The sequence below is a fragment of the Monodon monoceros genome, unplaced genomic scaffold, assembly GCF_005190385.1.
Source record: "Monodon monoceros isolate NGI ecotype Baffin Bay Population unplaced genomic scaffold, NGI_Narwhal_1 Super_Scaffold_2, whole genome shotgun sequence".
NCBI lineage: Eukaryota > Metazoa > Chordata > Mammalia > Artiodactyla > Monodontidae > Monodon > Monodon monoceros.
In genome coordinates, this window is record NW_021703776.1 from 25,832,939 (window position 1) to 25,977,117 (window position 144,179).

The 144,179-nt window shown below is 36.7% G+C and overlaps 1 protein-coding gene across 1 annotated transcript; it reads right to left on the minus strand.

Moving 5' to 3' along the window:
- Nucleotides 1–12,655: 12,655 nt before the first annotated feature.
- On the minus strand, nucleotides 12,656–118,975 carry SEMA3E (semaphorin 3E). Its single transcript, XM_029233841.1, has 16 exons — nucleotides 118,815–118,975; nucleotides 104,005–104,064; nucleotides 101,453–101,572; nucleotides 60,727–60,820; nucleotides 50,567–50,686; nucleotides 49,151–49,293; nucleotides 47,966–48,080; nucleotides 47,462–47,531; nucleotides 44,497–44,641; nucleotides 42,155–42,377; nucleotides 39,297–39,388; nucleotides 37,065–37,106; nucleotides 35,171–35,337; nucleotides 30,293–30,360; nucleotides 28,650–28,789; nucleotides 12,656–13,212 (listed from the first exon to the last, which is right to left on the minus strand). Exons 1-16 carry the CDS (start codon nucleotides 118,908–118,910, stop codon nucleotides 12,760–12,762), a joined length of 2,148 nt encoding a protein of 715 aa, XP_029089674.1. The 5' UTR covers nucleotides 118,911–118,975; the 3' UTR covers nucleotides 12,656–12,759.
- Between the last annotated feature and the right edge of the window lie 25,204 nt (nucleotides 118,976–144,179).

Genomic DNA, 144,179 nt, shown 5'->3' on the forward strand with positions numbered 1-144,179 from the left:
AACAACAAAATACGTATGTCTGTAGGACCTATGAAATATGAATTGTGTAATTCCGGTAGATTCTACACATGAGTTAAATGAATATATATATATATGAACAAAAAAAACACCCATGGTGCATAGGCTGCATCTGGGCCACAGATCCCATATGGGGGAACTGACCTGATTTTAAGAAAGTGGGACAGAGGGTGCTAACAAAATTCCTACTTCTGTGAGGATCTGTTCACAGACTGAGGCAGGTCTAGACCTGCAGGTGGTTGACTTCATTAGAGCTTCCTTTATGAAGGTGGGGAAGTCTTGAACATGAAATAAAAATGAGTGGGTTTTAGTCATGCCATTAGCATTTATTTTGATTATTCATACTGTAATGTAAACATACACTTACTAGTTAGAGATTAATTCTGGGAGAGCTTTATGGAGAACACATGTCTTGAAAACGGCTTTGAAAAGGATAAGTTTCAACATCTTAAGACATAAAAGAATATCTGCAATAGGAATATTTTTGAAAAGTTAAAGTATATGTTCTAATTTCCCCCATTGCAATCTTCTGCCTCCCAGTACAAGCCAATCATGGCTCCAAGGCAGACAAGGGGGTTATTTGAGCTCTTTAGTTTGATGACAGGCTTTAAAACAAGCCATTATAAAGAGACAAGATGGATAATTCCTTTGGTCCCTGTGGCAGCCAAGAAAGTACACTGCTCAGAACTCCCTGTAAGAGAGAACCAGCTGCAAAGAGTACAGGCAGTTGATGACCCCTAGCTGAAGCCCAGTCCCGGGGCAACTCGATGACTGAGTGTAGCAAGGACACTCAGATCTGGTCATTCCTTCCCAATGGGGAACTACCAATTGGGCTGCCTACCACTTCCTCAGAGTTACATCACATTCAGAGATTCTTCATCCCAAATATTCCTTCCTTCCCCCATCTCCTCCCATAGGTGTCAGACCTGTATAATACTCTTAAAGTATTCACCTGGCTACTTCTCCTCTCTCTCACCTTTATTTTTCACAGGCATTGCCTCCAAAGATTCTCTTGCATTTCTAATTCCATCCTGGTGTCTGTTTCCCAGAGGACCTGAACTGACTTAGCTCCTACTGAATTTGTCAAGTGCTAGATGTGAAGGGACATCTGAGATCTTCTTCCGTAGTGTAGCAGAGCTACTCCTATCCACTATGATGTCCTAGCATTAGGCAGTGATGAGAAAGAAGGATGTTACGTAGGGTAAGAAAAAGAAAAGCTCATCCTTCCTGGTCTGGAGAAGTGTGGACAGGAGTGAGAGGTAGGAGAGGCTAAGTGTGAGGAATGTATATGAACCTTCTGTTGGGAGAGGCACTCTGCCATGGGACAGAAGACCCCCTGCATGTTCTTGCTAAATGTGGCAAGTATACAAAGCCTTGACTTTTCTTACCTGCATCATTTCTCAGGGTGGGATTGGCAGCAAGCAACCTTAAGGGATGATGCAATGTATCCCTCTAGAGCAAAAAACAAAGCTTAAAATTAAAAGCAGCACGTTTCCCAAAATCAATGACTTTCAGCTGTGAATCAAACCCAAAATGTACTCAGTATTTACCGGAGGAGCAATTTGTCACCTCCATGGAACTTGGGGGACAAGAGAAACCAGTGCCAACATCATACTCATGCTACTTTCTGAGTTAATAATAATAAGTCCTTTGTCCCTGATCTAGGGATCTTGTGTCTTCTGCCAGCACCTATGAAACAGTAATAGGCTACCTCGTTAACTTGTGAGATAAAATCTCAGGCCTTGATACCTTCTCCCTCTCGGTTGCTTTAAAGCCCCAGAGCATGGAGAAGTGGATAACAAGAAGAGCTTACTGAGGGTAGAATGACCCACATCTCACCTGGAAAAGTTAGAGGAGGCTACCATATAAATGGTCTATGTATCAACCTGGGACTAGGTCTCACCAAAGAAACCTGGTGACACAGTGAGAAACTAGGTAAACAGAACCTGGACATCAGCTCACAACGTACACAGGTGTCTCCAGTCAACACGCTGAGTTGACTAAAATTACCAGAAGTTCTTGTCCTCCTTGAGAAAAGAAGTGAAAGATAGTCAAGAGTGTCAGCCAGGTAACCTACCAGAAGAGGTGAAGTGGTACTACAGGCGGACTATGTGGGGTAAGAGTTTCTTGAGGGGGAGAGCCAGATCCTAGTGTAACTTAGCACCAGGGATTTGGGAGTCAAGGTTGGATCATCAAGGCCTTGAGAGAAAATGAGATATTTTAATGGCATCATAATTCTACTGAAGACTCTAGGAGCCCAAGGACACTCTAAGGCATGGCTTGGATATGAAGACAGTCATTCACAGTGACAGGAGATCACACGTCTTCCTTCCTCCATATCCCTGTACACCATCCTCCCGAGAGACCTTGGGTGAGAGGCAGCACTTCGCCATCTGAGAGTCTGAGACTTAGTGTCCAAGAAGGACTACTTTGCCTAACTACAAGGTCTGTCACAGTCATTTCATCACATCAAATGGTAATAAGAAGAGCTCAAGTGTTTTTTCCTGATACCCAGATTCTCAGAGCTTGTGAAAAAGACCTGGGCTTGATAAAGACAGTAAAGAAACCACAATTTTTCTGCCTATCCAAGTTGTAATACAAGTGGAGTCTAGCTCTATCTTATAACATACAAGTAGTTGAGGGTAGCAAGGTAAAAATGTTTAAAAAGGCTCCATACATTAAGTTTTCTCAATTGTTATACAGCGTAGAATACACAAGAGATAATGCAGTTGCCTTGAATGTCAGGCTAAGGAGTTTTGGCTTCCTTCTGTACAAAGAATAGAGTCCTTGGAGGGGATTTTTAGGAGGGTAATAAAAGATTTAGTGAGGCTGTTTGGAAAGGTTCCTTCAATAATAAAATGTATCTATACACCTATCTATCTATCTGACTGAAAGGAGAATGACAAGGGAAGGGGATTGGTATTAAACACCTGAATTAGGCTAGTCCCTTGGTGCAGGGATCATTTTTAACATAATGCAGAGAGAGCTTTGCACTGTACCAAATACAGTATCAACCACATGCCTCAAACATGGTAGATGATGAACAGACCAATGTAACACATAAAATACTGATACTGATCTCCTCAGGAAAGTGCCTCAGTATTTCACTTATGGATCCTCTGAAAACATTCTGTAGTAATTTTTTGTGCTATATCATAAAATGTGGTAAAATGAATACAGTTTTAAAATCTCCTGTTTAGAAAAGCTTTGACTGCTAGGCTACATATAGACATGACAAACCAGAATAAATAAATTCAGTGTTTCAATGTGCGTCCTCACTAAACAGAATTAATTAGTTGCAGAAATGAGACATTCTCACATTTAAAAATAAACTCCAAGCTAATTTTCAGATTGCTACCAAGAATATATCTGCAATATCACTCCTGAGAGAGTAAAAGTGTTACAGTAAATGCCCATCTATACACACATTTTAGGAACTAGTTTATATTTGACATATTATTCTACATATTATAATAGTCTGGTTAATAAACAACATGATAACCAAATATACACTTAAAATTTTAGAAGATGATGTTTCAAAAAATATATTAGCACTAAGATTATTTTGCATATAATTGCATCTTTGAGGAATTAGATGACGTTTTATGATGATGTAACATAGAAAACCCTGCCCAAAGCATTTTGATAACTGAAAAATGTACCATCCCTAAGGAAATAATGTTGTAAACAGCTATTGAATTACTTTGAAAGCCACAAGAGTCTTTTTAACCGATATGTCCCTGAAAGACCTCACCTGAGTATTAACTAGCCTGAGCTCGGCTTTCTGAGATTTAAGGCCACATAGCGCAGAAAGGAGGAGAAAGAAGTACTGGCATCTGAGAACTCAGGAACTGTGGATGATAGATGCCAACAAACTTGAAGGGGGTTGTGGAAAACATTTTTAAAGTTTATACCTTTTCCTGAATAAAGAACAATGCGAATACAGGGAAAATTGTATAAAAAGTCATTTTATCTCCTATTTTCATCTTCTTACCCCTGGGGGCACATTCCTCTTCTGTTACTCTAATCTCTCAACCAAGGCCTGAACTTTTCCTTAAAGCGTTCCATTCTAAAAAGCCAAATAGCTCCTTTCTTTCCTCCTTTCACTTCCTTCCCCCACCCCCACTGCATCAAAAATGTCATTCTAACAGTTCAGATGACTCCATATGGCTGGTTAAGCTAACTGATACTGCCGATGTGAATTCTATCTAGTCTACTCAGTTCTACAAGAGTTATTGGCATTTTAAAGAAGGTGGCTTGATAAATCAAAGACATTCTTTATTTGATAGAATTTTTAGGACTAAAAGGACTTTCATATATGTGGAATCTTACACATTTTGGGACAGGGGTAAACCGTTAAGTCTGGTAGGTTAGCTTGGTTCAAACTAAAAATTTTATAGCTGATTACCTTCATCAAAAGGTGCAGAGACCATTAAAAGATGCTCAACGTGACTAATTATTAGAGAAATGCAAATCAAAACCCCAATGAAGTATGACCTCACACCAGTCAGAACGGTTATCAACAAAAAGTCTGGAAATAACAAATGTTGGAGAGGTTGTAGAGAAAAGGGAACCCTCGTTTGCTGTTGGGATTGTAAATTGGTGCAATCACTATGGAAAACAGTATGGAGGTACCTTAAAAAACTAGAAATACAGCTACCATATGATCCAGCAATTCCACTCCTGGGTATATACCTGGAAAAAATGAAAACACTAACTTGAAGATACATGCACCCCCAATGTTCACAGCAGTACTATTTGTAATAGCCAAGACATGTAAGCAACCCAAGTGCCCATCAACAGACCACTGGATTAAGATGTGGTATTTATACAATGGAATATTACTCAGTCATAAAAAAAAATGAAATACTGCCATCTGCGGCAATGTGGATGGGCCCAGAGAATATTATGCTTAGTGAAATAAGTCAGACAGAGAAAGACAATATTATGATATCACTTATACGTGGACTCTAAAAACAAAAAATGTATATACAAAGCAGAAATAGACTCACAGACATAGAAAACAAACTTGTGGTTACCAAAGGGGAGAGGGAATCGGGGAAGAACCAACTGGGGGTATGGGTTTAACAGATACAAACTACTACATACAAAATAGATAAGCAATAAGGATTTACTGTATAGCTCAGGGAATTATACCCATTATCTTGTAGTAATCTATAATGGAATATAATCTGCAAAAATATTGAATTACTACTCTGTACACCTGAAACTAACAAAACACTGTAAATCAACGACACTTCAATTTTTTAAAAAAAGGTACAAAGACAGTTCAATGGGGGAATTGTTTTTTCAACAAATGGTACTGGAATAGCTGAACAAACACGTGCAAAAAAATAAATCTTGACACGTACTTCGCAGTGCACACAAACTAACTTCAAATGGATTATGGATCTAAATGTGAGAGTAAAGCCATGACATTCTGAAAGAAAATATTGGAAAAAAATCTTAGTGACCTTGTGTTTGGCAAAAATTTCCTAAATTTAATGCAAAAAACTTGAAATGTCAATAAATACAACTTAATAAAAACCATTTATACCTGACGAAGCTCTTATATCTAAACAATATAAAGAACTCTTACAACTTAATAATGAAAAGGCAAACAACTCAATAAAAATGGGCAAATAACTCGAATAGTCAATTCCTCAAAGAACATATATGAATAACAAATAAGCACAAATAAGCACATCATTAGTCACTGAGGAAACATAATAAAAACCCTACAGTGAGATACATCTACATACCTGATAGAACAGCTACTTCACTTTTCCATAAGCCTTTGAGGAAAGACAACTTTGAACTTAGCATTTTCATTTATTAAACTGGTAGGATGTTATAGTCAGCATAACTCAATGTCATCTGTCAATTACACATCCTCCTGATGTTAACAGGAAAAAATTTTCAAGTTTACAAAATTGAAAGATGAGATAATTATCTGTATACTTCGTATCAGTGTTTTTTAGGAAGAGCTATGTCTTTGATTTTGGTATTTTAAAAAGGGAGTCCAGAGATTGGGATAGAGACCACACAGGGTAAGACAGATAATCAGAGAGAAAGCCAAGAGGCACAGAAGAATATTTCCAGGCCTTGAAACCTCACGGAAGTTGCCGAGCTGAATTTTCAAACTGCTTTGGATTGCGGACTCCATTTTTATCTACCATTTTCTCCTTGTTGAGCCAGAATATCCTTAAACTATTACCCTATGCCTGACCCATCATTATAGGTTGGAAGCAGATAACTTGTTCCTTTAGTTTCACAGGGCCACAGATGGATAGGAACTGTACCCCCAAAGGGTATTTGATAGTATATCAAGAGCCTTATTCATACCTGACTTAGAAGCAGATGAGAAGATTGAGGACTTTTGAGCTGAAGGATAAGGCATTAGGGGCCCTTGAGATAGGGGTAAATGTATATCGCATTTGGGAGGAATGTCACGCTTTGAGGACCGGGAGATTTACACGGTCCTTGAAATATGCCCATACCCTAATCCTCAGAATCTGAAAATATGTTGTTACACAGCAAAGGGGACTCTAGCAATGTAACTAAGGTTACACACTTTAAAATAAGGAGATTAGCCTGGATTATGTGGGCGGGCCCAGTCTAATCACACAAACCCTTAAAGCAGTAACATTTCTCCAACTGGAGCCAGAGAAATGCAGCATGAGAGGAAGTCAGAGAGAGTCTAAGCTTCAGAAGGACCCAACAGCCCACTGCTGGCATTGAATATGGAGCAGGGACGGGATCTCAGTCCTGGAACGACAAGGAACAGAATTCTCCCAATTATCTGAATGAACTTGAAAGTGGATTCTTCACCAGAGCCCAGGTGGCTGAGGCACTGATTTTGGTCTTTTGAGATCCTATGCAGAGAATCCAACTGAAACACAATAGGCCTGGACTTCTGATTTATGGAAATCACAAGATAATAAATTTGAGTTGTTTTAAGCTGCTTAAAAAAAAAAAAACATGTAAAATTAAGAAACTCTTCAATCATTCCTTCAAAATAGATTAAATTTATGGAATAATCTCCAAGGGATCATCCTGCTTGTCACCAGCTCTTTTTATTTTTCTGCTTGAATACTGAGTTTATAATTTTGTCTTTCCCTTCCCCCCAAACCTATTCTGAGCCACAAAGAAGAGACCTCCTACAATATGGAAACTCTTTCTGAATGCCCTAACCTGATTGCTCTAAGCCGACAGTCATGGTTGAGAGGCCACTTCTCATCACTTTTTCCAGATATCACTTTTCACTGAACTTCAGATGTTTTGAAATGTCTTGGAATATTTGTTTGTAGGCTCATTTTGCATGTTTCTGTTTATTCCTTAATCTCTCTGCCTTCTCTGTGCTTTCATTGTGTATTAGTCTGCTCAGGCTGCTGTAAAAAAAACACCACAGACTGGGTGACTTGCACATCAGACAATTAATTTTATTTCTCACAGTGCTGGTGGCTGGGTAGTCCAAGATCAGGGGACTGGCCACTTCAGTCCTGGTGAGAGCCCTCTTCCTGTCTTGCAGGTGACCACCTTCTTGCTGTGACTTGTCTCTTTCTTTTTTTTGTTAAATTAGTTTTTCTTTTTATGTACTATCATTGCTACATCACTGCAGCTCCTCTGAATCAAAGCGTGGCTTTTCAATGCCATCCTGACCAGAAGTCCCAAGATTCACAATTAGAAGTACTTTTCACAACACTCAAAACACTTGAAAAAAAAATTTTAAAGCTACACTTTTGTTGAGTGTCTCAGTGCATAAGGTAAAATGAAGATGTGGAATTTTTCCAATGAAAACATCTTCTGAGAACAAATATAATTCAATTTTTATTGATCTACATAACCTAATGGCATTATTAAGCAACCATCCACTGCCTGGCTCATCGTTCTGAATAAAAAGGGGTGCAGACTTTTGTTCCCTTTGAATAATAGGTAAGCGATTTCTAATCCCCACAAATGTTTCTCTACTTTTCCTCGACTAATGACTGAGTACGGATCTAAAAAGCAGTTTCAATGGGTTCATCAAATACTACACTAAAAGTAGGCCCTGTATGGTAAATAAATGCAAGTGTGAAACATGCATAAGCAGTAAAGGCACTGTCATATCACAAAGTTGCCAGAAAGACGTCCCAGGCTGCTGCCAAAATCTTCCTTTAAAACATCGGAACTAATTACTTACCGATACAATAAAATTGGCCTTGAAAACAAAACTCCCCAAAGAAGGAGTCGTTTAACACTAAATCTCATTTAAATGACCTCCCCAAGTTCTTATAAAAAATAGCAGAGAAAACAGCAATTCAGATACCAGTCGAGGCTTGTAAAAATCGTAAACACCCTACTAGTTACCATTTTAAAGGCATTCATTCTCCGTATCTCTTACCTGGATGATGCAGCTTTGAAAGGGATTTCTGGATGCTGGTCCTAGAAACATGGTGTGACATAAACAAATCCAACTGCTGCAAGGTATTGACATGAACGAGCTCTCCTTCTTAAGAAAGTTGACTTACACATTTGAAATGAAAGAGAACTGAATTCTTTTCTAACTTCTTAAAAATTAGTGCTTGTCTAACATTGTATGTTTACGTTCAGCTTGACATGTTATGAAACTGGGCTTCAACTGCCAAAAAGTGAGAAAACACTCCTCGGACAGCACTCAAGGGTTTACAAATATTTATTTCTTTATCCTCTAAGTTGAACTAAATAGAAATTATACATAATGGTACAAATTCTGCAGTGTACAGTGGCAGATTCATGCAACAGTCAAAGAGACCCATTGTCAATGGTCTTTGCAGCTTGCCACCAGATGGTAATAAGTCTCATGGCTTATCATCAGTAAGAAGAAACAATATGGCACATGCTGTGATGGACACAGGCAAGCAAATAAAAGGAAGCCATACAGACAAAAATACCCCAATACAGTCCTCTAGCTTGTAACTAAGCCAGTTAGACACAAACAGAACACGCTGAGTTTATAATGAAAGCCAAAAAGATAACGCTATCTTCCCAACAAAAATAAAATAAACGTACCAGCTTACATAACATACTACAATCAAAAGTGTTTCTGGAAAATCTATTTATATCTGATTCAAATGCAACAGTTGTTGGCCTGAAAAATGAGCACTGCTTTTGAAGAAGTATCTCAATGTGATACTTTGCTCTAAGAAAAATAACAGTAACTCCTTACAGGCATCATGACTGTGGCACTTTCTCCTGGGATCTCAAATACCTATACAATGCTAAGTGATATTTTTCGTAAAGATTTTTTATTTATTTATTTTTGCGGTACGCAGGCCTCTCACTGCTGTGGCCTCTCCCGTTGCGGAGCACAGGCTCCGGATGCGCAGGCTCAGTGGCCATGGCTCATGGGCCCAGCCGCTCCGCGGCATGTGGGATCTTCCCGGACCGGGGCACGAACCCGTCTCCCCTGCATCGGCAGGCGGACTCTCAACCACTGCGCCACCAGGGAAGCCCGCTAAGTGATATTTTTAATACATCAGTCAGGCTGAAGACAATTCATTTCAAGGACAACAGCTGCTGTGTTTGTTTCATGCTTACCACTAACACTCCAAACGATTTACTGTAATTTACAAATTTTACAAATGTTCGTAATAACTATGAAGATTTACAAAACCCTACACCCTATAGCGAATATTACACACTTGATTAAAAACATCCTAAGTATTTAACTAACTTTAGGAAGGAAAAAACTCTAAAATATATATGGAATTGCCACTTACTAAGCAGGCAAAGACTTTCTGCTCCCTTTTTGCTAGAGCTCTTATGAGTGTTTATTACTATTTTTAAATCCTGTTTCTCCAAGTTGATAGCTTTGCACTGAAATATTCAGTAATAACCACAAAAGAAAACATTAGCAATGTAGAAGGCTAGATGTGGAAGAGACGTTACAAATCATAAAGTAAGATCCATTCAAGTTGTAATCCTTCTAGTTAACAAATCTCCATCTCTAGCTCAATGGGTGACACAAAACTGAAAACAGAGGTGCACATTGTCCTATGCCAAACTCATTCTATTCACAGGTCCTCTCCCTTCCCAGAGAATAACACAGAAGACAGCTGAAGAAGCAGGAGACTGACCCCACATGGAGGTGTCCCTTTGAATCTAGGATGGGTAGTTATGGGTTATGATTCTTTCTCAGCTGTGTGTTCCCAGAGGGCACGGGGTCTGGCGAAAATGTGCTGGTGTCAAGGCAGGTGACTAAGTATGTGCCCTTCCTGAGTTCAAGAAAAAGGGGATAAAAAGGATCAATTCACCTGTGATTTTCCAAGCTTGGGCATGTCGCAAAGGAGATTCTAAATTTGATTTCTAATGCCAGACAGAACAAAAGATTGCAAGTATGTTTTTGTGGTATGTTTCAGATTCTCAAGGACAGGACAGCATAGGTTGTTGGTTTGTCTTTTGAGAGGGCAATGGAGATTTATCTTAAAGTATGTCATGATGTGTGTGTGTGTGTGTGTGTGTGTGTGTGTGTGTGTGAGACTGTGTACCTGCACTCACGTATGGGGGGAGAAAAGAGGAGGGAGGAGCCGGCGGCAGAGAGACAGAGAGAGAGACAGAAACTGAGAAAACAGAAAAATAAGTGTGTGTGAAATTTAGTGCTCTCCCTAAACTGTGAACTTGTGTCCTCAAAATTTTCTTACCAGGCTTCTTTCAAGTTAGCATTTTAAAAAGCTTCTTTCTTTTTCTTGTTAAAATAGTCATCTCATTTTAGTTGAACAGCTTGTAGGACCATTTATTCTTAAGACTTACGTCATAGAAAAGTTATTTTCCTTAGTCTTCTCTCTTCAGTTACCAAATATTTTAGCTCACAATTGACGTCACTGCTATCATTATTATTAAATGCTTGTGTGTGTTATTTAAAGTGATAACTACTTATACGGCAACTGCCTTATTTTAAAAAAAATTTGAATTCAGGAGAAAATCCTACTTTCCCTTCTCTTGTGTTAATGGAAGAATATTTTCAATTATGCTTTGCCTTATCTGTTCACTTTGAGTATTTCAGACATAAAGTTTGCTAAGGACCCTCCCTGTGATTTGTGGTTATGGCTCTATTTCTCCATGTTGGGCAGGCTTTCATTGAAACATATACAGTTTTCGGTTAATATTGGTGGGCAGCAATGACCTCCAGTGGATTTCTAGGTAAATAACAACTGCATTTTTCAGAGAATGTTAACTTCTGATATATTTGTTTCCTTTAGGACTTTTGGAGCTTGGCAGCTTATTGAATGAACTTTCCAAACTTTCTTAAATTTGTTAATGTTTGAATGAAATTGCAAACCATCACAAGTTATCAACACTTTAACTTTCTTAAATGTATAGCCTATAAGCTAATTTTGAAAACTGAAATTAACGTTATTCAAAATTAACATTTAAATATTCATAATTGTTTTCATGTGTAATTCACTTGCTTTTAGTTTGTGGCTAAATGAAAACTCTCAGAATTTCATATTTTAGAAAGTTGATGGCTAAACAGAAGAAAAAACTTCAGGAAATAAGCATTCTCAAAAATAAAAACTTCTGATAAGATTTATAAGAAAAAAGTTAAGGTGCTCTAAACATCTCAGTAGTTAAGTGAACCTCATGAAACAATTTTCCTATTTGTTAATATAAAATTGAAAGGAAATTTTGGTATCTGAGAGCAGAATGCTTTACTTATTTTTAAATAATAAAACATGGTTCTGGAATATCTTTTAAATTTCACGGAAGACTATTTAAAAGGCATAAAATTTAAGTTTTAATAGAGCTTCAGTGCCGTAGTATCTTCATTTTGGGCTTGTGAGGTAATAATAAACATATTATCTCCACTTTAAAACATGATATAGGTATTAACACATTTTTACTCCAGTTAGTTTTTTTTCTGAAAATGAGCTAGATACAGTTACTGAGAAACTGGTTTCAGATCTTTACTGCACAATCCATAGAATTTAAAAAAAAAATGAGAATATACCTTTTCTACCACAAGAGGGCAGCAAAAATGTTTTCAGTTAGAGTCTGTCACTCCAGCTGTTCTGACATATTTTGCTGTTTTTCTGAGTAGTTACCTTGACTTTCTTCTTTCTGCACTGGAGTGAAATTGAAAGAATGTGTTTTCATCCTGAAACAGGACTATTGTGAATGTGGTTTAATGAATGTTTTATGAAAAGCACAAGCCTCAAGGTGACCACAATTTTTCCTTCACAGTTTACGATAATTACAACACACCTGCTTCATAAAGCTCATGGCTTAGACAACACTAACACAATAATTCTTAAAGACTACAGATGGTTCACATGAGAATGTTAAAGTATCTGATATTCTATATATTTTACATCGTGGTGGAAAGGCAAAATTCAGAAGGATTAAAACGTATATTTTTGCCATGATTATGAAAATCTCTAATTTTTCAGCAATATTGCAATAATCTTAAGTCTTCCCAGGGTAAAATAATAACTGCCAATGGAAAAGCAGACAAGTACTCAAAGCTACAGCTATGGTCACCTTTTGATAAATATAATGTGAAATCATCAAGCAATAACGTTTTTTAAAAATTAGGTAATTTTATGTACGGTTCAACCAGTCAAATGAGTATATAGAATAATTTATCATAACACCTTTATAGTCCTTTCTGCATTACAGAAATCTCTTTTAAGTAATGCAAAGAAGGTGGATGGTTTCTCTTTCTCTTTTTTTTTTGGTTTCTAAATATAAATTCTTCAGAAGCCAGTAGCTGGTTTCGCCCCATCAGGAGTCCAGCACATGCCTAGGCAGGCGATAATGCTCGGCTTTGGGACGGAGCTTTTTTTCCTGTGGGTTGGCATACTTCCACTTGGAAGGGGACATTTTAAGCTTTTTTCTCTTTTTATCCGTGCACCATACCTTTTCACAGTATTCTTCTACTCTCTGGAAGTTGCTATAACCAATCAGCTGCAAGAATTCCTTGTACCAGGGTTTGGTTCCATGTGGGATGCTGCTCTGAACAGGACAAGGCGTCTTGTGAGGCCCGTCCTCTTCGTAGTCTTTGGTAAACATTTCCTCCACTCTCTCCTCTTCCACAACCTCCAGGGTGATTTTACGGATTGTATGGACAAAACTATGTTCTACTGTCTGGCAAAAATAGGTCCCAGCATCCACTTTGCGTACCCTCAGGAAGAGTAAACCGAGGTCCATCTTAACCATTCTGTCATCTGTCTTCACCTGCAAGAACAAGAAAATCAACGGCACTGAAGTATTATCCAGGACAAAAGAACGCCAACCTATAACCCTTTCCACTATCTAGAATTTTTTCATTTTTGTTATCGTATGATGAAATCCTAAAAATCATATATATAATTATATATATTATATACCTATTATATGAGTATATTAACTATATATTATATAAATGATGTCAGTATTTTATAATTCATATTTTAATACATATATTTCTTTTATATTATATTTATATTGTTATACTATATATAAATATAGTATAAATATATATGAGAAAGAGGTAATAACATCAGGTATGTGTGTGTGTGTCCTGAACTTACTTATATTGAGATCACTTCATATCAATGACTTTGAGGTCAATTTACATCAGTATTGTTAAGAGCAAACTGAGAGAGCTTTCTCCCAGTTCAGCATAGCACTCAAAGTTTGAGTGAAATGAAGATTTGTCAAATTTAATTTCTTTTGTAATGCCAGAACAAATGCCATTTCTCACATTATTAGTTCAGGGGTTCTTATGTTTCCCAGATCATAATGCTCAATGTACCTACAAGGACCTGTGTTGAGAGAGCTGGGATACCTATACTCTCTCTCCTTACTGAAAAAAACCCCCAAAAAATCCATCCATTTCATTTCACTGTTTTTTGCTACGTATTTCATGACTGTTTCTTTGACCTTATCTCATGGCAGTCTCCCCCAAATCCTTCTTCTTTCTGTTCCGGCTTTCATGCCCAACTTCATTCTGTTTCAGGACCTAGAGGAATTCCCATACGGCTGGTTCCTTCTCAGCCCGAAAGGCTGAACCAAATGTCATTTCTTCAGGCCTCCTTCACACCCAATGTCAAAGTATCTCCTTCCCTTAATACCATCATTTCACCTGTTAACCTTTGTACACCCGAGCCTGCAACATTACCTGCAAATACATAACAACAGTCCTGTAATAAGTTTTCTTTTACCTGGTATCTTTCTCCTTTATGTCAACATATGGGCGCTATTTTACTCTTCAAAGTCCACTCCTTTTCGTCATGCTCCTGATTGAGAACTTATTCAGACTCTATTGCTCCTCTGAGCAGGTGAGCATTGCTCAAGGAACCAGATTCTGCCTTTCTCATTGTCTATCCCAAAGCAGCTTAATGTGGTGTTTCTCACTAGGGTTGGTGGAAGAGGAACACTTCTGGAGACGAATGAATTTTCTAGAAGGATTTCTTAATGTGTTTATTTTCATGATAATCAATATAAATTAATAAACTCTATTTGGGATCGTGTGGAAGATCAACCTCATTGTGAGTCTTTGTGTTTATTCTGAACCATTTTTAAAGCTTGAATAGTTTCCAGCTGCTGAGAACAAAGGTAAATTTAATATGTTACTGATACGTTCCAGCCATATGAAAACCAAACAACAACTCTACGTACTAATGTACATAAAAAGTTTTGAGGTCACTTGAACAACGTGTGTGGGGACTGCGTTATCATATGGCACAAGGTGCTGTGGATAGATGTTTTACACACACACGTACACACACGTATGTGGTAGTCTGTATTCCAAAATATGTTCATGGAGATACCTTATTTCAGCGAAAAAAAGTCATCACATTAAATAAACATTTAAATGATGCATATATTTATTTGTAAATTTATTTTCATTCTATATTTGAATAAAAGCTATGAACATAAAGAATGCATTTCTGGTTTCAGTCTTGTGAATATTTAATAAACATTCTAAGTGATGATGGCAGCCCAAGAAAATGTTTTACTTTTAAGGGCAGGTGGTGGGGGGAACCTATACAATACTAGAATCAAACCTTCCTCCTCACAACTGCCACTGCTCTTGGCCCCTGAGCTCTCCCCTTACTTCGCACTTCCAGGTCTTATTCTGGTCTTAGTCTTTCTTTCCATTAGTTGAACTCCTTTCTGTTGTTGGGAACTCCACCCATCCATTACTTAAAAAAATTCCTTCTAGGCTTATATTTCCCCTTCTTAAATGAATACTTTCTTTACAGCCCACAAAAATCTTTTGTTTCTTTTTGTAACTCAATAGCATTCACATCTGTAGTACATAAGTTGGTATTTTTATTCCTCTTCAAATTATTTTTCCATACAATTTTTATCTCTTGAACCATATACTAAGTTTCATAATGGCAAAGGCCTATCTCCTAATCACTCTGAATATTCCACAGTGAGTGCTCAGAACACACTGAAAAATGAGAACATACTAATTAGTTCATAGTGCACAAACATGCAAAACAATGGGGTATACCCGTAAAGATACATCCAAAAGTTATTCACTTTTTCTAGGTAAGTTCAATAATGACTTGGGTAGAGAGGAAACAAGCATGATTTCAGGAGCAGTTACTAACTAATGAAAGAAGAGGTCTGTGCTCCACAGATACATAGAAAAAACAGTTCCAGGACACTGTCTTCCCCTGAAAAGAATCTGCATACAAACATCATCACGAATATGATCCTTTGATCTCTCCCTACTATACTCCTGTGAGAGTGAATAATACATGAGAAAACACGAAAGTCACCTAGCCTAGTTTCTGGAATAGAGCAAGCAGTCTATGAAAGTGTTTTGAAATAAAGCAAAAATAGAAATAAATACAAACCTTTCATCACTGGATGAGAAGTAGTTTCTTGTTTTTTGTTTTCTGTTTCCAAGTCTGGTATAAAAAGCAGGTGTTTCTTTCATAATCAGAAACCCAAGTTTGAGAAACTGCACTGTGTATAGATAAAGTCCAGACTGGTTCAAAAATGTGGAAGCACGACAATTACAATGAGAATTGTCCTACATCATTTATTTGCATGTTATAGATAGTGCCTGTCTTGGAATTTTGGTCTCCCCTCCTGGTTACAGTGAATCATAAATTTAGGAAAAGACGTTTTAACTCTTGAGTCTGGACAGCTGTACACTATGAAGGTTAAACTGCTTTGAAAGTTAAATATATCTTCCATGGCCTATGATAAAAATATGCCTAAAAATAAAAAATGACTTAGAAATTTGGATTTGAATTCTTTCCACAATTTAATCTTTCCCCTTTTGTTAACATGGATATCTTCAACATCAAATCTTTATTACAGAATTGTTTTCATCCAGCTGTTCTGTCTGCAGACCAGATTTCCTTGGTCAAGAAGATGGTACAGGGACTTCCCTGGTGGCGCAGTGGTTAAGAATCCTCCTGCCAATGCAGGAGACATGGGTTCGAGCCCTGGCCAGGGAAGATCCCATATGCCGCGGAGCAACTGAGCCCATGTGCCACAACTGCTGAGCCTGTGCTCTGGAGCCCGCGAGCCACAGCTACTGAGCCCACGTGCTGCAACTGCTGAAGCCCACGCGCCTAGAGCCCGTGCTCCGCAGCAGGAAAGACCACCGCAATGAAAGGCCCGCGCGCCACGACGAAGAGTGGCCCCCGCTCGCCGCAACTAGAGAAAGTCCGCGCACAGTGGCGAAGACCCAACGCAGCCAAAAAATAAATAAATTTATTAAAAAAAAAGAAGATGGTACATAATACATCACTTTATCAAATATTCTTATAGGCAATCTATAAAAACACAAAATTTCTTACTGAAAATGGTTTTAATATTTTTAGCTATAAAGATTGATTCAGTATGCTTCATAATGTCAAATAAAAAAAGTAGTTGAACAAAAACCCTGCACATCTGGTAGCTAGTCAGGAAGAAGCAGTGATTTCCATGTGTATCAACCATATGATATGGTTCCACACTTTTTATAGGAAATGGACAGACATAGGCCTTGAATTAGTTAGTTCAGAATATATTTAACAATGAAATCAGTTTTAGTAAAGAAATAAAGACCAACAATTTTATATATTTGTTTATCTGGCCTTCTTTCAATAAAAAAAAATTTGTTTGACTTACAGAAAATGTGTCATATATTACAGTATAAAAATAAAATTTTCCTTTTATTAAAAACACTTTCCAATGTGAACTTGCTATATGACAGAGATGATTCCCCAAGAGAGACAGGATGAATTACTTAATAGCTCATTTGGGGGAACCTACCACACTATACAGAGAACAAGTAAAGTTGTATTTACTTCAGATTAAAGATCCACCTGGAGAAAACGTAAATCTAACACAAGAAGATGCTGAGAAGAAAGTTATCATAAATAAGAACTCTATACTGTGAAAAATGTATTCAAAATATCAACTATATCAAAGAAGTTTGGAATATTTACATTCAAGAATGGATTAATGTACACAGAAGATGCAAAGAATTCTTGAAAGTCAACAAAGAGAAATAAAAGATGGAATGGAAAAAGCATATAAATAGGCAATTCAGAGGAGAAACCCAAACGTTTAATAAGTATGCAAAGTTAATGTTCAACCTTACTAGTAATTTTAGGAATGCAAATTTAAACGAAATACTACATTATACCCAGAAGAAAGGCAAAAAATAGAAAATACCAAATATAGGTGAGGATATAGGGAAATGGGAACCCACATGAACTGCTTTGAGAGTGCAGATGGTGCAGAAATTCTGCAAAGCAAGCTGGCAATAGTTATAGAAATGAAAGATGTTGACAGATAATAATTTAGAAATTTTCACTCAGATCTATAAGGGGTTACCTGCAGAGATGATCATTAAAGATATGGTAGTGAGGGCTTCCCTGGTGGCGCAGTGGTTGGGAGTCCGCCTGCCGATGCAGGGGACACGGGTTCGTGCCCCGGTCCGGGAAGATCCCACATGCCGCGGAGCGGCTAGGCCTGTGAGCCATGGCCGCTGAGCCTGCGCATCTGGAGCCTGTGCTCCGCAACGGGAGGGACCACAACAGTGAGAGGCCCGCGTACCACAAAAGAAAAACAAAAAACAAAAAAACAAAGATATGGTAGTGAGAATTAACAACACTCTTGGTCCACTTGTAGGGGAATGGATCAATTAGGAGCAATGAATACACGCGATGGGATGAGCAGCCTTCAGAAACAATGAAACAGAGACACACAAAGCAACAGTGATAAACCATACAAACATAGCGCTGAGTTTTAAAAAGTAGAAGCAGAATAAGAGTTATAACACAATACATTTATTTTCTCAGCTCATGTACACTAAAAATGTTACATACTTGTTCAATATACAAATGTAGTACTGGACTTATCCCAATCATTACAGTGGATGTACATGGGGAAGCAAGGATGAAAATGGAGAAAGGTGGTCTAGGAAAAATAAAGTCAAACAAGAGAGGATATTTGTGTGGACTGATCATGGCAATGTGCCACAAACTAAGCAGTATGATTAAATTATGCAACTGAAGTCAAAAGTAAGAACCAAAAAGCAAAACAAAGAAACCAGCAAAAACTCCAAATGTAGGGGTGGGATAGGGAGGGTGGGAGAGAGGGAGACGCAAGAGGGAAGAGATATGGGAACATATGTATATGTATAACTGATTCACTTTGTTATAAAGCAGAAACTAACACATCATTGTAAACCAATTATACTCCAATAAAGATGTAAAAATAAAAAAACAAAATAAATAAAAAATAAAATAAACCCCAAATGCTTGTAATGATCATCCTGGTTTGGAAAACAATAAACTAAATCGTCTGTAAGATCTGTTCATCCTCTAGTATACTATAATTATATACTTTTAGAAATACTTTTTGAAAATAAGCAAACAGCAGTTTAAAAGTAATGTTTTGTTGAAAATTTCTATAGAGAAGAATATCAGGGGACTTCCCTGGTGGTCCAGTGGTTAAGAATCCGCCTTCCAATGCAGGGGATGTGCATTCTATCCCTGGTCGGGGAACTAAGATCCCACATGCTGTGGGGCAACTAAGCCCACGCGCTGCAACTACTGAGCCCGTGTGCTCTAGAGCCTGCGTGCCACAATTAGAGAGCCTGTGTGCCGCAACTACTGAGCCCGCGCGCTCTGGAGCCTGCAAGCCACAACTAGAAAGAAGCCCACATGCCGCAACTAGAGAAGTCCGTGCACCGCAACGAAGAGCCCATGCGCCACAGCGAAGGATCCCACATGCCGCGACTAGGACCTGATGCAGCCAAATAAATAAAATAAAAAAATAAAAAAGAATATCAGGATGATCAGGATGAAGGGAATAAGAGGACAGAGGATGAAAGTAAAGATAATGTTTGAACACAAAACTGCATACCATAAGGCACTGAACAGCTACTCTAATTGGAGTATAAATTCAAAACTAAATTTCCTAGTGACCAAAGGAAAGAGGAAAGTATGATAAATTCTGAGATCCAAGTGTCTCTAAAATGCACTTTTAAAGTTACTTTCTGCATTACCATGTTACTTCGCTTAATCAGATGTTCAGAGTCAGACTGGTCTCAATGGGATTAAACAGATCGTGATCTGATTCCATAGATCTAGAAAGATATATGTTTAATTTTCAAAGGTGTTCAGCATTCTCTTGGAAAATTAACAGAAGACAGTTCTACCTGAAACTCTAGATCCATTCTTATGATCACATAGCTGCTTTATATTTTCCCTTCATACAATAGAAACTGTCTTCGCCATTGCAATGGAAAAAATGAAATTAATAAGCTATATTGCTAATTACTCCAGAACTAAAATACGAAGCATATGACATTATAAAAACATGCTTGTCAAGGTTCAAAAATGTAAGTTTTGAATATTTACCTGTAAATAGTTGCTAGTTTAGAAAAAATGAGAAGATTTTTTAACAGACTGAAGTAGAAACATCAAAACTACTAAACAGATGTTTCAAACGAGGCAAAGAGTTCACATACTTTAATGTTATGATAACAAGAAAAACAAAGAAATAATATTCACGTGAAACAAATCTGATGCTTTCAAAACATGTAAATAAAGACAGAAATGTAAACTTAGGGCTGTCACTGATCCCTGTCATGGATTAGCTAGCACTGGTGAAGGTCAAGAAAATATGAGTCATCTAGCAAACAAGATGGTACAATGAAGATAAGATTTTGCTTCAAAAGTTTCCGAGTTTTCACTACATAATGCAACTGCAACATTAAAAGATGTAATCTGTGTACTCCACTTTTCTTTCTTTTGTTTTTACAAGAGAAGCTGTCTCCATAATGCATTGAGTCATCAATAAAATTATGCTTTCATGGAGACTGTACAAATTTAGCATAGATGCAATGAACTCTAAGTTATCTAGAAGGAACTGCTGACTGATAAGTTAACTATGCCTCTTAGATTTCTCAACAATATTTAAATAACTTTGATGAATTTATCCTACTCAGTAGGTGGTCTGAAGACAAAGTTAAGAAGTGACAAATTTTTGGTACAGAGTTAAAAAAGAATTGAGAGAGTAAAGTCAAATTGAAGTTTTGGAGTTTTGCTGTCAACTTACATCCTCTCTTGAATTTTCTACAATAAACATGCACATCTGAGCATTATTTAAGCAGTCTATACAGTGCATAAAATTGATACTTTATTTTTAAGACCCACAAACACACAAAAATAGTTTCCCTTAAGTAGAGAATCCCCAATGGAAAGGATAAACAAAGATCAAGGGGGAAATAAATCTTCCATGCTTACCAAGGGATAAATTATGATGATGGTCTTATGGACCAGCAGCTTACTGGCCTGCCTTATACCACTTTGGCATGGGCATGAAGAATATTTTACGCATTTTGGGATTGCTCTGAAACTTCCCCACTGGGGATTTATGAACTCCTTCCTAGAACCCAACCTTGTTTACAGTGTCTTTGGGATGCACATTGGTTTTGTCAGTAAAGAATAAAATCCCAAAGAGCACATTCCAAGAAAATATTCATTTTGTTTGGTTTTGCTGAAAACTCATTCCAATGAAATTATAGTGCTCAGCACAAAATGAGGGCTTGGTTTTTCATGAAAAGATATTTTGTCCAAAGTACAGAGGTACTTAATAAGACTTTACTTGTATACGTTTTCATTTTGAGCTCTTTAATCAGAGGTCAATACACTTCCTGTAAAGGGCTATAAAGATCTGGGGCTTCATATGTCATATGGTCTCTGTTATAACTACTCAACTTTGCAGTTGTAGCATGAAAACAATCATAGACACCAGGTAAACAAATGAGCGTGGCAGTTTTCAAATAAAATTTTATTTATAAACGAGGCTGAGGGCCAGATTTGGCCCGCAGGTTGTACTTTGCCAACTTCTGTTTTAAATTGTCAAGGTTCCAAAGACTATTCTATTTTCAGGTTAAAAATAATATACTCCAAACTTAAAACATTCAAAATGAGGATCATATTAACGTGAGCAGTTACACTAATCTGAGTAGCTTGAAGAAACTACGGCTTTCTTTGTCATGATAAGTGAACATTACACACAGTGAACTAATAAATATTTAAATCTAAGCAAATCAATGCATATTTCAATTTTTCCTCAATTACTTAGTTTTATTTCATTAAAAAAATTTTTTTTAAGATTTTTTTTTGATGTGCACCATTTTTAAAGTCTTTATTGAATTTGTTACAATATTGCTTCTATTTCACGTTTTGGTTTTTTGGCCCTGGCATGTGGGATCTTAGCTCCCTGCCAAGGGATTGAACCCGTACCCCCTGCATTGGAAGGCAGTCTTAACCACTGGACTGCCAGGGAAGTCCCTCAATTACTTAGTTTTAAAATATAGTGCTCATGCATTTTAGAGAAAGAGAAATACATAGAGAAATAATGCAATTTTCCAACCACATGCCTTACCAAGTATGGATGCCTTTCCTTTGGGATGTTACTCAGAATTAAATTTTTGCAATTATTTTGGAGGCTTGTAAATTCAAATACATCAAACTGCAGAAATTGAGACTTCATAAACCAGGGTATATCATTTTGGGGTGATTTAGTTGTGTTTCTAACAGTTCTGTCCTTTGCAATCACACAAACATACTTTACACCTCCTTCATAAAAGGAAGATTTGAGCTGTATTCCAAATTCAAATTATATGTAGAAATATATACGGCCACCGAATTTAAACCATTATAGAAGGCCTATGGAACAGCTAAACTAGGATTCGGTAAATGAACTTACCCTTATCCACATACATAAAATCTTCCTTTTTTCTCCTCAGTTCAGAGAACGAGGGTTCTTCCTCTTCCTTCTTAGAATCTACCCTGTCACTTCTGCAATGATATTCTCTCCCATACTCTTCATCTTGCTTCATCAATTAACTGCACATTTTCGTCTTCATGGCTACTTCCCTTCAACCTCTAACCATGACCAAGTCATTGTTTCTCTTAAGCCAAAAAAGCAAAGCAGAAGTTCTTTCAACTCTCGTCTCCTACTGTTGACCTCTCTCAAACTTCTCACCTAAACCTTTAGGTCGAGAACATTATACGAACTGTTTCTAATCCCACACAGCCCTGAGCATCAACGTCACTTCACCTGTTGCTAGATGGCTCCTGCCTTAACCATTCTACTAAACGTTCGCACTAGAGCCTGGGCACTTATTTTTTGAATTTTTCACTGGGTGCTGTTTGTTACTTTGTCCTTATCCAATTCCTTTTCTCTGAGTTCTACTATACCACAACCCCAACTGCACCATCTCTACTTCCTCAAGCTATACTACTCTAGTGGTACTTACCATTTGTGTACTTTCCATCAGTTACTTAATTTTATCTCTGTAATGCACATAATAATACTAACTACCGCAGAGAAATGTTGTAAGTTTTAAAAAAGTTACTACACATGAAGCACTTAGAACAGTACGGGGCACGTAGTAAGCACTAAATGAATGTTAACTATAATTATGACTTGTTTCCCTAACGATTTTACTCTTCATCTTTTAGAGTTTTTTCTTCTCCTATTTTTTCCTTATATGTGCATTTTCCCCTTGCTTCTAGCTTTAGTTCACAATGCTTCCTATTTACTCCAAGCCTCCAAGGCAGGCTATGGCAGTTAGAGGCACCACTGCAGTGTAACTAAGGGCCTAGGGTTAAAACCAGAATATCTGGCTCAAATTCAGACTGATTTCACAAGCTATGTGATATTATGCAAGTAACTCAATCTCTGTCCTTCAGTTTCTTTACCTATAAAGTGGGGACAATAATTCTATTTCATAAGGCTGTTGCAATGATTAAAAGTATTACTATAGGTAACATTCTTAGGACAGTGCCTGGCACAGAGTAAGCCATATTTAACTATAGATGCTTGCTATATTATTCTTAACTTTTATTATCTCCATGAATTTAGCGCCTCTTTGCTAATGTCTCTCACACATCTCTTGCCATTCCAAATCTTTCCTTTGGGTTTTATATTCCCAGGCATGCATATTCCAGGACAGCTCTGTCTGCATGCTTTACAGGAGTCCCAATTCAATATGGCCAAAATCAAACTCTTCCTTTCCTCCCTGTATTCTTGGAATCACATCACTGCACCATCAACCACACAAACACCCAAACCGGGAACATATGAATCACTTTTGATCATTTCTCTTTTATCTCAAATATCAAATGCACTCAATGTTATCTCATAAAAATTAAAATCGGTCTTCTCCCTTCCTACTACCACTGTTTAGTTTGATCAAAACTCTTTCATTTGGGCTTCCCTGGTGTCGCAGTGGTTGAGGGTCCGCCTGCCGATGCAGGGGACGCAGGTTCGTGCCCCGGTCCGGGAGGATCCCACATGCCACGGAGCGGCTGGGCCCATGAGCCACGGCCGCTGAGCCTGCGCGTCCGGAGCCTGTGCTCCGCAACGGGAGAGGCCACAACAGTGAGTGGTCCGCGTACCGAAAAAACAAAAACAAACACACAAAAAAACCTCTTTCATTTGACCATTGAAATACCTTCTTAAATGGTCTCCTTGTCATCTTGCTTATCCTCCAAGCTGGTAAGCCAGTTTCTAGAGTAACGTGTCTAAACAGTTTGTCTAAGGCATTCTCATTGGCTTACAGATAAAGTGAAATGGTTCCTTGGCGGATCTACTCATTTTTGTGCCCTCACGTCCTCCACAGATCTACACTGACCGTATTGTTTGTCATCTCCAGCATGTATGATTACACCGCTCTTTCTGCTAGTTGGCTTCTGTTTATCCATTAAAACACAGCTCAAATGTCACCTCTGCCTTGGATCTTTCCCTAAGTGTCCATAGCGCCACAGCCACACCTGACCTGTCGGTTGAGACAATGTTCTTTTCCCATGGTTTCATACTACGTTGTAATGAACACAATATATTATAACTATCTGTTCATATTACTGTATACCCTGTAAGCCTATAGGCTTCGACAAGGCTAAGGCTAGGGTTTGTTCATCAACTATTAAGGTAGGCTCTGAATGAATACTTATTGAATTCAAAACACCAATTTTAGACACTTGGGGAGGAGAACAGAAGGTTGAAAATGCATTCCATCTGAGATATTAAATATATTAAACAGCCTTCACAATTTTCAATAATACTGAAGAATATATGTGAAGCACTTGCTCTTATGTGTATGAGGCGGCCACTTGCCCATCCTTTGACTTCGTAGGTGAAGGGCACACTGACAGCTAATGTTGTGCCATTAAACATGATGATGTATGTCCCTATCATCCCTGCTTCCACCTTTATCTCCACACCCACATGCTACAGTCTTAATACAATAACCAAAGTCATCTTTTTAAAACCGAATTTTGATCATGTCATAGTTCTCCTGTAAACTACCCAATGGCTTTCTATTTAATTCAGAGCAAAAACTAAAGCCCTTTATAAGGGCCTACAAATTCCTGCATGAGCTGGCCCTTTACCTCACTTTTTGACTCCGTTTATTAGTCTCCCTATTGCTCTGTCTCCTCCAGCCACATTGCCCTCCACTCTGAGATTCTTCTAATATATCAGGTGCCCTCCTGATGAAACAGGGCCTTTGCACCTGCTGTTCTCACTGTCCAGAAAGCCATTATCCAACACTGTTACATGGCCTATTACCTCACCTCTGTCAAGTCATTTGCAAATGTCACTTTGTTGGTGAACTTCTTAGTAGGGCCTTCCATGACCACCGATTTAATATTGCAACCTTTCCCTGCAAGTAATCTCTCTTGTATTTTTCTCCTTACCATCAACTGATAGTTTAAAGAATGTTCTTAGTCATATTATTATTATTGCTATCTTTCTCTGTTCTCCAGAGTACAAGTTTTACGAAAGCAGGACATAATAGATGCTCACTAAATAAGTTTCAAATAAATGAATAAAGCGTTATTTTAGTTAAAACCCAAGAAAATGAGGTAGAGTGCCAACAAAGCTGAGGCAGCATGCTCCACTAAACTCTGATGGAAAAAAAAATATATATATACACATATATATGTACATATATATACACACACACACACATATATATATATCTGTCGACTGGAGCATTTTTCAGAAATCAAATTCCAGAACTTCTGCAGAGAACAGTTTTCCCTTTGCCCCATGCTTGTCCCAGAGCATGTGAAACTCTATTTAGAATTCTGATTTCAGAAGATGGTGTGAGTTAGTAGAAAGAACTAAGAGACCTGGATTTGAATCTGCCTCACGAGCTATGAGTAACCAGGAAAGTGATTAAACATTCTGTGTCTCAATGATCTCATCTATAAATACATTCTTAAGAATAAAATGGTACATTTTATAAAACGCAGATAGCAAATTCCTAGTTACTTGGCTGATGAATAAATGTGAAGCAGCTCAGCTTGGGAGGCAGGAATACCTGAGTTCAAACCTTGGGTCTGTAACTGGCTTTATGAGCTCTACCTCTTTGAGTTTTAGTTTCTGCATTTGTAAGATGAGGATTCTTATGCCTAAGGTGCAGCTGTGAGATCCGAGAATAATAAGGTAAGGCACCTACCCCAGTTTCTGTATACAGTAGATGCACATTAAAGAACAGCCTCATCTCCCAAGTCCCTTCTATGAAGGCTTCTCCCCCAGGGTGTCATAATCACAATACACACCACAATTAACCAGGTCGTCAAGCCAAGGGAAGATGCTCCCTTATGAAGTACTTATAAATTAGGCTTTCCATAAACATTTCTGGAATTAATAACATGTTACATTTCATACGTGTTATTTAAGGAAGCAAGAAACTATAAAGTGCATATTCGAGAGAATTGCAGTGATCCAGTTTAGAAACCAGATAACTGAATTGCTAAAAGCTTTCTAGAAATTTGGTTATGGAGCATTTCTACATATTAATTGGAGCAAAAACGTCATCCACCTGAATACATGATTTCTGGACAGCTCAGGAGAGTTGAGGGTGGATCTGTAAGTGGATTCCGGACTCAACAATAGCAGTTCAATAAAAGGATACGACAATCAAAATTTTTCAGAAAGGCTATGGGCTGACCGTGGCTTGTAGCGTCCAGGATGAGCCTTGACGGCCATTGTCAGGGATACTCTAAAAAAGCATACCCACATGAGTTAAGAATTGGACTAGTTGAACTTAAACATCCTGTGCAATGGTCAAGATTTGATAATAAAATTATCTTGTATGTCTTATAGTAACTATAATAAATGCAAAAATGGTCCAAACTCTAAATGCTAAAAAAACTCTAAACAGACTCTAAAAAACTCTGAAAGAATACACACGTAAAGTCATTTTGCTCTGTGTACACAGCACACACACTTAGCTTTTGACGAAGTCAGCAACTGTGTGTTTCGTTTTGTTTTAGATTGTGAATAACTCAATATATATTGTTATGTCTACAGAAATCAGGCACTACCTGATTATGATACAACTTGTCATGCATAGAGTAAACTCAAAATTTCTAGTACCAGTAAATATACCAGGGAAATTTCAATGTAGTTGAAAATAGGGAGTAAAATTTGGGGAAAAAGAAGTAGATTATATTAATATGATAAAGAAACTTAAAATTGAACACTACTGGATACAGCATGTCAAAATGATTTGGTAAAGTTTTCCAAATGAGGCAGGCTACACTAAGTTCCAAATCAGAAACAGAACATACTGAGCGAAGAAAACTACTGATGAAAGAATTACTTCTCTGTCTTCTGAAGCCATTCAACTGGAAGAACTATAGAATATTCCCAGGTCCTCTCCTGCCAAGTCAGTTACAATGGAATTTAAAAACCAGTTTTATCTCAGATTTGTGCAATGGAAAATACTTCAGTACTAAATCAATAATTTATTTCAGTGCAATGTACTGTAACTTTTTTGGACACGTATTTATTGTTATGATGTCATGAAAATTTAGGAGAATTTTCCTCTCCTGATTGCCTTTCTATATTATCTCTAATAGTCTTTGTTAAGTTGAGGTATCATCTTCCTCTCTAATAGCTATCCCAGGAACCTGGGATATAGAAATTTAGTCAGTTCCCAGAATGTACTTTATGATTCTCGACTAAAAACATGTTGGATTTTTAGTTTCACAACAGGCTAGGGGAAAAAAAGGCATAAAATGTAATTGTGCTCTACATGTAGAATCAGTCATTTAAACTTCCGAGGACAAAGGTTTCGTCTCCAGTGTCAAAATGAGGTACAGACTTTCCTGACTCACTATCTTATGAGTACCTATTAGCTGTCCTCTGTGTCCTAAGGCAGGCCTCTAGGATTTCTTCCCCTTATTCAACTTGTAACCCTCTCTTTACTAAGGACCATTTCCCCAGTATTCACCAAGTCTATCACCCTTTAATATAACCAAATTTTCTTCTATTTTCTATTTTTCTAATTCCATTTTTGTAAAAATTAAGTTCAACGCCCACATCAACAATGCTTTATCTGCCTTCCCTAAGCTTTACCTGCTTCACACCCTTGACCCCTCCCTACATAAAACCAGCTCCCTAGACCCGCATGCATCTATACAGTGTTTGCCACCAGCCTGTTCTGTATGTGTGCTTTAAATGCTGCCTAGCCTTCCATCAGTAAAAGCAGCCCACCTCGTTCCTCTCTCATTAGTTAGATAATTATAGAAATATAATCTCCACCACTAAACCTGCTTAGAAGGATAAAAGAGCTGATGCCTGTTTTTTGGACAACAGTGGAACCCCTGAGTTGATGTCTCACATATGATTTAATAGCTTTATCAACAACTGGTTTAATGTCACTGCTACTGTTGTTTCAATTCTATTATCCATGTGTCTAAGATATATGTGATAATGCTGTTTAATTTCGCTATTTTTCTAAAACATTGCCTTGGGTGATACAATTTGAGACTATAATTTTACAACATGACACTAAAATCATGAAGCCGAAAAAAGCTCCTAAGTTAAAATCTAATTCTTGGTTCCAAATGTTATTTATACATACATACATAATTTATTTATATATGTCTATAGATGTATATAAAAATCTACATGTATATGTATTTAAAAACCTTTATATATACATATACCTATACATATACACGTATATATTTATATGTATATAAATCATACATAATAAAAAAAAAACCCACTTTTAAAATGACAGGTCAATAGATTGTTTAATTTTTAAGTACCCAAATAAAGAATCATCTATTTACTGATGGCACACTGTATGCAAGACACCACGGTGTGAATGTGCAGCTATGAATTACCTCCTCTCTTCTTGTGTCGTGTCCTTTCTGCACAAACCAGATAACTTTTGCTTGTAAAGATCGCGGGGTACATTCCAGCAAAGTACTGTTGTTCTCTATGCCATAGGCCAATCGCTCCTCAGTCTTATCCAAAACATCCCCTATAACATAAATGTTAACATCAGCCTTGAGACTTTGATTTTACTGGTAAACAATATTTTTTAAAAGATTCTTTATTCAGACCCCTATAGCAAAGTGAATAACTTTTATTACTCATTGTTAATTTCTATACAGGAGTTATTTAGGGAGAGTAGCATACCAAAATCTAGGCATTAAAAAGGCACAGCAGGCTATGGAGTGAGACAGAAAGAAGTAACTGGGAGTTTGGTTCCAAAGGATGTAACAGTCAGATCAGTAAGAAGGTGCATCAGTGTTAAATTCATGAAAAAATCAGTGGCAACATCCACTGATAAAGCGGGCAAGGTAAGTACCAAACAATTAAGCAAGGCATAGAACTAAAATTCATGATTACAACCAAAAGCAGAAATCAAGGAGATATGGCACTACATAAACAAAAGTGTGAGCGTTATCTTGACAATGGACTGCACTTATCCAGATACGGGGCTCCTGAAGGAAGAAAAGAGTACGAAACCGAACTAATAAGGACTTTGTGAACCAGAGCTTCTTGATTATAATCTGTATTTTGGCCCAGAAAGGCTCTCACTGAACTTGAACTCAAATGGGCATAGAGGCAAGTATACCTAACTGCAGTTTGGAATAAAAGCAAGTGGATTTATTCTTTGTTGTTTTAACCAAGATCAAATTCAGTACTAGATCCCAGGATTTTTTTTTTCTATGTCTGAGTCCTCCTTGCATTCAAAACTGACACCTAAATTTCCCTAAAACTATAATGCCACCTTTCTCTAGCTAATATTCTCAGAGGCTTACATCTTGCATCAAATCCAGAATCAGCCTGGGGTCTAGCAAACTGATCCCGGACCACAATCTCTGGATCTGTGTATAAATATCTCTGGTCTCCCAATCATGGTGCCCCTTCCCTCTGTTGCTTCCTGGTGAGCACAGCCTGTTCACCAACCACCATGATGGTGTAAAGAGTCAGGATGGTGGTTTTCCGTCTTGTCTGACTTCTTTACATTTGTCTACAGCTGAAAATTTCTCTCTTCCTTTACACATTGGACCACCTACCACCTTTCATCAGAAACCCAGCGAAAGAGTCGAAGTTTTTCACTTTATTCTATCCAAAGCTTAGCAGGTGACTTGATTCAAGTTAGATCACTCTTGATAAAATTACTGTAAGTTATAAAAACACGGTGAAGATATTCCCATGGTTGAACTGGTGAAATAAACCCTGCAAATCACTGTGGCAACTGTCACCTAAAGTATGCAGCATTTTTGTTCTAGGAGTCCCCTTTTTGAATTCTAACAATAAAGCTTGGTGGGTAGGTAAAACGTTTTCCTAATTAGGAAAGATTATATATCAAGTGCACAAAATCGTAACTACATGGAAAAACAGAATACTTTCACGAACATTGTTCTAGTGTGTATCAATCACAAAGAAAACAAGGACCCTGTTTAAGAAGCTGACAGTTTATCTTCAGTGCACACTCTAAGAAATCCATGGCAATCGATTTTCTATGGATTACCGACAAACTGCTGTCCAAAGCACTGCTGAGCTGCATTTCCATGCCGAACATCTTGTCTGCGGAACCGCCTGAAAGTAAGTAAATGCATTTAGGAGATGTTCAGATTTCAATTTTCCAGACTTTAAAAGATAGCCAACCGCATTAAAGTTTCAAGTAGTATTCTGCTACTGAAAAAATTGATCAGTCATACAAAACCAGGATACAATCCAAGTTTCATAGTTTTCCATATTTCCATTGAATGTTATTCAATGGATAAGATCTATAGAAAACTGCTTTTTAAATCGTCACGAGTTTGATTATAATTTAAGAAGGTTCTCTTTACATTTCGTTAAGAATTTAGTTAAACAAGAAGTCTTCTAGTTCAAAATGAGTGTCTTGGGTGGTAAAGAATGTGTTCAGATAAAGACAATGGGGTTTGAAGCAGACTACCTATTTGAGTAAAAATGCATAAAATTCCTATCTATATTAAAGTGCATTAAGAAAAGGTATTTGGATCTAAATGTTTTGTTCTACAGACATCATGATCAATATGATTGCTAATAAAAATAAACTAATAATATACTCAATTTACTTTTATTCAGTTATAACATTTAGAAAGTATATGCCTCTGTTGAATGTGATGGTGCATTTACCTGTTTAACAGGATGTCTTACATATAGTAGAACTCAAGAAATATTGTACTTCTCCTCAATTTGCCTCTAAAAGGCAAATACGCTTCTAGTATATTTTCATGTTTTATAGTTCGCTTAGACATATAATTGACAAATGACAATATTCTTTATCCATGGAAAAAGAATTCCAGAATATATACCATGTTTCAAATTTGTAAGCACTGTTCTCAGGAATTAAACAATGGAAATTATCATTATTAGTACTGGGAAGCTAAAATCAAGATCTTCAGCATATTAATTCAGATTTGAGATAAAAACAGAAGTATTACAATAAAAGCAGAAAATACTACTTGCTTCTCTAAATCATGGCATATCTTCAAGACTGAGGGAAAACCAGAAGGCAAAACAGAAGTTTTACCCCAGAGGGAAATGGGTGAGACTTCCAGACTGATAAAGAGATGCTTTAACCATATGCAATGATAAAATTTGGAAAAGGGAACCAGATTCAAATCCCAATGCCACCCCTCATGTGCTGCATGAACTTATACATACCCCTTGCCTATACTGGTTCTGTGTGTCTTCCTTCGTAAAATAAAATTGGGCTAACTGACCCCTAAATTTCAGTCTCAATTTTTTTTTTTCATTCTAGCTTTTCCTCAAGTTCACCAAATAGTGATATTGGAACGTTATTTCAAGAGATGGAGTGCTTCCTCACACATGAGTTCAGATCCTAGTTAAGAACGCAATACTTAAACAACCATTTAAGTATTTCCCTATATTGAAAGCTAGGACAGATGAATATTTCCAATCGATTTTTAGGATTATGATCTGTGTGCGAAAGCATGTTTAAAAAAAGATAGATTGTGGATTAGAAAACCTTACCTAAAGACCTGAGATTTTAGAAAGTTAAGATTAAAACTGCCACACAGGTCATTCTACCGAGCTAAACTGAAAATAAACATTGACAGAAAAGTAAGGAGCAAAATTTAAAAGTTTTAGACCTCTGTATTATTTTATACTAGCGTTAACATCTATTATACAACTGATAGCAGCTCTAGATGAGAATAAAAGGCTGTTGTTAATTCCTCACTTCACTGAGTATTGCTTTGGTATTGGGAATCCCAAGCCTGTTGATGAATAATGAATAATGGAACAGGAATAAATCAATGAAATGGGAAACAGGTTCCACTTTGCAGAAATGATACTGTATCATATTTATTACACAGATGATTTGAGAATAAAGGGAACTACAGTCAGCTAATACTAGATAAGCACTGTGGATAGGTGTACACAAATTTTGTTTAAAATCACTGGAAACGTGCATTTAAAAAGAAAGATATCACATTCTCCAACAAAGCTTCAGTTCACCTTATACTATCCTAAAATAGCTGTTCTTTACTTCAGCATTTAAAAAAGAGTGTATTAAAAGCAGGAGTTTTAGAAAGGTTAAGCAAAGTTGTTGTTTATTCTCCAAGTCGCATATTTTTCTTATATCTCTTGCCTCTTGGAAACTTTTAAAGAGAATGCTGGAAATAGACGGAATACAAGAGCAAGGGGGAAGAAAAAGACCTAGCTCTAGAAATTATAGTGTATTTTGGAAGACTATTTTAAACAAGTGGTTTGAACTGCGAATTAATGTTTTTCCTCTGTTGATTCATTTTCACTCCGTGAACAGAAGGGTATTTATTTTAATGACCAGTTTTCAATTTCTGCTGCTAGTCAGATCTGAAGCAAAAACGATCTGCTATAAAAGCAAACTATTTTCCCTTTATGTCCTGGAACTTATCCAAAAAGTTCTCCTCCAGGGGTGGGCGACGGCTCACAAGAGTGACGCTCCTGGAAGATCTGCATTACATGTCACTGAACTGAACTAATTCACTTACGAGTGTGGCTCCTGACTCCAGCATCTCAGTTCCTCCTGTCTATGATTTTGCCTATTCATTTAACTTTTTCTAAATAACTCTTTTTGTCCACCCTTTTAAATACTACCTTACAAACTTGTGCATGTACAATCTTACAAGATGTACTGTACACCAAGACATACTTAGCTATGGAAACTGCTCAGTTAAAATTCTTCATCGCTCTTGCATGCCTAATACGAAACCTTGCTATTTGGAAGTACTTGATGCAAGGCTTGTAAACATATTGATTTTTGCTAAAAACAATAGGATAAATAATATTGTTACTTTTGGTAAAACTACCTTTCTGCCCTTAGATCCTACCACTTCACTCCTAACCTGTGGAACTACACGGCTTTCCCAGAACATTCTGTGCCTCTGTACAAACAAGTAATTCTCTTTAGCTGGAATCTCCTTATATCTCTACTTTCAAGACTGAGCTCAAAGGTTGGGTTCTTTTGAGAATTAAATAATGTGTTATGTGTATTGCACTTAGTCCAGTACCTTACACGTACTAAGTGCTCAGGGGTGAGCTATCATCCTTATTTACAATTCCATTCTCCACTTCAGGTTCTGATTTCCTACAGACAGGGGGCTGTGACTGTTTATTCATACCCCTTTAACACAGTACAGAAACTGGCTTAATGAGTGAATAAATCATAAAACAATATTTTCAATTAATAACATGGCTATATTCCTCAAGAACTGCTTTCAAATATCATTAAGTATTTGTACAAAATCAATTAACTCACTCAATTCTTTAATACAGTTGGTAAATTATTTAGTTCACAAATGTCCTCTCAAAGCATCTTTTTTTTTTTTTTTTGCAGTACGCGGGCCTCTCACCGTTGTGGCCTCTCCCGTTGCGGAGCACAGGCTCCAGACACGCAGGCTCAGCGGCCATGGCTCACAGGCCCAGCCGCTCCGCGGCATGTGGGATCTTCCCAGACCGGGGCACGAACCCGTGTCCCGTGCATCGGCAGGCGGACTCTCAACCACTGCGCCACCAGGGAAGCTCCTCAAAGCATCTTTTTACTAACTGCTTAGTATATATTTAAACACTCATTGCAATGTTAACTTAGCTAAGGTCAAATTAACAAACATTTGAATTAGTGACTAAGTGTTTTTAAAAATGAGATTCTACTATACATGTAAACTTAGGAAAATAACAACTGTATTAAATTAGATTAAATTAGATTTTGAAAAAGGTTTAAAGAAAAGTAGCCCAAAGTGAAAGAGCAAGAGTAAATGAAATTAATAAAAGTTGCTTTTCAGTAGGGAAACTGTATATGAGTCTATATTTTTGCTTTATATTATCTTTAGTCACTTTATCAAGTGAAAAAGATAATTGCTTATTCTATAATAAAAATATTTTCCCTTATTTTTGTCCCCAAAGAATGCACAATTTCTTCTGACTTGAGTGAAGATTCTTATTCTTTAAAATACTTTCGGTACCTCAAGGTCTCCTGTTCAAAGAATCCCAGGATTTACCTTCTCTAACAAGTAGCAATGACCCCACTGAATTGTCGATATTAGAGTTTGGAGGTCTTTAAGTACCTTTCATTTGTGTTGAATTAAATCACACATTTCATTAATTATACAGGTCATGCATTTGCCTAGGAGTTAAAATATTCACTTTCAAAATGAAATAAATGAAGACCAGCTGGTCGGGAGGACACAGGGCAAATGCAGGATGTATTTTAGAATTTATTTATTTATTTTCCTTTTAAGTCTTTGAATTCCTCACGTGTGGGGTGGCTAGCCATTTCCACATTTTACGTTTATCTAAACTGGTTTCATGTCTTGCAGCAAAAGTTTCAGGAGGGGGAAGAGTTGATTGAAAGCCGGAGGAAAAATAAAACCCCAGCAGCCTGCTCAGCCCAGTCTCTACACAGTAATCAATGGGGGTTATTTTTCAGTAAAATGTGGATGTTTCAAAACTTATATTATGAACAAAATAGGACTATGATGATTAGGAGGTTGGGATTAACGTATAAACATTACTATATATAAAAGGGATAATCAACAAGGACCTACTGCATAGCACAGGGAGCTCTACTCAATACTCTGTAATAACCTATATGGGAAAGGAATCTGAAAAAGAATAGATATACCTAAAGTCTATGTACACCTGAATCAAGTTGCTGTACACCTGAAATAAACACAACATTGTAAATCAACTATATTCCAATATAAAAACAAAAAAATCAAAGTTACTTTGGAATAAATGGAAAGTCACTAAAAAGAAACAAACAAGCAAAAAAAAAAAACACAGTTATTTTCATGGAATGGGTACAAAAAGAGAAGAAAATAGTGTTAGGTTTGTTTCTCTAAATAAGGGAAAGATTCCACGGAAGACTCTCTCTCACCGTTTTGCATGTGTGCCTGTTGGGTAATACCGGGAGCAGGATATGCCATCCCAGGCGCAGTAAGGGTCTCGAGCCAGGCAGCAGTCTGCACAAGCACTTCCATACATGTCACACTGATGGAATCTGACTTGGGCCACGGCAGAAGCAGATCCAATATAGAGCTGTTGCTAGAGACATCAAGGAAGAGAGAGGCCACTAGTAGAAATGGGCAGAATTCTCACTGAGCTCTTACACCTGGATTTTCACATTCCTACACAATCGCCTCTGTGGATACTCACTTAAATGACTGCAGTTACTCAAGACAGATAATGGAACACTGATACTTTCATTTTCTCCAAGATCTGAAATACTTTTACAGGTTTGGATGCATGAGTAATCAAATTGCTAGAGCACGGCTGAGAAATATCTCAAGAAGTTGACTATTTTATTCATTATCTAAGTAGAGTCTTTCGTCATCTAACACTGTAGGTCTTTTTAAAAGATCTATAGGAATGTCCAGTAGGAGACTGGAAAAGTAAATGGTCTTTTTTTGCATTTTTAATTGAGATACGACTGACATATAACATTATATTAGTTTCAGCTGTACAACATAACGATTCGATATTTGTATACACTGTGAAATGATCACAATCAGTCTAGTTCACCGCCCTCATCACAAACTACAAATCTACAAATTTTTTTTTGTGATGAAAACTTTTAAGATCTACTCTCTTAGCAGCTTTCAAATACACAATACAGTATTGTTAACTATAATCACCATGCTGTACATTATATCACCGGGACTTACCTATTTTATAACTAAAAGTTTGTACCTTTTGATAACCTTCACCCATTTCACCCAGCCCCTGCCTCTGGTGACTACCAACCTGCTCTCTGTATCTATGAGCTTGTTTTTGTTGCTGCTGTTGTTGTTTGCCAATAGTTCACATATAAGCGAAATTATATGGTATTTGTCTTTCTCTGACTTATTTCACTTAGCATAATGCCCTCAAGGTTTATTCATGTTGTCACAAATGGGAGGATTTCTTCCTTTTTTATGGCTGAATAATACTCCATTGTGTGTGCATATACGTATGTATGTGTGTGTGTGTGTGCGCGTGTGTGTGTATATAAAATTTGTTTAACCAGTCATTCATAGATGGACACTTAGTTCATTTCCATGTCTTGGCTATTGTAAACAATCCTTCAATGAACATGGGGGTGCATATACCTTCTTGAGTTAGTGTTTTTGTTTCCTTTGGATAAATACCCAGAGGTAGAATTGCTAGACCATATGGCAGTTCTATTTTTAATTTTTTGAGGAACCTCCATACTGTTTTTCATAGTGGCTGCACCAATTTACATTCCCACCAACAGCGCACATTGACATATAACGTAGAAAAGTGATGTAGATATATAGAGAGTGATGTGGAATAAACTGTAAGATATGTTATTAAGTAAAAAGTAGAAGTAGCAGAACAATCAACATCCCATGTTCCCATTTGCCTAAACATAAAAGGTTATTTATAAATAAATGAGGTAATATATGCAACAACTACTTCTGAAGAAATTTACACCAGAAGCTGGTTCCAGTAAAGTAGAAAAGAGGTTTGTGTTTCATTGTACACTTTTTTGTATTACCATCACTACCATTGTTTTTTGCAAAAACATTACCAAAAAAAAATAATGGAATAAGGTCCTATCATGGTTGTAGAGGTAAACCTACTCTTGTCAACCTTTCTAAAACCAGAAAGTGAAGAAATCTATTACCTGTAAACCACTATGTATTTTTGTCAGAATAAAACTGTAACTTGTTAATATATAAGCACACATACTTAAGCTTTCTATCCTTTGACCTTATCTGATAATACAGAACACACACACCCACCCCCCCACCCCGCCACACACAACTTACTCTCTTTGATGAAATCTCCATAGAAATAATCGGAACTGGATCCTGAAAAATTAAAAAAATACGTGCCCTTTTTAGGAATAAAAATATAGAAACATACCTTAGTGTGGTTATAAATTACCTGAAATCATACTAGGTATGTGAGTTGTTTGCTGCCAAGCAGTCTACAGCTTTCATTTTAGTAAATCAAAAGGAAAATACACTTAAATAAAATACAGCTTTCTTTTAAAATATATTTTCTAGTAGAGTAGGACAAAATGTGGATGAGAAAAGTAGTGAATAATCTAAGCATCTTATAGTTTGTCTCTGGATTATAATTTTTGTGTTTGCATTTGAATATTACTCATGCTCTGGAAACTCAAATATCTTTAAATAAAATAATAAAGTCAGAGTGTTCTTTCTTATAAAGAAAGTTGAACCATTAGAAGTAAAACAGTTACGTCTTTGAATAGGTCTTACTGCCAATAAAACATGTGACCTTTCATTGTTTTAACCCAGGCCTAAACAAAATACTTTTCTGTTAGAGTTCAATTTCCATGAACCCAGAATGCTTTGAAAAAGATGCATTGTCATCATCACTGTCTTAGAATTGCACCAGAGGAAGGATGAATCTACAGGATAGTTTGAGAGCCTATGTGCAATTCTAGGGATGGTGACTGAGACGACAGTGTCTCTAAGGACACCACAAAGTCAGTCAATTCTGAAAGTGGAGAAGCCATAGGCAAGTGGGATCCGCTCTGTGGATAATTACCCTTCAAACAATTATTTTTTGAAAGAGAAAAACTGATGCTCTCTATTAAATTTTTAAAACTATTTTAAACTACAGAACCATATATGCAGGCATGCATTTATTCATTCAAAACACAATGTTTCTTAAGGGTTTATATGAACAAGACATTGTGATGAATGTGGTTAATATGAGAGCTATGATTCCTAATATGAAATGAAATCTTACAGAGGTCCAATACGCAAAATAAACAAAAGCATAGCTGCTCTGGTTGAGATAAGAATGTGGTTAACTTTGTGCATAGTTATGGGGAATCTAATCTCCAGAAGAGCCTACGCGAAATAAACTGTTTCTCATCAAAAATGTTTTCATATACATTCATCACCTACATACACAATCTTCATTACTTGCAGATTGTGTTCTTGCACATTTGCTTACTTGCCAAAATTTATTTGTAACTCCAATATCAATACTTGTCTTTCGCAGTCATTCACAGACATGTGTGTGCTCAGAATGGCAAAAACTCTGAGCTGCCCAACGTGTACATTCCCAGATGACGTCGGTCAAGGTGATACCCTGCCTTCTTGTTTCAGCTCTCATATTGTAAACAGGTATCCTTTCCATGGTCTATTTAGTGCCCCATTTTCATACTGTTGTGCTTTTTGTTAGTGATTGTGTTGATTAAAAGGCCCCTAAGCATAGTGCTGAAGTGCTGTCTCGTGTTCCTAAGCTCCAAAAGACTGTGATGTGCCTTATGAAGAAAACATGTTTTAAATAAGCCTCGTTCAGGCATTAGTTACAGTGCTGTTAGCCATAAGTTCAACGTTAAGTAATCAACTATGTATACTAACTAAGGTGTCTTTAAACAGAAACACACATAAAACAAGGTTATGGATTGATAAGTTGACAAAAATGTCGTGACTAGAGACTCTCAGGAACTTAACCCTGTATCTCCCCTAGGAGCAATGATTACTAATTAATTCAGCGTTCAGGGTGACTTCAAAGACGGTAAGTGCCACAAATGTTGAGACTTACTGTGTGTGTGTGTGTGTCAATATGTACAATTGTTTGCGTCGTTTTGTAGTTTTCTCTCTTTTGGTAAATTCTCTGTGTAAAGTGCATGCCATAAAAAAGCAGTCTACTCACCATACCACAAAGTCCACAACATGAAATCTACTGCTTTTTTTTAACTGTCTATATCGATAGTACATTTGTTCAAGATGATACATTGCAATAATGATTCTAGAATTCACTTGAATTCACTTGTGTCATTTCTTTATGTCACAGTTCATATAATGAAATTCTTTTCATGCTTGGTAAATACTGGCCTCTTCATCTGAACAATCTATGAGAATCAGATGTATCAGAATTTTAAATCATTCTTCAATTCACTCAGAATTCACAATATACCTGTTAGAGAAAAACTGACGTAATGTTTTTCCTATTTATAACTCACTTGCAACTGTCTGTAATACATAAATGTTGGCTATATTTTTCACTAAAAATACCTTGAATATCTGAAGTTCTTCTAGAATTACTTCTTCCATTGATTCTGTTTCTTGGTTGTAAATCGTGATTACTTTCAGCACAATTCCATTATCTGTGAGAAAACAAAAGAGATAAACTAGAAGCTTTGTCACAATCTGGTTTTCAAACAATTAAAAACAATGGAGAGACCATAAATTCAAATAAGATTTGAAATCTAGATGTATAAAACATTTAATCATTGCTAGTGAAAACAATATGACTACTTACATATTCATATTCATTATTTCAAAAATTAGATTCAAAACTCCAGTTAAAGGTTCAGAAATCAAAATGTCTTTTGGAATTAATGAAATAAAAGACAGATGGCAAATTATTCTAGCTTCTTCTGTGATGTATGATGAAAGAAAACTTTTTACCTAAAGCTACCTTCCCTGTAAGAAACTATACCTTTAATCTTATGGAACCTTCCAAGCAACGCACTATGGAAATTTTTATATATATATATAGATAGATAGATAGATAGGCATATAGATAGAACATGTTTATATCTATATATACTTTATTTTTTCCTTCCAGTTTTAATGAGATATAATTTACATACAGCACTGTATAAGTTTAAGGTATACAGCATAATTATTTGACTTACATACATCATGAAATGATCATCACAATAAGTGAACATCCATCATCTCATATAGACACAAAATAAAAACAATTTTTTTCCTTGTGATGAGAACTCTTAGAATTTACTCTCTTAAAAAGTTTCATGTAACATACAGCACTGTTAATTATATTAATCATGGTGTACATTATATCCTTAGTACTTATTTATCTCATAACTGGAAGTATGTAACTTTGACAACCTTCATCCAATTCTCCCACCCCTCACCTCCAGTAACCACAAATTTGGTTATATACACTTTTAATAAAAATTTCAAGCATACACTATTGAGAGAATAGTATAATGAGTCCTCCTGTACAAACCATTTAGCTTCCATAATTATCAATAATTTTATAAATTTATATTCACCTTTTAAAACTCATTATTTTTATTATTTCTGATATTCTGACCTTGTTATTTCCAATGAAAAATTTGATAAGACGCTAATTTGCTTGTAAGAAAGATTTGGTGTAGTGGCTAGAAATAACTTAGGGAAAAAAAGCACGTTGGAGGAAAAAAAGCACGTCTGATCCAAGAGTTTCTATGGTATTTAAGCAATTTGTTTAAAAATTACGAAATCTTGCGGTTGGGTTAATAAAATTTGATTAAAATAAAACTAATAACAATTACCTGTATCATACATTAAAAGGAACAAAAATTATCATATCAAGCACACATTATAAATATCCCACAATTATTATATCAAGTAAAAAGCAAAGATGAAACTCAAATTATCAATTTGCAACCAGTGATTTTGCAATAAGGACTATATAGCATTAAAGCAAGTGTCTGGTAAATTTGGAGAAAAATAACTATTTTGTGGGATTTTCCAATGCTGTACTCATTACACATTTATCAAATATGTTCTTTGTGCTGAAAAGCTGTGGTTCAATATAACAATATCTTTACGTTAAACATAGGTTACAAGAGAGTGTAAGTATATACCTGATATTTCTGGAATTCTCTCAAATAGCTTTGGTCAATCTAATAAACAAGTATTTCTGAAAACATTCTTGGACTTATATATGACTTCTCATTTAAAAATAACATACTTTTTTCTATGATTAATTTTATCAAATATTACTCTTGCTTATGGAATTCTTTTTTTTTAAACTCTGTTGGACATCACTATAAGTGAATTCATGGCCAGGTAACTTTAACTTTGTTAAAGAAATCTGATGCTTTGTTGATCTTGAACCCACAGTGTAGAGCACATTACTAACCTCCTAAAATAAATGAATAAAATACAGCCTGCACCAGAGATCAATTTCTGGAAATCCGATGAATATCTCCTTACTTAAATCTTTGCTTTTTCAGAAAGCATGACTGGAAAAACTCAAGCACCAATATTAATACTATATCCTAATTCCTGATTTGGGCATATGCAATGTCTCTTTAGAAAATGTCAATGATTAAAGTTAAGTATGGTAGAATGTTTCCTCTTCTAAATAGGATCTGCTGTAGCAATTACTATGATGCATATGAAAAAAAAGAAATGATCATTTTAAAGATTCTTTAAATGACTATATAATTTTAAAGTACTTGACAGAATTTGATACATATTACCCTGGATGCTAAAAGATTGCAAGTTCTCTTCCACAAGCTAGATCTAATGCACAGCATTAACTGAAATTACAAATTTATTTGAAATATTCACTTTTAGCATATTTATTACACTTTGTTTTATTAATGCAGGATATTATAGCTTTGGTCTAAAATTTTATCTCCATTATGTGTAACGCTTGGCTTGTTTGGGACACATGGTTGACTTCTGATGGGGCCTGATAAGCATTGTTGAGATTACAGATTTAGGTGAAATTACCTAAACCTCACCTAAAGATTGAAAAATCTTGAGACCTTGCTGAGCAGCCAAAGGTAGCAGTGGACCTGGGGGAGTAACAGGATATCCTTGTATGGCACCCTACTTCCTCTGTGAGTTCTTTTTGGAACCAACATTGTTAATTGTTTGTTAGCATCAATTACTCGTTACTTTATGTATTCATTTGTTCAAATGTATTAAGTATTGACCATGTGTCAGGAATTATGTGCTGTAACTACCCCAAATCTTCTCTTCCATTGCAGTAGACAGGTAGTATGTAAATGAGCCAATGGGTCAACCAGGGTTTTGTTGATAGGTGGGTTTTTTTTAATGTAATAATGTTATTGATTTTAAGGTTCAATTTAAATGTCTCTCTGAGTACTCTCTAATCTCTTTACCTGTCCCAATGAACAAGACATCATATTGGCCATCCTCGGCTTCCACTCGATCCACTGCTATTTGTTTCAGGTTATACTTTCCATCTGTTTTCACCAGTATTGGTTTTTTATGGGCAGGTTTTATGGGCTGGTGCATAAGTGGATGGCTTCTTGCAAATCTGATGGCATCATCGGGGTAGTCTTTGGTGGTTCCGTACCTCCCTCCATTCACTTTGCTGGCACACTGAAATACAAACGCATGAGAGAATTTTTTCCCCCTGAAATCTAAAGAGCAAATTTATACTCAGTTATGAAAAAAATTACAAAAACTGGGTATGTTCAGTTAATCAACTGTGCATTTAGCAATATTTAATAACCATATATTCTTCATTACAGAAATAAAATCTGCATTAAAAATTGCATAGAGAGACTGAATTATTTCAAACATGCAGCAGTAGAAACAGACAGATAGTAGTGAAATACTGAAAAAGTAAAGTATATGTAATACTGGTATAGTCTGGAGGTAATACAAACGTATAACATTATAAATATTCTAATTATTTTTCCTGCTTCTAAAATTTATTTTTCATATTTGTAAATTAAATTTTAATTTGCTATGAACAATATATGGTTTATAGCAAAACAAAGAGACTCTTTATTGTGCTAAATCTTCCCCCCAAATTCAGAATCACAACCGCACAACAGCTTTCCCATTATTGACACTATGATTGATGATGGTTCCAATTGGCTCACTGACTACAGAATTTTAGTGCTGTAACATTGAAACCTATTCACATTCCGTCGTTGTTAAATAAGGAAAAAACCCTCTCTGTTCTACTGTAATCTGTATGAATTTATATTATTTTTGTATGAATTAGACACAATAAATTGAGAAAACAAGAAATATTTGCCATAACATGTCTCAATTCTTAAATCACTGACTCTAAAAATAAATGTTCAATGGTACCTAAGTTACTTCTTGGAATACCTTTAACTGCGTTGATTCATGCTTGTTATCAAGTGCTCCCTCATTTCACATATTTTCCTCCAGAACCAGCAGCAATTGCAATGATGACCTTGATAAAAATTTTCCACTTCAGAGTATAAATACAGTAGTTTAGTAATCAGATTCTGCAAAGAGGGCATTTTTAATGGTTTGTTTTAAAAACGTGGGCCATATTTCTTAATTTGGCATGAATTTTTCACTTGAGTGTACTTTCATGATATATAATTGGAAACATTTTGGACCAGCCTGGAAGCAGTTCAGTAACCAGTCACTTCCTCCAAATCTCCTTTAATACCATGTGGTTTCAAGAAGCATTTCCAGCAAAGCCACAGGAGTGGGTTTTCTCCATTTAAATTGTAATTTCAATCAATAGAGTGAAATAAAATATGCTTTATGTCTTCCTGGAAGTAATAATTTTAAGCTAGTGAGAGAGAGTGATTGAAAAGGTAAAGCCTCACACTTGTTAACGTAGGTAAGCTTTGTTTCCACTTTGAATTTTGGCTCTGCAAAAATGGTTTCTACTCGACTTGCAAGCACTTGTGGAATCAGCCTAGTGTTGGGTTTTCACCAGCTGCTCATAATAGTGTAGACCGTGACTTGCATGACAAGTTCAGTATTTGTTCTCCATGGACAGCAGATACAATGATGCTACACTTTCCCAATGTAGGTGTGCACGGGACATATGATACAAAATCATCCTCGTCATAATCATCATCGTGTGTGCAATTAAAAGCACAAGGTTTGAATGGCTAGTTAGGGAGGCAAATGGTGGAACTCCTTATTCTCTAGCAACACAGCTAGCTGTATTGTCACTTCTCTGCCACAAGGCCAGCAAGGATGGCAAATGGGCTGCTCAAAATTCTGAAGAGCCAGAGAAAAAGCTTCCTCTTGACACGTTAAAGTGAGAAATAGGGAGAAAATGTGGCCTAGGGAACTGAGAGCCTGACTCAAATATTATAATAAAAATTTGGTAACATTCTCTTGCATGGAAATCACATGTGGCACTAATTCTTCTGAAGAGGCTGAGAGGAATATAATGCTATATCCATCTCCTGGATACTTCTGTATTCACCAGTACCCTTAAAAATAAAATTTTAGTGAGAGCTACATAGATAGCTAAAATATCAACAATAATATATAATCTATAATGCTAGATTATATTCTTTTCATTAAATAACAAGCATACATCTTGATGTGAGAAGTAATATTTCTTTACCTTGCAAGTAATCAAACATATTTTTAGGTACTGAATTGAACTATTTCACGCTAATTTAGCAAAGCATCTGAAACAATGAACAGAATATTACTAAAAGAGTCTTTAAAAAATAAGAATACTTTGTTAAACGCCTAAACTTACAGAACCAGGTCTTGGATAAGGGACTTTTCCTTCATAGAGTGACCAGTGGTATTCAGGTCCTTCCTTATGTGCATACGGTCCATTAAAGGCTGCCCGGATACTGGACATGTGATAGACACATATAGCATGCCCTCTAAATATATTACTAAAAAAAAAAAAAAAAGATAAGTTACTATTCTGGAACTGACTAGGAGGTCACCGAGTCAAGCCCCGCAGACAACATCGATAAGGATGAAGTCTTTTGGATAAAAGACTTGCAATCTCTCAAGCACAGGATATTCTAGAGATATTAACTATTGCAGTATTTCAAGTATGGAAACTCCAAAATTTACCATTTTTTGCCTATTTATTATAATAAATTGAAAATGACATTGTTAGAATCACAAAAGCAATTGTGTCACTTCATTTTTTTCCAGTTAAATCTTATTTTTTTATTGAAGTATAGTTGATTTACAATACTGTGTTAGGTGCAGGTGTACAGCACAGTGATTCAGTTTTTCATATATACACACACACACACACACACATATACACATATATATACATATATATATACACATATTCTTTTTCAGATTCTTTTGTGTTTTTATATTTTTTATTAAGATTTGGCCTTAATATTTTAAAGATTCATTCCCAAGTTGAGGAAGGCTTTATCTCCTTGTACGTTGTCCTCTCTTCCAAGTAGACAGTGTTTTCCTATTCACCATGCTGTTAATATTGCTATAAATTTTATTCAAATTTTATTACTTCTCTTAGTGTATATGATTTGAAGAACAATTTAAAGTCTAAAGAAAATTTGGGGCTTTGTTTCATTCTTTAGCTTGGGGTCACAGAAACATTTATAAGCCTGCTGTATATTCCTTCCTTCAGGTCACTGAAAACAGTGCTACATTGGAAAGGTTTACTGGGCTGCACCAGATTAATTTTGAGAAAAAGACTTACATTCTAAAAAACTCAGATTCTTTACCTGCAGAACTACTAGCAACTGAAATTATTTTTTTGATAAAAATTTCTACTTGTCGCAGATAAAGACAGTAGTTGACTAACTACAGCAAGCTTTATTGGGGGCATAAGATTCTGCAAAAGGACACTTTAGAATGATTCGTTTTAAAGATCTGGCTGCATTTCTTAATTTGGCATAATCTGAATGAATTCTAACACTTCCCTAGCCTCCTTATTGTGAGAATTAAAATAATTAGTTTGGGAAAGTGCTTTGCAAAATTTTTTGTAAGTGTAACATTTCCTATATTCTGAGACACCTGTAGAACGGCAGTTATATTACTGTCTGAGGACATCAATTCACACATCTTATAACACACCTTGAAGCAACTGGAAATGCCTGCAACAGTGAGAAAACCAGAGATAGTCTTCCAACTAACATGGCAATAAACCTTTGATCACCATGCTACGATATCAACCTTTACGTCAGGTAACAGCTGGCAAGCCTCTTTCTCACAATTATGTATAAATTGAACAGTCAAGATTGAAATTATGGAAGAAAATAATGTCTTGCCTTTGAAATCTCAGACAGATCCATTATGCTATCATTTATGAAAGCAGCTTATAAACTGATCATTATAACCCATAAAAAAATCTATACTGATTATCCTATAGCTTATATTTATCATATAAAGCCGTGGATTTATCATGCAGCGTATAAATTCTTCACTGGCATAAGGCAGAAGATGAAGTGTAAAAAGAAGTTAGGGATTTTCTATGGACTGTAATAGCTACCAATCTACATCAACATCTCCTTGCATCAAGGAATAACTGATAGCAAAACTGTTTCCATGTTTCTGTGATGAAGAAAAGGTCTCCTTACAATAGCAGGATACTTACTGAAAGAGCTTTATTATTTTTTTTTCAAAGTGAGCGTAATAAACTACTTGCTGAAAAAGTAAACAAAAACTATGTGGAGAGATCCTAAGCAAACAAGGTATACATGACTATAGAACAGTTCAAGGCCAATGCAATGCAAACGAGGAATTGAGTAATACCATTCTTTTCCTGTCAAGAGAACTGAAGTATATTCTTTATTTCTCATTCCAGTCATATCATCTCCACTCTGCCTTATTTGGAAAGACACTCAGGAAATTATATATATAAACTTTCAACCAAAACTGATTCTAATAACATTTTTTCATTCATGTATCAACACACGAAATATCTGATTCATTTTTCCAGCACTCTTCAATGGATACAAAATACAAAAGCATAAAAGAGAAAAATACTAGATCATAAGCCCTAAACTTGAGCACCTTTATAAAATTTAAAACTCAGAGGGTAAATCATAAATGTGTGTTCTCTAAGAATCTACATAGGACCAAGACAACCAGAGTAAAGGAGTGAGCCAAGTGCTCTGTGATTAAGGAATCAAGGAGTGTTTCATGAAGACGGCAATTGACAAGTATTGGAAAAACTGATATAAATCAGCGTTAGAAGGGAAAGTAGATAAATAAAATCACAGTCACGGGGAAAGCAGAGACTGGGATTCTGACAAGGTATTATCTTGTCAAAAGCAGAGTTTGTGGGAATTTAGAGGAAAAACTTTCAATCCTGAATGGGGAATACTTGATAGAGAGCCTTGAAAGCCTGACTTGGACAATTGTATATGATGACTGAAAGAATTATCCTAGACTCTATAGCATGGAACTAGTACCTTAAAAACTGTATGAGAAAAAAAAAATCATTCTGTTTTAGATCAGAGAGGGAAGAACTTAGGACATTGAGCACAGGAGGACGCTGGCACTTCAAACAAAAACAAATAAGGATCTGGATTGAGATTGTGGCTTTAAACATCAAAGTACAACTGCAAACACAGGAGAACGAAGAGAAATTGGTGACTTATAAAGTACAGAAAGTGAGAACAACTCATTGGTCAGTAGTATTTTCAATTGCATATACGGTGAAGGGGTTTGGCATCCTTTGTTTCATGATGTTTTGACTGGCCATATAAATTTCTCACCTGGTAGTGTTGAAGAGTCCAAATATCACTGGGTTCTTATGATCTCTGGTATACAGCAAAAAAACATCCTCTGAAACATTAAAGACCATTATGTTACTTAATATGTTTAGCCCTCGTTGCATGTGAAGAAAATATATTGTCATAAAAGAGTTTAGAACCCATGATAGATTTTAAGATATAAATTTCCATATACAGTCATATAACAATGACCAAATCACAACACAGTGAGATTGATGACTGTTCAAGATGACTGTGAGCTGGGCCTCAAGGAGGAAACTAGAGGCGCCGACTCTAAACTAACAAGAGGGGTCTTTCTGTTCCCACAGCTCCCTTGTCTCCATACGTGGACCTGGCCAAGATGAAAAGAATAGAAACTTGCTCCAAGTTAGATAGAAGTCAATTACTGCAGAAAGCAAATTTTCCATATGTGCTAGAAACAGTGAGAATTATACAAAGAAGCATATATATCAAAGAGGAAAATTTAGCTCTCCCAATAATATTTACCTAATTCATCAAAATATGTATCAATTCCATTCATTCCTGGTACTGAGCAAACCAGTCTAGCTTTCAGGAAAGTACTCCACTTGTTCACTAGGATTCTCTGTCCTCCTACATCATTCTGTAAAAAACAGAAAGCAGGTAAATGGGTACCCAGAGAACTTTTACCAACAACAGATTTTGTATTATTAAACCTGCAGATGGCAAGAGTTACAGTTCTTTTATTTAATGTGAAAATTTGAGCATAATCTTCAAATAATATTAAAGATGCAATGCCCCATCAACTTTTTCTTTAGGTTTGCACATTCTGCCTTGTCAGTGTACTTTCACCCTGGCCCATTAAATACAGTTTCAAGGTATTAAACAACGTTAGTACAGAGTAGAGTACACTTTCCTAAATAAAGTAGTAAATAAGCTTTATGATACAGTAACGTTTATTATTATTTTATTGATAAATAATCCGCTTATCTCAGAAGTACAGAAGCTTCTACTTCTTTTTCTTATTTTAGGGAAAAAGGCTTGAAATACTAACACACAAGCACACATACACATAACAGGCATACATATTTGCACACATACATAAAATACGTATGTGTGTATATGTGAATATATATACACATACATGTATACTGAACATACGTATAAACATCTTCTTAAATTTATTCAAGTATCTTCTTAAATATCAAAATAACTTCACATTTATAACACTATTAGCATTCTCTCAATATACATGGCTACTGCAGTTGGTTCTGAATGTTCACAAAACAACCTATCTGACTATGCCCAACAAAACTATATATGTTTTTCCTACAGAATCAACCATCTGAATTGTTGAAACATGCTTATGTAAATTATTTAGAATGTGGATTAAAGAAACTTGCAAGATTTTGGTGAAATTAACTTTTAAAAATGGAGCTCAAACTTCTGTGTAGGAAGAAGTATAGCCTAATTATAGGCCATTTCTTAGTAGGGCTTTGAAAATGGAGAAAATCACACAAAATACAAAGCTCTTTTCAGATTAAACTTTCAGTAGATACGAAGTCTGAAGACTAGATAGTAAATACCAATTTTAGGGAGCCTAAGAGAATCGAAGAAAATATTTTACAGTAGAAACCTACTATAAAATGAACAAAGGCCTGACCATAAATTGCGAGTTAGGCAAGCTTAGTGAGAGAGGAAGGCGGTCCTCACCACGCAGAGTCGCCCCACTCTGGTGTAAATTGCCTGGGCATTGTTTTCTGCCTCCAGGGCCTTCTCCGTAAAAAAGAAATACACTTTGTTGTCATCTCGGTCTTCATTGTCAGGGATCATGTACAAACCTACAAATTTTGGTTCTAGAGAAGTAAAAAACAGATGAAAATGTAGTAACTATTACAACAAAGTAAGTTAATATATTTCCCTTGAAATTTTGTACTAAACATTAAAATCATGTAGCTATCTCCATATTCTGTGCAAATCAACAATTTTTTTTTTTTTTTGGCGGTACGCGGGCCTCTCACTGTTGTGGCCTCTCCCTTTGCGGAGCACAGGCTCCGGATGCGCAGGCTCAGTGGCCATAGCTCACGGGCCCAGCCGCTCCGCGGCATGTGGGATCTTCCCGGACCGGGGCACGAATCCGTGTCCCCTGCATCGGCAGGCGGACTCTCAACCACTGCGCCACCAGGGAAGCCCCAAATCAACAATTTTTAAGAAATGTTAGGGTATTTAAAATTTAACTGAGTTGGAGGGAAATAAATCAATTTCAAATAGCATACATTATAGACCTGAAATGAATTCAAAGAAGAACAGATTAAGAGCAGCATGATAATAATCTCCATGAATTTCCTCCCATGTATATATGGGAGGCATATATTAAACTCAATATATGTAAAATATTTTAGTAAAGAAGTCTATCATTATTTTTTTAATTCATAAATTATCTATCAGTCCAGCTCATGGAAGACCAGTTTAAGTTTTTGTATTTGTAATCAAAGGGATCTGAGGGGATGACCTTTGACTGATACGGAATGTCAAATACTTTAATGATAAAATGCTGCCAATAATGATTATGCACTCTAAAGCTTAATAAAAAGGCTGAAAATAATGAAACCACTCACTATAAAATGATTTTAGCCCCTAGATATACCAATGTGCCAAAATATACACATGATTCCTTACAAAGGATTCTATGTAAATGAATGCCTAGTGACTCTCTTAGAATTTCATTTGTCTCTCAAGTACAATGTGGTCCTATTAAAACAAGCAAAGCAAAGCAATCAATTCATGCAAAATTATACCAACTGACAAGAGAAAACAAAGCAACTTATTGGATGAAAGGGGTTTTCACTTTTCATATATTTGTCTTGTTCATTTAAGTCTTGATTTCTAACTATTGCTATGAGGGTAATCTGGTTGTATACTAAAGCGGATCCACTCTGCTATAAAATGATATACATATATCATATATAATATTTTAATTCGGTAATATTGCTAAGGAAAAAACCCCTGAAATTTGTGAAAACTATAAATTACATCTGTATTGTTATCGTTATCAAAATGGCAAGTTTCCCAAGAGCTCTGGACTTGCTTTCCGTTCTGATTTACATATGCTTTTCTCCTCAATCCTACCTTTCAACAGGCGCTCGTCATCGTGTTCAGTGCGGATATGAGCCAGTCGCCCCAGGCTCCTGAAAATGGCAGCGTCTCTGCCCCAGTAGTCACTGTAGAGTCCAGCAAACAATTCACTACCTGCAGGAAAACATCAGATAAGTCAGTATTCGTTTCTGGGTCTGATGACAATGTGTAAAACTACAGTTACAATAAACATATCCAGGTTTCCCGTGTATACGGCCTAATGAAACAGATACTACTTCTAAGAGCATATATGGTACAGTCAGATGGCCAGGGTTTGAATTGCGACTCTGCCACTTACTAGATGTGTGAACTTGGGCAAATTGCTTAACTTCTCTGCGCCTCAGTTTCCACATTTACAAATAAGGGAATAGAACTCAGAAGTGTTGTTAAGAGTAAAGCATTTAGAAGAGTAGCTGGTATATACTAAGGCCTACATGAGTATTTGATAAATAACCTGGCTTTATGGTATTTTAATAAACTTCTTTTAACCTTCATATCATCAGGGTATTAGTATTGTATTGGTATTAGTATTAGGACTGGTATTATATGTGAGTCAGCTAACTCAAATTCTTCTTGTAGTAAGAAATTGCTTCCATCGACATGATTTTAAGGCAGGAACCACAAAGTCTGACAAAGCTGTATATAACCCAATTAGTTGTCATTTAATTTGTAAGTGTGTGGCTTATTTAGACAGAAACGACAGAAAGAGCTCATAATTTAATCAGGCAGTCAACAGAACGAATGAAGTTAGCTGCAACAAAACTTGAGTGTCATATTTATAAATTTTATTGATTAGATTTAAAAATTGTTTCGATATTTATGAAGGGTTTTCTCTAAGGTAAGGTCTTTAAAACTTTAAAAAACTTGAACAGAGTAAATATATTTGTATGGTTTAAAATTTGAGAAAGTAATCAACTGAGTTGTAAATAGGATCACTGTAAGAAGTTTATTTCCACCTTGAGATAACTAACAATTTTTAAAAAGTAAAGATGATTGCTTTTGTTAGATTTAGATTTAGAAAAAGAAAAGTGAGCTATAAATTGAATTTAAAAACAAGAAAGCTAAGTTTTGATAAATGTTACTATAATAAACTATTCTTCATTTACAAAAAGACAAGTAACCATAAATGGTTTTTTTGGTTCACAAAACCCACTATGGATACTTAAAAACTATACAAGATACAAATAAATAAAATTCAGGTCCTTCGCAAAGGAATTCACTTTTAAACTATATATATTATAATAAGTGAGAGAGAGAGAGAGAGAGAGACAGGAGAGACAGAGGCAAATGTGGTAGAATATTAACAGTTGGTGGGCCAAGGTAAATGCTATAAATTTTTTATTCCTCTTTCAATTTTTCTTTGTATTTGAAAATTTTCAAGACAACAAATTAAAAAAGAAGCTGTATTTGTTTAGTTCATCCGGTATATTCAATACACGCTGAATGAGAAATATGATAAAGAAAATTAAAAAAACTAAAAAATAAAGATGCTTTATTTCCGGACTTAAGAAAATAAAATTTGGTAGAGAAGAGTTATATCAGAACTCTTATTTAAGCATATTCTTTGAAACTAGAAGGGGGGAAGAACGACATAATTTGTATCAAATTCAATCAGCGCTGTCTTCACCAGAAGTTTTATATCCATGTGGAAAAAGAGTATTTTGGGATAAAATGTATTCAGTGGTTAGGGATATGAACCATATGTGGGGTTCAATCTGTACTACTTGAACATAGATAAAAGAGAGTCATGCTGAATTCATTAAAAGGCCTTGGAGATCATCAACTCTATGGCAGAAATGAACGAGTTCACGCACAAGAGTTACTTGACTATTGAACCACCAGAGCAAGGGTTGTTCTGAAATTTTAAAAAATTATTGTACTTGGTTATAGTTTCCATAAAAATATAAAGGCCATCTTACATGGATGGACCTGAAGATTTTCATGCTAAGTGAAATAAGTCAGACACAGAAAGAAATATCATGTGTTATCACTTACATGTGGAATCTAAAAAAAAATGATACAAATGAACTTATTTACAAAACAGAAATAGACCCACAGACATAGAAAACAAACTTATGGTTACCAAAGGAGAAAGGGAGGGGTGGAATAAATTGGGAATCTGGGATTAATAGATACATACTACTATACATTAAATGGATAAACAACAAGGATCTACTGTATAGCACAGGGAACTATTATCAATATCTTGTAATAACCTATAATGGAAAAGAATCTGAAAAAGAATATATATATGTAAATCAACTATACTTCAATAAAATACAGTAATAAAATAAAAAGGCCATTTTGTAAAACTGTCCTAAACAGAACTTATTTTTCTAATATGGACTGGACTGAATGTTTCATTCATAATGGGTACAAAAAAAAGATTTCTTTAAAATCATGAGTTTTATATTCCTTAAGTTTTTCATATTTAATGTAATTCAATTTCCTAAAATATTTACAGAACTTTTATATCTGAAAATATTACTTTGGAAAAATAATCTTTATTTTAGTTCACATCAATTTTCTTGCACTTATCCCAATTTGAACACTGTTTCCAAATTCTACTTGTAATCAATTCTACAAATTTAACAAAAAAGTTCCCCTTGTAGCCACTAGATGGAGCCATATGATACCAAATATACATCCAGGGCAGGTTATCTGCAAAAAGGAAAAGATGATATAGTACCAAATTTACCCAATTTCCCTTTTTGTATCCAGATAAAAGAAAATGGTTTGTGAACAATTCAAATAATACAATATGAACTGTATGACTTAAACTTCAAAGAAGCTACTAGACAGGTGCTAAAAACTATATGCTATGTAAACTGAACCAACTGTGTTCCTGTTGGAAACATTAGATTTTCCTCAGAAGGGAAAGATTCTCCTTTCATATTTTATTATCAGTGTGAAGAACAAAATAAATTTATAGTAATAGATAATAATGATGTTTGGTAACATACTTTCCTAAGAAAAAATAAACACTTTAATGAAAAATAATGAAAATAAAGCTTTAGGCACAAAGTTAACTAATAGTAATTAAATGAGCAAAAATAATCAACATTATTATAATTGATATTATTTATGGCAAATACATAGTTTCTAGTTGAAAACTTTAAAATTATAACTATTTGGTATAGAGACAATTTGTGAATCAATATTTTGGTATTGTATAGAGCAAAAAATAATATCTGGATAATTCATATTTTCACGGATTAAAAAAATTTTCATACAAATAGTAAAATATGTTTTAGATTTTCAATGATAAGAACAGAACTACTCAAATTTTTAGTTTTCTATGTCTATACAGACATGATATTTAATAAATGTATTAGCCTGGTCACAAAGTTTACTGGTATCTATTTTGATATTCTGAATATAAATAACCAATTTGACTTGTATGCCATATGTTTCATTGTTATAGCACTGGCTTCTGATGGTAACTGATGTTATGTTAATGTTAGTTGGTTATCATTAAAAAATAAAACACATCTGCAGGGTATTTTGACAGGTGAATGTAACTTATCATTGTCATGTTCAACAAGAGTCTCTGTGTACAGATACCAGAAGAGTGGAAACAATTCTGCACTGGAAATCTGGCAAACTAAGCCCCCAGCCCCAAACCTACTGCTTGTGGCAAAACTGTTCGGAATCTCACTGCCTCGGTTATTTGGACAATCAGAGAGGTGTACAAGTGATTTCCTGAGGTTGCCAAGCTTTTCTGTTCTCTCCGCTGCCCGTTTTTTGATTTGTATGTTCTTTGCCTGGAATTCTGCACCTCCCCCCCCTTCCCACTTCACCTCCCATTTACCTGGCCACGGCCCACTTTCTCCATGAAGCTTTCCCTGACCGAGCTTGTGTTAGTTTAGTAGCTCCTAGTACCACCATAGCCCCCATGCCTATCATATTTCTCATCCTACTATAGTTTGTCTCCTGTGTTTGACATTATTCCTCACTAGAATGCAGACTTCTTGATGTGTCTTATTATATTCTTTTGTCACCAATATCCTGTAGAGCGTCTGGAATACAGAAAATGCTCAATAAGCATTTGTTGAATCAAAGAATGGCACTAATGAGTTAATTAACAAGTGAATAAATCTAAAACTTTTAGTGTTCAAATTTTTAAAAAAACTATGAAATACAATAAAAACAAAAACCTCAGGACAAGATTCTGATTTTTCAAAAATGCTTCAGGGAGAAAATATCAAAAGAAAGAAAAAACTGTTGGCATTTATATGAATAGCAGAGTTCTTTGAGTCTTTGTTCCTCAAAAAGACTATATTTAACAATTTTAATCCAGGAACACAGGGACTCTATTTTCTTCTAGTATTTGTCCCCAATAGTTTCAGCCCCAAAAGACTGTGTCTACTCTCAACTAGTTTGTAGGAAAGAAAATAAAACAATCATTTGACCTTGGCGATACAAAAACAAACCCATTGTGAATAATTCTAAGTTAAAATGCATAAGTAAAATACTTTTCTACACAACTCCTTTTTTTACAATACAAACTCCAGTTGAAGTTTTAGTGAAACATACTTAATTGCCTTAATATTTTATCAACCTTATCAAGAGCTTAGTTCATAGATGGTATTATTAATCGATTAGAGTTTTTACTCGCCATGTTGTAAATACAGATTTTAAGTGTTTAGTGAGAAAAATTCAGTTTTTCATGCCCTTCTTATTTTCTTAAGTCTTGCTCAAGCATTTCTCCTATTTATGTTGTAAATGTCTACAAATCTGAATAATGTGAAACATGTTCGTCTCATGGAAAAGACATGGCTAAAGATGGATTTACCTACCTCATTTTATAACTGAACTGTATCATTTTGTTAGAAAATCATTCTACTTTTGCACTATTTCACAGAGTGATTATTACATGCATAATTGCAACGAGAAACAAAATGCACTTGGGAGGATGAGGATGGATAAGAATGGTCCACAGGTTCCAACCTCCCAGTTTACACTCACGGTCTGTGTAGGATGCTGAAAGAAATCAGGAAAAGCAGGTCCTTTTATTAGTTATGTTATGTTTGGACTTTCTGTTTGTTTTTGCTTTGGCAAATAGCTCGCATTAGCTATCAATGTCAAGAAGGTGGTTTCTGACGTATGAAGGAAAAAAGAAAACTGCGTTCTGAATCTGTTCATTTGCATTTGCTAGCATCCATGACAGTACTGAGTTTCCCTAGTGGCAAAACAGTGACATTGCTACCAGCATGGTCAAATCAGATTTCTAAGGGGGAGAATGTCAATGGGGAATTGAAGACGACATTTTTTTTCTTCTTTTTTTCTTCTTTTTTTGAGGAAACCATAAGCAAGTATTCAAATAGCTCATTAGCAACTAGCAGTTAATGGCCAGAAGCAACAGTAAGCATGTGGATACCTGGCATACTGCCAAATGACAAAGCACAGCAGTCTTAACCTGGATAAGAAATTACAGATATTCTTTAGGCACAGGAACATGCTAAAGGCATAAGCTTCTACACAGTTGGGACGAATTCAAGAAACGAGCCAGCACATTCACTTATGTTTATAGAGGTTGTCATTGTAAAGACATACACTTTACCTTCATTTCGATGATTTCATTTATTTTTCTAACATTTATGAAGTCCTATTTTGTGCCAGAACTATTCATTTGTAATTCTGCCTTGAATATACAGTTAATAAAATAGAAACATTTATTTGTAAAAAAAGTTTTAATGGTATTAAGAGCTTGAGATAATCACTTAAATTTTCCCTGCATGAATTCCGACTCCCTTTCATTCAACTGACATTGACCTTTAATTCACAGAATTTGTAATGAGGGGATATATTCACAAAGGTCTCATTATGATGAATAAAAGTGCAGGAAGAAAATTTCAGCAGCTGTAAACTTTTGTAGTTTTATTTGCTGTAAAATGTAACATAAGACATGAAAAGGGCAGAAAGAAAATTTTGGTGACCATGAAATACCTCATTCATGGTTATTTGTTGATATAAAATTCAGTAAGTCTTTAACTTGAAAGTATCCTAAAAATTCTAACAACAAAGCTAGCACTTTCAAAAGCAAAGTGTGAAAAGGTACCTGACAAATCAGAGTGGTTTTCCCCCAAACACTAGTAACATGTACATTAGCATACCTTAGGTACTTTAGGTATGGTATGTATTAAATTACACCTGGAACTGGTAATAAAAATCTGGGTCAGAATGAAACGTTTTAAAACAGTAGCAATAGAATTGAGCTGACAAACTATTAAAGAAATCCCAAAGTTACTGAAGGCGCTATCAACTTAACAAAAAGAATACTGCAATATTATATCAAATGTAAACTGATGCAAAAAAGTCAGCTAATACTTTTCCTTCCTGACCAAAATGACATATGACATAAAGAAAATATTTCCTGGTTTTTATTTTTTATTTTTATTTTTTTTGCGGTACGTGGGCCTCTCACTGTTGTGGCCTCTCCCGTTGCGGAGCACAGGCTCCGGACGCGCAGGCTCAGCGGCCATGGCTCACGGGCCCAGCCGCTTCGCGGCATGTGGGATCTACCCGGACCGGGGCATGAACCCGTGTCCCCTGCATCGGCAGGCGGACTCTCAACCACTGCGCCACCAGGGAAGCCCCTTCCTGAATTTTTATTTGGCCGGCCACCAAACCTAATAATTTTTAGTGGCAAGATAAGTCCTAAGTAACTTTCGCTGACTTGAAAGGTACAGACAAGTAATGCAGCAATTCATTTTACTAAGTAATTCATTGTTTCAAAAAACTGTTTTTAAAACCCGATTATAATGTCTTGCATTCTTCAACCAGTTATTTAAGACCACTTTAAATGTAATATTAGTAATCACCGTAGAGGGCAAGAGTGGTTAAACATATAGAAATAGTGTACCTGTGATATGAATTTATATACCACCAAGGTAAATTCTGTTAATACAAAGTGACATTTAAAGAGCAAACCTAATTAATGTATGATTTCATTTTGATTGGCTTCTGAACATATAGAACATAGCTCAATAAAGAGCTATTACTCCTTAAATCTTGTTTCACTCCTTAAATCTTGTTTCACACAGAATCATTGCCAGTTACTAACATTTCCATTCTAAATTAGACTATAAATTTTATAAAAGGGTTCATTAACCTGTCTTTCACCTAACAAATAATATTTATTCCTTACTTAGTTTTTCAGTAAGCTTTTACTCCATGTGATCTTAAGTCAACAGAATTTAGGTTAAATAAAATGAAACTTGTATCTAAAGTTATAAGAAATTCTCAGATGTGTGAGCATGTTTTTTTCTTTGGGGGCCTTGTTAGTTTTATGACTATTGTTACAAATTTGACGTGTTTTTTTTTTTTAATGATGAAAGTGAATCTTAATGTGAACAGGTATTAAAAGTTAAGTGTGACCTATAATTAACAAAGAAACAAAGAAGCAGAAATGGTCTAAAGATGGTCACCTTTTTGCTGGAGTCCTGTCCTAACCCATCGGCAGAGAACATGTGCAGTCATAAAATTCCACATTAATGCATTCTTTTCCTGTCAGAGTAAGCTGCACCAAGCCTACCAAATTCCAACTCAGGTAGCTCCATTTTTTCCAGTCCAAATTCCTGCTGCTTTTTCAATTGGGTGAATTATTTCTACTTCCTGTCTTTTAAAGGGTTGCTGGCTCACATAGGTTATCAGATTTCCATCCCAGTGGCTGCTGCATATCCACAGTAAGTGAATGATATCTCAAAGGTACTTTGGGATGAAAGCTAGTGGATAAATGAGAAGAATTATATTTTTATTTCTGCTCTTTGCAGGGATTATTCTATAACTTTTGTGTTTAGCTTGGAGGGCTCTGATGATTTGATTTCTTTTCTGAATAAGTGAAACAGTCACCCAGATGGCAAGCACTTCACATTTTAGCATCGTGTAATTCGATTTGGAAGTTCAATGAAATTCACTTGGAAATGTCCCTCCAGTAATATTTCCCCTCTTAAAAAAAATTCAGTTTCAAATTCCTGGTTTCATGCAAAAACAAGCTCCAAGGAGGCTGAGTGGTGAGTGGCTAAAAAAAAATTACTTTTAACCATTAAAAGAAATGTTCAAAATAAATGGTGTTCTCTTCCAATCTTCTTAGGATTTTACTAGAGAAGTAGCGTTTACTGTGTAATTTTTGACTTTCAATACCTTTTATAACATTCTTGTGAATACTATCCCCAAATTTATTTTTGGTTTGTTTGTTTAGGAAGCTCAGGGAGTATTTCATTCAGTCGATATTTATAGGAGGCCTTTTCTGTGCAATATATTGTATGGTAAAAGAAAGATGATAAGACAGTCTCTTTCTTCCAGACATATTCAAATCTTAAATCTATGAAGTTACAAAAATCACTAAAAACATTAGAAAAAAATTGTATGAGTCTATCAAATGCATGTATTTTAACTCATATGCTGCCAATCTACCACGAATTTCTAACATTTATGAATCTGGCATTCTCCAAAAGTGGCATTCTTAAGGTTCTGATTCCTACTAAGTCCAAACTGACTTAAGCAACTCAATTTCCATATTTAAAATCTCCCCTCCTCATATTGTGTTTACACACACACATATATGAGTGAGTAGCGGAACTCAGGATATCACAGTATTTTCTTAAAAATCTTATATTCTTGGGCTTCCCTGATGGTGCAGTGGTTGAGAGTCCGCCTGCCGATGCAGGGACGCGGGTTCGTGCCCCGGTCCGGGAAGATCCCACGTGCCGCAGAACGGCTGGGTCCGTGAGCCATGGCCGCTGAGCCTGCGCGTCCGGAGCCTGTGCTCCGCAACGGGAGAGGCCACAACAGTGAGAGGTTCACGTATCGCAAAAAAAAAAAAAAAAAAAAAACTTATATTCTTTAAAAATATCTCTTTATTCAAGCTCCTAAAGAACTAATCACTATGTGAAATTCTCATCTTAAAGCACTTTTAAATTATGAAGCTGTAGTAAATCAAACCTTCCCTGCTGGTTAGAGCTAACGTAAGATTTTTGTTCTACAAATAAATATCCGTATATATAAAAGCTCTACTTATTTGGACCTGAGTACCATTACTGCGACAGGGGACTGTGGGAACTCGGATGCAAGGCTCATCAGAATCAACTGTCTGGAATAAGTGCACGGAACGTGTTGTCTCTAGAACATACAGGAACATCTGCATCAACTCTCAGTCCAGCATAAGATATGTTGATTACTCATCAGTGGGGAGTTTTAAGTTTTACCCACTTATTTAGGATAGGAAATCTCTACATGTTATTTTACATGTTTTCATTTTCTGTAAACAGGATGACCTAATAGTAGCAGATAACTCTAAGTGCTGCAAATGTAATAACAGAAGCTTGTACATCTGTACCACATATCCATGAGAACCTCTCAACACTGAGGAAACAGAATGATTCCTAACAGCACCTCTGTGAGGTGTCAGGGTTTGCTCTCTTCAACTTTACACTTGGCAACTCAATCAGCTGTCTGTACCATAGCAGTGCGGGAGTATTTGATAAGGGTGTTCCATTTTCAGTCCCAAACTGTATTAAAGAAAAAGGATTTTTCTGAGATTTAAGTGAGATTTTCATGTATCTTGTCTAATTTAATTGAAATCCAATTGAAATCCAGATCAGACATGGCCAGCTTATTCTATTATGCCAACGTGGACATAGCTTGAGCCACTCAACCTCTACAGCTTACATTTTAAATTAACAGGAATGACTTTGAAGTTCCAAATTGAGACGACTCTCTGCTGAATTCTACTGACACAGAGAAAGGCACCAAGGAGAGAATATTAGAAGTTCCCCTAAAGTCACAGAGTAATTAATACATAAAGAATTAACATATGTTAAAACAGTTTGGTTTCTCTAGCTACATTTTTATAAAAAGTATTTACATAATTGTATTTTGTGAACAATAAATGACATAATACAAGATACCTTCTATCAGGTATTAAGGGACAATTTGTGTTTTCTGGATGAGACGTCCATACTTCATAGCAGCTGCACTTATTTTAGAGTAAAATTGGCTCAGGTGAGTATGGCTTGAAATTTAATATCCATGCTCCCAGCACCAATAAATAGATATGACACAGCAATGTGTATGAAGAAACACCAAAGAATCTGCCTGAAGTTTCGAAATCAATATGACTACCACCTGATGTCTGCAGCCATGATAATTACCAATTAAAGTGGAGATGAATGAGGAGCTGGCATCAAAAGGACATCTGCCCCTTCCTCTCTCAGATCTGTGTGATTCCAGGTGAAAAAGGGGATCCTTTAAAGAAAACCAGAAAAACCATTATGTATTTGCCAACTTTAATAAGAATTTAATTTCTCAGAAAAAATACATTCAACCTTGATTATTTACAAAACAGGTATTGTAAATAGGGCACCAGTGAGAAACATCAAGTTATTTAGGAACAAACTGGATTTTATAAATAAACACGTGGGTTTTCAGGCCCATGTGGGTTTTCTCACTTCTCTCAAAAAGGATGCAGGTGCTGAAATGAAAGAAATTTGCAGTTTTTAATCACTTGATCAGCCAGTATTAGTTATTCTGAGATGTGTCAGTTAAATACTCCAAACGAATGGAGACTTGCTGAAAAAAAAAAAAAAAGGTTAGTAAAAAGGAGACTCTGATAAACATGGAAATGGGCATTTATTCCACAAAGGCCATTATTGATTTTTTGAATAATCTCTAAAAGAAAATGATAAAATTTTCTATCAATAATTTGGAATATTTATTTCCAATCATTTTTATTCTTCATTGCCTATTCTTTGTATAGACATCTAATATTTAATAATTTAGAGAATTACTGCATAAATAATTACTGGGATATCATGTAGAAGTTGATGCCATATTATGAACAATATTTCAGTATGGTTTTGCACAAATGAGATTTTGAAAATAAACATTTCCATGAAAAACTACTTTATTGGTTCCTATTGCAAACACATAACCACAGAACTTTTTCTGAATGTTCTCAGATTGCAAAATTCTCATTAATGGATATTTTTACAAGTAATCTCCATTAAGTGTGTTATAAGTGGTTTCAGTTAAAAAAAAAAGTAGTCTGGAAAAGTGACAATAAAAATCAATATAGAGGGGCTTCCCTGGTGGCGCAGTGGTTGAGAGTCCGCCTGCCGATGCAGGGGACACAGGTTCGTACCCTGGTCCGGGAGGATCCCACATGCCACGGAGCGGCTGGGCCCGTGAGCCATGGCCACTGAGCCTGTGCGTCCGGAGCCTGCGCTCCGCAGCGGGAGAGGCCACAGCAGTGAGAGTCCCGCGTACCGCAAAAAAAAAAAAAATTAAAAATCAATATAGAATATTTTGTCAGAAAAAAAACCCCACTTTGCAATAGAATATTGTCAATACTGCCCACTGTGGCATCTGTAAGTAGTCCCGCCCACCTGTGAATAATGAACCTGCAAACAATCCAAAGTCCTGAGGAACATTTAAGGGTTGCATGCACTTTTCTAGAACTTGATCTGGACTTTCCTAGACAGCCTATTTACTCCACATTATCTATGCCGTCCTTTTCTTGCCATTCTTATCCAACACACATTCCTCTTTCTCTCTCTGATACTCTAAAATCACCATTTTGATCCTGCCATTTCAAGACCTTTCTGATAAGTGCAGAGTTCACCTGACTCTTATAAAACTCCAGTCTTGTTCTTGGAACTGAACCATAGCCTAGAGAACAAATGTGGCCTCTGAATCCAGAGGTGTGGCTAAGCTGATATTTTAAGCCAGAAAAAAAAAAGTTTATCTATTTATACACTTCACACGAATCAGCAGAGAGAAAGAATGCCAGTAAATAATTTGAAACATTTTTGTGTTCGCTTCCCACAGACAACAGATTTGCAATGACATGAAAAGAAAATGTTTGTTGAAATGAGCTAGAATGACTGGTCTACCCAGCTAATACTTAAGAGGAAAGGGGTTCATCTAAATTTGCCAAACATATCCATAGTGTTTGTTATATGGAGGAGGAAATGATCAAGTCTATGAATGAAATACTTGTTTACCCCTTTAGTCACTGCCACTTTATAGAATATTTGGTAAAAATAGGTAGGGTATACATACTATACTTGCTCTAATACAGTCAAATGTCCAAATGTTTGCTCATAGAAAGCAGTTGAAGAAATATACTGAACTACTTTCTTAAACCAAGACTTTTGGGGGCTTCCCTGGTGGCGCAGTGGTTGAGAGTTCACCTGCCGATGCAGGGGACACGGGTTCGTGCCCCGGTCTGGGAGGATCCCACATGCCGCAGAGCGGCTGGGCCCGTAAGCCATGGCCGCTGAGCCTGTGCATCTGGAGCCTGTGCTCTGCAACGGGAGAGGCCACAACAGTGAGAGGCCCGTGTACCGCAAAAAAAAAAAAAAAAAAAAAAAAATTATTTGTTTTGGTCTGCGTTGGGTCTTCGTTGCTGTCTGCGGGCTTCTCACTGAGGTAGCTTCTCTTTGTTGCAGAGCACTGGCTCTCGGTGCACGGGCTTCAGTAGTTGTGGCTCGTGGACTCAGTTGCTCCACAGCATGTGGGATCTTCCCGGACCAGGGCTTGAACCCATGTCCCTGCAGTGGCAGGTGGATTCTTAACCACTGTGCCACCAGGGAAGTCCGAGTTTGCCTCTTTCGCGAATGTACTCAAAACTCCTCTTTTTAACCCATCAATCTTTGTTGATAACAAGTATGAGATTTCCACTGAACAAATCATGAGAGACGAACAAGGTCAGAAAGGCAACTTCTACTGGAGATAAGATGACTACTAAAACCATATTTCTGATCGAATTTTACTGCTTCTCTAAAACCTTTCTACCATGCCTTTTGAAATCCTTATTTCATGGTAAGTGAATCCCTAAAACCACACTCAATTTACAACATGCTTCAATACCTCCTTGCCTTAATTGAGTCATAGCTCCCATACTAGGCATAATTATGGAGCCTCAAAATGTTCATGTCCTAACGCCCGGAACCTATGAATGTCTCACTTTGCATAGCAAAACGGACTTTTCAGACGTGATTAAGTTAAGGACATTCAGATGGGGATATTACCCTGAATTAGCCAGGTGAGCCCAATGTAATCACATGAGTCCTAAAAATAGTCAAGAGAAGATGTGAGGATGGCAGCCAAGAACCAACCAAAGCAATGCAGTGTGGGGAAGACTAGACCCGCCATTCATTGCTGGCTCTGATGATGGAAGAATGGGGCCATGAGCTAAGGAATGTGGGTGGTTCTCTAGAAGCTGGAAAAAAGAATGTCATGGATTCTTCCCTGAGATCTTCTGGAAGGAATGCATCCCTACTGACATCTTGATTTTATTCCAGTGAGAATCATTTTAGACTTCTCATCTACAGAATTATTAGATAAAACATTTGTTTCATTCTAAGCCACTAAATTGACGGTAATTTGTTACAGCAGCCTGAAAAAATGAACGCAGCTCCTATGAGGATATTGCTCCACACAGCTTCTCACACTCCCAGCTCTTTTACATGATTAATCATAAAATTATAAATATTTTTGACCCAATACAAACCTCCAGAGTTGAGACCCTTTTATTTTTTTCAAAATACAAAGGTCCCTTCCCATCTTCTCCTCCTTAGTCAGCCCTCACTTTGCCCCTTATTCTCTTATCCACATGTCTACCTTCGCCATTTCTAAACCTAGGATAGTGATGATGCTAAAGCAAACCATTCAAAAATATAAAGCAATCACTAACAACCAGTGGTTTTTAGCTCAGCCCTCAAAATTTCCAAGGGATGTATGTTTCCCTGGTTACGTCCTTTTATAACTCTTTTGAGCAGCTATGTGCTCACACACCCTAACTCATGATCTCCCTTGACATTCAGTAGACAGCCTCACACCTTACGATTGATGGCGAAAATCAGTTTCCATTATTTATGTAATTATTCAGAAAAAAAAAAAATCAGTTTCCACTTGTCAGGTCCTGGCCCTGGAACAGGAAACACAGTAGCAAACAAAACTCCAAGCCTTATCACTCTACTATTCTCATAAAATTACCCCCAATAGATTTTTTTTTTTTACTGTATCTATCTGCAATATTCAATGCTGTTGCCTGCACCATGGCACTTATTTAATTCCCTCCTCTACCATTTATCACCTTAATTTTAACCAGCCTCCTGAGCAGTCTCCCCAGCCACTAATTCTTTACTCCGCTACCAAAGACTTCTTTCTGAAATGTGAATTTCCTCTTATCACCTCCCTACTTAAAATCTTTCATTGACTTCCCATAGACTCCAGAAAACAAAGTCTAAAGTCCTTAGGGTATTTACATAAGGGACTTTATACATAAATACTTCATCTCTAAAATGCTGCTCTTACAGTTTGAGTACCAACCATTCTGACTGCTTGTAGATTTTTTAATCTTTCTTGGACTTATTAATGTGTTTAGGATAATAATGCCCACACAGTATTAAAAATTCAGCACAGACCTTATCACCTCCAGGAATCCTGATCTGACCCATCTGTCTGCCCTAATATGGATTCTGGGTCCTCCTGAAGCATCATATAAAACCCCCTTTTACTCCTCTGTATTACAACTGTCTGTTTGACTCTATTCCCTACTGGTCTGTGAGGCTTCCTTGAGGAAACTGCCTATGTTACATTTATCTTTGATCCCCTGTATCAAATAAAATACCTGATATATAATAAATGCACAGCTGTTTTTATTGTTTGAATAAATAGTTTTATCTCCTTTGTTGTGTGATCTTTGCCTACTTTCTCACAGATCTAAAACAACTCACAAAACAGAGCTGTGGATAGGTATGTTGATTTAAAACTAGACAACACGTACAAGTTATCATGCTATTCTTTGTTGTACATGCTTTCCTGGGGCTACCCATACAGCAGTATCACAGTTCTATTTTTTCTATATTTTGATTGCCATTGGCTTTAGTAACAACTAAAGGAAAAAACAGATGTGTTCTTAATTTCCCCCGCTATTTATTGAAGATAACGTATTTTCATAGACACTTTGACAATTTATGATGAACTCTTGCGAGGTTTGATATATTAAAGGTTAGGATGAATAGAACATAATATCACATGGCAGTCGTTAAAAATAAAATCAAGTACTGAAGAATTATAGAGATGACTTATTTTATCCCCAAAGACCTTATTAGTGACAGCATGTAATTTGAAGTAATATGGAGGTGTGACATGGACGTACACTTATTTGTTAGTTAACGCTTCCCTTTCCCGCATGACTTTTTTTTTTCTTTTTTTTTTTAATGAGGAAAAGGTATTCTCTTGATACTGTTGTGTATTGTCAGGAAATTTGAAAACTGAATGGGCAATAAAAACCGAGTTCTTAATTTTTATCAAACAACCAACTTGACACTGGTTTTTAACATACTAATTGGTCTTCTGTGCCATGATTTTAAAGCAGAGGCTTCCTTTGTCTTGTTAAGCTGCATATGACAAAAAAATACACTGATCCAAGTCATCTTAATTCCTCAGGATTGAATATGTTATTCTTGCAACTTTATACAGCTGAGATGTAGAAATTTTAAAGGAAGAAAATTTACCATACACACAATAGTACTGATATTATGATAGAAAACAGGCAAATTCCAAACTTTTATTGCTTTGTTTTGCATAGGTCAAGCTAACTTCAAAATTAACTACAAATTTAAGAATGAAGTTTTTCATATTATTTGGAGAGTTCACTGTGGTCTTAAATGCAGTGTTTAATTTAGTGCACAATCCAATAAAATACTAAAAAGCAAGTAATATAATTTTCTTCCATGAAGTAGAATTCAACAACCAAACCAACCAGAAAACTTGAGTCATAAGGACCTTGTCAATGACCCCAAAGCAATCGAGTTTATGGTTCAAGTAATGTGTAATGCTGTTGTTTAACCCTTTTGAGAATGTTGGTCACTACTTAGGCTGGTTTTCCATTATCTATGTTTTAACAGCTGGAATTTCTGCCTGAGTAATGTGGCTTAAATTTACAAGACATCGCTAGTACTAACAATGTGGGCTGCACTTTTTGTTTCAGTGTGACACAGAGAAGTTTTTCAATAGATCCTCACGTGCCTGAGAAAAAGCAGGACATCTAGCTCACAAATGTGAGGAGAGGCATGTGCTCTTCAGAAAAACGTTTGTAAAGAATAAATGGTACATCTTCCCAGAAGAATTTTCTCATTTAGGTCTTGAGGAGAGCCCTCAAAACCCAGGAAGCCTGCTGTAAGCTACTGTCAATAGGCCTGAGTTGCTGCATATCAGGTGTTAAACGTGATGCCAATTAAATGAAATGAGCTTCCCATTAATAAATCAGCCTTGTGAACTAATACTATTCTTGCCCTCAGCACCACTGAGATATTCTGAAAGATGTCAAAAGTAAATTGGAACATTACAAATACAACAAGATAAAACAAGTAATCACTTATTTTATTAGCTATTTCTAATAGGAAAAAAGTAAAATACACAGGCTCACAGCCCCGTATCTATCAATAAAGGTGGTTTGGGTACAAAACTGCCTAGAATAAATAACCATAATATGCACTTTAATTCTTCACACAAAGAAACAGCTATTAAGTTGTCTGTATCACAAGTTAATTTTGAATATGATTCACTGTAACATTTATTTTTTCCCTTTCTTCTGCCAAGCAATAAAATCATTTATTAAAGAATATGTGAAACATTTCCCAAAGGCTAAATAAACAAAGTGGAAAAAAATGCAAAAAGGGAATGAAGTTGTAAGTAAATGTTTTGACTTTAAGGCTAATAGCTTTGCATTTTAATTGCTTTTTTCTTTTTTTACATTTTTTTTCCAATTTGTTTAATAGTTTAAAATTTAGGAAGTATTCTGGCATATGTTATTTTGTTTCATCCTCAAAGTAAGTCTGTAAAGTAAGACAGGGTCAATAATATTGTTCACAACATTACTTTCTCTTTATAGGTGAGGAATCACAGGCAGAATGAGGGTTTGCTAGTCTCAAAGAGTGTCTTCTAGTTCCACATTATTTTACAGTATTACCCTACTTGCCATTATAAAGGAGAGGATGGATATATTTGCGTTGCTAGGCATGGTTGAGTCCTTTATAAGGTACTTAATGTATAATCAAGGTTCAAAAATGTATATTAAGATTTTTTTAAAGAAGAAAAGTATTTTATTATTATTTTATGTACTTATTAAATTATATGTTCAAATGTTTTATTTCCTTAAATATTATCAGAATAGCTTGCAGAGGCTACTAAAATTTTTTAAAAGCTTATAATACAGCTAAGTAAAATTCTAACTCAAATGTCTTGTGCTGAATTTTTAAATAAATATTTGCTTTAACCTTTATTTGATGGCAAAATCATCTTTCCCTCTCTTTTGTTTTAATTATTACTTCAGGATTCCTCACCCTAAGTGCCTTCATCATATGCCAATATTCTCTTAAATTCCACACTGATAGCTCTGTCTACTGGATATATATGCCAGGGTACACTAAGAATACTGGAAGCAAATATTCTTCAAACTGTAATTATAATGTGGTCGTGAAGCCTGCTTTTACTAGAAAACAGCATCAACCTTCCTTCTCACCTCTTCCTCACCATCTTCTTAAAAGTAATCATGTCACTCTCCCTCTGAAAAATCTCTGGTGCTTCCTCATGATTACTGAATAAAGTCTAACTTCTAGAATGGCAGTTTAGGACCTTCACGGTGTGACCTCATGCTTTATCCCTTATGATCTCCACCATCCAATCAAAATTCCAGCAGCATAAGCTATCTGTAAACTTTTCTGCGTCATAACATCCATAGCTCTGATTACACTTTCCCTTTGGGAAAAGAGAATTTGAGTCTTCCTTTTCTCTACAATACTAACTCCTACTAATGATAAAATGATATTGAAAAATGACTTCACTGATATTCTCCAAGACTTCACCAAGCAAAACTTCTCCCATGGCTATGAGTCTCTTGTAGCATTATTCTCACTGCATTGTGACGATGTACATCTGGGCAGTTCAACAAACATTTAAGAAGCCTACTATATTCCAATCATTCAGACAATATTGAATTTAGGAAGCATGATGCATGCTATTCCTTTTATTAAACACCATAAAATTAAGCAAAGTAGCCAAATTGTCAGGGAAGATTAGAGGGAAGTTCACAGTGACAAATGCCTACCTCAAGAAATGAGAAAAGCCTCAAATAAATAACTTAATTTTACACCTCAAGGAACTAGAAAAAGAACAAACAAAAGCCAAAGTTAGTAAAAGGAAGGAAATAACAAAGATCAAAGCAGGAATAAATGAAATAGAGACTAAAAAGACAACAGAAAACATCAATGAAACTAAGAGGTGGTTCTGAGAAAAGATAAACCAAATTGATAAACCTTTAATTAGACTCACCAAAAAAAAAAAAAAAGGACTCAAAGAAATAAAATCATAAATGAAAGAAATGATATTACAGCTGATACCATAGAAATACAAAGGATCATAAGAGACTACTTATGAACAATTATACACCAACAAATTGGACAACCTAGAAAAATATGGATAAATTCCTAGAAACATATGACCTACCAAGACTGAATCATCATGAAATAAAAAATCTGAACAAATTATTAGTAAGGAGATTGAATACATAATCAAAAACCTCCCAACAAACAAAAGTCCAGGACCAGATGGTTTCACTGGTGAATTTTACCAAACATTCAAAGAATTAATACCAATCCTTCTCAAACTATTCCAAAAAATAGAAGAGATGGGAACTCTTCCAAATTCATCTTATGAGGCCATCATTTCCTTGATACCAAAATCAGACAAATATGCTAGAAGAAAAGTAAATTATAGACCAATATGCCTGATGAACTTAGATGCAAAAATCTTCAACAAAATATTAGCAAATTCAATTCAACAATACATTAAAAGGATCCCACACCATGATCAAGTGGGATTTATTCCAGGGATACAAGAATGCTCCAGCATTCGCAAAGCAGACAGTGTGATGCACCACATTAACAAAACAAAATGGGGAATAAAAGTCATATGATCATCTAAATAGATTCAGAAGGAGCATCTGACAATGGATTTTATATATATATCCAGAATATAAAAGAACTCATACAACTCAATAGGAAAACAAACAAACATACAAACAATCTAATTTAAAAATGGGCAGATGTGAATAGACATTCTTCCAAAGAAGACATATGATGCCTAATAGGTATGTGAAAAGATTCTCTACATCATTAATTACTAGGGAAATGGAAATCAAAAGCACAATAAGATATCACCTCATAACTGTTAGAATGGCTAATATCAAAAAGTGTAGAAAAAACAAGTTTTGGCAAGGATGTGGAGTCAAGGGAACCCTTAGGCATTGCTGGTGGGAATGTAAACTGGTGCATCTACTGTGAAAAATAGGACGGAGGTTCCTCAAAAAATTAAAAATATAACTACCATACATCCAGCAATTCTACTTCTGGGTATTTATCCAAAGAAAATGAAAACACTAAATCAAAAATATATATGTACTCCCACGTTCACTGCAGTATTATTAACAACAGCCAAGATATACAAGTTAGGCAACAACCTAACTGTCCATTGATAGATGAATGGGTAACAAAATTGTGGTATATATATATGGAATATAATATTATTCAGTCATAAGAAAGAATGAAATCTTGCCATTTGTGACAACATGAATGCACCTTGAGGGCATTATGCTAAGTGAAATAAAAGAAAGACAAGCATCATATGCTCTCCCTTATATGTGGAATCTAAAAAAAAAACAAAAAACAAGCTCAGGGCTACAGAGAACAAACTGGTGCTTGTCAGAAGCAGGGAGTGGCGGGTAGGAGACACGGGTGAACTTTTATTTTTTTTAGTTGAAGCAAGTTAAATCTAAACATTTAAAATAATAATCGTCAATTTAACAAATGGCAAACCAAAATGAACAGGTGACTGCAAGTAATATATAATAGGATAAAATTTTTTCATGAATCAATATATTAACTGAACTTCAATGAATCATACTGGACAAATACATCATTTCAATGGCAGAAATAAAGTCTCTGATACTTTCTTCTCATAAATTAGAGAAAAGAAATAAAGGAAGAGGAAGAAGGAGAAGGAGAATAGGAACAGGAATAAGAACTAGAATGAGTCAGGATGCTTCGCAAAGAGGGTCAATTCAAAGTGGACACAAGAAAGGTTCTGATTTGCTCTTGCTCGAGTCCCATAACCTCTTTCTACCGCAATTACTTGTAACTCATTCTTTGTAAAAAAAAAAAGAAATGATAATTCTATGCTGCTATCTTCTATGACTGTTGTGACAATCAGAGGAAGGAATGGGTATAAAAGGCCATTAAGAAACCATAAGAACTAGAACATACAAATGTGACATAACCATACATGAAAAGAAAACTGACCTCTTACAAATCCAAGGGTTTGCAACCAAATATTTTATATCAAACCCAATGGTGCATAATGCTGATTTCATTCAGCATTTTGTTTTTGTTTTTGTTGTTCTACAGTGAACTTTAAAACCTTGTTCTATATTATAAGAAGCCAATGTGGTGTAAGAATGCACATTAATATGGATAGTATTTCAAAGCACTGTGGATAAGTGACGGATTATTCAATAAATGGTGTTTGGACAACTGGACTGCCATCTGGAAAAAAATAAAGTTTGATTACTACCTCATGTCCTATAGCCCTGTAGTCAAATTCCAGACTGATCAACAATTTAAACGTAAGAAATAGGATTATACAGGGAATAGAAAAAGACAAAAATTTTGTATATAACCTTTGATTCAGGGAAAGGCCTTTTAAAATAAGACACAAAATTCAGAAGACTTAAAAGAAAGACTGATAAATAATATGACTAAAAATTTTTAAAAATCCTATATGAAAAAAAATAAACATTTTTTTCACTCAAATAAAAAACAAGACCTTTATTTTTGCCTTAATATATAATAAACTTATACAAATCAAAAGATCACAAAATTAATTTTAAAAAATGGTCTGGGGTCATAGATATACAAAGTAGGCGTGGAATACCTTTTCATTCCAGAAAGCAAAGAAAGCTATCAAAACTATTAGGGTTGCAAAGACTTAGATGTCAACTTAAAGAGGTATCTACTGGACAAATATGGGATAATTCATTGATCAATAAGAATAATAAGTGCAACGGATTGAAATAAACCTGAACAGCCAAAGAATATTAAAAAGCTGAATATTGGCAATATTTGCTGGAAATATCTTATAAGGCCACATTAGTAAGTGTCCTATTATAATTAACTGTGTAGTTCTAAGATTAGGAAAGTTAGTATTTTAATTATTTGAAAGATGAGCATAGCCAGTCTGCTTATAATGACATCATGGGTTCTGATTTGATTCATTTACCTTATGATCATCTGTGTTTGGTTTTGGAAAAAGTCAAATTTAATGTGATAGAAAATCCATCACATATGTCTACTCAGTCCCTGCCTGAACTACCCAGTTAATCTGACCTTGAATTTACATACTGAATTCATATTGAATTTACATATTGAACTGACTTTGAACTCATACTGAGAATGAAACAGCATTCTATAACAAATTACTCAAGTAGCTTACTTGGAATCTCTTTACATAAACAAATTATGCAATATTAAAAGCAGGTATATCTATATGTAAAAAGGCTGAAGAAAATAAAATTTTGCAGTAACTGACATCGTGGTCTGGATTATGAAAGCTAGCTGCTGCTTAATGGAATGCCAAGAAATTTAGTGAATGCAATTATGCCTAGCTTTTGAGCAGTTATGGATGTGCTGTCCTGCATAGACATTTTCGGGTGAATTTGGAGGAAAAAATAGTGGTAGTAAATATCTGTTCAATGTAAACAGGTGCTCACCTTCTGATATTCTCTATACATTGTATGATAAAATAATGGGCATAGCACATCTAATAAGCAATTGGATTAAACTGTGTCTGTTTCTTAGATAAAATATACAGTATCTGATAATTTATATATATACGTATATAGAATAATCTACATATCTGATAACATATGTAAGCATTATCTATTTTAAAATGTAAAGTATAAATAGGAGCTATTAAATATTCCTTACTATTAATTGATTATTAATATTAAACTATTAAATAGAACAATGCTAGACATAATCAAGAATAAACAGTTATGTATACTTTCAAAAATTTAACTGAATGATGGAGATAATTATCTAGGCTTTTACACATGTCAGGAGAAAACCCATCTTGACTCACGTCAGTTTAATGATCTGGATTTCTCGTCTGCATTGCTTTTCCTGTCCACCTTCTCCGGGTTTGACTACTCTCACTGTTATTTTGACCACACACAATGAAGCAAGAATCAAAATTGTTTTCTGAGGACAAAGATGCTTTTGATCAAACTATGAATATCTACTTTTCACGGGAAGGAAGATATAGTCCCTTTTTAGTATGCAGCTAGGCTTCGGAGCCATTGCTCATTTCTGAATCCCTGTTCCCTTTCACTTGGACACTTCTGAAAACCCCTCAGTCCTATGAGTGTTCGTACTGATGACTGACTCATACATGATGACAAAGGATCACAGTCCTGTGTAGAGAAGAAAGAAAAGAACTGCTGGTAAAAGGAAAAAGAAATCCACCATTTGCACAGTAAGCACTGGATAGCTGAAGGGAAGGGACGCTTTCTATAACAGGTGATTTGTCATTCAGCTCTGGCTGGAACCATACAGCTCTCAGAGTTAAAAGTGTCAACAAAGGAAATTTTGGAAAATAGGTTTAGTGAGTAAAGACTTTCACGGTTATCAGAGAAGTCTAGGTTAAGGGATTCCTGGCTTTTTCTTATGGAAAGAGGAAAAATGCTCATGAGGAAATGTATCTACATTATAATATTCTTACATAGTTACAGAAGAGTATTCCAAAGTTGTTTTCAAAGCTGGTAATAATTAAACCCTTTCTGATTTTATGATGCCCAGGAAACACTCTAATCTGCTGTATGCTTGAAATGGGGAAACCTGCTCCACGACCTAGGCTTGAGTCTAAGAGTATATGTTCCCTCTTTCTTCTTGCATCTCATCCGTCCCTTTATCAAACCACAAAAATTAGTTTATTACATAGAGATAAAAGGCATGTGAGCATATTTTTTATGTGATTATTCTGGAGGCTCAAGCCTGTAGATATAGAATAGAATAGAACAGAACAGAAATACAGTACAATTAAAAGAGACAACCAGCATGTTTCACTAGGGCCCCACGATCAGTGATAACACAGAATGGACAATAAACATGCACTTCAGAGGACATGATTTCAATGTGCCTTGAATTCCATGAGCACTTCACTACTCTGTGCAGGGCACTGTGCTAGGTGCTGCAAAGTTAATAATAAATCATTTCTGCAGAGCACTTATGAAGATACAAAGCACTTTTACCTACGTATTCTTCCCTTATTGCTTATCACAAATCTTTAAGATAGGTATCTAACCTATCTCAAATACAATGATCCTCCAAAGAACATCACAGGAAGGAACTGTGTCTTCTGAGCTCTAGATAGGGAAATACAATTAGTATAATGAGTGCCTCAGTGTCAAAAGTCCTATAATGCGGTGTTATGTGAACAGGAAATTGGAACCTAATTCTAGTCCTGCGGGTAGAGTGGTCTGGGTTGAGGGAGGGAATGGTAATATTCTGGGATGTTTTTCCTAAGGAAACAAAAAAACAAAAAAAAGTTGATTAAGATTTATATTACGAACACTCTCTCTGGCTCAAATATTGTGCTAAGAACATTGCTTATTTGTTTATCTCACTGTTACTACAACCTTAAGAGACAGATAATTTTATCCTCATTTTACAAATAAAATTTCTAAGGCTCAAAGCTATTAAAAAATGTATCCAAATTCACATAGCTAGTAACACGAATATCTAATTCCAAAGTCTTTCAACCACTCTCCTAAAAGAAGGCATTCTAGGAGAAAAGAAAAATCATTTCATGATGAAGGAATGGGTAGGAAAGAAGCAAGTAGCCCTGATTGACTATGATCAAACTTGTACAGAGGAAGTTTAATAAGTGGGAAGGAGAGAGGGCTGAGAAAGTACATTAGAACCAGACTGTGAAGGATGCTGAGATAAGGTGTTTGAACTTCCTTCCCTCAATGTACAAGGGGAAATCGTGAAAAAATGTTTTGAAAAGACGTACTGTTAAGCATGGTTAATTTGACAGCTGATTGAGATACGGCTAGATTGAAGAGCAAGTGAAAACTGGGGCAAAGCTAGTGGAGGGTGACAATGGTTCCGGCAGAAGTAACAGAAAGAGGAACGATCGGAAAGATAGTTTAAAGATACAGCTGAAAGGGTTTTGCTACTGATTTAACTTGAAGGAAAGCTAGGCTGACAGTACAATGTTGAGTTTTAAGCATGAGTGGAAAGAAAAAAAGTAGTATCTTTTAACTATGATAGGAGCCCAGTAAAAAGGAATGAAAGAATAGGTTTCTAGGAAACATGATAAATTTCATATTAGGAATCTGTTTGATTTATTGATCTGGATACTTCTTATTTTATTTTTTTTTGTGGTACGCGGGCCTCTCACCGCCGTGGCCTCTCCCGTTGCGGAGCACAGGCTCCGGACACGCAGGCTCAGCGGCCGTGGCTCACGGGCCCAGCCGCTCCGCGGCATGTGGGATCTTCCCGGACTGGGGCACGAACCCGTGTCCCCTGCATCGGAAGGCGGACTCTCAACCACTGCGCCACCAGGGAAGCCCGATCTGGATACTTTTTAAATGATGACAGGAAATAATAGAAACTTGACATGGGATGTCAGAAGATGTCTTAGGACTAGGAATCCAGATTCGTGAATAGCTGATGCCACTGGAGAAGTTAAAGGAATGAGACTGAAGGTGCTGCTGCTGCTGACAGCTGACAATTACATAATATCTATTATCCGTCAAGCCCCAGTCAAGGTGATTTACTTATATTAATCCAATCCCATAACAACCCTATATCTGAGGTACTATTATAAGCTCCATTTTATGGAAGAGGACACTTGAGGCATGGAGAGAACAGTGACTTGCCCTAAATTATTACACAGTCAGTAAAAGACTGGGATTAAGCCTAGAGGTATGGAATTATTCTATATACGTAATTAATATCACCACTGCACCACCATCAGTTTGGCTTGTGGTCTTCCGGAGAGCGAGAGGGCTGAAAGACACAACCCAAAGCGCTGGTGGTGATTTAGCCTGGGGGAGGGGCTGAGATTGGGGAAATGCTGAAGGAATACTTTCAGTGTGTCTCCGTGCTTTGACTCCCTCATAAAGGAGAAGGCAATGACATGGACGACTTTGAATGACTGAAACGATATCATTACTTACATATGAAATCAATATATCATTATGGAGAAAAATGTAGACTATAAATCGCTAAAGGCTGAAAATAATGATTTTTCATAGTCGTACTATTTAAAGAGAACCACTGTTGAAGCTGTTACATTTCCTTCCAGTCTTTATAGCATCTTTGATATCTTATTTCATGGTGCTCATGTTACACCAAGTTTTACTTGGATGTCAAACAAGTAATAAGACGTTCTGTCTCCATTTCTTTAATAAACACTTTTCAGTCTCCAATGCTGTGATACTTTATGGGCAGAACATTTTCTTTAGCCCTGACATTCGATGATTTTTATTTTGATATCACTGGAGTGAAGAGATGTCTACCAGCCTGGTTTTGTCTTGAAACAAGGTAATAAGTAAGTCCCCATTTACTGATCTCAGTGTCCTTTGGGCTCCTGTTACTTTTGGTCTCTCACACATTCAGTTGCTGTAAATTTTATATCACCTCAACAGTGATTCAGCCACCTGAGGTCAAGGGGATGGCAGCCCTACAGAAAGTCCTGAAACGAAATCACCAGCTGTGCAGGCTTTGTTTTCTTCCTTCTTGTGTTTGCTAAAGGTGTTAGACTGAGGGTCAGATTTTTGTTTGCATCTTTTTGTTCTGTTTTATAGCCTTTCTATATACAACTTTACGTTCAGGCCAGGCTGTACAGCATGTAAGTAATGTGTTGTCACCTAACCCCTCTCCAGATGTTGCTGGCGAGGTCCTGAGAGTTTGCCAGAAACTTCTCTGCTTCCCATGAGGAGGCACTGCTCTGTCAAGTCGCGCTCTTTGACCCTAAGTGCCTTCCTCCAATCTGGTTCTGCATCACAGCTAATAAAATGTCCCTGGACATTCCAGCATATGGTAGCACTCTCGTCCTTAGTAGTGCATGCTGATGCAAGTTCTCCCCTTTGATGGACTCCTTCTGGTAAATTCAATAGAAAATCAGCAACAAGGTGGTTCTTAAGAAGTAGAGGGAGTAGGTTATTACCTGTATCTGCCTGGATCCAATCAGGAGACAAAACCCCACAAAGTTTAAACAGGGGACATTTAACATAAACAAACATTAAGTGATGACAGGAGATTAAGTATAAAGATGAATCGCACACTGAGGAAGGACAAACTGAGAAAGGGGGCTCAGACCTCATTGAAAGATGTACGGTTGCATGCCAACGGGTGGTGGAGAAGCTTGCAGTGTGTCCAGGTCAGGGCTGGTCCAATGTCCCCAGGCAAGTGGAACCACCCTCAGGCACACAGTTCTGAAACCACCCATGCACAGGACATCAGAGGGAACTTGGAGCTGGAGAGAGCGCCCCCTGCAGAACCTAGCATGCTGGTATGGCCTGGATTGGGGTGGCTCACCGGATGGCCAGCCCCATGGGGCCGCAGGCAGGGGACAGGAAAGGATGCAGGGAAGCAGCACTTCTGCACAAGCTGGGGGCAGCCCCACATCTCATGCTGCCTCTGTCGGAATTGAGAGCTGCAGCCAGATGCTAGAGAAAGTTGTGTCCTGTGGGCACCCTCACACTGAAGAAAACCAAAGAGGCTGGGCAGTGGAGAAAAAAGTGCCCTCCAGAAGTCTGGTGAAGAAGCCAAACCTGAACCAATGAGGATGGCCTCTTCCTTCTGGAACGTCTTGCAGCGCCATCTACTGACAAAGTTTAGCAACTGCCAGCTTAAAGGTGAAGGATTAGGGTCTAATGAATTATGTCCCGAGAATGTAATTCCCCTTTGCCACATAATATAAACTAATTAGGAGAGTGATATCACATCACTTTTGTCATATTGTATTGGGTGGAAGCAAGTTATAGGTCCAGGTCCTGCCCACTCAAGGGAAAGGGATTATACAGAGCATGGATCCGCCCACCACAAACTGCATTATTCATAATCACCCCAAACTGGAAATGACCTAAATGCCCCTCAGTATGTGAGTGGATAAGCAAGCTGTGATACATCCATGCGATGCAATACTCCTCTGCAATGCAAGGGAATAAACTATTGATATACACACGACTCCATGCATCTCAAACCCTTTATGCTACGTGATAGAAGCCAATCTCAAAGTTTGCCTGCTGTGTAATTCCATTTAAATGGCATTCCCAAAATTACAGAACGATTGAGCCAGATAACAGGCCAGCATTTGCCAAGGTCTGGGAAGGGGATCAGAAAGCTTGATGGCAAATCCTGTTAGTGATGGTAGTTACCATGTAGTTACACATGACAAAATTCATAAAGTAAATTTAGAATTCATTTATTGAACGAAAGTGAACTATATTGGATGCAAAATTAAATAATAATAATACTTGAAAAGAAACAGCAAAAAGTCAGTATACTTTTATGTTCCCACCAGGAAAAAGTATGTAAGAGTTCCTGAGTCCAGACATCCACAATTGACTGAATATATTTAAAATTTTCACAAACCAAAATAACTCTATTTTGTTTTGCATTTATTTAATTAAAATGAGCTTGCACATTTCATGTATTTAGTAGTATATGTATTCACTCTTCTGCAAATTTATCTTGATATCCATTTATTAATTAAGTTCTTGGCATATTTTTAATGCATTACAGACACTCCTCAGAGTTTAGGATATTAATGTTTGTTACCTGTTACAAATATTTTCTCATTCTGTTACTTGTGTTTTGAGTCAATTTATGATGCAATTTTTAAATACACAAGTTTTTTTTTCAATTACCCAATATAACCCAAACATATCAAGATTCCTTTTGCTTTTTGTTCTTGTTGACTTTTGCCTCCCCTGCTGAGGAGGAGATAAATTATTCACAAGTATGCTCTTGTAAGTCTTCATATGCTTGATAATTTATCTCTTTGATCAAGTTTAGTATTCAGCTTATTATGAGAAGTTTTTTTTTTTTTTTTTTTTTTAAAGCACAGAGGCAGAGCATGCTTGTTTTTGAAGCAGAAAGAGCCAGTGGAAACTTGTAGGTCCAACATCACTAGCCTGGGGTACTAGTGAAAGCTAAGTTGATCTGCCTGAGCCTGGAAAACGGCCAAGTTTGGAAAGAAAGATCAAGACGAAACTGATGGACAGACAGCATAGGACAAAAATGAATAATAAGAAGCTGCGGTGAGGATGTACATGTGAAGGACTGTGGAAACAGCAGGGAATTACAGAAGATGAGATTGTCAGAGCAGAGACCCATGGCTGAAGCCGTGTATGATGGTAAAGCCAGAAAAATTAAGATGAGACACAAACAAAAGAGTAAGGCTGACATAGCAAAGCAGCATCTAGTTGCTACCCAGAGCGGTAGCAAATTCAGGAAGGGAGAGAGAGCAGGGTAGTAGTGTCTCTGAGCGCGGAACACATGCAGACACGGAAGCAGGGTAGTGGGTAAGGAAGGAAACAAAACTAAAAGTAGGACCCTGGGGCTGGACTATACAGTTCATAGGCAAAAACCCAAACCAAAGAGCCCGCTGGAGGCCCACTTATCACAGAAGAAATGTATAAAGTGTCATCACAAAACCAAAGCATCACCATTATATGAACTGGCACAGATCATAGCAGAACCACAGCAAGACAGACTAGGTGTTGCCTCTTATGACTTACACAACCATGACTTCGCTAATTTGAGCTAAGCAAGGTTTACTTGCACAGCATCAGGGAGAGACAGACTGCAACTAATTCCATCTGAGGGTACAGGAGGATTATTGGAGCTGAAATCAAAGTAGTTCACTCTAGGTATTACGTAAGAGGTAAAAATCTAACTGATGGTTAAGAACTTAGTAGTTTGGAAGAGGGGCTTCCCTGGTGGCGCGGTGGTTAAGAATCCTCCTGCGGATGCAGAGGACACAGGTTTGAGCCCTGTTCTGGGAAGATCCCACATGCCACGGAGCAACTAAGCCCATGCGCCACAACTACTGAAGCCTGTGCGCCTAGAACTCGTGCTCTGCAACGAGAAGCCACCGCAACGAGAAGCCCACGCACGGCAACGAAGAGTAGTCCCCACTCGCCACAACTAGAGAAAAGCCCGCACAGCAACGAAGACACAATGCAACCAAAATTAATTAATAAATTAAATTTAAAAAAAAGAACTCAGTATTATGGAAGAGGAAACATTCAAAAAACAATTGTCCAGAAAGCTGAAAATAATCATCATGCATACATATACATTTACATTTATATATACTTCTACAGACACGTGCATATATGTGATCTTCTTGAATTACTGAATGTTCAAATGTTTGATCAAAACTCATCTTTATTCTAAAAAAGTCAATCCAACACTCAATTCTATTCAGAAACATTTTTTATAGATTCGTATCAATTCAACAAATTTAAAGGTCTGGCAAATAGTGGGTTATAAATAATTACGTTAAGTAAAATGATGAGCCTGATATATATTAGACAGGCTGGGTCCTGGGACCCTTTACTGGAGTGCTTGCATCTGGACAAACATCTCCTGGAGCAACAGAACGCAAAGAAATAATAAGGGACTAAAAATAACTGCATGCATGCATAGTTGGGGCTATTATGAACAATAAGATACAAAAAGGGCACAAACCAACTGTCATTTCTGAGGTGCTGGGAGCAAAAGCAGGGTACAGTGGATGATCCCTGCACACAGCACCACCAAGCGGTGGTCAGACCACCTAAGCAACCCCTCCTGCCTGACCCATGGATCTGCACCTACCCTCACCTACCCCATTTAAGGAACCAGTTCACCCCTCCTCACGTCTTTCTCTGACTTATTTCATTTAGTATGATAATCTCTAAGCTCATTATATCTTTTTAGTGAATGATTTCAATGACTACTGCCAGGATTATGTTGGGTCATGAAGAAACTGAGATAGAAATTACAGCGTCTTCCCTGGAGACACTCTGGCGTTCATATGGAAATCGTAATTCATAACTAAGGTTTGTCTTAAGTACAATGAAAATCCAAAGGAAAAGTAATTAACTTCACCAGGTGGAGGTCAAGATAAGCATCACAGGGCTTCCCAGGTGGCGCAGTGGTTGAGAGTCCGCTTGCCGATGCAGGGGACAGGGGTTCGTGCCCCGGTCCAGGAAGATCCCACATGCCTTGGAGCGGCTGGGCCCGTGAGCCATGGCCGCTGGGCCTGCGCATCCGGAGCCTGTGCTCCGCAACGGGAGAGGCCACAGCAGTGAGAGGCCCGCATACAGCCAAAAAAAAAAAAAGATAAGCATCACAGAGGAGGTGATATTATGGGCTGAATCTTGAAGGATGAGTTAGGATTTTCCAAACAGAGAATAAGGATAACAGTTCCTCAAGTAAAGGAATCAGCATGAGTGAAAACCACAAGCAAGTGACAGAATACATCTTTAAGACGTGGCACAAAATGCTGTCATTGCCTCATGTGTCTCACAGGATCAGGGGAGTCATGAAGGGCGTGTAGGATCTTCTTCTTCCTCCCACCAGGGCTCCCTCCTTCGTCAACCTGAATCCTCAGGGTTTTATTATTAAAGAAACTCTTTCCTTACAATGTCTTCAGAAAATTATTTTCTACCTGTCCTGCAGGCATAGGAAACGTGGATTTAAAGTACTGAATAAAAGTCAAGACTGGGCTAAAATCTCAGAGTCAGCAAGTAGATAAGAGATCAAGCCATGTGAATTAATAAGAACATCAAGGAAAGCATGCAGTATAGGAAAATCCATACCAAGGATGGAATTCCTGCAATCACCGAAATTTAAACGGCTGGGAAGGCAGAATATTCAGAATCGTGAAACTATACAAAAATAACGATCCTAAAAACTAAAAGAAGAAAGCATCTCTACAAAAATTATAAATACTAGCAAATGCAGCAGAGAAGGAGTATAAGATGAGTTAAAGAGGTACTTATTTGGCAACTAGAAAGTCATGGGTAACAGAATTGGGAGCAGTTTTCGCAAAGGGCTAGGTGCACCCCAGGCTGACGAGCAAATGGAAGTCGAGGAAGGAAAGATGGGAAGTACCAACTCTTCTTTCAAGGTGGTCGTAGGAAGGGTGAGAACCAGAGAAGTCAGGAGATAAGCCTGTGGCCAAGTAGAGTTGAGGCTAAAGTTGTGTTTCATAATTTTTAATTTTTGAGACAGCTCTAAACATGGAGAATTATAAACATTTTTGTGCGCTGGAAGAAAAGAGAATGGAAACAGGTAATGAAGAAGGTAATAGATGTGATAAAGGGCATAGGTGGAACAAGTAATCTTGGAAGGAAGAGTCCAGAAATGTCTCCATGTGAGACAGAGGGAAAGGCAGCATCAAATACATAAATTAAGAAGTGGAAAAGAGGAGAGGTTATAGACTTTTACTTTATGGCCTCCATTTGCCTTTTTAATAGGAAGACATTTCAAATGCCAAGAGTTAAGTTTAACAGGAGAAAACTGTTAACATCAAGTGTGCAATACCATGTACCAGTTCCTAGGGCAGCTGCTTCTCCACATATGATCTCAGAAAATCCATATAGCTCTGGCAAACTAGGTATTGAAATAGAGAAACTGAAGTTCACAGAAGTTAAGTACTGACCCAAAGTCACACAGGTAGTACATAGCAAAACCTAGACTTGAAATTTCACCAGTCTGGCCCCAAAGCCTCTATTACTTCCACTGCATTATTTTGCTCCTACCCCACTTCCAGAACAGTAGTGACTTGGACAATGCCAGGATTGTTAATTGAGGACCGTGAATGATTGACCATATGAACATGGGTCCATCTGAATAGTAATGGTGACAACCAATGTTCTCTAATTGTCTCTAGTACAATTCAGCAGTTCGGGAGCAGGGTTAGTAAATCACAAAGGTGAAGACAAAAAGACCAAAGTAGTTCGTTGTGTTTCATTAATATCAGTGCAGTGAGGTCGTCACTGTGTCAAGAAGGGAGTAAAATCTGGAGGGATTCAAGGATTGAGAAAATAGGAACGTGTCTACTGACAAATGATGATGAAGATCAAGTGGAGATCAAGTGTGGAAAAGCTGTGGAAGGCATAGATTCACGGAGAAGATGCCTGAGTAGAGACAATTATTACCATCATCATTAAACTCTTACATGGCACTTCACAGTTTACAAAATGCCTTAATATAGTTGGTCATTCAGGAAAGCAGCACAGCATAATGGACAACACTTAGCCTTGGACCATGTGGCCCAAATTTGGCACTTACTGGGCAACAAGAAGAAGCCACTTAATTTCTATTCTATTTCCACATTGTTATATGAGAGCAGTAATTCCTCCCTCATGCGAAGTTATAAGCATTAAAGCAAATGAGCAAAAACATCTGGCACATGGTATGTACTCAATATGCGGTACTTATATTTATCAAGACTCTTTGGGGGAAATTTTGATTCATCAAATAAGACTGAGGTAGACAATATTACTTCATTGATAAGTAATTTTAGATCTAAAAGATGCCCTCTTATCTCATTTTACAAAAGGGAAAATGGGGGATTAGAGAAGAAAACAAACTTGACTGAGGAGACTGAAATAGGATGAGACTAGAGCTTGTTAATATTGCTTAAAATTTCATTCCAAAAATAAAACTGAATCTACAGACTTATCAATCAAGCTAGACCGACTACCAAAGTCTGACAAATGTTTCAGATATGAGGATATGGATAGACATATAAGACCTTATTTAACATTCTAATCGTAAAAGAAGATGGAAGGCTTTTGTTAGAGAAAAAGAGGAAAGGTGGACACAGAAGCTTATTTACCCAAACGCTAAGCACAAAAGTTATTTAGGCAGAGAGAGAGAAAAATTGGGGCATCTTAGCTTTCCAATGACACTGAAGATATACCTAGTGTAGGAAATGCTGAAGAAGACAGTAAGATCAGTAAAAAGGTGGCACAGTGGCCAAGTGATATTCTACCCAATATCAGGATAATAAAAGGGCTCCATTCTGTTTGTCTCTTATATTACTTTTTTCTTCATTTTCTTGTAGGAAGATGATGGTAATAAGCAACACATCAAGAATCCTGAATTCCTATCAAATTTCTTCTCTTTCTTACCTTTTTCTGTCCAGATGTGTCATCTGTGCAAATGCTGAAAAGAAAGTTTTCTGGAAAATACTTCTACAACGATGTAGAGTTTTAAAAGTTAACACAATAAATGAGTAAAGATGAGTTTACTTACTTTTTAAAATATGTTTTAATTTCCCTTTGGAAAGTAAAACCTGACAAAGTTCAATTTGCCAGACTGGAATAAGCAAGTCATTGTAATTGTCAATATTTTAATTAGGCTACCAAATTTAACTCTATGTACATGTGTTCTGTTTCATGTCCATGAATTAGCAGTATAGTGTGTGATTGAAGTTATAACTAATTTAACTTGACTCCACTAACAAAATCCAAGTTAGCTGTAAGGAGGCAACATATTACTTAATCACCTAATGTTGTTCAAATGTCTTAGTGAAAATATTCTTGAAAACAAGAAAGTCCCAAGCTAGCATGCTTTGTCCTTAGAGTCATTGTTGCGATGAATGCCAAATGTATCTTTAGAGTTAGAGAACTGAACATCTTCAGGCATATTTTTTCAAAATTTCTTCAGACGCTTTCATGAGAGCATTTAAAAAGTGAATCCATTTGGCATCATTTGCAACCTAAAGCAGGCTAATGCAGCTATTACAAAACATCCACCATTACTCGATAGCCATCAGAAAAGGAAAATAAATCATCTGGTTGCCATAGAATTATAAATGTGGAAAGTGATACACCATGGTAACATTAAGATTTTGGCATGAGGTACAAAAGTCCATATGTAGAAAGTCTGTGCTTTTTCTAAGTAATGGACTTACATTATGGACACGATCCACTCTTATATAGAGAATTATGCCATAATTATATCTCAAAGCTCAAACATGGAAAAGTTAATAAAAATAGCTAATTTTTATTGAGGTACCACTTCACTATTGGGCTATATACGATTTTTACTATACTTTTATATTTAGAAAATTTTATGTTCAATTATATATATATATATATATAATCTATATACACACATATATACACATATATATATAAATGAAAACTCCAGTACTCCAAAATACAAAGCTTTTATTATTAATCTCTAAACTCTTCCTTCCTGATGAGAACTATGTAACACATCTTTTTTCCTGGATTTACCTTGATTACCAAGAATGTCAATATCATAATCAGGAAATATTGGTTTTATTCTCTTCACCTGTTCCTCTTTTCCTACTACCACTTCTTTTTTTTTTTTTGCGGTACGCGGGCCTCTCACTGTCGTGGCCTCTCCCATTGCGGAGCACAGGCTCCGGACGTGCAGGCTCAGCGGCCATGGCTCACGGGCCTAGCCGCTCTGCGGCATGTGGGATCTTCCCGGACCAGGGCACGAACCCGTGTCCCCTGCATCGGCAGGCGGACTCTCAACCACTGCGCCACCAGGGAAGCCCCTCCTACTACCACTTCTAATATTTAATCCAACTGTTCTCTTCCACCATTTTCCCCCAATTGTATTTTTGACCCTTGTTTTAAATTTTCTATTAGTTTCAAAAGGAAAAGGAAAAGGGTCATAATAAGAACTATTTTTAACTCTTTTCTCTATGTCTAACACTGAGCCGGACATTTTACATTTGCTCTGTCATCAAGTCACCCAGCAAACCTATTTGGCAAATGTCAAGCAGCTCTTAAATGGCAAACTGAAGACGTCAACTAAAGAGTTACTCAAAAATCCTAAGCCTCAATAAATATGTGAAAGTGCTCAACTTTCTAAGTCATCAAGAAAATGAAAATTAAAACCATAATGTGATTCCACTACACATTCAACAAAACGGTTAGGAAAAAACAGACAGTACTAAGTATTGTCTGTGGAGTGTGGAGTAACTGGCACATGCATATATTGCCAGGGGGCACAGAATCGGTACAATGACTGGACAACCGTTTGGCAGGATTTACTAAAGCTGGACATACACATCCTCTAGGACCCAGTAATTCCACTCCCAGAACATACTGAGCAAATAAATACACAGGCATGTTTACCGAAAGACATGCACAAGAATGTTCACGGCAGCATGGTAACAGCACTGCAACTGTAAACAAACCAAAGGCTCAGCCAAAGGAGAATGGGGTCAATAAATGGAGGTGTATCCGTACAAAGAAACACTACACAGCAATGAGAACACATGAACCGTGACTATATACAACACAGATTAATGTTACCATATTATTAAGCAAAAGAAGCTAGTCACACAAAACATGATGTGCTGTATGGTTCCACTTACATAAAATTCTAAAAGAGGCAAAACTGATCTATGGTGTAGAAGTCAGAACAGTGGTTAGTTTGGCTTGGGCAGTGGGGGAGGTAGTGGATGCTGACTGGAAAGGATCAGAGCAGAGATTCTGGGGGGCTACTGGTGATTTTTTTTTCTTGATCTGGGTGTTGCTTACACAGAGGCGTTCAGTTTGTGAAACAGAACATGGGTACATTTTTTTTGCAGCTGTGCACTTTTCTTTATAAGTGAACAAAAAAGTATACTTAAAGAATGTCTCTGCTTTCTATGTTATGCTTCTTAATTTATATTCTAAAGGCCAGAAAAGTAAAAACAAATATTTATCAGGTTATCACCAAACCTTTTCAAGAGTTGGCAGAGTCCATAAAATAAAAAGAAAACAGTATGTATATAGAGGGGATTTGTTTATTATGGAATTTATAAGATAGAGTCTATCTTATAAACACTTTCACCAGTTGAACCAAATAAAATTATTTTAAAAAGCAAAAAATATTTATAAAGTTATCAAAAAGCAAAGATTCACCAAATTTAACGGAAACTTTCAGATCTCAAAATAAAGTCCAGAAATTTCTTAATCAGGGCTGTTAGAACGTTAGAGGTTCACATCAAAGTACGAATGTAACAAAATCCTTTCATTTATTCATTAATTTGCTCACTCATTCATTCATCCCATGGTTATTGATTATTAGATTCTAAACACTAAAGTGTTTTGAGGAAGTCCACAATCCTTCTAGTGCTTGGGTAACAAAGGCAAATGCCCATCAGGGCCAGGTGGAGATGGCAAGTTAGCAGAGGCCTGGTGTAAGCGTGCATCGTGTGAGTGGCAGGGACTGTGCAATATTGTTAAGCACATGCCCCTATGTGTGGAATGGGGCAGCAACTGCTAAGCACCCACTGATTCTTTTCATGTCAATTCAACAGAAATCACAATTTACTATGTGAAACCAACCGGTTTTCAAATGTAGGGTCTTTAAAAGAAAACAAACAAGAAACGCTGTGATAGACAAAGCACATCTGTGAGCTGAATCAGACATATGGCTGCCAGTTTATAATGTCTGATCAAATTAAAGAGACGTGATGCTTACTGGGCTACAGCCATGAGAAGCTCGTTTGTCCGTTAGGTGCCCAACCACTTAAGTACCACATTCATTCTCTGTTTTGCTGTAGCCTGAGAATTAACGGTTTAAAAATAAATCACTCAATTACATTATGGCTCATTCTTGTTATGAAATACTATGCACCATTTAAATGAATGAGATAGAATTATGATATCCAAATATATAAATAGTAATGTCTATGAAATATTTTTGAGTAAAAATTAACAAAATCAGAACTTCAAGTAGAGTACGTGTTTTGCTCTTACACGTAAACACACACGTGTTTGGAAGAATAAATATCAAACTATTAACGTAGGGGTGCCACAGAAGAGGTGGGCAAAAGTTGGTACTGGAGCACTTTCACTTTTTATTTTATTGACCTTTTCCATGTATTCTATGTACTCAGTGGGAAAAAAATAGCCCTCATGGCAGAGCTCACTGCTCCCTGATGATCTGGCCTGCTACTTCTTTAATTAGGTAGAGTTCCGGACCAGCATAAGCCTCTCCTGATCCCGTATCTCCAGGGCCCAATAGGAAAGTGGCTCAGCAATACAGCATCACTTGCTTTTCTCTGCACCTTCCGTTGGTCCCAGGCACGTGGTGCTGGAGAGTGGGGTTTCTTACTAACTGCCTCACATGCAGAGCACACGCAAGAGCGTCAAGCAGTCTGCCTTTCCAAAAGCTTTCATATAATCATTCTCAAACAAAAACTAGCCCAAGGAATCCTGTTTTCCTTCCCACCAGAAGATCATGTAACCAGCTTTCAGTATTAAGATTGACAGGAGAGAGAGACCTTGAAGGAACAATCCCTCTATCAAAGACATTTTAAAATAACCTTAGGGATATTAAATCTCACAAAAATAATAGACTGCAAGCTCCTGGAGAAAGTGTCATGCTCACCTTTTTATGTCCCAGAGGTTGAAATATTACGTTTTCTATCACCTGCACTGAAAAATATCTTTTGATTTGCAGTAAAGAAAGCAGAAAAACAATGAAGAAAATGGTTGAACACCTGATGGACAAGATAGATATAATTTCTTTTAAAGTATCGGTTACTATTTAAGTCTTTTAATGCTAGTTTCTAAATAATAAATCTTGATACAGTGTGATAAGAAATTTAATTAACCTTCTTTACCTACTCAAAAAATTGTCTTTTTTTAAGATAGAAAATAAAGAAAAAATATTTTTCCTTGTGATAGTAACTCTTAGGATGTCTTCTTTTTAACAGAACTATTGCCTATTTGATAGCTATGATGATAGTATAATTTCGTTTTTCACATTTAACTTTTAATATCTATTCCAATGGATAAAATATTTCCATTCTTCCTACTTCAGAAAAAAAGTATTGGGGTTTCCCTGGTGGCGCAGTGGTTAAGAATCTGCCTGCCAATGCAGGGGACACAGATTTGATCCCTGGTCCAGGAAGATCCCACATGCCACGGAGTAAATAAGCCCGTGCGCCACAACTACTGAGCCTGCGCTCTAGAGCCCGTGAGCCACAACTGCTGAGCCTGCGTGTCACAGCTACTGAAGCCCATGAGCCTAGAGCCCGTGCTCTGCTACAAGAGAAGCCACCACAATGAGAAGCTCCACATAGCAACGAAGAGCAGCCCCTGCTAGCCGCAACTAGAGAAAGCCGGCGTGTAGCAACCGAGACCCAATGCGGCCAAAAATAAATAAATTTAATTGAATTAAACAAAAAAGTATTATTGTTAGGTAATCGCTATTTTCTTTGCTTATAATTTCCATTACACCTCCAGTCAAAAATACCTGTACAACACATGGTGTCCAGAATGAAAACCTCATAGACTGAGCTCAGAATAAAACATAAACCTGACTTCATAGGGTCATACATATAACCTTTTAATCACTTATTTGAAATGAATATAAAATAAATTGCCGTAATTTTTAAATCAATAAAACATTTCCATATATTATTTTCATATAAGTAGATCAGGAAATTACAGACCAGAGTTGTCCTTCAAAATATTTGACCAACAAGGCTTATACAAATATCTTGATACAAATTATAATATAGACATTTCTGTTAACTAACAGCTAATTTAATATATAAAAATTATCTGAAAAAATAAATGTTGCTAAATACTCAATGTAAAGTTTCATGTATTTATTCTATTCAAATGACTAATGCTCACCCTAGATTTTTACAAAATAATTTAAAATTTATTATCTTTAACATTTTTTTATCTACTTTTAAGATAACTGCAGGTAAACCAATAGAAATAAATAGGGACCTAACAGAAACTCTTTAAGAGAACAAATTTGAAACTCCTTGAAATTTTGTGTGTTTAAAAGCTGGGTGTGACAAGAGTTGATATTAAACAAAATAATTTGTGATATCAAAATATGCGTATTTCTTTGTGAAAAACACAAAGAATATTAAATGCATGGCTATACTGATCTCAGTTGTGTAAAACAAACTACAAAGAACAGTCATATAACTCTAAGAGAGTAACTTTTTAAACCTCTGGGAATTGTTATGAGTTTTGCTGGCTCTCCCACTGGGATTTTCACTCTGTACTATAAGCAGAAAATAAAAATTTAAAAATCCACTAAGAAACAAATATTAAGAACCTGTGAGGAAAATATATCTGATAAAAATCTATGTACTCATAACATGTATGTTTCAATCTATTTTGGACACTTAAGTATTGTTGCCTGAAAAGATATTTTCAATATTTATTTATTTATTTTTTTGCAGTACGCGGGCCTCTCACTGTTGTGGCCTCTCGTTGCGCAGCACAGGCTCCGGACACGCAGGCTCAGCGGCCATGGCTCACGGGCCCAGCCGCCCCACGGCATGTGGGATCTTCCCGGACCGGGGCACGAACCCGTGTCCCCTGCATCGGCAGGCGGACTCTCAACCACTGCGCCACCAGGGAAGCCCAAGTTATTTTCAATATTTATTGAAAATAAAGGGTTTAAGCTCTAAAGGACACAAGAGATAATATACAAAACACATGACTCTAAAAGGCAAGAATCTGTTACGTCTGGATAGTAATCTCTTACTGGCACATCAGAAAATATTTAACTAGGGAATACAAACAACTAGAAAAATACATAATTTCCAGTCTACGAAGTACAAACGTGAACTTGGTAAAAAACATTATTTGGGTACAGTTCCTAACGTATTTTCAAAGAGACTTATACTGGATTGAGTTAATGTATAACCCTTTTGATTTTGAAGCTGACAGTATCCCAACTTAAGTAGCTGAGCTGCTACTTTCTGCAGTAGATGAAACGTGTCAAAATCATATAGTAAAAATCAAAAAGCGCGTTATTGATTATCTTTGGTGCCAGACACATTTGCATGACTAATACAGTCTGCGTACTTAACAACTGATGTAAATAGGCTTTAAATTAAAATACACTGAGAAAATTTACCCTACACTAATGAAATACCACAGCAACCTACATTCAAATGCTATGCTCTCAAAGACAATCAAATTTTCCCAATTTTGAGCAGGCAAAATTTGGAGGCGGCCCACAAATTCACCCCTCAGTCTTTACAGTTCTTACAAGGAGGAATGTTAGGATTTTTTTTGTTTTTTTTTTTAAGAGGAGAGCCGTGGACAAAGTTTAGAAAAGAATGACTTTTATTTTTCACCCTTCGCTCTGTGCCTTTGCCTTGCCTCCCCCAGAACCATCCTCTTAAAACACCTGTACTTATTAATACAATCTTCCTTTCATATAAAGATATGTAAATGAGAGTATGGTAGGCAGAATACTAATGGCACCCAATATTCCCACCCCCTCTTATAGAGGTTTAGTATAATCTCCACCTCTTGGGTTTGGACAAGACCTATAAATACGGTAGAAACCCCCCTCTAGATTATAGTACTTTATATGCTGATGGTATAGTAATTCTCACAGTTAGGTTATACTATATGACTCCTTAGGAAATTGGACAGAAAGATTCTCCTGTTGGTTTCGAAGAAGTATGTTGTCATGTTGTGATAGGGCCACGTGGCAAAGAACTGCTGGGGGCCTTTAGGAGCAGAGAGCAGCCCCTGGGTGACAGTCATCAAGAAAATGGGGGCGTGAGTCCTACAACTGCAAAGAACTGAATTGTGTCAACAACTACAAGAACCTGGAGTACGACCCTGAGCTCCAGCAACACGGCAGCCCAGGCAACACACTGATTTCAGCCTTCAGAGACGTGGAGCAGTGGAGCCAGCTAAGCAATGCCTGGTCTCCTCCCGCCCCACAGAAACTGTGAGATAATAAATGTGTACTGTTTTAAGCTGCCAAATTTGTGGTAGTTTGTTTTGCAACACAGAAAACTTATACAAATAGTAGCATGCTAATAGCATTGAGCTAAAGTCATTGTGCTCTTAGAGAAACTTAGGTTGTTAAGTGATGAAAGCAATTTTTATTTTGCAGCAGTTCAAGGCCTTTGCCAATTCTCTAGAAACATGTTTTATACCTGAACCTCTGGGATTTTTTGTTTTTTGTTTTTTTTTGCGGTACGCGGGACTCTCACTGCTGTGGCCTCTCCCATTACGGAGCACAGGCTCCGGACACACAGGCTCAGTGGCCATGGGTCATGGGCCCAGCCGCTCCGCGGCATGTGGGATCTTCCCGGACCGGGGCACGAACCTGTGTCCCCTGCATCGGCAGGCGGACTCTCAACTACTGCGCCACCAGGGAAGCCCCGGATTTTTTTGTCTGAACCTCTCTATATTCAACACATAATTTAGATTTTCTATGAAAGCTGAGTAAAATTAGAAGTAGACATAAACTTGTAATATTTTACATAGTACTTTATATTTGTATAGCATTTTATTATTTAAAAAGTACTCTTGGGACTTTCCTGCTAGCATTTTATTATTTAAAGAGTACTCTTGGGACTTCCCTGGTGGCACAGGGGTTAAAAATCTGCCTGCCAATGCAAGGGACACGGGTTCGAGGCCTGGTCTGGGAAGATCCCACATGCAGCAGAGCAACTAAGCCCATGTGCCGCAACTACTGAAGCCCGTGTGCCTAGAGCCCATGCTCTGCAACATGTGAAGCCACTGCAATGAGAAGCCTGTGCACCACAACGAAGAGTAGCCCCCACTCGCTGCAACTAGAGAAAGCCCACATGCAGCAACAAAGACCCAATGCAGCCAAAAATTTAAAAATTAAACAATTAAAAAATAAATACATAAATGGTACTCTTAGTGTAACAGAGAAGAACAAACCTGACTCCATGCTGGATCTATTCCTTTAGTTCTAACCTTTGTGCTCCGTTGCCTGTGCTTAGTCATGCTGGCTCTGCACCTTCTGTAAAGGAATGTTGCCTACAGCCTGACATATATATCATAGCCCATTCTCCAGGCTCTGACCTTTAAAGGTATAACTCCCTTTCATTCATACAGAGGTAAAAAGTTGCAGAACAGAGAACAACAATTGTCTTATTGTAGGTTTATAGGAACATCAGTGACCTGACCTACACAGACAGCTGCAAGAACAAAGGATTCTGGCACTAAGAAGTTTGCAACAACCTGCCATATCCTCTCCCCTTTTAGGATAAAAGAAGCCTGAATTCTCACTCGGGTAAGATGGCTTTTTGTAACACCAGTCCACCACCTTCTCAGTCTGCTGGCTTTCTGAATAAAGTCACTATTCCCTTTGCCCCAGCAACCCGTCTCTAGATTTATTGGCCTGTCGTGCAGCAAGCAGTACAAGATTGGACTCGGTAATATGAGATTTCTGAGAGGACAGCAGCAGAGGCATACATTCTATTTTCCATAAGTTCTCTCAGAAAAACAGATGGATCAACTAGAAATGCCAAACGACAAGCTCACAGACAACACAACACCTACAGCAAGGTGGCTATTAAGACATCTCCATGAGCCCCTAAGTACCAGCAGGTGTGGATGAACTACTGCAAGCTATGAAACACACAGGGTATTAACATCTTGCCAGAGGAAGCAGAGAGAAGCAACCAGGTTTTGTCGAATGTGAGAAGAAAATAACTCTCATATTTCCAATAAGCAGTCACTAGTAGTGTAGTATCGCTTTAGAATGTCAGGTGAACCTGGGAGGAATTCTTGCTGGTTCAATCTGTGGGTGATTTCAAGGGGCCTGAGGAAAGAATGGAGTCCTATGAATCCTCAAAATTAACCAGCCCATTTCCCTTCCAAGAAGAAACTGCTGGAAGTGGAATACAATTTGTCCAAGAGGAGGGATAAAGAAGGTCAAGGGAAAGCAACAGCCAGACAAAAGAGAAAAAGATCATGGCCAGAAGAATATCTATATCTATATCCATATCTATATATCTGTATCTATAACCATATCTCCATAGTTTTGAAAACTTGACAAAACAAAACAGAATGGTGAGTTCTAAAATGTAAAGCTAGACATACATCTACTCTGATCCACACTTTCCTTTTAAAAGTTCAGGAACTAATTTTGTATAAAAATGAGCCGTAGAAGAAGATGCCACCTGAATCTACCACAATGTTACCATAGGATAAAAGAATAATAAACAGAATAACATTACCACAGACAATGAAAGTTTGCCAAACAGACATGCCACAAAGTAGATGAGAATCAAACATAACTTAGTATTTCAACAGAAGTTAAGAAAAGATAGAAGAAATAAAATACATAAATCAAAATTAGGAAAACTAAAAAATGAAGTGATAGAATTCAGGAAGGACTTTGAAATAAAAAGAAAAAATAATTTTGAAAATGAAGACTAAACTAGAAGGGGCATAAGAGGAAAAGATAAAACAAAACCAAGAGTTTACAACCTATGAGGGAAAAAAAGGTGCAAATAAAAGCAAAAAATAAATGATTCAATCTGGGTGTCTGTTACACAGGGGTATTCAATTTGTGGACGTGATCTAGCAATACATTCACACGCTGTGTACATCTTGTATTTATATTATACTTCAGGAAAAAATTAAAAATAATGAAATGAAGAAAGAGACAAAAGTGATTCAAGAGAAAGTTGGCTTTAATCCTTTACACCAGAAAACCATGATTTGCATCCACATTTTACTGAAACTCCTCTCATAAATGTCTCCAAAGACTTTCTAAGTCCAATGACACTGACTCTTTGAGACTTGTAACACCTCCTCATTTCTGTGCTATCCCCCTCTCCTATTTTCCTCCTAACCTTTCTAGTCACTTCTTGTTAGTCTCCTTTGTGGGTTTTTCTTCCTCCACTAGCCTTTCAAATATTGGTGTTTCCGGACTCTATATTCAACTATTCTCCCTTTTTTACTCAAATTCTCTTCCCAAGCAATGATATCATACCTAAAGGGCTCAGCTTTCACACATATACATGCTGTTAATTCTCAAATCTGCATTTCTAGTTCTGGTTTCTCTCTTGAAAAATAGCCCTTTACATCCAACTGTTAATGAGATCTCTCCACTGACTATAAGACAGTCCCCCGCCTTGTCAAACTTGCTTCCCACCCAGCCCTCCTTAACTCCAAGAAGGAAAGTGATATCTTCTTGTTCAATAAATAATTTAAGTTTCCCCATCTACTATCCTAAGAAAAACCTTTCAACACTCCTACACTTTTTATATCCTTCTCCATATTTCTTTTCCTTAACAATTCTATTTCTGAATTGAATAGGCAATATTACTGCCTTTATCACAATTCAGTCACTTCTTCATCTCCTACATTCTAATTTCTCATCCCTTTACCAAAACTGCCCTCTCTGTAGCACTGATAATGTTGTCTATTATTAATTTTTTTCCTTTCACTCTTACAAGTGTGATTCTAATTTGCACTGACATGATTTGCCTTATACTACTATGTCTGCTCAGTCTGTTTACATTGATATTCCCTAAACATTCTACTGTCACCTAAATAATGGCATTTTCCAAGTTACTTTGATAAAGTGAACGGCAGAGAAGGAAAGCAAGAGAAAAAAATACGATAGAGAATGAGGAATAGAGAGAAAAACAGAAAGGAGAGACTCCTTCAGGGACCATTAACTCCCTAGGGTTCAATAATTCAACCTATTCTGATAACACCCTATCCTAGCTGCAGGATCAATATTTCAAATAACTGTACATGGAAATAAAACAGTTATAACTGAGAAACACTGAGCATTTTTTATGTTCTCACAGAAACATACTCTTATCTTCTTAGCTTCCTCTTGCTGTTAAGACTGTTTTTCTTCCCAGTCATCAAGAAATAAAATTGGAATTGTTTTTTGATTCCTTTTCGTCAGCAACATCCAATAAAATGTTAAGTTATATAAACTCCTGCTGAGTGGCTTCTCACATCAGCTCCACACTTCCTTTCCTTTGCTATTGTGACAACACTCAAATATCCTCATGATCTCTCACAAAGACTCTTATAATAGTTCCCTTTAATTTCTCTCTGCCTTTCATCCCTCTCTGCTTGAATCAATGCTAAATATTACTAATGACATGTCAATCAAACACTCTGCTCAACCTCCTTCCTAGTCTCCATGCTGTTTTTAGAAATACCTACAGAATCCCACTGTCTAGCATCAACGTCATCCACCAATTTGCCCCAGCTTTATCTTCTGTTGTTTCCCAACCAACTAATGTCTGTGAACCTATTCCATATGTGCCTATCTCTGTGTTTTTTAAACATTTTCCTTGCCTATAACAATTTGTAATTTTTCATTCCCTCATATGAAATTTTATCAAGCCTCCAAATGGAGTTTTGGGAATAAATCTCTCACTGCCCTTATTATCATCTGACCACATATTCCTTTTATGACACACACAGAATTTTTTTCAAAATATGTTTTTAATCAGACCTAATATTAAGATAATTACATGAGAAAAATATTCAACATTATGTATATGAAGGTGAACTACATGGAGCTCCACGTCTACTAATGACAATGAGGCTTGTACTGAACTAACTCCCACAGATAATGATGATTAACTAAGTAAAAAAGTACAAAAGAAATTATTTGAAGGCAGTGGATTCAGTAAGAGCAGACAAAGACTGGAGAGTTTTTCACTCAAGGAATGTCCTAATTCATGTGGGGAGGAATGGCTAGAACTCAAGCAGAAAGCTAGAGACCTTCTAGCTTGGAAAGGCATAGGACAGAAATGTAAGGTACCAGATCAACTTAAAAGTGAGAAGGCATATCCAGCAACTGAAGGAGGCGCCCTGAGATCTGTGTATATACTCTTTCCCAAGTCCTTAGCTGACACCTGAACTGCATGTGCAAGCAGACCCTGAAAAGCAGTGGCTGGAAAGTTACAAGAGATGCGTGGATGCTGCCCATTGCAAGGTAGTTTTGAGTGTGAGTCCAGCCAAGTAAACTGTCTGCTAGAATAAAAACAGACTCTCTTCAAAGGTAACAGAGTTCAGAATCAAGAATTAAAGTACATAATCTATAGTGTTCAGTACAAAATAAAAATTACTAGACATGCAAAGAAACAAGAAAATATGATTCATCATCAAGAGAAAAAACAGTCAATGCAAACCTAAAGTAACCCAGATGTTAAAATTAGCACACAGGGATTTTTTTTTAAGAGAGAAATTTAATTTCTTGTAATTTATTTATTCTCCATTCACAGCTACCTCATACTTCACTTTTTTTTTTTTTACATCTTTATTGGAGTATAATTGGCTTACAATGGTGTGTTAGTTTCTGCTTTATAACAAAGTGAATCAGTTGTACATATATATATGTTCCCATATCTCTTCCCTCTTGCGTCTCCCTCCCTCCCACCCTCCCTATCCCACCCCTCTAGGTGGTCACAAAGCACCGAGCTGATCTCCCTGTGCTATGCGGCTGCTTCCCACTAGCTATCTATCTTACGTTTGATAGTGTATGTATGTCCATGCCACTCTCTCGCTTTGTCAGAGCTTACCCTTCCCCCTCGCCATGTCCTCAAGTCCATTCTCTCTTTACTCCTGTCTTACCCCTAGGTTCTTCATGACATTTTTTTTTCTTAAATTCCATATATATGTGTTAGCATACGGTATTTGACTTTCTCTTTCTGACTTACTTTACTCTGTATGACAGACTCTAGGTCCATCCACCTCATTACAAATAGCTCAATTTCGTTTCTTTTTATGGCTGAGTAATATTCCATTGTATATATGTGCCACATCTTCTTTATCCATTTATCCGATGATGGACACTTAGGTTGTTTACATCTCCTGGCTATTGTAAATAGAGCTGCAATGAACATTTTGGTACATGCCTAATTTTGAATTATGGTTTTCTCAGGGTATATGCCCAGTAGTGGGATTGCTGGGTCATATGGTAGTTCTATTTTTAGTTTTTTAAGGAACCTCCATACTGTTCTCCGTAGTGGCTGTACCAATTCACATTCCCACCAGCAGTGCAAGAGTGTTCCCTTTTCTCCACACCCTCTCCAGCACTTATTGTTTCTAGATTTTTTGATGATGGCCATTCTGACTGGTGTGAGATGATATCTCATTGTAGTTTTGATTTGCATTTCTCTAATGATTAGTGATGTTGAGCATTCTTTCATGTGTTTGTTGGCAGACTGTATATCTTCTTTGGAGAAATGTCTATTTAGGTCTTCTGCCCATTTTTGGATTGGGTAGTTTGTTTTTTTGTTATTGAGCTACATGAGCTGCTTGTAAATTTTGGAGATTAATCCTTTGTCAGTTGCTTCATTTGCAAATATTTTCTCCCATTCTGAGGGTTGTATTTTGGTCTTATTTATGGTTTCCTTTGCTGTGCAAAAGCTTTGAAGTTTCATTAGGTCCCATTTGTTTATTTTTGTTTTTATTTCCATTTCTCTAGGAGGTGGGTCAAAAAGGATCTTGCTGTGATTTATGTCATAGAGTGTTCTGCCTATGTTTTCTTCTAAGAGTTTGATGGTGTCTGGCCTTACATTTAGGTCTTTAATCCATTTTGAGCTTATTTTTGTGTATGGTGTTAGGGAGTGATCTAATCTCATACTTTTACATGTACCTGTCCAGTTTTCCCAGCACCACTTATTGAAGAGGCTGTCCTTTCTCCACTGTACATTCCTGCCTCCTTTGTCAAAGATAAGGTGACCATATGTGCGTGGGTTTATCTCTGGGCTTTCTATCCTGTTCCATTGATCTATATGTCTGGTTTTGTGCCAGTACCATACTGTCTTCATTACTGTACCTTTGTAGTATAGTCTGAAGTCAGGGAGCGTGATTCCTCCAGCTCCGTTTTTCGTTCTCAAAATTGCTTTGGCTATTCGGGGTCTTTTGTGTTTCCATACAAATTGTGAAAATTTTTGTTCTACTTCTGTGAAAAATGCCAGCGGTAGTTTGATAGGGATTGCACTGAATCTGTAGATTGCTTTGGGTAGTAGAGTCATTTTCACAATGTTGATTCTTCCAATCCAAGAACATGGTATATCTCTCCATCTATTTATATCATCTTTAATTTCTTTCATCAGTGTCTTATAATTTTCTGCATACAGGTCTTTTGTCTCCTTAGGTAGGTTTATTCCTAGATATTTTATTCTTTTTGTTGCAATGGTAAATGGGAGTGTTTTCTTGATTTCACTTTCAGATTTTTCATCATTAGTGAAAAATGGCATTAGGAATGCCAGAGATTTCTGTGCATTAATTTTGTATCCTGCTACTTTACCAAATTCATTGATTAGCTCTAGTAGTTTTCTGGTAGCATCTTTAGGATTCTCTATGTATAGTATCATGTCATCTGCAAACAGTGACAACTTTACTTCTTCTTTCCTGATTTGGGTTCCTTTTATTTCCTTTTCTTCTCTGACTGCTGTGGCTAAAACTTCCAAAACTATGTTGCATAAGAGTGGTGAGAGTGGGCAACCTTGTCTTGTTCCTGATCTTAGTGGAAATGCTTTCAGTTTTTCACCATTGAGGACGATGTTGGCTGTGGGTTTGTCACATATGGCCTTTATTATGTTGAGGAAAGTTCCCTCTATGCCTACTTTCTGCAGGGTTTTTATCATAAATGGGGCACACAGGGATTTTAAAACTGCTATTAAAATATGTTCAAAAGTTTAAAGGAAAATAGAGTCATAATAAATAAAAATATGGGGGAGCACTCAGGATAGAAATGGAATATATACAAAATGAAAGTTCTAGAATTGCAAAGTACAATATTTACATGGACCATTAATGGAGTGGGCTTAACAGCATATGGGAGATGTCAGAAGAAAGGGAAAATAAATCAAAGGTATTTATCCAACTTGAAAAACAGAGGAAAAAAAGATTGAATAAGAATGAACAGAATCACGGTGATCTGTGGGACACTGCCCAAAAGTCAGTCTGTCTGTCTGTCTATCTATCTGTTTATGAGTCCCTGAAGGAGAGGAGAGAGAGAATGAGGCAGAGATATTATTTGGGAAAAACAATGGCCAAAAATTTGGTGTAAAACATATACTCTGTATCCAAGAATCTTAATATCCCAAGAAATATAAATATCAATCTCTCCAACACTGTCACCACACACACATAGGCACAGTACAGAGAAACTACTGAAAACCAAAGATAAAGAGAAAATCTTGAAAGATAAAGCAGTTACAAACAGGATAATACCAGCATGAATGAAACCTAAATCTACATGAGAAAGAGATTAGACAACAATAAGGCATTTCTGAGACGGTTAAAGAAAAAAAAATGTTAAGCCAGAATTCTATATCCAGGGAAAATATCCTTCAAAAATAAAGATGATATGAAGGCGTTTTCAGATAAATGAAAACTGAGAGGATCTGCCACCAATAAATCTGCAACACAAGTTGTATATATTCTGACTTTGTATTTATGTATACCTGTGTGTTTGTATACACATATGTACATATGCATATGTATATACATATGTATACTTCGTATATTTGTATATATGTAAATATTCTGACTTTGCACTGGACTTACTTGCCTTCTAATGTTCCCCTATTATATTACCTGCATTGTTTCTTTAAAATAATTTAGTAAATATACTGTGATGTGTTTGTGCACGCTACTTAATTTTAATCTACAACTAGGGGTGGTTAGTTAACATTTAAAATATGCTAATCAAAAATCCTGCCTATAAGGATGCTTAACAGCTGAAGTGCCTCAATCAGGGGCACTCTCCAAAGGCAGCTAGAGCGAGCACTTCAGATACTGCTAATTATGTGTGCACATGTGTGTTAACTAGTATCAGGAATATCAGAAATAATTTTTCACTAGTGAAATGAATGTTGCTCTTCATACGTGGTGGCTGAAAATATTTTATAGTCACTGCTGCCCTTTCATAAATGGGGTCCAAGAATCAAGGGAGTAGCAGATGTAAGCTATTCTATACAGGACGGATAAACAACAAGGTCCTACTGTATAGCACAGGGAACTATATTCAATATCCTTTGATAAACCACAATGGAAAATAATAAAAAAAAGAAGGTCCACATGTGTACAACTGAGTCACTTTGCTGCACAGCAGAGACTGGCACAACACTGTAAATCAACTATACTTGAATTAAAAAAAAAGAGAGAGAGAGTGTCTAGCTGCTTAACTACAGATCATCCAGAGCTCTGCTTTCTGTGTCCCATCTTGATGCAGGATTCTGCCTTCTGACGACAAGGGAAGGTAACAGATCCTGACATCAGTATATTGTTTAGTATGCTTATTCACAGTGAACTGTGAGAGTTTACCTAGTTTGCTGAAACCGCTTATATGACTGAATGTCAAGCCTGCTTGTTAGTAAATATAATGTGGTGTATGTGGCAGAATTCAGGTGGGATTTGCTTTCATGATAACATACCATCTAGTGGTGGGGTCTCAGGAGAGGACATGTATAGCTCTCATCAAGTAAAGTTTATCTTAAGTCAGTTTGCAATCTCCCCCCAGACCAACTCTACCTCTCCCACCTCACCTGGCCAAGAAAAGGAGTCATTACAGGATCAACAAGCCTTTGCATGTCTTTTAAAAAATACTCCAGGTAGTAATTTATTTTCATATATGCTTGTATATATATGTTCATATGTATACATATTCATTCTAGTTTGGCACTTACACCAATAAAATTTTATATAAGAAGACAATAGAGAACACAGTTTGATATTAAGAAATATTTTTAAGCGGACAAATTAAGTAAATGAAATTCTTCAGTGAATGAATACATAAAGAATTAATTGGTTCACAGATTTTGTAGCTGGCAAGAATTTTAAAGCCCCAGAGAGATCGATTATCTGACTCAAGCAAGCTTAATCAGAAGATCACAAATGCTTTTCTCTTTTGTAGGAAGAAATGCCACAACCTTTCTTTTAAAACAAAGTTCTTTTAAGCATTACTTTTGATAATTCATTGAGAGCAATGAATGAAATCATCATACCTCTAAATGGTATCCAACTCTGATGAAGGCACAAAGGGGGTCAAAAGCTCCAGTACCGCAGGTCAGAAGGTGCGTCCTATTATAGTGATGCAAAACCCGAACATAATTTGCACACTCACTCTAAAGCAGGAAAAAAAAAAAAAAGAAATTGATTACTGTAATGAATATGTTTAGTTTTTGATTTTTGCTTTTCCGAGCCCTAGAAATCTCATGTATAACCCACACTTGGTTAGAGAAGGCAAAGGGGGCAGATGAAAAGAAGACAAGGACCAGTGGAAGAAGAGACAGAGGTGACCAATACAGCGATGTATGAATTACATTTAATAATGCGAGTGTATCATTTTCATGTATTCTAGTACATGAGGAATTTTAAAAAAGCACTGTTCAGAAATTTATCCAGGTATATTTACATGGCAATATGTTTCACTAAATAATTAAATTCTTCCCAAACCTGTTATTTTTTTAAATTTCATATAAACAATGAATCAGCATAAAGTCAGAAAACAAATAACTAGAAAAAGCTTCATTACCCTTAAGGGAACATAGGCAGACCTTAGGGCACTACAGAGTTTTGAGGTTTGGGCAAATAAGTCATATCTTCAAACTCATAAATTCATAAAAAGTACTTTCATAGAGAATTTTCAAGTAAACAGATAGAAAGCTAACTGATAAAAATAACATTTCATACCTATCACTATAAGATTACAGTCCTGAGATCAGCAAACTTTTTCTATAAAGGACCAGAGGGTAAATATAATTAGTCTGATGGGCCATCTGGTCTCTACTGCAACTATTTACTTCTGCAGCTATGGCATAAAAGCAGCCGTTGACAACAGAAAAATGAATGTATATGGAAGTGTTCCAACAAAACTTCATTTATGGCAGGTCACATTCAGCCCCAGAGCTCTAGTTTGCCCATAATGGGATTCAACTGTAATCTTATCAAGGACAGAATCTTGATTTTACACGTCTTTGTATTCTGTAGTTAATCAAACCCAGTACCTGATATACACTCCATGTGTAACAAACTTTTAATAGATCAGTCATTAGTTGAGTATGCTGAGTGAAAAAAAGTTTAAAATGACTTCAGACAAAACTTGGCTAAATTAATTTTAGCAAATACCTTGTTGGCAAAGCAGGTACTGCTAGTTCATTTAAATTATGAGAGAAATACTAAACCCTTTTATTGCTAAATATCACTTTGACATTAGTACACGCAATAGTCAGTACATATTATGTTTTATAAGGTCAGATTCTGACTTTTAAATTCTCTCATACAACAGTATTAGGATGAACAAGCCAGCAGAACTATCTCATCGTAAGTGATTCAGAATATAGCATTCCCTTGGTAAGAACAAGTAACACACTACTGAACCGATTACCTGGGGCACACCGATAGACTTATTCCTTTAATTTCCCCTTCATGCAGCATCCTAGTCTGTATATGACCCGTAGAGTTGGGAAAATCTAATATCCTATTTTCATATTGCTATAAGCACCTGCTTCTCATCTCTTGAAACTGTCACATCTTGAGTAAGCCGATTAGACCACATTTTGGCTCGGGTGGGCTTAGATTGACACAGCCTGTGAATGTGTTCAATTACTCAGCATCACGCTGTAGACTAAGGCAGCAAGAATGTCTTGACTCATCCCTTCGCTGTTACCCAGTTGCTGCAAGAATCAGGAGTTGGTACAATGTGTGTTAGATTTCTACACGGTATTTTTTTTTCTTACTGAAAAAAAGGATGAGTCAACTTTCAAAAGGAGCTGTGCATGCCTTCCTCCAAAGCTGTGAAATGTGTCGTCAGCCAGCTACTCCTAGCACGTGAAAAGTCCTTTCACCCGTGTACTCGTGTGTTAGCAACTATGGCAGGGCCGCTGCTGCTGGACCACCTCTTCCCTTTCACACGCTGCAGGAAGTTATGGAGAGATGGAATATTGATTCTTTCAGTAGGAGACATCCTCAAAACATGTGGAATATATAAAGCATGTTTACTGCCTTTGCCATCTTCTTTTAAGGTTTTTTTTTTTTCTCCTTTAGTTTCTTCATTTGTTTCTAATTTACTAATCAGGGTGAGATGAAATCTCACAAAGACGGTGCTTAGCTTTTCCTCAAATTAAGAAATTACCTGAAATTATTTTTGTCCCCAGTACATAGGAGATAAGCCTGACTAGAAGGAATTTATAAATCTGAGTTGACTAAAATATTATAAGACAAAATAAAACCAAGATCTAGATGGTACCTTGGTGCCCTACTCTACCTCTACACTGAAATTAATTTTTAAGTAATTATATATATAGAAAATGTACATGTATATATCATATGTGCATGTGTATACATGTGTATATATACATGTATGTATGTGTGCATATATATTGATATATATATGTATATATCAATATATAGATATATAGAGAGATAGATATTTATTCTTGAAATGAATTGCATATATGTGTTTTAGGAGCAAATAAAAGGTTAGAGATTCAGTCCTTCGTCACTGACCATGACTATAAATTGATGATTTGTTTAATTTACAATGAATAATACTCACGGCATCTTTTCCTTTCATTATGCATTCTTCTGTTTTTACTGCTGTACTTGGCCAGTGTATCTGGAATAAAAGATAATGGACTGTTATGCAACTGCATATAAAAATAAACCACACGGAAAAACCATTTCATTTTTCTTCTGCAATTCAATACATTTTATTTTGTTCTATTTTTGTTGGTTCTACTTCCTTCTTTGAGAAGATCAAGCAAGACTTTATCTTCTTTATGGCATTATTTGCCAAATTAAGACACTTATCTTTTAGCTTTTATTTTATGCTAAACTTTATTATTACTTATTATTATTTTTTTTAATCTTTCTGAAGGTTCATCTCAAGTCTCAGGCCTTTAGAGGCCACCCATACTTCAACCAGCACTGCTCTGCATTTAACCTGCTGTGACCTCTGCTGTCCAATCTCTCTCCTGAACTTGTCTGCCCGCCAAAGGCCAGGAACCTCCTTAAGTTCCCTTTGCATTTTTACCACTTAGCACTGAACCTGGTGTGGTGGACTCTCAATAACATTTGTGCACAAAAGAATGAAAGGATTTATAATGAATGAATTTATAATTCATCCTTTGTTTATAATGTATCACTTCAAAATACACCACAAACATCTTTGATTATTTTTAAAACATTATTTAACTCTACCAGTTTCCCACTGGATTTCAGGAAATTTTCGTTGTATTTCAAATTTGTTGGTTTCTTCATTGAAGAGAGAATATATCAAATACCTCTTTTTCATCTCAAATAGTGCCTAGCACTTTGCTGGGACCACAGGCAGAAATCATTAAGTACTTTTTTTTTTGGAATGCAAGCAATGGTTTTCTCTATCCTTTTCTTTTCTCAGACTGTTTCTGTTCCTCTTTTTGCTTAAATGATAGATTAATCACACCATGTGCCAGACAGCGTGGCAAGAACTTTTAGTTTTTCTTTCTTCTACTTTATAAACTCATGTGCAGAGGTTTGAGTTTGTTATACTATGCAACTGAGGGCTCATTATTATCATTGGTCTTAAAAGGTCCCTCTCTTATTTTAATTATCTATTTATTTCCTTCCCTTCCCCCCCTCCATGTTCTCCCTGCATCCCTCCAGTAGGCAATCACTGTAAATTGTTCCTGGGAAGACTAACAGTTTTTTTGTTGTTTGCATATGTTCTTATAAAGTGTATATTGCTTTTTGTGCATTTTTTAATTTATGTAAATGGTATATTTTAATTTATGTAAAGTCTTTCTCATCTTTTATACTAAGAACTGGGTTTTGAAGACCCCTATACAAAGCCCTATGTACACATACAGTCTGTTGTTTCTAACTGCTTTGTAATATTTGGGGTATGGATCCCCCATATTCCCTCTTCTACTCTCCCAATGAGGACACCCAAATTGTCTCCAAATCTCCACCACGGCAAACATCGGCACATCTTCTCCCAATAAAACCTAGAGGAATAATTTTAATGTTTATGATCTCTATGAACAGCTCATTTCAGTTGCAGTGACTACACCACAAGTGATGGTGTATAAGCTACTTTGGGAAAAGGCTTCTTACCACAATAGTCTGTTTTGTTTTAATAAAGTACTTTATTGACAAGAACCACTCCCTTCCCCCCCCCCTCCCAAAAGCAGCAGCACATCTTTGTACATGTCCCTCTGGGATCTGTATAAGAATACCACTGGTATGTATAACCAGGAGCAGACTTACTGGGTCTTAGCGAAGCATACATTTAATGTTTTACTGTAGTGTCAGGTTGCTCTCCAGGATGGTGACATGTTTATACTCTACCAGCAATCCTCACTGACACTTGGCATTGTCAGCTTTCTAACTTTTGTACTGAGCACTTCAGATTCAACATTTAATTTAATCCTTACCAGAACTTTACCTAAGTATTATTTGGGAGCTTCTTTTTTAAAAAAAAACGCATATTTCTCTGTCCAACTCTACAGTGCAGATCTATGGGTGGGAACCAAGGTATACAATCCCCTTAAGTAATTGTAGCAACTGGTAAGTTCTCAAATGTTTCCTGTGCCTCAAGATCTAAAAGCCTCCCGGTTAATAGCTTATCCCCTCACCTGCTGGATCAATCACTCCCCCTCCCCTGACTGAAAAAGCTCAATCTGCTCCCTTTCTTGCGTCTCTTTCTGAATTCCATGGGATAACCTTCTCATGCTAATGTATCATCTTCATGGGCTCTGCTGGTCAGCGATGATGAATTCTATTTTGAGCGATGCTGACTTTCACCAGAACCCCCTATAGTTTTTTGTTCATAGCCTCCAAAGGCCTGTGCCTTGGATCCACATGCCCTGGTTTACAATGTCTCTAGAAAGATCTAAAAGGCAAGCAACAGGCATGCCTTCCTATGTGGCACCATTCTTCTGGAGTCGAGTCTGAAGTCTTCTTTCATTGGGACAGGCACTCTCTGATTCTCTTCAGACTTTTCTTTTACCTGAGTGGCCCCTGTAGGCATTTTAGTTTTTGAAATCTGATATACATGTTTGAATCCCAAATATGGTCAAAATTTAAGATTTTTAAAAAAGCTGTGTCCCATACAATATCAGGTTAGGTATTTATATGCTAGATGGGGAAGAGGTTTGTCACTTAACTCACACATTACGTAGTCAAATCCAGGCCCTGACACATGAAAAATATTGGGGATTTATAAAAGTGGTGACAAGAGCATTTGATTATGGTGATCCTTTTATGACTAAATTTATTATCATAGGAGTAAGCACTCTAGGGTTTGAACTATAGGTGTATGACATTACTCTGATGTTATTATTAGTGTAATGAGCCCCCTAAGTTTCTTACTAACAATATTCAGCATTCATGTGTTCCTTTGCTTTCATAGTGCAGTATATAAACTTTTAAATAAAAACACAAGCGCTTTTTGTTACGTTGCAACATAGAAAAAAGACAAAAGGAAAAAAGTAGGGATATAAAAGAAAACCAACTAAGAAGTCCAAAGCACACACAGAATACCCTAGAATCAATGTGCTTCATTATAGCAGTAGATCTATCAGTGGATCATATATGATTCAGGAAAGATATCACATAAACAAGACAATGTCAGGTCCGACTGCAGGCTTAACATCAGCCTGAGGGGGGTTACCAACACCACTTGACAATAGGATTCTGGAAGTGAAGTTGTAGAATTTATAAACTTCACTGATCCTTTATTTTGGAAAAAATTCAGGCACTGAGCAGTAGGTTTTCTCAGATGATTTCTAAAACTTATTCTAATTTGAGATTCAATTTGGTTTTGGAATTATAATTTTACTGTGGATGCATAAATTATTCAAAAGGATATGCTAGAATGTGTATGTGTGTGTAAATACAAATTCAAAATACAAATTCATTTTAGGATCATCCATCATTGGAAAGATTTTCATGACTAATTTGCTTACCGACATGAATAAATCAGAGAATACCTCACCAGTAGAGCAGAATAATGCTTTTATATTCTTAACACCTTTAATTTATGAGATGCAGCACTTTTCTTCTTAGAATATTAGCATCTTTTTTTATTCATTTTTCATCATTATGTAAAACGGTGACTTCTTTAAACCGTAGTTCTACAATTTCAAAGTATTAGATAACTAATTCCTTGGAAAAATATACCAAAGTTCAGCTTTTCAATGTTGAAATAGTATCCAGACAATACAACCACCTCAACGTATTACCTCTTTCTCCTCAATCATTGCTTCATGAGGATTATTTCGGGGACTATTTGAACATATTGTCTGGGGGGCAATTCTCTAGAGGATTCTTATACTTTATTGACAGCTTTTGTTCCACATTATCTTTTCAAAGAGCCTTGGAAGACAGAGATAGAATCTCCCTTCAGGGCAAATAGAAGATTTGTTTCCTGACCAGGATAATAAAGATAATGTCTCCCTCTGGGCAAAGGTTGGACAGCTTTGCTAGCAAATCCCTTGTAAGACTGGGAGTTTTCTGAGCTGGAGGTTGGTAAAGCGGGTATGACACAAAATCACTGTGTGTACAGCGTCTACTTAGGCTGCTTTGCCCATCCCCTATGGGACTTGAAGAGGAAAAGACAAGATGGAAACACGAGGCTCATGCTACCTGCTGTCCTGTGAGTGGCAGAGTCCTCTGTCTCTAGCCCAGGCGTTGTCTTCTGCCAGCATCAATGAAACTATGACAGGCTAACTTGTTGTCTTAAAAGCAAGGTAAAATTTCAGACCCTTCACAGTTCTTGACACAAACAAAAGATCATATATTATGTGGTGGCGAAGACAATACATGGCTTTTCTAGGATTGCCAGAACATGTGTTGTTTCTAGCAGCAAACCTAATAGTGGCAGTTGCTCTAGGAATAATGAAATCATTATTTCAGGCACGTCTTAGAAGACGTTTCCTGATTAACTTTTTCTACAGATAGTATGTCTCCCTCCTTTGATCCTCTATATTGCTTTTCTTACTTTTTCTATCTATGACTATAATGATATGTATACTCAACTTCAGCTCTCTTATTAGGGCTATAAGTTACAGAGGGCAAGGCAGTGACTTATTGCCCCAGCCCTAAAATGCCTACCTGGCATAAGGCCTTAAATGCAATCCCTGCTCATTCATTGTCTATTGGCAGACTTGTATCAGTCAACATTTCTTTATCACATTCTTCAAAAAGTCAATTCAGTAAAGGATCCTACAATAAAGTGTGAGATATAGATTCACTGACATGAAAATGCTGCAAGCAGTGTCAAATAAATGAGACAAGTAACTTTCCAGTCTAATCAGGGAGGAAATCCTGCAGGATTTAGCAAGTTTGAGAGACTGGCAGGATTTCTGAGGGTAGAGAAAAGGGTGTTAACCAGATCACTCTGGGTCCATGGAAGGGAGAGAGGTGGAAGATTAAATTATGAACACTCACCACTAAAGTGCAACACAGGGTAACTCTCCAAATGAACAATGTCATTATATATTTACTCAAGTTTTGCTTTTGTTGTTGTTTATACATTAGTTTGCTTTGGTTTTTTTTTTTTTTTTTAAACAAAATTTAACAGGCTCAGGACTGCATTCAAAGGTCCACTCAGGTGAGAAAAGATAAGAGAATGATCTCACTGGAAATCAAAAGTTATTTTAAAGCCATCATGTACAAATGTTCTGCCAAGACAGTAAGGGAAATGATTTTCCTCATTTGTTCTGGCAGTAAGGATGCCTTTTGGTTCTGCTCCAGAGTATAGCATCAACAAAAACCCATAAAATTAAGCTATTTGTTCTGCATAAAACAATTTTAAAGGCAGTTAAGCAACAGGGTTGTAATGACATTTCCAAATTCTCTGCACTGAGAAAGGTACAAAAAGCAGAAGGTTAAATACACATCATTTCATCACAACACTCCTACAATATAATTTAATTGTTCCAATGCACTTTAACAGGCCACTTACTATTCTTGCATATCTCAAAGGAGAAAAATAAAATAAAATAAAAATTAAATTACAAAGTAATTCTTACCCGGACTCCCTACTGAGTCTCCTAATTACACCAGGATTAAGGATTTAACAATTCTATTGTTACAAGATGTTAGGACACTCAGAGATTTTGGAGAGCAAAAACAAATGAACAAAGAAGCAATAATTTAACTGTCTAAAAAACTTATTTCCTTTTTTATTGAAAAAAATTAAATAAAATGATCCAGGTAATATAAGTCTCTCTTCCTTGGAATACATTTAAGTGATTAAGACACTATTATAACTTCATCTAATATTCTCTTCCTAATTCTATTATTCTAACGAAAAATGTTTGTTTATATTTTAGTCTTTCTTTATATATTTTATATCTATATATAGTGCCAGTGTCCATCAATGTATATTTTAATGAAAGGTCCTATAAATGTCATTAAAATCAAGAAAATAGATTGAGTATAACACATTAAAAGAGGCCTAATGGTTTATAAATGGTAGTTTTAACCTGACACGTTATCCTTACTGCTTATGCTTTTATACTTAATTACAAGGGCTGTCATTATTCAAGTAGTTTGTATACCAGAATTATAATCTTTTGGACTATAGACAAGATTTGTTCTTGAAATGTTTATAATCCAAAGCTTTTGAATTAGAACACTATTATTATGACACAAACATTTCTGGCCTTGTGTGTGCCCTTTTTAATGGATGAAATTTACTAAATTGCCATCATTAATGTGAAATACTATTTGCCATTTTATATGCAAATTAGATTTAAATGCCTTTCTCTCACTTAAAAAAATTAAATTCTAAAATTCAAGCATTATTTTTCACCTTGGATTCAGTAAAGTTGAGTAAATGAGAAAAGTATAAATATTTTTACAAACAGAAGTGACTGAGTTATATTTAGAGATATCCAAATTAAGTAGTGTAACTTTAGCTTAAAATAATAGTGGTGAGAGTAATTTTAGAAAAATAAAGCTGAAATTTAGAAACTTGGAGAAAGCCAGGGGTGAAAATTTGTTAAAGTGAATATTTATTACTAAATATGGAATGTTTTATGACGTCCTATAAAATACAGCTTAAATAAACAAACATTTCCACTTTTGATTTCTTCATGAAATGAAACAAGAAAAGAAGATTTTATACCTCAAACTACTATTGCTACCTCCCTGAGAATAATTTTGATTTGTGTTTCAGGAATCTCAGTACTTCTCAAATGTGCACAGATTGCAAGGGGCTATGTCGATAGGAGACGGACAAGCTAGTCCCTCACCTGTGGTTGAAATACCGGAGCCTCGTGGGGCACTCAACTTTGCCGTTAAGTTAACAAGGGGGAGACAGTTCCTTCTCGCACTTGTCAGTGGTTTTCCTCCACTACTGTCACCAACCACTAACTGTTCCACTAGTCTCTTAACCATTACGAAGGTAAACGTTAGTCATGCAAAGGGAATAAGAAGCAAGAGGAAAGAAACACCTCATGACAAAGGGCAGAACTAACAGTACACGGAAGACCACCTCGGGAGACACGGAGTTCACACCAGAGCAGCAGCCTGCTTCTCAACGCCGTGACGTGGTGGAAAGACCTTAGGCTTCTAGGACAAGTGAACCTGGTTTTAAGTTCTAACTGCTACTTACTGGCCTCATGGCCCTATTCTCCTCTTCCTTCCATTCACCCAACATGCTGCTGCTAAAGCAGTCATGCTGAACTACCATTCTGATTGTGTTTTACACGTATTCAGACTCTCCCACTGGCTCCTGCATTGCCTAGAAGATTAAGTTTCAACAGCACAGCAGTCAGTATTCTTCAGGATCTGGTCTAAACCCCGTTTCCATCCTTAACTCTCACTCTACCCTGTTGATACCCTCATGCCCCCACCTCACCTATCTACTTCAGCCAAGTCATTACTTCAAAGTGCTCTAAAATGTCTGACCTTCTTCCCTGTACTCTCTCTGTTCCCACTACCTATCTGTGTGAATCAAAATTTCCAACTACGATTCAAAGTCCAATTTTAAATTATACCTCCTCCAGGAAACCTCAACTCCCAGCTTCTGTATACTTTCTTAGCATTTTACTTGGGCCTTTGTTATAGTTCTATTCAAACTGTGCTACCTGTGACAGATGTGTATGTATGTATCTTCTCCATTGCATTAGAAATATTTTAGGGTAGGGACTGTTTTATTCATCTCTGCATACTTCGTATCTCCATGACTGTTTCTAGAACTTGGTTGAATCGTCTCTAAAAATATGCAGTACTCTTCTACCTCAGTTAGAAACGGCAGCACATAGGAATCATGTGCTGATTCTATGTCTTGTCTAGATAATAACCATGAGAGCAAATATCTGGATAATACTTACTATGTTTCAGGCACTGGCGTAGGCAACTAATAAGTCAATAAACTGTCTTATAAAAGCTGTGAGATAAATACTATGATTATCTCTCTTTTACAGATGAGAAAACTGAGAAATAGAGTTATGGAATAAGCTGACCAAGATCACTCATCTCCTAAGTGCTGGACCAGATACGGGAGTTCAGGCAGTCTGGCTATAAAACGTGTTCTTTGCTATTACATTCTGCTACTTTTCAAAAGGTCTTATAATATCTGCAAATGGAAATAAGTTAAAATAAAACAAAAAAAATAATCTGTTGGCTCTTTCTGTCAAATATCAAAAAAAAAAAATGTAGCTGTTGATCCATTATATCTCATTCTAGAAATGAAATGTTGATCAGAAAGAATGAAGACAAACTTTCAACCAATAAAGAAACACAAATAAAGGTACCACGGCTAATGCTTCTTCATGGTAATACAAATAAACCTGATAAATATGAATTAGGAAATAAATTTTTCTCATGGAATATGGAAAACAGCACAAAAATGTTTTCAATAATTGTTACGTGCTATATGAAAAAACTCTACTTTGTGTAATATCTAGAGGGATTTTTAAGTCATTACTAGTTTTGGTTTACTAATTAATATTATTATTCACCATTTTGAAATATTATCATATATTATTGAAATATTTTAGAGTCACAGGAAAAGTTTTTTTAAATCCTCTTTTTAAGAATTGCTTGAATTACTCAATAATTGTGTAAATTTTACTCTCAAATGCTCCTTAAATGCTAGCAATATACCAGGATGTTCTGTATTTATTCCTTTGCTTCCCTTTCTTGATCATATTTTTAACATACATAGTTTTTTATGAATTACATGTTTAACGCTAAAAAACCGTAACTCATTAATTTTGCATGCATATATTTAAATCCCCTTAGACTTAACTCGAATTACATTTCACCAGACTGAAGTTCAAACAACTATGCATCATGTAAAAATAACATTTAGGGCTTCCCTGGTGGCGCAGTGGTTGAGAGTCCGCCTGCCGATGCAGGGAACACAGGTTCGTGGCCCGGTCCGGGAAGATCCCACATGCCGCGGAGCGGCTGAGCCTGTGAACTATGGCCGCTGAGCCTAAGCGTCTGGAGCCCGTGCTCCGCAACGGGAGAGGCCACAACAGTGAGAGGCCCGCGTACCGCAAAAAACAAAAACAGAAACAAAAAACATTTAATATCGCTGAGTGTACAGCTGCTAACTAGAGAATTTAATAATAACATAATAAACTTTCATTATCTCTTTTGGCCACATCTTGATATTGCACTAAGTATAAATAAATTGGGGGTGGAGAATATGAGAAGAAACAGGTACATTCCTTTTCAGATGATCTAGATTGGAAGTTCTTCCTCAATACAAAATGATAACTGTAAAATTAAGTAGTGACTGAAAGGAAATTTAATGAGGAAGATTTTTGACTTTCCCGGTGGTCCAGCAGTTAAGACTCCGTGCTTCCAATGCAGGGGGTATGGGTATGATCCCTGATCGGGGAAGTTCTGCATGCCATGCAGTGCGGCCAAAAAAAAAAGCCAAAAAGCCAATTTAAACATGGATAGCTTTTTTTTTTTTTTTTTGCGGTACGCGGGCCTCTCACTGTCGTGGCCTCTCTCGTTGCGGAGCACAGGCTCCGGACGCGCAGGCTCAGCGGCCACGGCTCACGGGCCCAGCCACTCCGCGGCATGTGGGATCTTCCCAGGCCGGGGCACGAACCTGTGTCCCCTGCATCGGCAGGCAGACTCTCAACCACTGCGCCACCAGGGCAGCCCCACATATTACATTTTAAAAGATATTAAAAACTAAGAAATAAATGGAAAGTGAGAAAGTGGGGAAAATGGGCTTTGGCTACTCTTCCAAGGTGACTGATCCCAGGGGAAGAAGCAGGGATGTGGTAGCACCAAGTAGGTATACGTTTATGGTGGGACTTTTTAAATGAGAGGTCTGTATCCTGCTTATAAAATGATGGGCTAGACACAGTGGTCTGACCTGAGGTAATTCTGCCTCCCGGGGGGTATCTGACAGTGTCTGGAGACTTTTTGATTATCATGACTCAGGGGGAGCATTCTACTGGAGTGTATTGGATAGAAGACAGGGATACAGCTAAACATCCTACAATGGCACAGGACACTCTCTGCTCCAACCTAGACTTATTCCAAATGTTAACAGTATTGAGGTTAAGAAACCCAAAGATAAAGCAGGAGAGATTAAAGATATAATAACAGGTAAATAATTGAAGGAGTAAGGTCCAGGAAAGACAGGAGGAGAACTTGGCCAAGAAGCAGAAACATCACATCTTCAGAGCCTGGACAGCACTGAGGCACCAACTCTCATTCTTTTTTTTTTTCCCCCCCCGGTACGCAGGCCTCCCACTGCTGCGGCCTCCCCCGCTGTGGAGCACAGGCTCCAGACACGCAGGCTCAGCGGCCGTGGCTCACGGGCCCAGCCGCTCCGCGGCATGTGGGATCCTCCCGGACCGGGGCACGAACCCGTGTCCCCTGCATCAGCAGGCGGACTCTCAACCACTGCGCCACCAGGGAAGCCCTCTCATTCTTAAGTCTACTTTTTTTAAACAGACTGTCTATGAAGTAGACCTTGTCTAACTCTGCTGTTACTGAAAATAAATGCAGAACGTCTATGTGGAGTTTTATTGCTAATCATTCTGTGGAAATGGGCAAGAAAAGTACAAAATAACAAATGCAGGTGGGGTGAAGTCACCTCAGAGTTAATGTAGCTTACCTCTCAGAATTCCTCACGAGTACCCAGCCCTTCTGTGGCCCTGGGAGGGGCGTCAGCAATTTTGAAATTTAAGTTTGAATTATATTTCCTGAAGTGGCCCAGCAAACTGTATATACTTCAGGCCCCACAAAACAAGGATTTACCCTTGAATGAAGCAAAGTTATTCAATTTAATAATTTGTATAGCTACTTTCCTTGACATCCTTGCTGGATGGAACCCTGAAGCTTCAACAGCCAGCTACTATTCTATTTAGCTCCCTAAGATGCAGTTCATAAATACTCATCACTCTCCAGGTTTCTTATCCTTATATAGTCTTCACAGGTCATTTCGTCCATTAAAGCAGTCTTTCTAGCATTAAAGGCCTCAGGGTACAATTAGGCCAAAACAATCAAAGATAAGTAGGTTATTCAATTTCCCCTACTCTAAAGCAGAATCACATCAAAGTGGGAAGCTGTTAACTCCTGGCCTTAGTTCCACATAGGAAATGAGGGCTCAGGAAAACTGTTATGAGATTTTGTGTACATAAAAGTCATCTAGAAAGCATGTCATAAATGTGAATTTCAGGGACCCACTCCATGAGAGTTACAGGATCCAGATCGAAGGACAGCAATTTAAGAACTACTTCCTTAATGCAAAGATTCTTAATCTTCTGGGTGTCGGATCCCTTGAAGGATCTTTCCATATTCACATACTTATAATGTTAATATGGAGATTTTATTAGTTTGCTATGGCTGCTATAACAAGATGTTACAGACTGGGTGGCTTAAATAACAGAAATTTCTTTTCTCATAGTTCTGGAGGCTAGAAGTCCAAGTTCAAGGTGTTGGCACCTCTGGTTTCTTCTGAGGCCTCTCCTTGGCCTGCAGATGGCTGCCTTCTCACTGTGTCCTCACATGGCCTTCCCTCTATGGGCACACATCCCTGATGTCTCTTTAATGTATCCAAATTTCCTCTTTTTATAAGAACACCAGTCAGACTGGATTAGGCCCACCCTAATTGCCTCATTTTAACTTAATCACATCTTTAAAGTCACATTCTCAGGACTGGGAGTTAGGGCTTCAACATATGAATTAGGGGTTGGGGGGAGGAAATCATCCCATAACAGAGATTATTCCATGGCCTCCATTCTAACCACCCCTAGCTTAGCTATTCCTTCAAAGAACTGGAGTGTGCAGATGACCTACCCGAGAGAGAAAGAAGGGGGCCACGTGGTGAACACCACAGTTAGGAGGAAAATGACCATCCAAAAAAGGGAGAGGAAAATCCATTGAATTTGTCTGGAAAAAGGAGGTCCTTGATGGTCTTAAAGATTTATGTGTGTATACCTGGAAAAGACGAAAACTCCAATTTGAAAAGATATATGCCCCCCAATGTTCACATCAGCACTATTTACAATAGCCAAGACATGGAAACAACCTAAATGTCTATCAACAGATGAATGGATAAGGAAGATGTAGTATATATATACAATGGAATATTACTCATGAAATAATGTCATTTGTAGCAACATGGATGGACCTAGAGATTATTATACTAAGTGAAGTCAGACAGAGAAAGACAAATAGCATATGATATCGCTTATATGTGGAAACTAAAATATGACACAAATGAACTTATTTACAAAACAGAAATAGACTCACAGACATAGAAAACAAACTTATGGTTACCAGAGGGGACAGGCAGTGGGGGGAGAGATAAATTAGGAGTTTGGGATTAGCAGATATAAACTACTATATATTAAGCTGATAAACAACAAAGTCCTACTGTATAGCAGAGGGAACTATATTCAGTATCTTGTAATAACCTATAATGGAAAAGAATCTGAAAAAGAATATATGTATACACATATATACATAACTGAATCACTTTGCTGTACATCTGAAACATTGGAAATCAACAATACTTCAATTAAAAAATCCCCAAAAATGATGTGTGTGTGTATAATACAAATATTGCATATTTATGTTATATATATATATAAATACATATACAATTTTATAATATATATTTTAGATAGACATTGAGAGAGAGAGAGAGAGCAATCATCTCTTTTGAGAACTGCAGGGAAAATAAAATTAAGGATGATAGAAAAAAAAAAGGAAAGAGTTAAACACATTATGTGTCTCCACTTCATCCTGCAACTAAAATAGTAGCCAAAGGACATAATGCAAAAAGGACAAATAAAACTTGAGTGGAGATACCAAAGAAATATTAGCAACATTTTGGAAGTTCTACAACATATGGACAAGTGTTGACTGGCTTTCCACACGAGAAAAGCTGAAATCTAAATGCCTGCAAGGTGAAGGGAGCCAATAAACAAGCTGATTCATGAAAAAGAACTTGAAAAATTCTCAGGAATTAGAAATCTAGGGCTCTTCTGAAAATGGGAAAAGGGGTGGGTGTGGGTGAAATCAGGAGAAATCGTTCAACGTCTGCATAATAAACAGCAGGCCAGACAATTGAGAACAAAACTCTGCCTTATAGGAGTCCCAGAAAGAGAGTCAGGAGGAAAATGGAAAAGAAGGGAAAACATCAAAGAAATAATAACATTTTCCAGAGCTGAAGGCCAAGGCTTTCCCCTGCAGAAGGCCCACTGTGTCTCAACACAGTGAATGAAAAACAGATCAAACCTTAAAGAAAATTTGAGAAAATGTTAAAACATAGAAGGGCATGAGGACAGGATTAGGGGAATAGGGTGGCAGGAAACAGCTTATAAATAAAATTTTGAAATTAGAATGGTATCGCACTTCTCTGCAGCTATACTCGAAGTCTGAAAACAATGGAACACTATCCTCAAAATTCTAGAGCAAATGACTTTCATTCTAGAATTTTACATGCATCTACCAATTCTGTGTGGAGTCTGAAAAATATTATTTTTAAACATTAAAAAAACCTCAAAAGTTTACTTTGGATCTTTCTTCAGCAAGCTAATTGAAGGTGTGTTTCAGTAAAATGTCAGACTAAACTACGAAAGAATATCACACAAGTGGGAGGTTGAGGGGATGCTCCAGCATGATGCTGAAGTTCAACTCTGGGCTAACAAGAAAATCAGGAAGGACGCATCTCATTTAAAAACCAAAAACTGATTTGGAAAGCCATACTCTGGTAGAAAGTTTGGTGAAAAATGAGTAAAAGTAATCTAAGCAAATGAAACAAAGAGGAAAGTATTTCATCTGGGGTGGCGGGAAGAAGTGTGATCCATTTTCCCAGTTATAATAATGTAAATAGTTATTACTTAGCTAAAAGTTGTGGTACAGCTCTATTGGGAAGATGACCAGGCAGCTGAGTAGAGGCTGCTGGTGAAATAGTGCAGATATTTTAGCTACGGTACTGCCAGAAAAGAAAGCTAAAATCCTCATCTTCCTTTACAGAAAGTCAAGAGATATTATCTAAAATTAACAATACCAAGAGAGAACAGTACACAAATGTTATTTAGACATATGGAGGTAAGAACCAGAAGAAATGAGAGTTTTACATGATTTCCTCTAGAGATGAGGAACTGTCAGGGATGAAGGTATGCTGCTTTTTATGAAACATTTTTTTTAAAATGCCTTTAAAAAATATGGACATCGTACATTTCGACAAACATAAAAATAAATATGTAAATTATAAAGAAAATGTATTATGTAATACATACATTTATGCCAAAAATATCCTATGGTCTATAAATATTTCTGCATGTTTTATATAAGGTTGATATATCAATATTTCTGGAAACGTATTATCTCAATTCAACTCTATAAGCATTGATTATAAGAACCATTTTTCTTCTTACAGTTAATCTTTCTCAGAAAAGTTGGGTGCTCGCCTATTTTAATACTTTAATCCTTCAGGTTTAAAAAGCATCCACCTGAATTAGTGATCTTACCAACAGAAACACATGAGTTAGCTATACTGAGTTCACACATCCGTATTTCTTCAGGATGGGATTTCTGGAGTAATAAGGCCTAAAGGCACTTTAAGTCAGCATATTCCAAACCCAGGTGTCAGGACAGTGGGTGTGGTGACAAGGGCCATCAGGCAAGAGAAACGTCCAGTGCACCAATCAGAAGTCTTTTGGGGACACAGAGACCTGTGGTGTGCTAGAAAAGTTCATTCTCCACCATTTATAACTTTTTCTCAAAATAATTTGAATGAATATTTTATTTCAATAATATTATCACTCAGAATATTAAATGGCCAAGACAATGAAAAATCTAGTCCAAGTAAAACCCACGCAAGAAGCTATCTCCCTTACTCCTTTTCTTTCTCTCCTGAAATATAGTTTGCTGTTTCCATACCTCTCTATAGTCACTGCCGATGTGTTCTAAGCTGAGGGAATACACAAGATCCTTGCCTCCCACGAAGAGTCTCTCTTGATATTCATCCAGCAGCATTGTCTGGAGATCAAGAAATCCAAAAGGGCTATGGAAGACTGACGTTCTGTTTAGATCCAAGAGCTCTGAAATACAAAAGAAAATGTACACTAAACACAAGAGAAAATATAAATACCTTTATAACACTTTTCTCATGGCTCTATTTTCATACCTATTAATACTGCGCAATTAACATTCATTTTATCATAAATACAAAGTCTTTAAAATTTATAACTCAAAAAGATTAAAAATATATAGTGCATCAACAATACTTAATTGTGTATTTGAAAATTGCTAAGATAGTAGATCTTAAAAGTTCGAATCAACAGAAAAATATTCTAACTATGTCAGGTGATGGATATTAACTAAACTTATTGTGGTAAGCATTTCTTGATATGTACATATATCAAATCAATATGTTGTAACCTTACACTAATGCAACATTATACATCAACTATAATTCAATAACACTGGAAAAAAAATTTTAAATATTTGTTCAGTGTGTAAAAAAAGTACAATGGAAATAAGTTGTGATATGCACAAATTAACATCTTTTATAAGTTTATTAATTGAAAAGCTTTGATTCAACTTAATAGGTAAGGTAAATATCCTACGTTTTTAAATACAGAAAGAATTATTTTTCACAAACTTTAATGTAAAGTGCTACACGGAAAAGTCATTCCATTATGACTTTTATATTTACTTTTCTATGTATAACAAAAATCCCAGTTCTACAATAAATATTCCCAAAGCAAGTCAAGTTAATTCCAGATGAACAACAACTCAGAAAAAATGTTTCCACTTGAAACTGGTTTTGAAAGTCATGTCCAAAATCAAATTGTCCAAGAATGGAAACTATCAGTGTTGTTAATGTGGTAGTATTCAGTACAGTGGGAATGACTGTTAAAACTGATGGGGATCTACTTTCTACCACTGTGATTTGGGCTGGTGTTTATGCATTCACCCCTACTTCAGAAATTACAAATTATTTGTTTTAGTTAACATACATTTAATTTTAGAAAGCCAGAATCTGGCAAACCTCTCATATGTGTGTATTTGTTTGTTTGTTGAAGCTGTTTAATTGCATATGGCAGTTCACTACTTAAGGTTGGTAAATGATAATGCGAGAGCCTTTGAGGATGAGAGAGAATTAATACGAAACCCTGCATGTTGAAGATTTCTTAAAGAGGCTCCTTGGAAATATTGACAAGTTAGAAGATAACTTCATTTCCCAAAGGTCAGCTCCTAATGCATCTGACAAAGAAGGTGAAATACTGGTAACCAGAACACTCAAACCCAGACAGCAGTATGAAATATGAAAATCGATAGCACTTTGTCCACTCTTACACTGCCTATTTCTGAGAAAAGAGAAATGAAGTATCTTTTCCCCTCTATTATGAATGTATTAACTTCTATTTCTCTACTCTGAAACTGTTGATGTCCAAAGTTTTGTGGAATGGGGCTAACTTTAAACCTTTAGTTAAAACAACCAATTTTGCTAACATCAAATTATCATTTATAAAGGTAAAACTTGTGATACTGAATCATTTGACCATTCACCTAAATAAAGAACTTAAAGTTTTGAGGGACAGATGGAAATAATAATAAGGTGCTTTATTTAGGGAAGATGAAAATAGGAATTTGAGAGATTAGGTGTTCTTGAATCCTGGAAGACAAATTTTTCCCACTCAGTAATTTTGGCAAGGTAGAATCACACTGTTTTCCTTCCTAAATAGGCATTCACAAACAGAGATGCGTATTTTAGCGATTCAATACTATAACAAAAATATAAATCAGAGCTCTCCACTGCCACTACACCTTGTCTTCACATGTAATCACTTATGGTTTTACATCCGGGCTGCTAAGTGGAGTATTTTCCAGAAAAGGCTCCCCACTTATTCTAGTATGTTGTTAAAATTCCTCAAGCTTCATGCATGGTGAAATCATTATCTGAAAAGATTCAACTGTTCAAAGAATGGTTATACACTAGCTAGAATTAGCAGGTCTCTAAACTACAGACTTACCAAACACAGTAATGTACAAAGCTTAGGAGAATAAGTTGGCTGGAAAATGAGAGAAAGCCAGGAAAGGAAACAAACATGAGGGCGCTACCCTAAAGTGCTGTCACAGTGGAGTAGTCAGTGCCAATTTTTAAAAGTATGAATTGAAAAGAGAGGCAGCTCAACCAGTAAAGGAGGCACTCCATAAATGAATTCCATCTAGGGATGGAATGACCTTGCTTTTTCCCAATGAGTCATTAGGACCTCATTACCTCTGTATATAAATAGAGATATAGACATCAAAACTTCTACTTGTTTTTATGACTTGCCAACTTCTGCAATGCATACTATGTTTACTATAATTTTTATAGTGTAAAGGTCATCGTTCCTGTTTCTTTGTCAGTAATAGAGACTAACTACTGGCCCATCAGTCTTATTTTTTTCTAATCAAATTTTATTCTGACCCATCTTCCCATCGCTATGACGAAGTTGATCCCATGAGACCACAAAGATGAACTCATGTTCCTGTGGAGATGCAGACTGGAAAATGCAAAGGGAAAAATTTCAACAAATGCAAATTTTTTAACTGTTCATTTCTTACAGCCTTTACATGTATCAGTTTTTTTTCCACCACAGTAAACAACCACAGTGTAACCGTCTGAATTACCACTGTCCTTTATTTTACTTATGAAGAAACTCAGGTGCCCAGAGAATAAATGACCATCCTACAGCTATATACTATTACAATGAAAAATCACTCAAATTACAAAAAAAAAAACAAAAATGAGAATCAAAGTACAACAGATGTATATGCCATAATGAAAGTCCTGTAGGCTGAGAATCTGAAGAGCCAGGTTCTGGTCTTGGCTTCGCCATTAATTACCTGAGTAACTAGGAACAACCACTTAACCTCTTTAGATTGGTTTCCTCACATGTTAATCACCCTTGTACACTCAAAATTATTAATTCTTTGACTAAATTGCATTTTTGAAATGGAGGTGATAAAACATTGCTAAAAAAAAATAAACCCAACCACAGATATTTTACGGCCTTTCAAAGCACAGTGCTGAATCTATATTTTTTGGAATCTTAACAAATGGAGGGAGTGATCAATGAACAAGTCTACATATCCCACGACCCTTATTTAAGCTTGCCTAAAAGGAAGTAGTTAAAATATTCATTTATTACTTTTCATATATTTAAATGATTACAGGGTCAGGGAATACTTTTCGGTTATCAGGAATTTTGGAGCTAATTTATTTTGATTCATTCATATCACCTCAGAGAAAATTGCTGCCAAGGTATGTCTGGATACATAAAATTGAACATCATGTACATGTCTTAGGCAGTAAGTTAATAAATTTCATTTCACTTACGAAGACACTTCCTGGGATAATTCCTAACTTATTTTTTAAAAATATAAGATCCAATAAATAGACTGCAGTTTTCTTTAAACATGTTCCCAATATGAGAGCTGTGCATTGAATGTTTCTGCAACTCTCCACTTTGACCATCACCACCCAACAGAATAATGCCAACGACTGATTCCTAAGAAGTTCAGGCTCTTCCGTGGAAATTTCAGAATCAAGGTACTAACCACTGTCTGTGATTCTCCAACATCCTCGACTTTTAAGTCAGGAAAGGTTAAAAGTACCCATTATGCGTAAATATTTGTGTTTTAGACATATATCTGGAATAATGGACACAGAGGCATTCTAAAATAGAAACATTTTTTAAAGGTTGTGCGTATTTATGCTTTAATACTAACTCTAATTTTCTACTTTTATTTATTTGATTATTTAACTTGCATCTTTCCAAAAAGGATCTGAGATGACTCATACAAATATATTCAGTTGAACAAACAAATATACTGCTAGGGGTGCTAAAATGAAGGGAAATAAAAAACGAAGAAAATAAGATGGGAACACTGGAATAAATGCTATTAAGTGAAAGTTATTCTCTAATATCCTACACACTGTTAAAGTGAGTATCAAAATTGACCCCAGGCTTCTTAAAATTCAAATTAAAAGTCACTATAATACAGGAGAAAAACTATATCAATTGCTTAAGAGTACTGCCTGATGTGATGATCAGTTTTAGGTCTCAACTTGACTAGATCAGGGTTGCCCAGATATTTGGCTAAACATCTCATTTAATCATGGGCACTTCCACGAGGTAAGACCTACAACTACCTCCATTTTCTAATTGCAAAAAGAGAGCTTTTAAGAGATTCAGTGCACAGCTAAGGTTATTTGGTCATTGTTGGTGCCAAAATTTGAATAAGAGGTTGACTGGAGAGCTTTGCTATTAATGATCCATGTGAGATGGGGTGTTTATCACCACTGTATACTCACAGAGCTTAGTCATCCCCAATTCTGGTCCCCAGAGATGAAGAGCATCAAGATTGTCTGACTTGTTAAAAGCTTGCTCCTTATAAACAGTGACTCCATAACCTTATATAGAAAACTCCCTATAGAAGCAACTAAGTCTAGTCTATTAAGGGATTATGATGTTTCTGAATTTGAATACATTTTTGCAGAGCTTGATATTAATAATAAAGTAAAACGGAAGGTTTTCCCAATATTCAATAGCTGTGATTGATATAATTCAAAACAATTCAACAGCAAGAACATCAAAAGGAAAATTTAGGCTAATATCAATTTTAATTACCTTTCGTATGTATTTAAAAAGCTGTCTCAAATGACTACGGAGGTGTTCATGTTGCTTTATTAATTGGTGACATTTTCAGTTTTATACATCTTACTTTAAGAAAACTGAAATGTTTGTAGATAACTTGTGATAAGAGTTTCAAAATGATTTGAAAAATTTTTTGGTATATACTTAGGCAAACAAAACAAAACAAAAACCTCAAGCAGGAAGCTTCCCTCCTTCTTTAAGAATATTTCCTCATTTTAGTTTTAGAGCCAGCATTTTAAGTCATAATAGTGGTTTTAGCACCAAATTATAGTTCGTGGACTTGGTGTATTTACCAAGCAATGGCTGACCTATTTATCCCTCTGCACTGCTGCAAGCTGCTTAGATGAAAGAATCAGAAAACATACAGGAAGAGGGGAACAAAGAAACTCTAATCTCAGGTAATCTCCAGAAAACACAGTGCAAATAATGGACAGTGCTGACTGCCTAAACCGGAGGAAGCTCATCTTGAGTTCTTCCTACTCTAAAAATAACACGAATTACTTGGGGGAGGCAGTGGACAAAGAAACAAGACTAAACTGGGATGCACCAACTCAGGGTTCATCCGGAAATTTTCTCAAGAGGGAACTAATTATTATTGCTAAGCTGCCTGCTAATTATCAGCTGTCAATGAAGGCATACTCAGAGGATTTAGTCATTTCCTCTCATGTTCTTTTAAAACTGCAAGGGAAATAGTTTTAAAACTCACTGACATCAATATATTATAGAGACAGTTCTCCTCACTTTGTCAAAATATAATTAAATTCCACACATCCATGTACAAGATGGGGGAGGACAGAGTATATTTTTAAGTTCTCAAACAAAAAAATAGATCTCCTAGGGATGGGTGTTTCCTTTTTTGAATGCATTCTTCTACCAGTCACCTGCAAAGTAGTGACTTCCTGAGACCCAGGACTTTAAACTTTTTATTATTTTCCAAATCAATTCTTTTATTCAATGTCTTAAAGTTAATTCAACAATAAAATACTGAATCACACACGAAGTCAGCATTATTAAAGAAAATGAAATGTAGAAATAAAGGTTCGAAATTTCTTCAACTTCTTAACAATTCCAAAGGAAAAGGTTTCTTACTACATGCTTTGATGATTTTGACAGACCTGATCAATACTCACTAATGGCTCGTAATAATGTTGAAACAGAGTGGTAAAGAAATAAGTGATTAACTTTTTTTAAAGTGTAAACAGGGCTTCCTAATTGGTCTTTTTAGCAATGGACTGTGGCCAGCCTTTCAGGCACTTTCTGAACCTTTAGATTTCTATCTTTCTTACAAGTCAAAGGTCCACAACAGGCATTGTGGTGTTCCAACTTTTAATCATAAACTGCTTCCAACAAAAGCAGAAAAAGTTCAAAAGTACACATGAATAGCCTAGGCATTAAACAGCCTTTTACTTCCTCGGTCAAGAAAAATAATAGTGTCCGAATTTTAATATTCCTTATGTTCCTATCTTATATAAATTATCATTATTCAGTGTTATACACGATATTCTGCCTTACAGGTCTCTGAACTCCTCCACGAACACAAGGGCACCATGGGACAAAGGTTACACAGAATCACCGTCTATGCATGTACTGTATGTGTGTGAGTGCACATACTTAAATCATTGAACTGAACAAAATCATAGAATATAAAGTGCTACTCCATAAAAGTCAACGATTTAACAATTTTTGATTGCCTCCTAAATATTTAATTACATTTTATTCCAGTGGAGGCCAAAGGAGCAAGTCCTAAGTGAACAGCTTCCGAAGCTGAGCCTGCAGGCCAGAGGGACCCTGACCTGGGACCACCCTGTGTCCTTCATTCAACATTCCTTTGGGGCCTTGTAAACTAGGACATGTTATTCTAAATATAATGGAAAGGCCCTCAAAGGTTTTAAGAGCAAGTACATGACTGGATTTATTTTTAAAATACCAATTGGTTTTGATGTGCATAATTGCCAGCAGGGGGCAAAAGTTGAATAAAAGGTATGGGGAAAATATATATATATATTATAAGCAGGTGAGGAGAATGATAGTAGTAAAGCATGGTGCACTGTGACGGCAAAGCCCTGAAAGATTAAGTGGAAGAAAGCTAGCCATCAAATTTTACACAATACAGTAAAAGTCTTTTTTAAAGTTTAAGCTGTTTAGGAATGGGGTAACAGATTGTAATTCATTTTGATGAAACATTCAATGCATACTGAGATAATCTGCATTAGGTACTAGATCTGGGGTTTCAGAGGGATACTAAAAATCAATGTAATTATGTAAAAATAACACAAATCAGATTTTGGCATTCTTCATTTTATTTCTGTACATCAATTTTAGAGGTAAGTTTTTTCAGGCTTACATACCGGAGCAAATCAGGCCGGTTTACCTTTTTTTTTTTTTAAGAAAATATTTTTTATGGTTCAGAACCAGAAAGAATATAAAGATTTACAATGATAGATTCCCTTCCATCTGGCCTCACTCTCCCTGTAGAGTTCTCACTCCTTCACCCTGAAGGGTCAAACCCTGTCTACTTTCTTGGGTATTCCTCCAGAGTTTCTTATACCTACACAACAAATAAAGTAAATATATAGGTCTTTAATACTTTCCTAACTTTTTGTATATAAAAAGAATCATAATAGAAGCTCTGTTGTTTACTTTGCTTTTCTTCACTTTATGTACTTTAAAAGTCTTCCTGTACCAAAACTCAGAGAGGATACAGTTTGCATGATATCCCGCTTTATGAATCAGCTATTGGCAGGCACTGCATTTTTATAAATTTCTGCTATTAAAAACAGCACTACACATGATATCACTTATCTGTGGAATCTAAAAAAAACGATATAAATGAACTTCTTTACAAAACAGAAAGACTCACAGACATAGAAAACAAATTTATGTTACCAAAGGGGAAAGTGGGTAGAGGAGGGATAAATTAGGAACTTGGGATTAGCAGATACAAGCTACTATATATAAAACATAAACAACAAGGACCTACTATATAGCACAGGGAACTATATGCAATATCTTGTAATAACCTATAATAGAAAAGAATATGAAAAAGAATATATATAAATGTATAACTGAATCGCTTTGCTGTACACCTGAAACTAATGCAACACTGTAAATTAACTACACTTCAATTTTAAAAAATGGTTTAAAAAACAGTGCTAACAATGTGTATACATGAATATATGCCAATCCACATATGTGAAAATATATTTGTAATATACATTTTTAGAGTGGAATTACTGGGCCTAAAGATACATGAGTTCATAATTTTTTACAGATACTGCCAATGTGCCTCCATAGGGATTATATCAGTTTAATATTCTACTACTATATGTGAGAGACACTGTTGCACACCACCTAAGAGAACAGTATGTTATTAAAATTTAGGATTTTTGCAGATCTGACTGTGGGAATACAAATTAATTTTCTTATTATGGATGAAGTTAAGCATCCTTTCCTATATCTCAGAGTACCTTATTGTCACTTTTTGTCATTTTTCTCTTTATGTCCATTGCCTATTTTTCCACAGGATTAAAGGTGCTTTGTCAACATCTGAATTTAAGAAATGTTTAAACTGTTAAGTTTTATGTTTTGTGAATCATGGCTGAAAGATGAAGGAGGCGAGGCTCTTAAATGTAGAAATTTGTGCTTCAACCATGTTAGAAACATATTTTTAATGTGTTATAGTTTTGCTTTAGTAAGTAGAGTTAACTCTTGATTATCCAGGGTAATTAACCAGTTTGTCATTAAAAGCTCACCAAAAAAAATGTTATAAATCAAGGAACATGCTTGGTCTCCCGGAGGCTGAACTGGGTGTCAACAAACTCCCAGGCACAGCTGTTCAGCTGGGGAGCCCTACGTGGGTCAGGAAAGGTGGAGCCTTGGCCACAGTGGAGGTGCCACCGTTGGGGCAGTGACAATGGTTTTACAGCCAGAGGCCTTTGTGAGATGTTTTCTCCTCCCTAAGGAGACCATGGTTGATCCAGACTTTTTCCTCATCCATCCATCCTCCCTGCCTTCAGGGGCATGTTTTCCAACTGGCCTCTTCAGACTCCAATCCCCTTCAGACTTCCTCTGGATTTTTCCGATAGCTCCATTTTTGAAGATCCCCATTGAATCCATTTTTACTCATTTGGTTTTGCTTTAACAATTATTTCCAGTCACTCATGATTCCCAAATCCACAACCCTTTCTCACACACAGATTAACTAGGAGTTATATTAAAAGGCATAATATTTTCTTAATAATTTACTCACTACTATAAAATATCAGAAATGTTGTGCTTAACACGCAGTTTCCCAAGGCCACTACTGTGGAGGTCAATTTTTACTTATAGTCAGGCTGTTATTGAACACTAGCCAATGAGAAAGCTTCTTTCACATGGAGGGGAAAAATGACTCACTCAAAACTGACCTTTCAACCCTACTCTTCTTAACTTGACTCTGTGTTGATTTCTGGACACTTGTTTATGAGAATTCCAAAATTCGAAGTAACAAGTATTCTACAAGATGTTTTAAACGTTCGGTCAGAGCAGAAGTTAACAAAGCCAAGAATATGTGTGAAATGCCGTAACGTTTTCTATACTGTTAGTCATTTAAAACTTATCGAGAGGAGGGGTGTGAAAGGAAACATGTTCCTAGAAGTCCAACGAAGTGCTCTCAGCATTACCATAGTGTGCTATAGGTTTGATCATCATCTGAACATCTTCCTTTCAAAATATTTTCATATAATCTATGAAATTATCTGTGATAATAAAGCTTTGATTTCATTTAGTTACTTATTTCTTAATGTGAGACATGTATAAACAGCATTCATTTTACAGTAATATCCTAAAAGTCACTTTTTCTGGATTATGTCATTTCACTAAGGATTGGCTCTCATTTAATATTTAAAACTTGAATAATAAAACACAACTGTTCCATACATTTACACTGTATTCTGTCTTAGAATTGGATTTAAAATAAATGAGCAACAGTACTTCATAATGCATTTCCTCTAACACACACTGAACAATCCTGACTCCCATCACTCAAACTACACCCCACAAAAAACTGCTTTTTGTAAGATACTTTTCATATTTGAACAAAGTTGGCTAAGGTATACACAATTGTAATTAGCATAATTAGCTGTTAAATTATAAATATATTTCAATATGATCTTGACCCAGAAGTGCTCTATGCTATAAAACTAATACATTTTATACAGGTTATATGTTTAATTGAAGTTAGGTCATGCTAAGAAGATGACTAGGTCTATCAGCCACTTTTTCATTTTATAGTTGATCATTTTAAATATTAGACTAATATAACTTGCTAATACATAGCATAAATTTTAGGGGCTTTTCCCCCCAGCTTTATTGAGATATAAGTGAAATGTAATATTGGGTTAGTTCAAGGTATGCAACATAACGATTTGATATACATATATAGTGAAACGATGATCACAATAAGTTTAGTTAATATCCATCATTTCACTGTTATAATTTTTTTTCTTACGACGAGAATTTTTAAGATCTACTCTCTTATCAACTTGCAAATATACTGATACAATACGGTACTGTTAACTACAGACACCAGGCTCTACATTACATCCCCATGACTTATTTATCACTGGAAGTTTGTACCTTTTGAACACATTCACCCATTTCCCACACACCTAAATTTTTATGTTTTTGTTCAAATTCTGTACCTTTCTGTAACAACTTTATTGATCATTGGTCTATAATGTTTTCTCTAATAAATACTCCATCACATAACAACAAGCAAATTAACTAAAACTGGAATTGAATTTTCACTTCATCATACACTGGTTCAAATATTTGATATCTGAAATTCTTCAAAGTAATATACTCAATTTCTTGCCTCCTATATTTACCCAAAAATCCATACTTATTTAGCCAAATCCCTACTTGCCATCTTCTCCTGGACTCTAACAAACTAGCTTTTCCAACTGAGCAAATGAAGAATAACTCCTGATTTCCACCTATAAACCAACTCCTCTCTCAGACTTCCACTCACAGTCAATGGTTCTTTGGATCTCGCCAAAAATCTAGGATTTGTCCTTATTCTCCTTTCCCTAAATGCCATACTATCGGTCCTCAACATCTCACTACAACTACCCAGCTGGACCAGTGAAACGGCTTCAGATTTTCCTACTTTCACTCTCCCCAACTCTCCCTTCCATCCAATTGGTTTAAAAATAGTAGCCTTTAAAAATATTAACTGCTGGGGGCAGGGGGGGGGAAGGACCTTCAAGATGGCAGAGGAGTAAGAAGTGGAGATCACTTTCCTCCCCACAAATACATCAAAAATACATCTATATGTGGAACAACAACTACAGAACACCCACTGAACGCTGGCAGAAGACCTCAGACCTCCCCAAAGGCAAGAAACTCCCCATGTACCTGGGTAGGGCAAAAGAAAAATGAAAAACCAGAGACAAAAGAATACAGACAGGACCTGCACCTCTGGGAGGGAGCTGTGAAGGAGGAAAGGTTACCACACACAAGAAGCCCCTTCGTGGGCGGAGACTGCGGGTGGCGGAGGTGGGGGAAGCTTCAGAGCCACAGAGGAGAGCACAGCAACAGGGGTGCGGAGGGCAAAGCGGAGAGATTCCTGCACAGAGGACCGGTGCCGACCAGCACTCCCGAGCCTGAGAGGCTTGTCTGCTCACCCACCGGGGGGGTGGGGGGGGGGTGCTGGGAGCTGAGGCTCGGGCTTCAGTCGGAGCGCAGGGAGAGGACTGGTGGCGTGAACACAGCCTGAGAGGGTTAGTGCACCACAGCTAGCCGGGAGGGAGTCCGGAAAAAAGTCAGGACCTGCCGAAGAGGCAAGAGACCATTGTTTCGGGGTGTGTGAGGAGGAGGGATTCCTTCCCTGTGTGCCCACAGAAGGCAGAGCACCACCTAAGCGAGCTCCAGAGATAGGCGTGAGCCGCTGCTATCAGCTCGGACCCCAGAGACGGGCATCAAACACTAACGCTGCTGCTGCCGCCACCAAGAAGCCTGTGTGTGAGCACAGGTCACTATCCACACCCCCTTCCGGGAAGTCTGTGCAGCCCGCCACTGCCAGGGTCCCGCAACCCAGGGACAACTTCCCCGGGAGAAGACATGGCGTGCCTCAGGCTGCTGCAACATTGCATTGGCCTCTGTCACTGCAGGCTTGCCCCGCATTCCAGTTGTGACTACCGTACCCCTCCCTCCCCCCGGCCTGAGTGAGCAAGAGCACCCTCATCAGCAGCTACTTTAACCCCCTCCTGTCTGGGTGGGAACAGATGCCTGAGGGCGACCTACACGCAGAGGCGGGGCCGAAACCAAACCCGAACCCCAGGGCCTGTGTAAACAAAGAAGACAAAGGGAAATCTCTCCCAGCAGCCTCAGGAGCAGTGGATTAAGTCCCCACAATCAACTTGATGTACCCTGCATCTGTGGAATACCTGAACAGACAATGAAACGTCCCAAAATCGAGGTGGTAGACTTTGGGAGCAACTGCAGACTGGGGGTTTGCTGTCTATGACTGATTTGTTTCTCATTTTTATGTTTCTCTTAGTTTACTTTTTAGTGCTTGTTATCATTGCTGGATTTGTTTAATGGCGTGGTGGCTCTCTTCTTTTTTTATTTTAATAATTTAAAAAATTACTTTTAATTTTTTCTTTCTTTCCCTTCTTCTCCCTTTTGTCCTGAGCAGGGTGGCTGACAGGGTCTTTGTGCTCCGGCATGGTGTCAGGCCTGAGCTTCTGAGGTGGGAGAGCTGACTTCAGGACACTGGACCGCCAGAGACCTCCTGGCCCCATGTAATATCAGTCGGCGAGAGCTCTCGCAGAGATCTCCATCTCAACACTAAGACCCAGCTCCACCCAATGGCCAGCAAGCACCAGTGATGAATGCCCCATGCCAAACAATTAGCAAGACAGGAACACAACCCCACCCATTAGCAGAGAGGCTGCCTAAAATCATAATAAGGTCACAGACACCACGAAACACACCACAAGATGTGGTCCTGCCCCCAAGAAAGACAAGATCCAGCCTCATCCACCAGAACACAGGCACCAGTCCCCTCCAACAGGAAGCCTACACAAGCCACTGAACCAACCTCACCCACTGGGGGAAGACACCAAAAACAAAGGGAACTACGAACCTACAGGCTGTGAAAAGGACACCCCAAATACAGTCAGTGAAACAAAATGTGAAGACAGAGAAATATGCAGATGAAGGAGCAGAAATATGCAGATGAAGGAGCAAGGTAAAGACCCACCAGAGCAAACAAATGAAGAGGAAACAGGTAGCCTACCTGAAAAAGAATTCAGAGTAATGACAGTAGAGATGATCCAAAATCTTGGAAAAAGAATGGAGAAAATACAAGAAACGTTTAACAAGGACCTAGGAGAACTAAAAAGCAAACAAACAATGATGAACAACACAATAAATGAAACCAAATATTCTCCAGAAGGAATCAATAGCAGAATAACTGAGGCAGAAGAACGGATACATGACCTGGAAGATAAAATAGTGGAACTAACTACCACAGAGCAGAATAAAAAGAATGAAAAGAGTTGAAGACAGTCTCAGAGACCTCTGGGACAACATTAAATAGACCAACATTTGAATTATAGGGGTCCCAGAAGAAGAGGAGAAAAAGAAAGGGTCTGAGAAAATATTTGAAGAGATTATAGTTGAAAACTTCCCTAACATGGGAAAGGAAATCAAGTCCAGGAAGCGCAGAGAGTCCCATACAGGATAAATCCAAGGAGAAACACATCAAGACACATACTAATCAAACTATCAAAAATTAAATACAAAGAAAAAATATTAAAAGCAGCAAGGTAAAAGCAACAAACAACATACAAGGGAATCCCCATAAGGTTAAGAGCTGATCTTTCAGCAAAACTCTGCAAGGCAGAAGGGAGTGGCGGGACATATTTAAAACGATGAAAGGGAAAAACCTACAACCAAGATTACCCTACCCAGAAAGGATCTCATTCAGAATCAATGAAGAAATTAAAACTTTTACAGAAAAGCAAAAGTTAAGAGAATTCAGCACCACCAAACCAGCTTTACAACAAATGCTAAAGGAACTTCTCTAGGAAGGAAACAAGGGAAGAATAAGATCTACAAAAACAAACCCAAAACAATTAAGAAAATGGTAATAGGCACATACATATCGATAATTACCCTAAATGTAAATGGATTAAATGCTCCAACCAAAAGACATAGACTGGATGAATAGATACAAAAACAAGACCCGTATATATGCTGTCTACAAGAGACCCACTTCAGATCTAGGGACACATCAGACTGAAAGTGAGGGGATGGAAAAAGATACTCCATGCAAATGGAAATCAAAAGAAAGCTGGAGTAGCTTTCAAAATTCTCATATCAGACAAAATAGACTTTAAGATAAAGACTATTACAAGAGACAAAGATGACACTACATTATGATCAAGGGATCAACCCAAGACGAAGATATAACAATTGTAAATATTTATGTACCCAACATAGGAGCACCTCAATTCAGAAGGCAAATGCTAACAGCCATAAAAGGGGAAATCAACAGTGACACAATAATAGTAGGTGACTTTGACACCCCACTTTCACCAATGGACAGATCATCTGAAACGAAAATAAATAAGGAAACAAAAGCTTTAAATGACACATTAGACAAGATGAACTTAACTGATATTTACAGGACGCTCCATCCAAAAACAACAGAATATACTTTCTTCTCAAGTGCTCATGGAACTTTCTCCAGGATAGATCATATCTTGGGTCATAAATCAAGCTTTGGTAAATTTAAGAAAATTAAAATCGTATCTAGTGTCTTTTCCAATCACAATGCTATGAGACCAGATATCAATTACAGGAAAAAAACTGTAAAAACTACAAACACATGGAGGCTAAACAATATGCTACTAAATAACCAAGAGATCACTGAAGAAATCAAAGAGGAAATCAAAAAATACCTAGAAACAAATGACAATGAAAACACGACCACCAATAGGAATCTAGAGTCTGAACTCGTGAAACCACTTTTATTAAAGAAAATAGAAAATTCCTCAAAAAAAAAAAAAAAAGAAAGAAAACATAACCACCCAAACCCTACGGGATGCAGCAAAACCAGTTCTAAGAGGGAACTTTATAGCAATACAATCCTACCTCAAGAAACAAGAAAAATCTCAAATAAACAACCTAACCTTACACCTAAACCAATTAGAGAAAGAAGAACAAAAAACCCCCAAAGTTAGCAGAAGGAAAAAAATCATAAAGGTCAGATCAGAAATAAATGAAAAAGAAATGAAGGAAACGATAGCAAAGATCAATAAAACTAAAATCTTATTCTTCAAGAAGATAAACAAAAATGATAAACCATTAGCCAGACTCATAAAGAAAAAAGGGGAGAAGACTCAAATCAACAGAATTAGAAATGACAAAAGAGAAGTAACAACTGACATTGCAGAAATACAAAGGATCATGAGAGACTACGACAAGCAATTATATGCCAATAAAATGGACAGCAAGGAAGAAATGGACAAATTCTTAGAAAAGCACAACCCTCCAAGACTGAACCAAGGAGAAATAGAAAATATAAACAGACCAATCAAAAGCACTGATATAGAAATTGTAATTAAACATCTTCCAACAAACAAAAGTCCAGGACCAGATGGCTTCACAGGCGAATTCTATAAAACATTTAGAGAAGAGTTAACACCCATCCTTCTTGAACTCTTCCAAAATACAGTACAGGGAGGAACACTCCCAAACTCAATCTATAAGGCCAGCATCACCCTCATACCAAAACCGGACAAAGATGTCACAAAAATCTTGGTTCATCAGTGATATTGGCCTGAGGCCAATATCACTGATGAACATAGATACAAATATCCTCAACAAAATACTAGCAAACAGAATCCAACAACACATCGAAAGGATTATGCACCACGATCAAGTGCGGTTTATCTCAGGAATGCAAGGATTCTTCAATATACGCAAATCAATCAATGTGATACACCATATTAACAAACTGAAGGATAAAAACCATATGATCATCTCAATAGATGCAGAAAAAGCTTTCAACAAAATTCAACACCGATTTACGAAAAAACCTCTCCAGAAAGTAGGCATAGACGGAACCTACCTCAACATAATAAAGGCCATGTATGACAAACCCACAGCCACCATCGTTCTCAATGGTGAAAAACTGAAAGCATTTCCTCTACGATCAGAAACAAGACAAGGTTGCCCACTCTCACCACTATTATTCAACATAGTTATGGAAGTTTTAGCCATGGCAATCACAGAAGAAAAAGAAATAAAAGGAATCCAAATCGGAAAAGAAGAAGTAAAACTGTCACTATTTGCAGATGACATGATACTGGACGTAGAGAGTCCTAAAGATGCCACCAGAAAACTACAAGAGCTAATCAATGAATTTGGTAAAGTTGCAGGATATAGCATTAATGCACAGAAATCTCTTGTATTCCTATACACTAATGATGAAAAATCTGAAAGAGAAATTAAGGAAACAATCCCATTCACCACTACAACAAAAAGAAAAAAATACCTAGGAATAAACCTACCTAAGGAGACAAAAGACCTGAATGCAGAAAACTATAAGACACTGATGAAAGAAATTTAAAATGATACAAACAAACAAACAAACAAACAAAAAATGATACAAACAGATGGAGAGATATACCATGTTCTTGGATTGGAAGAATCAACACTGTGAAAATGACTATACTACCCAAAACAATCTACAGATTCAACAGAATCCCTATCAAACTACCAATAGCATTTTTCACAGAACTAGAACAAAAAATTGCACAATTTGTATGGAAACACAAAAGACCCCGAATAGCCAAAGCAATCTTGAGAAGGAAAAACGGAGCTGGAGGAATCAGGCTCCCTGACTTCAGATGACACTACAAAGCTACAGTAATCAAGACACTATGGTACTGGCACAAAAACAGAAATATAAATCAATGAAACAGGATAGAAAGCCCAGAGATAGACCCACACACATATGGTCACTTTATCTTTGATAAAGGACGCAAGAATATACCATGGAGAAAAGACAGCCTCTTCAATAAGTGGTGCTGGGAAAACTGGACAGCTACATGTAAAAGAATGAAATTAGAACACTTCCTATCACCATACACAAAAATAAACTCAAAATGGATTAAAGACCTAAATGTAAGGGCAGACACTATAAAACTCTTAGAGGAAAACACAGATAAAACACTCTATGACACAAATCATAGCAAGATCCTTTTTGACCCACCTCCCAGAGAAATGGAAATAAAAACAAAAATGAAAAGGACATAATGAAACTTAAAAGGTTTTGCACAGCAAAGGAAACCATAAACAAGACGAAAGGACAACACTCAGAATGGGAGAAAATATTTGCAAGCGAAGCAACGGACAAAGAATTAATTTCCAAAATATACAAGCAGCTCATGCAGCTCAATATCAAAAAAACAAACAACCCAATCCAAAAATAGGCAGAAGCCCGAAATAGACATTTCTCCAAAGAAGATATACAGGTTGCCAACAAACACATGATAGGATGCTCAGCATCACTAATCATTAGAGAAATGCAAATCGAAACTACAATGAGGTATCACCTCACACAAGTCAGAATGGCCATCATCAAAAAATCTACAAACAATAAATGCTGGAGTGGGTGTGGAGAAAAGGGAACCCTCCTGCACTGTTGGTGGGAATGTAAATTGATACAGCCACTATGGAGACCGGTATGGAGGTTCCTTAAACAACTAAAAATAGAACTACCATGTGACCCAGCAATCCCACTCCTGGGCATATACCCTGAGAAAACCATAATTCAAAAAGAGTCATGTACCCCAATGTTCAGTGCAGCACTATTTACAATAGCCAGGACATGGAAGCAACCTAAGTGTCCACTGACAGATGAATGGATAAAGAAGATGTGGCACATATATACAATGGAATATTACTCAGCCATAAAAAGAAACGAAACTGAGTTATTTGTAGTGAGGTGGATGGATCTAAAGTCTGTCATACAGAGTGAAGGAAGTCAGCAAGAGCAAAACAAATATATGTGCTAACACATATATATGGAATCTAAAAAAAAAAAAAATGGTTCTCATGAACCTAGGGGCAGGACAGGAGTAAAGATGCAGACGTAGAGAATGGACTTGAGGACACGGGGAGGGGGAAGGGTAAGCTGGGACAAAGTGAGAGAGTGGCATGGACATATACACACTACGAAATGTAAAATAGCTAGCTAGTGGGAAGCAGCCGCATAGCACAGGGAGATCAGCTCGGTGCTGTGTGTCCACCTAGAGGGGTGGGATAGGGAGGGTGGGAGGGAGATGCAAGAGGGAGGGGATATGGGGATGTATGTATGCATATAGCTGATTCACTTTGTTATACAGCAGAAACTAACACAACATGGTAAAGCAATTATACTCCAATAAAGATGTTAAAAAAAAATTAACTGGGTCATGATGTTCCTTCCTCTGCATAAAGCCCTCCAACTGTTTCTCAGTGTTCTCAGTTTAAAATTCAAGTCTGGAGCGATCTATCAGTTGCCTACCTCACCCCAGATGTTGCTGCACTTTCTCCCTTGCTCACAGAGCTGCAGGGCACGGGCTTCAGAACTTGGCCGTGACTGTTCATCCTGCCTGCCCCGTGCCTCCCTCTGACCTCCACAGTGCCAGCTCCTCCCTCCATTTGGGCCTTGTCTCCGTGAAGTCTTCCCAGACTAAGGAATCCAGAGTTCCCACTTACACACTCCCAGCTGCATCACTCCCTTTTAGTATTTTAATATTGCATGAATGCTACTTGGTTTTGGCTTGTTTGTATTTTTCTTAACTTGTGTATTTTCTTCCTCCTCTGCTAAGAAGCAAGTTCCATGGGAGGTGTGACATTTTCCACCTTGGTCACTGTGATACCCCAGAGCCAAGGCCAGTGTCAGCCACCTGTTTAGTAAACACTCATAAAGGTGTGTGAAATGAATGAAATTTCTCTGCATCTCAACTTCTTCGAGTGTAAAATGGGGATAACAACAAATTAGTAGAATTGCTATAAGAATCCAATGACTCCTAGTACATAACGGACAGTCGATATATAGGGGTTTCTTTCTCCTTTCTTTGATGTTGATAAATTATTGGTGAAGGGTACTGAATGAAAACTTCTCCTATAAAAACAGGCCTTTCTTAATTATATTCTGCAAGTGGACATAGTTACTGTCTAGGCTTTTTATACAGGCTTAACGTGAAATAGGAAATTTTCCAAGCACATGATTACCATGATCAGTGTAAACAGCTAGTCTGTGTTTTAAGCTAAAACCTTGTTTTCCTGCCAACAATAGTTTGGGATAGTTTACTATTTCTTTTGTTAATCCACATCCATCTCTGCTTGCAAGAGAATATGTCCTTGGAAAATGTGCTTCATTTCTTTACCGTCCATTTACTTATAAGCTCCATCTAAAAATATATTATACTAAACGATTCTCCACTTAACCCCTCAAATTTAAATTCTAAGTAGCAGAACAGCAGGCAAACATTCTTTCAACATTGTTGCTACTACTATTAAACCGTCGATTTTTATGAGTTTTTCAGTATTTAATTTGGTAGTTGTTTTTATAAGAACAGAGTTGTCATTTCTAGACAGGTGCGTGGTTTGACATGGTGTTAAAGCATCACAGCTAAACACCCTCTACATTCTCCTCTTTTGACCTCTAATAAAGATCTTTAGTCTCATCTTTATAAAAATAAAGCCGCCTCTCAACCCATATAATTTAATCCTATAAAACATTCCTTCTAAGAAAAAATGACTTCCAGATGTCCTGGGAGTTTGCAATCTGATCATCTGACACACTGAGCATTTGCACCTTTAAAAATATATCGTTTCCAGACTGACATATTACCATAACGTAGTGACTACTGTGTAATTTGGATACTTTCTTAACATCGCATTTTCCTCATAGTGTCAATACTGATAGAATAACAACTGAATTTCAAATCCAGGCAGAATGAAGGGCAACTTTATAATCTTTTGATATCCCACGAATTAAATGGAAATTGAATCTACTCATCCACATGATAATGACAAAGAAAATACTATCACTGGTAGACGTATATCTGATGTAGAAATGAGGCTGTGTGTTATGTGCCATCATTTGATAGTTTTGGAAATGCAAGACAACCACTAAAAGCTCATTTGCTCTTAAATTACATGCCTCAATTACTGTAGCTGCTGCCATGTGAACCGGAGGAAGCCCCTTAATAGGTGATAGGCCCCCTGGGTAGGTGGGTTCTCTTCAGATGTGGCCAAGAGAAAAGTGAACAGAGAAGACAAACCCATGCTATGTGTACAATTCACTGATGACTTTCTTTCACAAGAAGTCGCCTTAGTGACTAAGCTGCTAACAAATTCTTCCTCTGTTTTCCTTTCCAGGCAATCGTCAATAAGCACTGATTCACTTCCCAGAAAACCCTGTTGTTTATAACCTGTCACAAGGCAAATAGTACCTAAAAAGACCACCCGTGTTTTCTCTGGAAACTTTGAAGGAAGGGAAATGCACATTCACAGAAAGGCTCTTGTGTGGTAGGTACTGTGTGAAATATCCACTTTGCATCATTTCATTTGCCCTTCACACCACTGCAACAATGAACGGACAATGCTTCCCATTTTACAGATTAGGAAACAGAAGCTCACAGAGAAACTTAAAAACTTCCTAAGGTCACAAATCATTTGAATGTCAGTATCTCTGGATCTAGTATATTATTTTGCTTATTTTGTATATTTGATCATAAAAAAAGAATTTCTATAATTATATAGTTTCTTCACAGACTCAGATTAGTCATAGGTTGTCAATGAGGTAAATCTCTGAAGAGTATGTTACAGGTGTTTCCCATATTTCATGCATTTATCAAATAACATTTATCCATAATAAACAGCCATAGGCGACTTTGGAGGTCGGCAATGTTTCAGCCTGTACTTCAGCCTTTTCTCATAATTCGCCTCATCCTAAAGGCGATTTCATGGCAGCCATGTTTATGTTACATAATCCAATCACAACAAACAGAAAAAAAGGGGACCCAGAGGGTCAGACAATACAGAGATTAGAAGCAAATAAAACGAAAACATATACCTGTTAACTTCAAATTGGTTAGAGGAGATAATGTTCTGAAAAATAAAAATGCTTTGAGGAAAATAAATCAAGACATCGTTCCCAACTTTACCACTGAATATACCATTTACAGGAGATTAAATTCCCCACTTGCAGGATGAGAGGAGTGAATGGGATCATTACTAAGGTTCCTTCTAGCTTCGCAAACTATATCACATCATGAACTATATTGTCTCCTGTTGGGGAAAACATAAACTAGAAGTGTCCAAAGGATGCTCTCTAGAATTTTTTAATTTGTCAGCTTTTGCAAACCATGAGAACTGCGGAATTAATTCTAGCTGTATGGAAAGATAAGAATTAATGATAAAGATACCATTTCATATCTGTTGAGTTCTTGTGTCCAAAAAGGCATATCACTATGGGTTAAAAAAACAACAACAACAACAACAAATAAATTTATTGTTATTGATCTGTCTCCTGTAATTTTAATAGTCTTCAAATATAAGGGGGAAGCAATAAATCACATATAGTCTAGGTTCATACTGGTATAACACACTTATTAAGAAAATGAGATAACATGAATTCACATTAAAATTAGAAGAACTAAAAGTTGTGACAAAACCTTTATAAATTATAATGCAATCACCTAAGCCAAAACTTTATTACTCAGGAAACAAGTAACTTGGCAAATGTGAACATCTTCCCACATGCTAAGAGCAAGAGAATAGATGATAAATAAGAAAAAGCATGGAAAGCTTGGAAGACATTTTTATGGGATAAATTAAAATGTCTTTCATAGAACTCACTGAAAAACTTCAAAGTATAAAATTAGCTCTAGACAAGCAATTTATTAGTAGAGCAAGTTGAAAGCATGAAACCTAAGTTCTGCCATGAAACTCAAGATTAGGTCCTTATTCTATATTTTATGATAGGACTGCCAATCATCTCCTTTGAGAATCAACTGAATTTCTGAAAATATCATTCCTGCCAGCTGGAGGCAAGAGTAAAATGCATTAACATGTAGCTGCCCTATCCCCAGGCCCCAACTTTATCAGAACAGAGGCGTGTACCCACGTAACTGGCCATCCATCATCAAGTCAAATATGATTTTACATGTACTTGGATCCTTCTGGCAAGGTCACCGCCCCTATCTGGGAAAAAAAATTCCACATAAAATTGGGAACAGGAGGTCAATTTTCCTTTCCTGCCATGACCAAGCAGAGATAGCCTCTGCCACTGGAAGGGAGCAAATGCATTAACCTCCCTTACTGGCAGACACCCTTCAAAGTGATGATGCAATTTTTTAGAATGCTTGTGGTTAGTGACTGCTAGGATTTATCACCTTAAAATAGAACTCTCTGTGTATGTGTATGAAAGAGAAAGAGGACAATTGAAGAATATGAAGGTAGCTGCGGGGAGGTGGCAAGCAGAGGCAAGCAGGAGGTGTAAAAGCTTTCCCATCAACATTTCCTCTCGCTGAGTGCAACAGGGGAAAGAGAAAAAGAAAAATGGTAATTAACACTGATGTAAATAACATCAAGAGGTGATCATTTTCGTTACAGTTCATGTTGCTAAAAATAACATAAATTAATAGATATGATATTGAGGTGTTTAAAGCTATCAAGTCCCAGCCTGCTTTTGTAGAACTCAACAATTCCAGCTCTCAAAGAGCCTCTTGATTTTCCACATAAGAAATAAAAACATATACACTCTACCTAAATTATTAATGCTTTCCAATTGCTAAAGCAGTTATAGTGAAAACATTAAAGAACATAAAAAAATTAACTAAGTGAATAATTGGTAACACAATTTTGTTTAGCAAAGGCAAGATTATCAACAGAGGCCGTAACTCCTGTAATGTCAATTGCATCATTTAAAGTTCTGTGGTTACCTCATTCGTGTCTTTAATATTCATTGATAAAGCATAGTACATATGACATCTACGGTATTTTTTATTTTTATTTATTTTTTTATCTACGGTATTTTGTGATAATACATTATCTGGAGTAAATTAAATTTTTGAAGGCAATCAATTAGCACACTTTCTTTAGCAAATAAAGTGCTTTTTTAGTGCTTCAGGGGCAAATTACCTTCGGTAAAATAATAATTTATAATGTAACTGACTACTTACTTATATGACCAAGGAGACATATTTGGAACCAAAAGGACAAAAAAAATTTTTTTGAATGGGTAATAGTAAGTTCTCTGAACTTACTGTGAACAGAAGCTTAATGTTTTCCAGAAGGGTTAATCTAATAAGAAAACTGCCCAAGTGGTATAATTTGAAAAGAGGTAATGAAGAGGGCCCTTTGAGTCCAATTATTTAATCCTCTCCCAGTTACTACTGTCATTAAAGTTTTGCAACTTTGATATTTGTGGCTTTCAAGAGACCTTATTAAAATTTTGGAACCTCTGGGAGGGATTATATCTTAAACCTTTATCAACTAGTAACTTAGCTTTGTCTGAACACTTGAACCGGGTTGAGCATGAATACACCATTAGACGAACCTAGAGAAGGGGTGTTTTTCATGTGGGAAAAAGGGATGATATTAGGTTAGGGTGTGTAGGGGCAGTGGGGCTGTGGACATGGACACTGCTCCTAATGTCACCCTAACGGGCCAGCTTTCCAGGTCCAGGCACACAGCTTGCTATGTTGCCAAAACAGGGAGTCCAGAACAAAGGAAATTGTTCACTTTTGGCCTAGTTTTCTGGAGGCAATCAGACACACTCCATGACACATGAGGGTATGTCTGAACAGTGTCACCAAAGTCTAAGTAATTTGGTCAAAATTTACTTTGGCGTCCATCAACCTGACAGAAGAACGCTATTTTTATGGTAAATTCAGGGCTCAGTGTCGGGGGGGGGGTTGGTTTCTTCATGCTGATTTTGATTCTGTTGCTGCTTCTTGGTTGCACCCTGGAATCCCCTGGAAGCTCTAAAAAAGTCCGATGCCTGGGTCCCTCCCCAAGAGAGGGTTGTGCATTCAGTCTGGCATTGGTATGTTTTAAAAATCTCCCCAGGCAATTCTACTGTAACATAAAAACTGAGAAACTCTGCTGTAGCATGATTCTGCTGAAGCTCAGCTATTAGACAAGATGCAAATATATGCACATAATCACAGGTTTTACAATCTTGGGGGGGTCAGTTACAAAGAACTGCCAAGAGGCCAAATTTACCAAACTGCTCCAGTCATTATCCAATCATGTCAATCACAGGAGGAAACTAAAACTAATCACTGCTTGACATTATACACAAGACCAAGAAGGGGTGAGGAAAAAACCTTACTTGAATATTATATCAACATATTAATGATGGAAGCAAATGCTGGCTGTTCCTAGGTGTGTCTGTACATATTTCATGGTGTGATTAGTTGACACTTAGTAGTATGCCCTTCATCTGTACCGTAAGACATGTGATGAATCTATTTTGTACAATGTTCAGATAATTATATTTAAGATATCGCATATTTTGAATAGCTAGCCCTGAGTATTTGAACTGGAAGAAAGTATTAAAAGATGGTGCTTCATCACTCAGACTTGTGACAAAAGGGGAATAAACTCAATAAATGTCTTTGTTGAGTTCTACAGGTTTGATTTTGAGCAACTTTCAACTCCCAGATTTCTTAATAAACTGTGTGTCTCTTGTCACCTGTAACGTTTGTAAGGCACTGAGGTAAGAAATTGAGCTAGTATAAAAGACTTCAGGCCCTGTCTAACTCAGGCACTGCAAAGATGTGGTGGGACATTTTACAAAGTGTTTGTCAATATTAGAGGTAAACTCTTTTCTTTGGGTTAGGTTTAAACGTGTTTATTTTATAGTGAGAAATAAAGCAGACACTTTAGGACACCAAGATACAGAGACCTGTCAAGGGCTTCTAACGTCATATTCTCTACTGAAAAGGGTATTAAACAACACTCATGGTTACTCCTCATGTCTGCAGTTCTCTACTCAGTAGATGAGCATTTTTAAAAGGTTTGAGATGATCTAGTCCCTGCCCACCAGCAGCTGAATGCTTCTAAGGGGTAAGGATATAGGCCCATGAGATCTCCATTCACCTACTGAAGTTAGGGTCAAGGGGAAGGTCCCCATCTGTTCCCTAATAGCAACATTAAAACAAGAGAACATCGCACGTTCTAGTTGTGGCAACACATGAAAAGTATTTTCTGAGGAAGGAGCATACTATGTCAGTGTTACCTCAGTACAGGAGATAAAGGTCATGATTTGCTAACTTCATTTCTTAACCTCAAAGAAATGAATAGATATTTATGTATCTATACATATATATATATATATATATATATATATATGTATGTATACATAAAACTAGAAGGTGAATGCTAGTAACTGTTTAGGCCCACAACAGTAAATCTGTCCAAAAATCTCCTAGGACTAACATTTTCACTCACTTAATCCCCACGGTTAATTTAACTGAAGTGATCATCCAAATGGCTGATTTCTTTCACCCTCCCCAATCCATACTTATACTGC

What these genes read in the sequence shown, in the direction of transcription:
- SEMA3E (XM_029233841.1), bottom strand. Translation starts at nt 118,910, where the DNA reads ATGCTGCTGGATGAATATCAAGAGAGACTCTTCGTGGGAGGCAAGGAT. An exon ending in GAGTTGGATACCATTTAGAG is followed by an intron (nt 60,821 to 101,452) that starts GTATGATGATTT and finishes TTTTCTTTAAAG; the next exon opens with GATCCCCTTTTTCACCTGGA. An exon ending in ATTCATCTCCACTTTAATTG is followed by an intron (nt 50,687 to 60,726) that starts GTAATTATCATG and finishes GTTTTCCTGCAG; the next exon opens with GTAGTGAATTGTTTGCTGGA.